The sequence below is a fragment of the Macrosteles quadrilineatus genome, unplaced genomic scaffold (genome assembly GCF_028750875.1).
Source record: "Macrosteles quadrilineatus isolate MER2022 unplaced genomic scaffold, UCM_ALF_1.0 Scaffold_2__2_contigs__length_208266976, whole genome shotgun sequence".
Classification (NCBI taxonomy): Eukaryota; Metazoa; Arthropoda; class Insecta; order Hemiptera; family Cicadellidae; genus Macrosteles; species Macrosteles quadrilineatus.
Window position 1 is genome coordinate 6,548,648 of NW_026542595.1, and position 144,179 is coordinate 6,692,826.

The window sequence follows — 144,179 nt, forward strand, 5'->3', positions numbered from 1 at the left end:
TAAATGTGAAGTGTCTTCTTTGTTGTGAAGGGCTTCAAGTTGCTGAGATTCCCTGTCATATTTTCTGTGAGCGGGGTTAGTTGTCTCTATAACAATAGTTGCAGTGTTGTAGCATTACATGTCATTCATTCACCATTAATATTAATTTCTTATAATTTAGTATGTTTTCTCCTATAATGTTTGTTTTCCATCCCATAATAATATTTGTATAAAAACAATTTGCTTTTGAAATGTTCAATTGAATTTGAATATCATCAATGTTTGCTTGCTTCATTTTGAGTCCCTGCCCGGGAGATAGCCAGGTTTATAGTGAACGTAAAAGTGACATGAAAGATTTACGACCCAAGTGATTGGCTGGTCTCACCCTCAAACTGAGAAATATGTCTGCGCCTACACCTGGGACTCGCTCATCATTATAATAACAATAAATCTTAATATTGTTCACAGCATGACACGAATCTCTGCCAAATTACGGACTAAAATATTAAACTTTGAAAAACTGTTAAAAGGGTAATAAATTATTGTTTACATAGTGTAACAATGTTCATCCTACTCGATTTAAAACTGTAACACTGTACAACATTGCATTTTATAATATAAGCAATGAACAGTCTATCTAATTTTATGAGAAATAATTAAATAATTACAATAATTTAATAATAAAAATATAGTTATCCTTTTAGCGAATTTCCCTATGGGGAAGTAAGCTATTACCGTAGGTGGCATGGTAAGACCTAGACCCGGGACCGATTTACTTTTTTGTTTTGATGTCCCCAGAGGCCAAAAACACCTTTCGTTAAAATTTTTATATATAGATTTATATATATATATATATGTGTCCGTGAACGCGATAACTTGAGTAATTTTTGTCTGATTTTGATAAAATTTTGTTTAAAGGTGCAAAGCAAGATAAACTTGAATGAGTTCGCGAACCAGCATGATCGGACTATGTGAACGGGGGTTTATGGGGTTTTTTATGGGGTAAAAATAGGGTTTTCCCATTTTTGACTCTAAAAACACAAAATTTCTCAATTACTTTCCAAACCATTATGTAGAGCTTACAGAAACAAATAATTTAGTATATTGAAGCGTTATTATGCGCTTAAGGGTTACGGAGAAAATTCAAAAAAATTGTAATTTTAAAATTTGCATGTTATTCTTATGGAGAATAAGTCAACTGTTGTAGTTCGCTTATTTATGAACATATTTTGATCAAATTTGGAAAATTCATTAATTTCTTACTAAACTACAGTACCTATTAACATTTTACATTAAAAACACTTTTTTACCCTCCCTGTTGCAGCAAACCTAAGTGTGTGAACTTTACTTCTTTCTATGTTAGATCTTTGGATGTAGTTCAAATTGCTTCTACTCAAAGCTCTGGCCCGAGTAGGGGACACAATCTAAAAATATATATAATTTGTACTGTACACTGTCTTTATCCACATTTCTTAGACTAACAAGGTACCTGTTGCCTTCCATTGTGTAATATAAAATATGAAAACACTTAAAACGGGAAAATATCATCAAAAGTAACATTAGAACACCCAAAGCCTGCATCTCCATTGGAAAAAGCTTCTAAATACTGTACTTTGATGCCGCAAGGATTGTTATAAAGAATAATGTCAGTGTAAATCCTAACCAACGATGTTTTCAAAGAGAAGCCGTAAGCAGTGTACTTAAGTTTATATATATTATAATCGTTACCTTATTTTAATTAATCTACTTTATTAACTGAACAAATTTGTATTCATACAATAAGATAGTCCAATCTTATTCCTTGCTAAAACGCATCATCGCACAGGTCCCTTTAGTAGTACCATCGCACAGGTATGGAAGGTATGGGGGTTTAGTGAGTGGGAGAAAATTTCGCGCCGTTCCGGCCAAACCTCGCATGCGGGGTTGGTTCGGCAGATTGGCCACAACCTAAACCCCAACTCTCACTTGTTAGCTGCGGAGAGCTACCTTCTGCCACTGGGTGTTGGTCCACCTACAGAACCAAGTGAGGGGGGCCCTAGACTAAGGTGTAATGCGATCCGTGCCAAGAGTCTTGTGGCACTGGGGGCCTAATATTCAGTGTCTTAACGGAGCCTTCTGGGAACCAGGGGTAACCCAGTCGTACGCACCCCTTACCTCTCTAATCGGGTCACTGGGGAGGTGGACTTAAATACCCGGTATTCGTGAGAACAATGTAGACAGTCTGACCCAAATGGAGGAGGAAGGTCTACTGAAATCTGACGATGACGACAAGCTCGCAGAAACCGGAAAGGAACGATAAACGACTTTCCAGGGGCGAGTTGCAAAGATGGAGGATAGCGGATGCTTAAGCCAAAGGCGAAAAGGTGCTATCTAGAAGTGAGAGGAGGCTGGTGTGGGCTGCCAAGCACCCTAACTCTGCTGCCTGCAAAGCCAGTTCCTCCGGGAACTAGGATGCTGGGAAAAAGCAGAGCAAGGGTGGTACCCCCAAAGCTGACTCTAATGAAGCCTCCCGGAAGAAAGGTGGAGGCTGTGCTGACGCAGCCACAAAGGATTGGCTGGTCAAGCAAGTTCAGGAGCTGAGTCCTTTCAGGAAAATCTCGCTTCGGCTTGCCCCAGCCAGAGACCTTGTGAAAGCTGTGAAGGTATATTTATGTGCCCAGCCCTACAAGGTCTGCGTATGAGATCCCTCGTACGAAAAACGACTTTCCAGGGGTGAGTTGCAAAGATGGAGGATAGCGGATGCTTTAGCCAAAGGCGAAAAGGTGCTATCCAGAAGTGAGAGGAGGCTGGTGTGGGCTGCCAAGCACCCTAACTCTGCTGCCTGCAAAGCCAGTTCCTCCGGGAACTAGGATGCTGGGAAAAAGCAGGGCAAGGGTGGTACCCCCAAAGCTGACTCTACTGAAGCCTCCAGGAAGAAAGGTGGAGGTTGTGCTGACGCAGCCACAAAGGATTGGCTGGTCAAGCAAGTTCAGGAGCTGAGTCCTTTCGGGGAAATCTCGCTACGGCTTGCCCCAGCCAGAGACCTTGTGAAAGCTGTGAAGGTATATTTATGTGCCCAGCCCTACAAGGTCTGCGTATGAGATCCCTTGCCTTGGCCTATTGATGGGAGATCAAAGGGAAAAACAGGTCACCATAGTCAAAAGGCTCTCACGGTTCACCAAAGACCTGGGATTTGACGGAGAATGAGGATCTGTGAACGAGGGTGCACAACAAGCTGTTCTAGCTGCGATGCAATCCCATGGTAACTTGTAAGCCTGGCCCTCTATAAAAAAAAAAAAAAAAACCATCGCACAGGTCTCCCTAGTAGCATAATCGCACAGGTCCCTTTAGTAGTACCATCGCACAGATCTCCCTAGTAGCATAATCGCACAGGTCCCCCTAGTAGTACCATCGCACAGGTCTCCCTAGTAGCATCATCGCACAGGTCTCCCTAGTAGGATAATCGCACAGGTCCCCCTAGTAGTACCATCGCACAGGTCTCCCTAGTAGCATAATCGCACAGGTCCCCCTAGTTGCATCATCACAAAGGCCCCCCTAGTATTATCATCACACAGGTCCCCCTAGTAGCATCATCGCAAATGTCCCTTTAGTAGTACCATCGCACAGGTCTCCCTAGTAGCATCATCGCACAGGTCCCTTTAGTAGTACCATCGCACAGGTCTCCCTAGTAGCATAATCGCACAGGTCCCCCTAGTTGCATCATCACAAAGGCCCCCCTAGTATTATCATCACACAGGTCCCCCTAGTAGCATCATCGCAAATGTCCCTTTAGTAGTACCATCGCACAGGTCTCCCTAGTAGCATAATCGCACAGGTCCCCCTAGTAGCAGCATCACACAGGCCCCCCTAGTATTATCATCACACAGGTCCCCCTAGTAGCATCATCGCAAATGTCCCTTTAGTAGTACCATCGCACAGTTCCTCCTAATAGTATCATGGCACTGGTCCCCCTAGTAGCATCATCGTACATGCCCCCTTAGTAGTATCATCGCACAGGTCCCTCTAGTATCATATTTCACTACTTTACTCAGTTCACAAAATTTAGGTGGTTTAAGGGGAACTAGTGTACATGTTGCTCGAAATCGAGCAATTGCAAAGAAGTACGGGAGTTATTTATAAACAAATAACTTGTTTAAAAACTGACAACAGTCATAATTTCCGATGATTTTAAAAGAGTCGGCTAAAAGATTAATAACTAATGGAAATACTCGCAATTTACATAACAGTCCTATTCCAGTTTAAAGGGATAATTTTTAACTATCAAACTGCCCATGGACGGGAAAAGGTAAGCTTACAATTTAAGTTAACGTAAAAAGGCTCTCAGCTTTTACAATGTACCGTACCTAAGTTATTTAGCCATTTGTAGACAATAAGGTGTAGGCTACTTTAAACTGTACAGAACAGAGTTAAGCAAAAACTGACAGAACTCTGAAATGGTGTTATTTATCATAGGCATATTCATATGCCAAATTCTTAAAATAAAAATTCAATAACCAATAACATAGGCTATCATTAAACACAAATCAACATCCAAAACTATACACAATTTTAATACAACATAGATTATTTACACATTGTATGTTTGCAATTAACATATGTTCTTCTTCTCACTTTTAATTTTTGCTTCACAACGGGAAAAATCTGTTTCATAATCATTGAAATAGATTTATAATAAATAATCCATCAAAAAGTTTAAGATTAAATAAACCTTACCACATAGTTGTTTTATTTTTTTGGATAAGCTGTCTGAAATCGTGAAATAGGCATTTGACAGTTCTGGTTGTTTACATTTAAATGTCAAAGGTAATGTAAACATTGTGAGTTTTCTCATGCTTCTATGGAGACCAATTATCAATATTTAATTTCTGACAACAGCTGGAGTTTCAAAACAATGTTTGTTTCCCATGTTATTCTTATGGAGAAATATGAAACTTTAAAGGGCCCCAGTGCCTCACTCTCTAATTATTTACCTAAAAAGAAAGTTTCCTGCACAACTTCACGTTACGCTCTTTCCAACGACACCAAAAACATGTCAATCGGTTCAGTAGTTTTGGAGGAGTAATTGTCACAAAAATCCTGCTTGCGTATTAAATAAGTACTAGTGTACATATTGCTCGAAATCGAGCAATTTCAAATAAGTACAGGAGTTGAGGAGTTACAAATAAACAAATGATTTGTTTAAAAACTAATAACAGTCATAATTTCCGATGATTTTAAAAGAGTCAACTAAAAGATTATTAACTGATAAAAATACTCACAATTTACATAACAGTCCTATTCCAGTTTAAAGGGTTAATGTTTAACTATCAAACTGTCCATGGACGGGAAAAGGTAAGCTTACAATTTAAGTCAAAGTAAAAAGGCTGTCGGCTTTTATAATGTACCGTAGGCCTACCTAAGTTATTTAGCCAATTTGTAGGTGAGGGTGTAGGCTACTTTAAACTCTACAGAACAGAGTTAGGCAAAAACTGGCAGAACTCTGAAATGAAGTTATTTATCATAGCCATACTCATATGCCATACTCATTATCCTTAAAATAAAAATTCAATAATTAATAACTTATATCATTAAACACAAACCAACATCCAAAACTATACACATTTTTAATACAACATAGATAATTTACACATTGACTGTTTACAATTAACAACATTGTTCTTCTTCAGGAATTTGACAGTTCTGGTTGTTCACATTTAAATGTAACGAGAGGTCGTCCAGTGGTCGAAACTCGACCAAAAATATGTAATGTACTCACTTCTCTATTTTCACCCCACACTGTAAATAAAACATGTGATTGGAGTTTCTTCCATTTTGTTTTGATTTTCTGTTTATATTTCGTTGTTATTTCGTCACCAGCATGGCAACGCATAAGATCCATGTTAATTTTTTCAAATTTGTAAACTCATTTTTTGTGCTTATCTTTGAGCCTATTTAAATTTATAAAGGGATTCTGCACACCTACAGGAAAATAGCTTTCTAACGGTATGCGTAGATTTACCCCACGATGCACACAAGCTGAGAAAAAAGGTTTTAAAGAAACATGCTTGCCTATTAATATATAGATAGATATTTAATTTCTGACAACAGCTGGAGTTTCAAAACAATGTTTGTTTCCCATGTTAATCTTATGGAGAAATACAAAACTTTAAAAGGGCCCCAGGGACTCACTCTCTGATTATTTACCTAAAAAGAAAGTTTCCTGCACAACTTCACGTTACGCTCTTTCCAATGACACCAAAAACATGTCAATCGGTTCAGTAGTTTCGGAGGAGTAATTGTCACAAAAATCCTGCTTGCGTATTAAATAAGTAATAGATATAGATGTTTCCTAGTTCCCCCCACCACTCTTTTTAGCCGAATGTATATATCAGCTGATTAGCTATCGGCTGTTGTTTCAAATTAGGGTGAAGGGGATGGGATCTCTTTCCCTCAAAACTGTCGACATTTTGCGAAGGGAGTATTTTAGTCCCGAAGGTGACCCATTGAGTGGCAAGTTAGTGGTCATAGTAATCGTGGTCTAATATCGAAACGAATGTAGAGCCCCGGAATGGATTTTTCGTGATGTTTATTAAAAGATACTTCTCATTACGATGCAACATATCACACAGAGCTACTACTAGGTGTCAAACAATTAAATCATATTAGTATAGTCATTCTGCCATAGGTTTGCAATTTATCTATAAGTCACCTGAAAAATAGTTCTCGTAATAAAAAAAGAAACATCGTTTGTTTAGAATAGTAAGGTTTGGGATTGGAAACATATTTTTCTTTTAGATTTTTGTATAACTTAGCTGTGCAGAAATTAACTATTCGTATACAGAGTTTATGCCAATTTAAAAACACTAGTAGGATATTTGTATTTAATAACAACTAGTTTACTGCATTTTATGTGCTTTATTTTTGTAAGGGGAATACACTTTTTATTGTCAAATTTTTAATAACACCTACCTGAACCTGATGAAAACATCAATAGAATATTTGTGTCTAAGATGACATGGAGAAGGATATACGAAGATGGATGGTCTAATATGATGATGAAGGTTGGTACAACTGTTTGCACAGGAGCTCGACAGGAGTGCCAACTTGAGATAGGAGACTTGTGACGGCAACAACGAATATCATGGACATTGCTTCTTCATTTTTATCCTCTTCCTCATATGTATATCGAAAGATTGGCGGGCTTTTTGACCTTTCATTTAAACAAGTTTTATATTTGGCATGTGTAAATAGAAACGAGTTTATTACTTGATCAACTGGTATAGATTTTGATGTTTGAAATCTATGCTCTTGATAGAACTCATTACGCTATTAAAGTAGTGTGCTGACAATGTAGTACTATATTTAGAGGTTTGATTAAACACGTATAGGAAGTTAAGGATATTATAACAAAGTAAGACAAATCGAATTCCAACCAGCAAGATGTAGCAATTGATTTATATTCTATTCACGTTTATATAAAATATAGCTATATGAAAAAAAAATACCTTACTTCCACATAAATTATGAAGAATTTTTTACATAAATTACGTTTGTCTACGCAGTTTTATACTGAATTTTTTTACAAAGGAATGGTCCAAACCCTGGTCAGATGTTACCATCGAATGTAGACCTATTGTTCGATAGCATCATTGATGGTTCGGAATCAATCACAATTAAAATTGAGCCAGTGACCTTCCAATGTCAAGGCGAGCCCTAAATCCTCGGATACCTAGACAACTAACTGAGTGTCCGTATGTTTCCAGGGGATATCAAGTACCATGGAACAGCATTTAATAAAAATAATGATAATATACAGTGTAAAGCTTTATCGAATATTACTTGACGCAATATTCCAAAATGACGACAAACAGCCATCACAGGCTAATCATACTTCATCATTAGCGTAACCAAGACGACCATAAAGCGTTGGGGGGGGGGGGGGGAGAAGCGTAGCTTATTGGAAATTTGCTCTGGTAAATATACGAAATTACACTTTTTAGTCATATTTCAAAGGTTTCAAATAACACAAATGCTTTAAGCAAAAAAAGTATATTTCAAATAGGTAGTGACAAAATATTGATTTATTGTTATATACCATATTACACTTATTTAAACATGAACGAGATCTAAAAACTCCCTGAATACACTGCCCTCAAGTAGAACGCACTACACTCACTACAAAATACTACAGAAACCCTACTTTATAATTTGGAGATAGGTTTGGTTTCTAATTAGACAGACTATTGGTAATTGGAAGACTGTTGGTAAAAGCATTTAGTTCTTGTTAATAAACGTAAAACAATTCTAAACCAATAAACTGTTTTAAATTGTAAATTGAAGTGCAACATGACATGACTTCTATTTAGTCACCATAAACAATGTATTCACTGTTGGTTTTACGCCAAGCCGTTTGTTATATCACAATTCAAAAACTTTGTCCATTTAAAGCACCTGAATAGTATTTAAAATTTGGGAAGTATTGCCTTACTAATGTCATGAACCTTTTCAACTTTTGAATATCGTCGCTCAAATACAGTATATAGTTGAAGGAATAAAGTAAGTAGACATTCCATCCCCATCCCATGTTAATGGTCGCCAGTTTAAAAAAATCTAAATTAATTGTCGTAGTTGATGTAAGCCACTAACAGATTGTACTGATGTAAATTACTAATTTATGTCGAATACATGGACTTTTTTACCAAGTTTAGCTTGTAGAACGACTTATTGTGAGGTATAGTAACTGTTATTACCCATCAGCAACAACAAAATTTAAAACTATAATTTAGACACTGTAATGACTCAAAATTCAATGTTTATAAATATATTCCTTATTTAAATTCCAAACTCAATCTTGTTATATTTTCAATATTTATTCATGTTCATTGTTAATAAAACCATATTGTCTCAACATATATATAATTGATCATCAAAATTTATTCATTGGCTTATCCAAAATTATTATTCAAAACAATTCCTCCATTTAAAATACAGTGCATCTGGAGTCAAGATTACAAGTAAATTTCAACCATGTTCTTATTTATGTGAACCCCATAACTGGAAATGATGTACAACAATGAGACTGACAGTGCAGTTAAAGTATCCAAGAAGAACACACAGAATCTAATAACTTAATTGTGAAAATAATTCTGAAATTATAAAAGAAAGTATTGTCAAAATTTCCAAATTTAACTGAAGAAAGAAGAATTTAGGCCTACATTACTAAGAAGAAAATTATTATTATAGAAAATTGGTGAGAACATTCCATTTTATTAACTCAGACTAAGACTCCTCAAGCATCCATTTGGACCCAACTTACCTCCATTCATCAAAATCAAAATCCTTCCCATTTATTGTTTTTAAAAGATTATTAAATTTATAACTTACCGTACTTATTGAAAATTTAAATTAGGCATCAATGAAATCTTTTGATTCAGCCAGCACGAATCCCCACCCCTGAACAACTTTTGTAACCTTATTTTAACCATTTATGTACCATTAAACCTTGTACTTTAAAACCTCTGTCCTCGTAAATATTATTGTTTAAACTAAGATAAGATTAGAATACAAACCATATTTAAGGGTTTATTTCAACACTATGGTATTCTGTGACTGGTTCAATCAACTATGTTATCTTTTAAATAAAAGATTGGCGACAGCTGGTCCATAAAGATGGGATGTCTGATCAAAATAGATACAGAGTCAATACTCAGTAGTATTAGTACAGAGTCAATAGTATTTGGGAAGCGTGTTCCCATGGACAGAGGTGGAGGGGCGGTCAACAGCAAGGCTCCACTATAAAATCTTTTCTAGTTTTTCTAACTATATAACCTAACCTAACCTAACCAAACATCTATATGTGGATTAGGGCCAGAGGTGGCCGGTTCTCGAAAGGTTCAAGAACAACGCAACGTGTGAGTGGAACCGCCTTAACCAATTTATTTACACGTATTACGTGCATAATAAAAGCACACTGTTTTGTGTTCTTTGGTTAAAATACTAGTGTGCGAAAAAAAACCACAGGGGCCTTCCTTGCACTGATTATAGCACAGAAAGTTGCTAATTGCTGCATCTACTTTTGCCATACACTTTTTACTTTTACCCCATAGTTTTTTGCCGCAGACCAGAATTACAACCAAACAACACATAACAGCGTGCTTTAATTAGGTACGCAATACGTGTACGCTTGAAAATAAGTTGGCAACCCTTAAAGGTATTACGATTACAATCAGCTGGTGCAGAGTTTCCAATTTCGTTCGATGTATGGATTTAACCTAACCTAAAAAGTGTTGTACAGTGTTTGAAAGACTAATTATTTACATGTAACTGTAATAGTAACTGTAGGTTATAATATAATGTGTAACGCAGGTGCAAACTGCCTTTGCTGCACTCAAGAAACTTTCCACACTCGCCCACGGCTCGTGCGTAAACATTTCTCTCGTGTGCAGCAAAGTGCCACGTCACCCACTAGTTACACAAATTAGTTATCACGACTGTTCTGCCAGCTCACAGCAATTTCTCATTTCCAAAATTTACCAAATCATAATATTTTCCAAGTTTGCAGGCTACTTCTTCTTCTAAAGAGTTTTTGAATTCCCTTTTTAAATCATTTTTAACCTTGTAAATATAAATCTTTTAAAATGAATAAATAATAATTGATAAATAATGTGCAAAGAATTTAAAACTAGATAACATTTCATTCCATTGCGGCAACAATTAACAAAAGAATAAATATGTAAAAAATTTAACTAATGGCACAAAGGTGGCGGGTCAGGCGCAGGACACCAGAGGGATGATTGAGCTGGCTGGAGAGGAGGCCAGAGTCCAAAGGGAAGCCAGGATGGAAAATTGTATCTCTGCAGACGCTGCAGGGAGGTCAGGTGGCTCTCCTCCGGGACCCCATCAGGCTGTGTCGGCGTAAATTACTCGCATATGGTAAACAAATTAAGGCACTGGATGAACATAACCAGGGTAAAAAAAAACATGACAACTTGAAACAAATAATTTATAAATAAAAATACTTTTTAAAAATGCCACGTTTTTAAACGCACTAAAAAGTATGAAATAATTTATAAAATTTTGAGAGAATAAATACTTGTTGGATTTAAAACGAAAAACGAGGGGCGCATGCTGATTTACAATTAACTTCACCTATTGAACTATTATGATCTATTGCATGCGCCCCACGTTTTTCGTTTTAAATCTTACAAGTATTTATTCTCTCAAAATTGAATAAATTATTTCATACTTTTTAGTACGTTTAAAAAAGTGCATTTTTAAAAAATATTTTTATTTATAAATTATTATCTAGTTTTTAATCTTTAATGTGTAAATATGTTAAATCTATTTTATATAGCCTAACTAAAACTCAAAACCTTATTATCTGTAATAAGATGTTTTATCTTTACTTTGAAATGATTGTTTTATATTTTTAGAATATCTCGGGAGCAGAACCTGTACCTCTTAACCTCTGCTCTTCTAACTGTCAAATTTAAGTATTTACCTAACCCGCCATGTTAAACTTCTCTATCCCAAGCGTGATGTATATAACTACGTTACTTCTCGAGTGATGTAAAGTTGAAAAAAAAACTGACTCGGTGATGTAATGAAACCCATTTAAATAACATTGAGTGCTCAACTTAAAAAATATACCTCTACGCAGCCAACGACGTTCAACGCTAGAAATCAGCTGTGCGCTTGAATTTTATTGTTATGTTTTGAAGTATTTTCCTAACCTTGCTTTTGTTTGTAAAAGAACGTTACTGTTAGAAGATGAGTGAAATGGATAATGAAAAATATTGTTCGTAACCTCCTGTATATTGTCGGGTCAGGTAAAATCTTGTACGTTTCACGTTACGCAAGAGCGTGTTTACATCACTTCGGTAAATTATGCAACTCGCTTCCGCTCGTTGCACAACATTCACCTGCGTGATGTAAAATAGCTATTTACATTACAAGTGTAGTAAGAGCGTTTTTACATCACGCAGGTGAAAGTTGTGCAACGAGCAAAGCGAGTTGCATAATTTACCTAAGTGATGTAAACACGCTCTTGCGTAACGTGTAACGTACAAGATTTTACCTGACCCTACAATATACAGGAGGTTACGAACAATATTTTTCATTACCCATTTCACTCATCTTATAACAGTAAGGTTCATTTACAAACAAAAGCTAGGTTAGGAAAATTCTTCAAAACATAACAATAAAATTCAAGCACACAGCTGATTTCTAGCGTTAAACGTCGTTGGCTCCATAGAGTTATATTTTTTAAGTTATCCACTCAATGTTATTTAAATGGGTTTCATTACATCACCGAGTGAGTTTTTTGATACTTTACATCACTCGAGAAGTAAGGAAGTTGTATACATCACGCTTTGGATAGGGAAGTTTAACATGGCGGGTTAGGTAAACGCTCTTACTACACTTGTAAGGTAAATAGCTATTACAGCTGACTTAAATTAATTTATATGTTTACATTCTTTTAAAATGTAAACATGGAAAATTTGGTAGCCAAAGGGGCGTAGCCCAAGGAAAATATGAAAATTAAATGATATAATATTGCATTGTCATCCATTTGTGAGCTATGTTTCAAGTTTCAAGTCTCTAGCTCATCTGGAACTTCGTTTAAAATTGATATCAAAATTTGTAGGAAAGCGAGCTAATAAAAACAAGCCCATGGGACGTAGACCAAAGGAAATATGAAAATTAAATGATATAATATTGCATTGTCTTCAATTTGTGAGCTATGTTTCAAGTTTCAAGTATCTAGCTCGTCGGGAAGTTAGTATAAAATTGATTTCAAAATTTGTACCGGACAAAAAAGCGAGCTAATAAAAACGTTTTAATAAAATGAGACGTGACATTTGCCGGTGGTCCCTACGTAGTCACGACTCACTTCGTGGTGGAAAGTAAAGTTATTAGTTTCCTGGAAGATACTGCCAAGTTACTTTATCATTCAGAAATTATGTTTGCCCAAACAATCCAATATGAATTCTCTCTTTAATATTTCACGTTTATGTATATATATATATTTTTATAAACAAGAATCTTAAGAATTCAGTGTAACTAATTTTATATAAAACGATAAAATAAAATAACTACTGTATTTTTACTTGTTGATCATCAAATCATATTCCGAGCGCTAACAGGGAAGGAAAACGTCACTCCTCCACAAGTCCCAACTACATAATTGGCACTTTACCCATTCTGGCCCAGTAACCATGTAATTTTGAATCCGAGAAAAAAATTGTAACCAATTTCCATATTCCAACAGTTACTTGTGTAACTAGGGGGCGAAGTGGCACATTGCTGCACACAGTTGTTATTTATCTAAAAAATGTTGACGATTAATAGATTTTCTGAATTAACAATATGCAAATTAAACAAGCTGCGAAGAAATAAAGAAATTCGCATTTTATTTTTATAGACTACTAGCAGAGTACCGTCCTTCGTACGGGGCTGGCATATAAGTATAAAATGCTTATTGCAGTTATACTCAACTCAAGCTTTGCATTTACAATGGTGGAGGACACATTTTGATAAAATTTGCTTGTTTAAATTTACAGTATACTGTGGTATGACTGTACACATCTACCATAGCCATAATATTCCAGAACTTCACCTAAACAATAAAGCAAAGTAAATTGTTAAAAGTTCACAAAATATCAAAAACTATTCATGAAATTAAAAACATAAACAATAGTAACCAATCCTAATTTGACAGTTATCATTGCATGTCACAGTATTTTGTTGCTGCTTAGTTAAAATTAGCTGTTTTCATAAATGCAAAAAGGATTATAGTGCTGCACCCTGTTGGTAAATCTTATAACTTTTAATGCTTTTGCGTATCATAGAACCAACTTTTTTAGTTGAAACAGCTGACTAAATTCCTTAATTCCCTTTAAATATGAATACTCATAAGGTTAACATGGGAAACTACAGAGCCACTGGGGCGGAGCCCGAAAGGACTTTTGAAATAAGAATATGCCTATATGTTAATCGGGAATGTGAGCTACCATCATGCCAAATTTCAGCCCAATCCGTCCAGTAGTTTATGCGTGATTGAACTTCAAACAAACATACAAACAAAAAAACAAACAATCAGACAATCAAACACACAAATATTCACATTTATAATATTAGTAAGATAGTAAGATCATAATACAACGGCCCGATAAATCAAAATAGAGTAATAGTAAAACTTTAAAAGAGAATAAGACTCTCTTGTCAACTATTGTGTTCTGTTAAGACGTAGTTGGTATAGTGATTTAAACTATACAGTATAACTAAAACTAAACTGCATGAAAATGTATAAAACTAAATATTAATGAAACTTGAACTAAAATATAATGTTAATATTTATCGAAAAGATAAATATATAGATGCAGTACATTTTGATTACCGTAATAGACAGTGTGGGTAGGCTACAGTGTGGGATATGCCTACAGTTCAGCTTACCAATTGACTACCAAGCAAATATTGTCCTACGGTGCCAATACCGCAACTGACGAGGTGACGTTGTACCTAGGATTGGTTTACACTAAACACCCACACACACGCACATGCACGTTGAGTCAACTAGTTTCACAGCTGTTATCCTGAATCATATCACACAAACAACCGGCATTTTCGTTATATACGTTTTTGGTGAATAATTGGTGAATTCTTAGAATTGAGTTGCAGTACATTTGATTGCTCTGAGAATACTGTATACTTTGGACTGAGATTTTTCACTCACAGTGATAATCGTGAAATAATAGATGGGGCAAAAAAACACATCATAGTGTTTCATAGAATCTCATTTTTCCAACATTATTTTACTGTAATTGGTAAAATCTTATATAACGGATAATAGTACCTGTGTCACATGTATTAACTCATCATTAGGCTACACATTTGTGCAGTTGTCACCTGTTCAACATTGATTACATATAGTCAATGTGTGTAGTTATCAACTTGTACGATTCATTAACTTGTACAAAGTTCATTAAAATTATACGGAGAGGTTATGAAATTTGATCCCTAAAAGCGTTTGCATAATAAGGAGTTCGTGATTTAATATGCAAGACAGTATAAGGGTTTTCGTTAATCTTGAAAGTATAGTTTTGAATCAAGTTTTTTTACTTTCCATTAAAATAGTTGCGAGTGATGTCAGAAATCTGATATTGACACGAATAGGCTATTCAACTATCCATCAGCTAATCCTTGTTCAATTCTTGTTAACCAACTTATAAAATATTTTTATTAATTCAGTCTTTTAACAACTAACTTAATTTAAACTCAGAATTCTTCCTGCAAAGTTATTCCATCGTTCCATACTAAAATTTATTTTGATGCCAATCAATACACTACAAATTTACAAGATTACATTTATACATATAACTAATTACACTTCTCCTACGTATTTTTCAAGTATACGCCTATTATATGCGTATGAAACACTCTAGTCATCAGCAACCAGCAACAAGCTATATCAGCTACCAGCAACAAGCTATATCAGCTACTAGCTCAATGCTAGTATAGTAAATTTATTTACTATACTAGTTTTTAATTTTTGACTAAAATGCCTGTAACTAGATCTTCAGAACTTCTGGATATTATTGACGGTCTTTTTTATATTGAAGATGATGTAATTGAACTTGTATCTAAGTTTTACAGTGAGTTACGTTGCACCTCGGCCACATTTGGTGTGGATTCGATTGAAAAACTTGTCCCGCATGTGTCCAAACTTTTATCAAAACTTAATGACATTAGTAAGGAAAACAAAGAACTTGTCCAAGACCTAAATATTCTTCGTGAAGAAGTGTCTACTATCGAAAATAAGTTTTCTGGACTAAATAATAGTATCAAAGAAAAAGCACAAGAGTACAATGAGCTTGAAGATGACTGTAGCGAGAAAATTTCACGTTTGACAGAACAGTTAAAGAAAGTAAAGGAGGAAAACCGACAAATCAAGGCGAGTCGCAACCAATTAGAAGAGATTGATGTCGAGAGGCTTAAACTAGAGCACGAGGAGAAGGTGGAAGCGCTGTATGCTGAGCGTAGATGTCTGCTGACGACCATCGAGGTGCTGGAGGCTGACTTGCAGGCTCTGCGGTCTGAGGTGAGGACGATGTCGGCGCGAGAGAAGGAGAGCCAAGCTGCCGCCGATCTCTATACCGAACTGTCCCTAGCTGCCATAGACACTGTCGAGTCACATCCAACAACTACCTCTACTATTGACCCTCCAACAGTAATACCTTCATCCACCCCCACGAGGCCTCAGTGTTCGAATGACAGTAACAAGAAGCTCAAGAGGGTACTGCTTATAGGCGACTCACATCTTCGTCATGCCAGTAAGAAATGTGTTGACCGAGGTGCAATCTTAGAGTGTTGGCCTGGTGCAAAAATTGGACACATCAAGGAAAAATTGTTGACCTTTGTAAACTTAGACTTAAGCGTAGTTTATATTCATGTAGGATGTAACAACCTTAGGAGAGGCTACAGGGGAGGTCCAGGGTACAATGGAGGGCACGGAAAGCGAGAAGTCCTTCACAGCATGGCGGATCTGTTGTATACTGCCAAGACAAATTTTCAAAATTCTAAAATTGTTTTGAACAGCGTCCTAATTAGGCAAGACATTGGCTATAGAGCTCTCCACGACTTCAACTATCAGTTGGAGCTAATGTGCAATAACTTTGACGTTGAATTCGTGGAAGTTAATACTTGTGTTGGCAGGAGAGACCTCGCCCGAGACGGTACTCATTTGAACCGTAGAGGCACCTCACGACTCGGATCACTGATTTTAGAAGTGGCTTCGCGGTATCTGGATCAGCCAGCTCCGCAGTCTCTCTCGCATGACCATGGTAGAGTCGCGTCTGTTGCTCCTGCTCCTGCTCCTGGTGAGGTGACTGGGGTCGAGGCTGTTGGCGGTCATCATGGTGGTTCCAGCCAACATGGAGACCCGCCCTCGCCGAGGCTTTCGGGAAACTTGCTAGGAGGGGGGGCACCAGAGAACTCAAAGTCGCTCATTTAAACATGCGCTCTCTGAATACGGGGTTTTCAGAGATGTGCTCACTGGTGCGTGACTTTGACTTCGATGTTTTTGGAGTGTCAGAGACGTGGCTGTGCCCTGGAACACCATCAGAAGACTTCTCTATGCCTGGGTATCAGTTGTTGCGAGCTGATCGTAACACAAATGTAGAATGTGAAGAAGATCAAGGAGGTGGGGGTGTTGCCATCTATATCAAAGATGGTATACACTTTGAAAGTCACAGCTTTGAAGATAGTTTGAGTCCTGGCATAGAGGCACTTTGTATCATTTTGAAAATGAGTGGTGAGAGACTCGGGCTATGTGTGGCCTATCGACCGCCCAATGTGAGGCAGTCTTGCCTTGCTTCCTTGTTTCACTCTTTGTTTGTGGATCTTGCAGTCGAAGTGAACAATGTCATTTGTTTAGGGGACTTGAACGTTGATCTCATGTCGAAAAATAGTAACGAATATCAATATTACAGCCGACTCTTGAAAGAAGCATGTGCTGTACAACTAATTAATGAGCCAACGAGAGTAACAGCAACTTCAGCCACCTTGTTAGACCATATCATTGTGGACAGGTTGACTGAAGTCAAGAGGACCGGCATAGTGGATGCTTCGAGTATAACAGATCACAGAGGCATTAAGATAACAGATCATAAGTTAATTTATTGCATACTATGTACAAGTAGGAACAAACCTGAAGCCAAGTTAATAAAATATAGAGATTATAGAAATTTCGACATTAATCAAGTTGTAACTGAGATTGCCGCAATGGACTGGAACAGTATTAGGAACGAACAGGAAATAGATATTGTGGAAACATTGATTACGTCTAATATTAGAAAGATATTTGATGACAATGCACCAATAGTGTGCAAAAAAATTACAAAGAGGAAGGCTCCTTGGCGTAATGAAAATATTAAACGGTTGACAAAAGAGAAAAATAGACTGCGAAATCGTTATTGGAAAGATAGATGTGATGAGAATTGGGAAAGGTATAAGGGCGTTAGAAATAGGTTAAATAATATGATCTGGAGTGCGAAAAAGACATATTTTTCTGATAAACTATCGTCCTCAAAAGACCCAAAAGAATTTTGGACGTGCCTCAAAAGGAATGATATAATTGGCTCTAAGAGTAACTCAAGCATTCCACATGATCTGCAAGCTAATGAGATTAACGAATATTTTGTAAACATGGGAGCTGAGACCGATATTGATAAACAGCTTTGGGAATATTTTATGGATAATAAACGAGATGGCATTATAAATACCTTCAATTTTCAATATGTCAGTGAAAAAGAGGTTATGGATGTAATGAATGAGATCAAATCTAAAGCAGTGGGTAGCGATGAAATTTCAATTGAAATGATTAAAACTGTCAGTCCGTATGCGATAAAATCAATTACCCATCTGATAAATCTATCACTAGACAAGGGACAATTTCCTAAGTCCTGGAAAATTAGTATTATCCGACCATTACCCAAACTTACAGCCCCAAGAAAAGTCGAAGACCTAAGGCCAATCTCAATATTACCAGCTATGTCAAAGATATTAGAGAAGATAGCTATTCGCCAAATAGTCAGCTACATAAACACACAAAATATATTACCCAAACTTCAGTCTGGATTTAGACCTAACCATAGCACGTGTACAGCCCTGACGAACTTATTTAGTGATATGATTGACGCCAAAGACAAGGGTAAATATAGTTCTCTAGTTATGCTGGACTATTCAAAGGCATTTGATTCAATGAACCATGAGATGCTATTGGCCAAAATGAAATATTATGGCTTTGACGAAAATATTTTGAAATGGATAAGGTCATACTTAGACTCCAGGCTGCAAGTGACGCAGTTAGAGAGTGAAACATCAACCCCGCTTGTCAAAACCCAAGGAATTCCCCAAGGCAGCTGTCTTGGGCCTGTTCTGTTCAATTTGTACACGGCAGACCTTCCTAGCTGTGTGCAACATTGTACAGTTCATTTGTATGCCGATGACTCACAGCTGCACTTGTCTTATGAGCCATCCCAGATTAGAGCTTCACTCGATCTCATTAACTCTGATCTGAGAAAAATCCTTTTGTGGTCAGAAGCAAATGGGTTGAAACTCAATACTGGCAAGTGTACTGTGATGCATACGGCGCCACAAGACTTGGTGCAGTCCCTCAGCGAGAGAGGAGTGAGTGTTGTGCTCAACGGGGAATCTTTGACTTTGTGTGACAAGTCAAAGACTCTTGGCGTTGTGCTTGATAGCAGCCTCACCTTCTCTGACCATGTCACACATGCTTCGCAGCGCGCGTTAGGAAGGCTGAGAGGGCTGTACAGGTTTAGAAGTCTGCTGCCAGAATCTGCGAAGCTGCGCCTCATGCAGTCACTAGTCCTGTCGGTGTTTACATATTGTCTCCCTGCTTATGGAAACAGCATCTCTGGAGTAGACATGACCCGAATGCAGAAACTGCAAAATTCAGCTATTCGCTTCATTTTTTGCCTCAAAAAATTTGAACATGTCTCTCCCTATAGAGCTGTAGCGGGGATGACAACAGTAGACACTGTTTGCAGGATCATGACGTGCTGCATGGTGCACAAGGCTCTTGTCTTACAGGAGCCACAGTACCTTCTTGAGAGGCTCTCTTTCCGGGAGGAGGTCTCTCAGCGCAGTACCCGCCATGGTGGTCTCCAGCTTCACTTTCCAAGAGTGAGGCTTGAGTTTGGGAGACGAAGCTTCTCGTACTTCGGTCCAAAACTGTACAACGACCTCCCCTCTGGCCTCAAAAAGTATTCTTTATCATCATTTAGAGTTAAGATCAAAGAATTGTGCACTGATGGTTAATTATTGTTACTCATATTGTCTTGTTTCTGTTTTGTTATTGCTCTATTTATTTGTTGTTAGTTTTATATTGTTTTTGACGAAAGTTGTTCTGAGAAGCAGTATTTGTACTGAGAAACGCTTAATAAATAAAGGCATTTTTATTTATTTTATTTATTTAATGCACGTAGCGTGTTTAGTAAAGCAAAGTTTACGGCGCATTTGGTATTCCTCAGCAAGCTACGGTTTTCAAACAATACCATCACACTGACCAAGCGAACACCTTAGGATTTCCTCAGCACGGCGAAACTTAAGCTTTTCTCAGCATGATACTTCAAAGATTAAAATATGGTGGAAGTGAGGAGAGTAGAGTTAGAAGTAAACAGAGTAAACTAATGTATGCAGGAGAGAAGTGCGGTACACACCGGTGTCAAGAGTTTACTGTCGTCGAGAGAAAAGTGTTTATGTGGCAAGACTCACAAGGAACCTGGAAACATCGTTACTACAGAAAGAAAACACCAAGCCAAACAAATATGATAATCGTAAATTATGTATTACCTGTTTACATAATCATTTGTTGGGATGTAGTTATTGAGATTTACGTAGAATGCGTGCAATAATACTTTCAATTCGCTGTTCAGCCTTAAAGAATAATATCTGTCAGTCCCTGTTGCCAGTGAACTAATAACATGACAGTCTAAATTATTTGTTTGGTATCCGCCAATCAATGGGCTCAAAATAACAGCAGTTCAATTAATAAGTAGAATGAGTAATTATCTTTAGCACTAGCTAATTGTTTGGTCATTATCATCTAACAATTATTAGATAATACTTATAGTTCTTTCTTAAGAAGATAGGAAAGAAGTATAGACCAACATTTCGCTCTATTCTACTGTCATCCCCTACTCGAAATTAGTTGATAATGCTTACTCATGGTTTTTTTCGACTGTCCATTCGGTGTATAGTCAATGCCATTAGTAAAATGAAAGAAAATAACCTACTTTTGTATTTTATTTCTACTTTTGTAAATAAGGTTAAAATTCCAAATCACGTTGAAGTTTTTAAAAATTAATTCCACAACAGAGTGTTCGTCTTTTTTCACCATATATACAATTCAGCTTGATTAAAAACTGTAACACATGTTAAAACACAGATTATAAATAGATTTATTTGTATTATTTTATGAGCTAGACAAATACTTGGCTTAAAATACCTACTTTGTATGTTCGCCATTTCATTGAAAAGTATTAAAATATTACGTATAAAGTAAATATATAAAATTAAAATGTTGTTGAATAAAATACTAGCTAATTATACTAGTTTGACTTTTACAGTTTTGTTGTTTCAACTCGTTCAAATAAAACTGGCCCGGGTTTGGCTACACAACAAAAGGAAATGCTCCTGGCCGCGAATGATTAGAAGATCAGCAATGTTTTCAGATAATCCTCGCAATCCTGAAACTCTTTGCTTACCTTTGTCAAATATATTTTTACATAAGATCTTTAATTCTACAATAATGTATACTAGTGAACCTGTGCGGCTCAATGCCCCGCAAAATAACATATGAATTTAGAAAACAAATTCATCGTACTCGACGTCGAAAATTAAATACGGTAATAATAACGCCTTAAAAGGGAAGCAGTCCAGTCATTTTCTAGCTGTGTGTGTATTATATTTAGTAAATTAATAAGTGTTCAAGTTCAAGTATGTTATAGAAAGCGAGCAAGGTTGTAAGGCAGTTATTTTTTAAAGATTTTTAAAACAAATTTAACAAAACATTTTATCATATCAAACCAATAGGCCTATGTAGCATATTTTGAGGGTCATAAAAATGCTGCTTGAAGAAAATACACTTTTAATAATAAACACTAAAAAAACAATATTTTTATCACAAAATCACTTCCATGAATACTACGATTTTAGCCTTAAAGTTACCTTCAGGAAGATTACCCTGGTCAGAGTTTTCCGTAACGAATATGCGTATCCTATTAAAAGATGTAGCCTTACTTAATACAACGTATAATATAGTTGCTCTAGACTGAAATTGGTCCGGGTAAGAACAGCGCTGCAAATGCCAAAGGTAACAGAAATTAGCATCTTTCCATTTTAAAAGGTAAGTTTGTTTCAGACGGTTAATTTTTATCCTCGAAATCAAAATATGTCCCCACTCACTTGTTCCAGTTAAGACTTTACATTCTATTAAGTTGTTAACCATTCTGATCACATGAAGCCTTGTGTCATTAATGAGGCCCTTTTTTATGTATCAATATTCCTCATCAATAACCACCACTGCCCCCTTTTATTAGTCTAATCTGTGTCTTGGCAATCCACTGACCTCTATATTTAAACACTCAGTTGGATTTTCTAGATGGGTGTCTCCGCCTTCGTCTGTTTTCAAGGACCCACTCTTCTTGGTATACTGACAATTAATTACCTGACTTGTCAAGTTCATGTAGTAATTCATTATACTGTTAGTCTATAAAGAAAATTAGATAAAAGTTACTTGGCTTGGTGCTTTCATAACTGCAAACTCAAAATACACCCACAAGTAAAAAAGAATCAATATATCGGTTAAAAAAATATGTTTGTGTAATAACATTATTCACATGAAGTAGATGATTTGTTTGATTTGTTGATCAGCTGTTTAGTTTCAAATGAATTAATAATGTCAAAGATTTGTGATTTGAATACATAAATTATTATAGTAAAGTTTTCTAAATCATGGTAACTTATTCTCCACTAAATTTTACTATTCCCAGCATTAAAATAAAGTAGTAAGATCCATTATGGGTAAACTTTAAGGTACACAATCCTTGATTGAAATGTAGTAGGTATACATTAAGAGTCATAATACCTAGAAATTATTATGTAGTAGACTTTGACTATTTTTAAGTAACAAACATATGTTTCTGTAAATAAAAATTATCTCCCATGTTATCCTTAAGGATAAATACGAAACTTTAAAGGGCTCCAGGGCCTCAATCTCTCATTATTTCCCTAAAATGAAAGTTTCCTGCACAACTTCACGTTACCCTCTTTCCAATGACACCAAAAACATGTCAATCGGTTCAGTAGTTTCGGAGGAGTAATTGTCACAAAAAACCTGCTTGCGTATTAAATAAGTATAGATGTAATATTGGTACTGTAATATACAGTGGTTTTTGTTCAGCAACAAAAAACAAGTAGGCCTACTGTGAGGCACTGTATGACGATGAAACAAGCTTACAAGGTTTGTTTATCCAGTTTAATTTTCTTCATTGCCGATCAGCTGATATGCATTGTTGCATAAATATCCATGAGGCTTATTGTTGTTGGGAGGGGAATTTATTTTAAAGACGGTTCAACATGGCATTTTTTAGGCCTATGTGCTGAAATCACACCTGGAAACTTAAGATCAAACCTTTTTTGGTTAAAAATAATAATAATACAAAAATAGAGTATTTTAATTTAACATTAAGTTTTTAAATAAAGGGACCAACGGTAATAGATAATTCGTCGTCGTCGTCGTCAGATCTTCATAATTTAGAGTTTATATTATTTATTATAAATTATAGTCATTTAGACTTTAAGCATTGCTTGGAAAAAATAAGTATTAACTGCTCACTACGCTAACTCGGTGTCTGTAATATAGTTAAAGCAAACAGGGAAAGTTCATTTTGTAGGGCTGCAGATAAGGATTTATTTAGTAGGCACCTTGTTTTGTCCAGCCTTGTTTTGGAAACCTGTTATTAGTTTTAGTGACGTCAATAGTTAGTTGCTTAGATACATTTGATAAAATACACCATGCATGTTATGATAGCTCTTGCTATTAAATAATACACCAGTAAGGATAGCAAAAAAGCAAATAGATAAGAATTAAATGGTTTGCAAATAGTTTGTTTGATTAACCGTAAAGATAGTCTGCATTAACAATACTCAAAATTAAAGCACTGGTCAGTTAAAGTTAAAATATAACGCTATATAATGCTAACGAAATATGTATACGAATGAAATATGAATATGTAACAAAATGTATCAAACAAGCTAATTGAATTACTATTCAAATCTTACTCAGAGTCACATCACTCTTGAGTCCCATCAGAGATCTTATGGTGACTCAAGAGAGTATTGAGGGGAAAAGTATCTAAAAAAGCAAAAGGTCTTTTAACAACATAAACGTATACAAGGTGCTGTCCCAGCGTAAAAGAAATTAGGTTGATATTGCAAAAGCGTTTACCAAATATTTTTGTAAATTTGTCCCTCAGTTAAAGCAATACTTTGTGGATGATATTTTTATGGAAGATGTAAGTGAGAATAAGTGAGGTGTAGTTTGTTTTACTTTTAGATATGAGGAGGCGGTTGTTACTATTAAAATACCTACTTTGTATGGTCGCCATTTAATTGAACGGTGTTAAAAAAATATTTACAGTATTAAACGTATGAAAAAAAGTTTAGTGTAGGTATTGATGGAATAAGTATTTTTGTAACTAAGGAAAACTTGGATTTGCCACTCTCCTGTTTCATTTACACATGGTTTTTTCCTGATAGGCTTAAAGTAGCCACTGTTGTCCCCATTTACAGGTCAGGTGATCCCTCTGAAGTCGTTTTATACTGTTCAATCACAGAAAATAGAATAAACCTTTGAATCCCTCATTAAATAAAAAATATTTGAATATTTGATTAATAGGGGTAGAAAAACAAAAATGTGTGGTTAAATTTTAAATCACCAAACGTCAGCCGTGTTATTATTGACAGGACCTTGTCTCTGTGACAGTATTTGAATTTGTTGTAAGGTAATGGCGTATTTCCTCCCCAGTAAAAACGGTAACATTTGCAATTATTGGAGGAAATTGAATTAAAATAGTGATTGCAAAATTTACTGTTAACAGTAATGTATTTAACGATATTCAACACATTTAGCAATAGTATTAAAATGGGCTATTACTGCACAACGAATATTAACAGTTCCACGACAAAATACAGAACTCGTGAAACAATTATTACATTTTGAGTCTTTCTCAGAATAGTAGTAAAACAACTTTAACCTCTTTCTAGAGAATTTCTGCTGAGCCTCAAAATGTAAAGATGAATTTAATAAAAGTACATTTTTTATCTAACTTTAGCGAATTTCCCATATAGGGAATAAGCTATTACCGTAGTACTCATGGTAAGACCTGGACCCGGGACCGATTTACTTTTTCGTTTTGAGGTTCCTAGAGACCAAAAACACCATCCGTTTAAATTCATATATATATATATATTTATATATATATATATATTTATATATACATATATATATATTTATATATGTGTCCGTTAGCGCGATAACTCGAACAAAAATGATCCGATTTTGATGAAATTTGGTACAAACGTGTAATCCTACGTTTATTCGAACGAGTTCGCGATCCAGCATAATCGGACCATGGGAACGGGGGTTTATGGGGGGTTTTATGGGGTAAAAATGGGTTTTTCCCATTTTTGACCCTAAAAACAAAACATTTTACAATTTCTTCCTAAACCGTTTTGTAGAGCTTAAAAAAGAAATAATTTAGTATATTGAAGCGCTGTTGTACGCCTAATGGTCACGGAGAAAATTCAAAAATAGTGTAATTTAAAATTCCCATGTCATTCTTATGGAGAAAATGAAAATCGTTGTAGTTTACTTGTTTATGGATATATATTGATAAAATTTGGCAAATTTATTTATTTCATCCTATACTATTGACGTATAGTCAAACAACACTTTTTACCTTCCCCGTAGCAGCAAACCTAAGCACTCGTTAAATATAATGTTATTTAAATAGGGAATAAATATGTCTTATTTATGGAAATATTTTAGTAAAAATGTAATCAGACAAGTTGAAATTCGCTTAGTCTGCAGGTTTGCTGCGGCGGGGGTATTATACTCTTGTGATCGGTTGACACAAGTTTCATATTCTTTTGGTCGATTTAAAGATTTAAAATATAAATACATCAAATGTATTGCATATTAAACCGCTCATTTTTACATGACTGACATTTATTATACTTATTATAAGTTAATAATAATGTAGCCTATAATAAATCAAATCACACAAAAATATTTTTTATTAATGTATACTATAATAACAATAAAATATTTTCATTTTTCGATTAAATATATTTTAAAACCATGTATATACTGTTTTATAGAATATAATAAGCTGTTAGGCCTAGTTTTATATTAGATAACATTTAAATTTTGAATATATACGCCAACTAAAAAGCTGTACAAAAACTAAAAATTGTAAAAATCCAAGTTGAACTGGCGTAACCCTTTAGTAAATACAGAAGTATTTTTTTTTAAATTATTAAATTATAATAAGTAAAATAAAGAAGCATCTATTAGACAGTACAGATCTAAGAATAAATATAGTGGTAAAAGCAGTTATTCTATAAAGATAAATGATTCAAAATCCCTAAATTTTTACATTTGTTTATAAATAACCAACTACACTGGTGAATTGGGCTGTAACATAGGCTATGTATCTCAACCAGGGCTGGTTTCAAACGTTAATTAAATCCATCGCTTTTCCTGTGTCGAAGTAGCAATGCTTTTCTGTTTTTTAAATGTCAGTCATATAAACTCCATTCGTAAAAATACATGAGCCATTTTATTTAAGTTTTAAATTCACAGCTGTAGAAAAAATATAATTTATTTGTACTTCTAATATGCACTTTACACAAGAAAAATGTTTGTTTACATCATGTAATTTTTTAATGTTTATCGTACAGTTAAATTTTATCGTAAAATTTAAATGTAATTGTATAAGAAACCTTTGTCGCTTGGGAAAGGGCAATTCCTAAATGACTCATAATCTTTCCTCAGTATGCATTTGAAGTTGCTGAGGTAATAAGTTTCTATCAAATCCACTTGTTCACAATGTACTCAGATAAACATAAAATATTAGAGAATTTCCCTAAGTGAAATAGGCTATTTATTTTTGTACTGAGAATGAAGTTCTTTTAATTAAAAAATATGTTAGGTATACTAGGGCATAATCGCCTATTTTGTCCTACTCCAAGCATTGCAGTTGAGTATGACATATTTTAATGCTAAAATACAGATGCAGTATTTAGCGACTCCACGCTCACAGATCAGTTTATCAATTTCCTACCACTGATAACCAAGTTAAAATACCACAATAAACACTTACACGAGTAGATAATCATAACTACTATTGATTCAAACCGCATCGTTTTGTACAGAACGAATGTGTGAAGTTTTATTTCACCCACTGTTCAAAAGAGTTGTCTTAATTTCCCAGTTTTGAATGTATCAGCTTTATAATATTAGGTATGATAAAATATTCCATACATACTCCCATAACAACGGTCATATAAAGGTGAACGTTTATAAGTAAATATGTATATAATCATTTAAATAATACGCTACAGTATTACTATACATGAACGGTTGCATTTTCATAGTTTTACTTTTAAAATATAAAACAATTAATTACAACTTGCATATTTTCCTGTTACCATCTGGTAAAAATATATCTGTGGCAGGAAAGCTGTTGCCAAGTGACGGCAGAGTACATATTTTTAGCACCAGGTTATCGGGTTAGGCCCGGTCTGGCGTTGGTTGCTAAGCGACAATACCACAAACCATTCTCCCCCTACCTACCAACCAACCCTCCCCCACCCACCTGTTGATATCATCACTATCAGTCCAGAACAGTCGTGCCCGCGACACTGTCCGACACGGTTCTCCGTCATTGGTAAGTATACAACTTCCAAAACAAAATAACTGAATTGAAATATGTTAAAAGAAAACAAATGCCCTAATCTTCATGAAAAAAAACTTAAAGAAAATATAATGGTCTTAAAAACAGAGTATTCAAAAGGTTTAAAGACCTGTTTGGATTTAAAAGTATATATATATATTTTATATTAATGATTTTACACTAAGTAAAATATGGAAAGCTCAATAAATTGCCTCTAGTATCCTATAAGTGTACTTACAAATCTTTCACAAAATAACAGTATAAATCCTATACTTGCGATATAGACATCTAATCACCGCTTCACTTTGAAGACAAACTTGTTTGGACGACCCTTATAGAATATTTAGTAGAAGAGAAATATTTTAAGAGGAGGTATTTTAATATGATCAACCCTGTTTCAATTGTACGCATAGTAAAGATAGATGTTACATCCACCACACTATTAGGAACAACCGTGACAAGGGACAAGGTTCCTATATGTACCTAATAAGAATGAGCATCAAGACCTTATGGACACACCGTTTGAAAGTGTATTTGCTTTGCAAAAAATATTTGATTGTATACAGTACTCTGTATTTGAGCATCTTACATTTTAATGTTAAGTGTTATATTATTGATTTTAGATTCACGTTCATATGATAAGATGGATTAAATAACTGAACGAGTTTTAGTTGCATTTTCCACTTGTCAAATGAAAACAATTGAAATATTTTATATGACATGAACAAGCAACAAAATAATTTAAATAAATATGAAATTTAATTATGTACACTCATCTAACACAACTTATAACTAAAATTGCAAACGTGTTCTCAAATTAGTTTTGGAATAAATATTTTAAATTTAGACTATAGTTAGTTATCATATTTTCTGGCCTTAAACCTAGATAAAACAAATGACAAATACTGTACTTGGTAAAATGAAATGGTTAAAAATCAATATAAACAAATCTTTTAGAAAAACGTTCCACATTAATGGTGGATTTTGTATGTTTAGTTCTTTGTCCATTCTACAATTAATTTACAAAGCAATATTGTAAAAGCGACGCAGCAGTTGATTACCAGCAATGGCGAACAGCGTTGCGCCAGAAGCTATTATTATTACTGTAGTCCAACGAGTAACTGGAAAAATGATTGTTGCCAATTATGCATGTGTAGTAGAATATTTAAATTACAAAGAAAAATTCAAAACAAATTAGTGTTATCATGGATGCCGTGGTCGTCGCTAAACGTTAAATTATAAAGAAGCGTCCAATGTTCATTAACAGTGTTGACAAAACCAACTGAAGTTGTGATTCGAATCACTAATTAGAGAAATAAACTAGTAATGAGCCATTTATGTTAATTAAAGTTAAATGTATTATTCATATCAACCAATTAAAACAAGACACATTGAGTGAGCGGAATTTTAAGCAATAGGCCTAACGTAATGGTAAAGTAATTCTTAAATGAGATTTTAATAAGAAATTACATATGGTTAGTACAGTTACCATGGAAACGATTATTCGAGAGATATTACGGTATGTAAATGGGAGTGTCTTCAGAAATTATTTTGTAGTACATGAGTCATCGTTTTATATTTAACCTAAGGTTGTTATTGTTAGCCTTAAGTGCTCTAAAACTGTTATGGAGTCATAAGCATGAAATCTGATGTTACAAGCTAAATTCATAACCACCAATATCTCGATTTATGATTATAGTGCCCATAAATAAGCTTTTAATGAAGCACGGTCTATATGGTTAAATATGTTCAATATTTATGTTTGGTGTGGACTGGTAATCAGATGCGTTTATCTGATTTAAAAAAAATTGCAATAGGAAGGGTTAACGAAACCTTGTGGACTGTTTACCATTAGTATCAAATGGATTATTAAATTACTTACGTACTAGCTTATAGTTAAGTATGAATTGATGAATAGCTAAATTAATCAATGGTATACTTACATGATTAGTTTATTATGCTGTGACTTGTAACAGAAAAATTAATAGTAAAAGACATCCTATTATGTTCAAAAACATTATTGATACTTGAAACATTTAGTAATCGTTTCAAAGCTGGAAATGAAGCATAAAAGACGTGATCAAAGTTATTTTAAATTGAGGCTGTGCACTCACATTGACAAAGTGCTTGGTAGGTTAACATAAAAGTTACTTTAAAAAATCACTAAGAAATTTTATTAACATTTTTTTACGGAAAAATCATTATAGATAGAACATAGAAAATCAGAACATACTACGTTTAAATGTGAAGTAAGATCATAAAGGCTCTCGACGAAACGAATCCCCACCTGGGTGGATAAACTAACACTTGTTACAAACGTCAACTCATTTTCAAGGTTTTCTATTGGAGCACCCAATGTATTAGCAAATTCCTAGATACTTTAAAGAGCACTTGTCTGAAAATCGAAGAGTATTAAGAGTCTCATTATTTGGGTTTGTGAATAGATAAAGTTAATTATTATAATTATATTTAATTAATTTAAAAGTACACACTGTGTATTAAAAAAAACTGACAGAAATATTTATGTACGTGTTTACAAACTTTGCTGGTTAAAGAGTTTTAATTTGAGGAAATACATTTGCTTAAGAGCTAAGTTACATGATCATTCGGTCCTCTCTGAAAAATATTTCCTCTATCCTAGGATCAGGTGTGGATGTATTCCATTGATAACATATATACTTTATAACAATATTACATGATATAGGCAATTTACTGATTTACAACATAAAGTACGAAGGAAATTGTTTTGATGGGGAGTCAAAGTCGAAATTTTTTAATTTTTTTCAATTTTTACTCTTTATGTTCTTTTTATAGCACAGAATTTCTTATTAAAATTGGTATACTTACATTTTTGATTACTAACCTAGAAATGTATAAACAAATTTATTTTCCATAACATTGCAGTGACGTTTTAAAGGTAAAATTAGTAGACCCTTGGTTGACCCTTGGAGGCTTTTCTTGCCGATTTCAGCAACTTAACTTTTTTAAACTTAAATGTCATTTTTTCAGGACTGGTAATACATACAGCTGTGAAATTTTTACAATGTAGTCTTAGTGACTTAATCTAAACACAGACATAAGGAATTCATCATATCTTTAGTAGAAGCATGTAAAAAAATGATAAATTTTATTTTTGAAACACATTTTTTTTAAATGTATAAAAACCCATCATATAGTTATTTTAAATTTTAAATGAAAAATCTTGTGTCTGTCACTAGTTAATTAGTTCATAAAAAGTATACCCAGTTTCACTATCCTACCTGTTCTAACTCCTGAGAAAAGTGACATTTAGTTAACATTACTAAAGATAGGACCTCGGACTCCCCTTATTTCCATGTATCTTTGCTTGTACTCTAGGTTTAGTTTTGTGCTTTATTCCTAAACGAACACAAAAATTAGAATTGGAGAAAACACACGAATTGGAGAACATTTATAAAGGGGGACATTCCTTTATTTTTTGTGGCAGTTAATTTTAATTGCTATTTATTCGTCTAAATTGTACTAAACACATTTAAGCTTTCCGGTATTTTCTTAACATTATTAACAAGCCTAATAACACACCTCGTATTAGAGCAGAGGAATACATCTCCTTAAGTGAAGACGCTTGTATTATAAACAATAGACACACCAGAAAATTCTAGAAAACAATTACAATCCGCAATAATAAAACTCTAAAACGATTTGGAATTGACTGTACAGAATTTCTTTTTCAAATGTTCAAATGTTTTTAATTAGGTTTTAATTTTTTGTCTCCGTTTCGCAGAGATTAGGGAGGAACATAAAGGAAATAAGATAAATATCTCTTTGCTCTTTTATAAATGAGTGTATTTGATAAATAATTCTACCTAGACAAATAGCCACTGTTTAAACCTTAAGAGAACTGGAGCATTGTACTATGGCCTGTCGAGGAACTAAACACTGTAGTTATAGCTAAGAATATCATTGCATTATACTATATAAATTGAGTGATTACAATGACCTGAGCTAATGCTGACATTATCTAGAAACCTGAGTTTTAATTAATGCCACTCCTTGGAGTATGGCGTAAACTGACTACGTAATCCAGCCTCAGCCTGTCACGGCGAACCGACGTTTAAACCTCGCGTGGAATTTATCTGACACCCATTTTTCGAGTTAAAAGAGATTTATCTTTTTCACCTGGAATAACATTATTCCTAAATATTTTCTGTCGTAAATAGCATCTGCAACATAGAGGTAAGATTTATTGAGTAATGGAAAGCATTTACATTTCAAACAGTTGGTGAAGAAGGACGAATATGTTAGTCTTTATATCAATTCGTAGAATGCAAGTCCATTTGCTTAGACACTTCTACGTATGTAAAACCAGCCTTGGGATACGTCATAAGAAAGAAACTATGCGTCCCACAGAAACCTTTGAGCTATGAATAAAGATTGATTTAATTTCTATATGCCACAAAATTAAAGGAATCTCTCCCATTTAAAGTTTTCTCTGATTCTTACCGTTTCCGAAATTCCAATGGTGGCCTTCTTGAGTCTATCACCTTGTATAACTAGAAGACGAATTATTGTTTATGGTTAGAATGATTATATAGTTTTATATGTTTAAACTGTATTTTAAATTACTGAAATAACCAGAAACAAATTGTACACAATAGGCTACAACGGTTACATAAGAATGAGAAATCTACTAAGGGAGTATGTTCTATTTATGCTTTTACCATGCAGTTGCATAACTTTACAAATTCAACCCTAAATGAAATTGCCTCACTAACAAATCAAAACCTAAATAAAATTGTTTCAAAAATTACCAAACGATATCTGAATGGAATTTTGCAAGCATAATGAATCAAAACCTGAACATAATACTGTCGGTTTCAGGTTAAGTTAATCTATTGTAGCAATGGTTCAATGGGATGACAAATAAACACTGCACCAGCTGATCATTTTGCAGTGTTGCCAACTCGTTTTCAATCATACCAGTATTACGTGCCTAATTCGAGCTCACTATTTTGTGTTGTTTGGTTGAAATACTGGGGAGCGGGGAAGAAAAATGAATGCGAAAATGTGAGTCCGGGAAAATAAGTAAATGCAGTAATTAGCTACTTTGCGTGCTATAATTAACTAGTGCTAGAAAGCCCACTTTGTCAGGTGAGTGTAGGAAAATATTTTTCCATCTATATTGCCTAGCTAATCTCCTCGCTTTACATTGTTAACAAGCATTACTGGGTAGATATAATCACATTTAATAGTAAAATAAAACAAATAAAAACTTGTATCCTTTGGTATAATGTTATGAACTCATAAATATTAGCTCATTTTGATTTGTTTTTATGTTGGATACACATTTTTGTAATTTAGCAGCTAGAGAATGGTAAAAAATAATATCATTAACCATTCATATTATCACAATTTTTCGTAATGTAGGCAAATTTTCCATTCTTAACGCAGGTATAGCCAACAAAACAACATGGTACAACTACATGGTATAACCTCCATGGCTGATACAGTAGTTCCAAAACAGTTATGGATTATTATTAAAGGACATTTTTTATATTACCATCATTTACGAAGCCAACACACGGAGGTATACTGTTTCAGAAAACTATGACTGAATGTTAATTTTTTAGCATGAATGATGTCATTGCTTTTAACGAATAAAATAAGATATTTCTTAACAAGGCTGTTTATAGAAAGAACGTTGATCAATTTATTGAAAGCCCAGTGATCAAGAAGGGCGAAGATCGGTTTGGAATATTAAAAAAGAACTCCAGACTTTTATCAGGATCAAACCGGTGACCTTTGAGTTTGACGGAAACTTACTTCCACTTCCACTTGAACTTCCATAGCTTAATTTCTAAATGATAAGCTTCCTGCTTTGAACGTTTGTTTTTTTTTCTTAGAAAACAAATCTGTTGAAAAATACATAGGCTAGTAAGGTATATAATGTGTTTGATATGATATCAGTGAACTATCTATTTCCCTTTTTTATAAATTATTGACGGGAATGTGAGCGAGGCAATCTAACATCTACATGATCTAAAATAGATATTTCTAAAAAAAATAGCTTTATTCTTATTTACGTACGGATTAAAGTGTTGATACACCCTAGTAATAGTGCAAAAGTTTGGAAAATACCTCCAATTACAACAAAATGTAAGAGATTTGCAAAATATTGACACTGTTTCTAATCATGTTCTATAATAAATTACCCGAATATTGTACAGTGTTGGATCTTCCAGATATATGTTTCATAAATCTACACACCAGCGACAAAAAACTATAGTAAGGGATTGAAAACCTTACGCCAATTCTCTTCTCTTTACACATTTATTGATTACTATAGCAACCTATCTCTAAAAGGATTTCGGACTTAATAATAATATAATAGAATTATATGGTAATAATATATAATAATAATATAATAGATAATAATAGATAATTAACAAAAAGTTACAAATAAAGAGAGTTTTTCAAATGAATTCCTACCATATTATTCATTATAATTTCGTTCCATTGTAAAAAAAGCTATTCCGATAGAAGATGTACCTTAGTATGCAAATTTTATTTTTTATTGTTAAGATATTTAAAGTATAAAACACATTTAGTTGCACAATTACAGTAATTTATTAAACCATTTGTTATTATGACACGTAATATAACTAAATTAAGGTCAAATTAAGGTTGGACCTCTTTGGGATATCTGTAATTTTACTTATATTAGCGCCACAACTCATTATGATACAGGTAAAACTATAACAGTATTTAAAATTAGAAAATAAAGGTTTTCCTACAGTTACCTAACAATGTTCATGTTCTCTCACTGATTTGAGAAAGCTAAGTGGCCAATTCGCTCATCAGTGAGACAATGTTAACATTGTCTCACTCTAATTACTTTATCTCACTCCAGATTTGCAACGTGAAGGCACGAAATAGTGAGCCCGTAACATGCAGGCAACGTAGTATGCGCGTGAAATACGTTGGCAGCACTGGCTGTAAATCAGCTGGTCAGCTATTGTACTGTTGTATTTGTCAGTGCAAATTAAATGTTATATTAAAAGTTCACTTCTGTGTAAAAATAGGTTATGTTTCTTCACCAATTTATTTGTTTTATGGTAACTGTAGGAAAAGTATAATGTGCTACTCGAGTTCAAAGTACAATTGCCTCACTCGAGAAACCATTCCTCACTCGCCTACGGCTCGTGAGTAAGGATTTCTCTCGAGTGAGTCAATTGCTCACTTTTCTCACTAGTTGCACAAATAACTATTCTTGCACAATGGAAATGTCGATAAAAACTGTTATAAATCTTTTCCTTAATTTAGATAAAATAAATTATTTTTATGCATGATCTCAAGTTTAAAACTAAACCATCCCGTTACAACCATGTACTATTTGAATTCTAAAATGTTAACTCAATATCTCTAAAAATAAGAATTTATTTTTGCAGTAGAGCATTGTCTACTTAATAATATAGCTATAATTTAAGAGAAATTGAGAAAAAAATAAGTGATGTGTGTGTGCCCTCAACGTGATAGCTCGAGTAATTTAGGTTCAGTTTTGATGAAATTTGGCAGGGCTGTATAAACTTGGATGAGTTCTCGAACCAGCATGATTTGATTATGGGAACGTAGTGTAAAGGGGCTTTGAACTAGAGTAAATGAGATTTTCAAATTCTTCTTAAAAACATAAAATTACAAATTTTTATCGCAATCATTGTGTCGAGCTTAAAAAAGAGAGTTTGCACTCTAAAGCGTTGCTGAAGAATTATTAAAGGCCACGGAGAAATAACAAAAATGTCTTTATAGTAAAATTCCCAAAGTTTTTCTTACGGAGAAAAAGTAAACTATTGCAGTTTGCTTGTTTGTGCATATATTTTGAATAAAAATTTGATCAAAATTAGATCAATGATTTTGATTTTATTTAGCCCATTGATTGATTTAACTGATTAATTGATTAGAGCAAGGATGGCTCGGTATTTAAATTTTCTAATATTGTCCACTTGCAATGTCGGCGCATGATGGTTATTCAATAATATCTCTTATCCACCGACATGGTAACTTTATTGGTTTGAGAAATTTCAGACTTCAGTTTACTGACGTTCTTAAAAATGATCAGCCTGATGTTCATCATATTGCTCGACTATAAGATCTGAAATTTATTTCACTACTTTCATTCTTCGATGCGTGACATGGCCGAGGTTCTGAGACATTTGATGTATGAGTTGGTTGGATCTGGCTCGGTTGTAGACGAAGAGGTAAACTTTGTTTGTCGTAGTCGTTAGGGGCATCTCTCCCTTGCAGATTCTGTACATATTTTTGCTTCGGAAGTCTTCCACATTTCATTGTTAATCTTGAAAATTAACCTTGAAATCATTTAACACTGATACATACCCAATCAACTAAACTAAATACAACTATTATTTAAAATGTTTAGTCCAAACCGACCAATGGAGTTATTTTTGTTTACACGTAAAATCAAATGATGACAATAAACATAACCCTAAAATAACAGCTGTTTTTATTAACTGCCGCTACGAAAAGGGGTTGCCGATAGCATGAGCACTTTCAAGGGCTGTAGGACAGAAACTGGATATTTCCCAACATTGTGACCAACTCTAATAGATTTCGCGTGGCCAAAAAACCATATTCAATGCACGCGCTTGTTGTTGTATAGGATTTATAAGAAATAATATCCAGACTAATATTTAAAATAACTATGTAATGGCTTAGTGAGGAACGACTACTACAATACAGATCTGTTATTCGACTTCATATTTAAAATAGGTACCATAAGGTAGCACAATAAACTGGATCTGACTTTCATTTAATGAATTGATGATGATGAATTGAATTGATTGACATGATTTAATGATGAAGAACATTCATTACGAAACACATTTAATCCGGTTACATTTTTCAGAAAACTGGTTCTTTGTCTAATTAGGACACAGTTTATTATTGTTTGCTTGAAATACTGGAGTGGGGAAAAAGTAAGTAAATGCACCAATTAGTTACTTGGCGTGCTATAATCAGTGCAAGGAAGCCAACTGTGTCAGGTAACTGTAGGGAAAAAATATACAGTGTGATTGAAAAGTCCCGAAAAATATGTTTTTACTAAAATATGAATAGCTTGGTATTCTTTTTTTACGATTTCATATAGAATTCTACCGAACACAAACATACACTCACACACCTATACTGTATATAAATATACGTTCTGAGATCCGAACAAAAAAAGTAAATCGATCCTGAGTCTTTACATGAGACCTATGGTAATAGGTTATTCCTCATATGGGAAATTCACTGTAATGTCAGACACCAGTGACACCATTGATAAGGAGACTACTCGATAAAACGAATAGGTTATAGTCAAATTTACACATAAACTAACTTTACTAGTTCGTAGTTTATGTTTCAGGGCCACTCAAGGATCATTATGACGAATGGCTGTTTTTGAATGAGTCCCACACGCAAGGATTGAACAAAAAACTTAAGGGTTTGTGAAACAATATTTATTTTAAATATAACGAGTCCAATTAATCTTACACCACTTTAAATGAGTGTGAAAATATAGTATACAAAATCACTAATCTAAAAGGTGGACTTGATTATCTTATAAATCAAAGTACTTTTTCACACAAATTCGTTTGAGGTAAAACAATAATATAATCAGTGCAATTTTAAATTTTTGAACCCGAAATGAATTTTTATATAAATGTTTATTGATATACAAAAATGACAATAAGTGAATTTGACCAATAACAATTTACAAATACTTAGTAATAAATAAATAAATAGCACAAGTTAGCTAGTGTTTTTTTTACTACTTGCTTTAGGTTGTATATGTAAAATATATTTTAGCATACGAAAATTAATATAATAAATGTTAGTAATCCATAAATAAAACAGTAAATTGAATGGAATAAAAATAACTTCTATACCATATACAATTATTTTAAAGCCAATATGAATTCGTTTGTGGTGAATGTAATTCGTGGCGGATGATCACCACGTTGCCCAAAGGTGGCTATTGCTTACAAATAACGACTCGACCGCTTAATGCCCTGTGAAATAACCTCGTCTTGGGCAAATGCCTTGGTCAATGGTATTTTTTACCCAACGCTAAGTTTTCTATCATAGGATGCTTGTATACAGATCAAAACTATTGAGTACCTATTCCTCTAAATAAAAATAAAAACAACTACTAATTTGAGAAATTGTATTATTTTAAAGGATTAATTTTAAACAACCTTAGAGTAAACGTTTTTTTAGCCATTTTATTTTTGTCGTGCTTTTATCTTTTTTAGTGAATAATATTAAAATCAAGATGGCCATATCTGTATAACAAATGCGATTAAAAAAATATTCATTGGTGCTAAGGGCATGGTTAACTACTTTAAATTATATGTTATAGTCTCTATTTATAACACTTCAGAATTATCTTGTGTAATAGAAAACTTCCAAAATCAACATTGATTGAATTTTCAAATATACGGCCATGGAGAGTAGTTAAAATGGTCTTTTAGAATGGAAACATGGCCATGTTGAACCAACATGCTTGATTACAAATATTTTGTTCCACAGAGAATTTAGTGAAACCCATTCAAGATGCATTAAATAGTATTTAAAAAGGGGAGATTTTAAGCATACTGTCCATGTTGACGGACTTAAATGTTTTAACCAAGAGAAAAGTGTTGATGGTAAAAGTAATGCAAAAATAAATATTAAATCCAATTTTTATCCATTTCCTACAGTTAATCAGTTGATTTACAGTTAATGGATCACTAATAAAAAAATGCATAAATAAACGGATAAAAGAGTAGGAAAGTGAGTAGAACAGAACATTCTGAATGATGGAAATTTGACATGTTTAACGATGGGACAAAATCAGCAAATCGTATTTTCTTGGGCTTGTCGTATTGCGTTTCTGTTTGTTTATTTACCTTCCAGCTTGTTTCCCAAATTGCCTCCCGCTCAAAGTACTGCGTCAGATCCACTCAATTGGTTGGTTTTTGAGTAAATATTCTGCTTTGACGCACATAGAAACCTTGAAAAATCTATATAAAGGGCACTTTATTTAAGTCAAGGTATTGTAATAGCTTTAACCGTGCATTATACATTGTTGTATTATAATGCCTATAATTATTATTCTAGCTATATTTATTTCTTTTGCGTACCTAAAGTTCTTAATTTTAGCGTGGTGTAGCTTCTGAGTCACTATGATACGGCACAACATGTTAACTTGAGTATTTCTAAGTTTATTCAAATTTCCAGTTCAACTACCATGGTTTCGGAGCTCAGGATGTCCTTATTCAAGTCCACGAAAACATTAAGCACATTTAATCCCCTTAAGGTACTATCTTTGACTGTACTATTACGTAGTTCATAATCTACTCTATTGACTACTAATTGTTTTTTTTTTTAATTTTAAATATAAACAATAGCATTGGCGATCAATAGGTACATTTGTTATTTCATGGTTTGAAAAATCCTTATTTTATCAGCCCTAAGAGCAATTGAAATATTCCCTATATTGATGATAATGCAAACCGCACTTATAATCCGATCACTCGTACCACAATCCGCTGTTGGTGATTGCAATGCTATTAGAAGCACTTTTCTCACTACTGATTCTAATTTGCAATTCATAATAAAGTGTCGTATTTAACTGACTAGACTTTAAGCAAATCCATGATTAATTCAATCGTATAGCAATAAAGCTTTTAAATTTGTGCTCTATCATGTTTGTCTTTGCTGCCCTTGTCTGATGATAGATATATTATAATTGACAATTGTCTAAATCATTTAAAGCAAATGTAGTATCCATTATCCATTATCGATTGACTGTCATTTTAACTGCTAAGTTAAAACTTTTTGGTAACTTTTCATACAATACAAATTAATAAGAAAAAGATTGTGGGTTCAATAACACCTACTACAAACTACACAGAAACACATTACAGGATATGGTTATTTCATCCGGCCACAAGTCTTACACAATGTGATGTTATCTACGTTTTACAGCAGCCTTACTTTTCGAGCTTTTGGAGAAAAGTTGTGCTTACAAGCCTGTTACCATGGCATATCCCTAACAACGTTCTGTGTATAAAATTCCAATTTCAATAATTACTTACATCACTTCTGGGTTTTCTTATTGAGACAAGATTCAACCTGGTTTCTGTTGGTAAACAGTATCTTTGAATAGTGTTCATGCAGTTTATTGAAACTGAAATGAACTAAAATTTTATGTTAAAATTGCATTGATTTTGTATTTAAATTCATATTCAGAAGTTTAAAATAAGACCAAATTAAATCGGGTTATTGGATGTTTAGTTATTTTATTTATTGCAATTACTCTTAGACACCCATATATGAATTTCAACCGAATCAACGACGAATGATACATTTCCAATCATTTAATTTTACTACTCAAGTATTCAATTGTCCTAAAGTAAATGAGCTGAAAGGCATATTGCCCAAAATAAACACAACTTCTTGAACACTTGAAAAAATAACTTAAAATAGATACCTTTAAAAGTAGGTGCCATAAGATAAGAAAACATTTCACATCTTAATAATAAAAATAGTGTCGTATTCGCTCCATATTCCCGTTTATTAAACGAGCACACAACTGGAAGGCAGCCAGATCCATTCATAGTCAAAAGCCTGGAGTCAGGTACATGGCCACAACGCCTTTCAGCCATATCTCATATATTTCGTGTTGAGTATGAATATATGTTATTAATATACGCTTCATACTAAAAAATACCACCATCATTTTGTCAAAAGATGAAAAAACAGTTTTTGTAGTAAATTCTGTTTATTTCGCTAGAGTCATAATAATGCAATTCATATTACGTTTGACTTCATTTGGTTTGAGTTTAAATTGTTATAGGTTAGCTACTTCCTACCCTCAGGGGAATATCCAACATGGAGCCACAAACAATGCAAACTATTGCATGGCCGGGGGAAACTGACAAATAAATACACTCTTTCGTTTAATAATTTAATACCTTTTCATTGAAATGGCAACCATACAAAGTAGGCATTTTAAAGCCAAGTATGAAAGGAGATGAGTGTAGGATGAGTGGCGTGATCTTGTGGTTTTGTAATTGACTAAGGCCGACATATTCCTTAGACACAGCTGTTAATTAATAGCCCATACAGCTAAGGGCAACTAAGAGACCTACAGTTTATAGTAAAATCCGAACCACATTTTTGCCTTGGTATTAACTAATTGATATAATTATCAGGATAGTACAGTGGATAGTAGTAGTACTCACTAGAGTGGAGGTTAATCCACACCAGGGAGTATCGCATCCACAGTGCATGCCTATAAATATCCACAATTCGTGACCTCCTAGTAGCTGGATTACAGGACAACACCACCGTCCAAGTGTTATTAATTTAGTTTAAGAAAGCATTATTGTACAGTAGACTAAAATACATTGAATACGTGGGCTTGGTTAAACACAAAGCATTAGATAATTTGAAGGTTGACATACTTTTTATAAATATAAAGGATACAACTCTTTATTTTGGATAGTATTTCCCTTTACTAAATCCGAGCTGAGTTTTAACAAGGCCCCACTAGAAAATCAGGCCATACTGCAGGATCCATCACGTCACACTAGTGGATAGATTCATCGATAAATTCATTGCTATATCCCATATGTTTTAGGTAAATGAGCTGGCTGTTTGTCAGATTTTAATGGTAAAATTTTAGTACAAAGGGTATTAAATTCATGTATTAAATGTGACGCTCTTCATATGAAAGGAAGTCCTCGTACCTCCTGATTATGGATCAATAATGATCCGAAACTAGTTGAGACTGTAATAGAATGGATTGCCTTATAGCAGGTATTTAAACCTTATTATTATTATTTGGCAATCCAGAGCCTAACATCGCGATGAAGTTATTTACAGATTGATTTAATCTATTGTAGCTTATTTTTGCATTTTTTTTTAATAGTTTGGAATATCGATATTATGATAGTATATAGTCCCACTAATATGAGTACTAATAGTAAGTATTATAACTAATATTATAATATTAAAAGTTTGAATGTATGGATGGATGGATGTTTCAGACAAGTAAACGCAAAACATACTAAACCGAACGGGTTGAAATCTGGTATGATGATAGTTCACATTCCCAATTAACATATAGACATATTCTTATCTCAAAAATCCTTTCGGGCTCCGCCCCAGTAGCTCTGGAGTGTCCCATCTTAACCTTATGAGTATTCATGTTTAAAAGAAATTAAAGAATTTTGTCAGTTGTTTCAACTGAACAATTTGGCTCTATGATATTAAATGCCATTAAAAAGCTATAAGGTTTACCAACAGTGTGCAACACTATTATTTTTTCCATTTATGACAACAGCTAATTTGAACCAACTAGCAACAAAAAGCTGTGGTACACAATGAGAACTTTACTTTTTTCTATGGTTTAGGTGCAGTGGTAGAAGATTATGGCTATAGTAGGTATGCTATACTATAGCATATCGTATAAATTAAAAGAACCAAATGATCTTAAACCGTGTACTCTACCATAACTGCAACAAGCATTCTTTACTTATATTCCAACCCCGTACGAAGGACGGGTACTCTGCTAGTAATCTATATATGGTAACACTATCGTAATAAACAAATGACCGAATCACTTACTAAATAACTGATCATTTGCATTAGCAAATTTAAAATCAAGTTGGAAGTCGTTTTAAAAGGTCGTATTTACATGAAAAGTAGTCATGTTTTTTGGCTTAGTTTGGTAATTAATGTTGCATTATGACGAAAAGTATAGTTCATCTCACGGGCAAAAAGTGTATTTTTAACATTAGTTTTTTTCAAAAAGAGCCACTTTACTCCATAGTGATGAAATATACTATAGTAAATCATTTGTTTGACCATACAATTTTTTATCTCTTTATCTAGAAGATATTCTACAAATATTTGATTTATGACAATCTATGAGAAACAGTACACAGCGTTTTTCTTTCTTATTGAAATAATACAGATAGGGTATGCTGTTAAAATTTGTATATGTTACCATTGATTGACCATGCAAGATATTAAGATTAGAACGTTGATAAGGAACGCTCAGAAATCCGTAAAATAAGCCTGACTCCTATCAAACCCATTCTTGAATGCTAGGTCTAGGAAGTTCCTTGGTAAAATGTTAAGGTCCATTTCCTATCCTGCGACTGTTACGACTCTAGCCGCGCGTCTAGAGCCGTACGGCTGGAGACGCTTGTCTTATTTCCTATGCCGCGACTCCTGCGACTCCCACGTCTAGTGTGACTAGTGCAGTTGCACTTTGACCGTCATGGAAGAAGCTTTGGCAGCATACATTTTAATGGAAGAAGAGGAAGAAGAAGAACTATTAACGTGCCTTGTTAAAAACAGTGAGCAACAGCAAACTAACCCATTGTTCGTTGCACGACAAAATGAGGGATTCCAAAGAATTCTTATTCAGAGACATCTTCTTCAAGATGAAAGTATGTTTAGGAAGTTTTTTCGTGTCAATATATGTCAGTTTAATTACATTTTATCGTTAATCGGAAGTAATTTAGAAGGTACATATACTTAATAAACTTACTTGGTACATCAGTTTCTTTAGAAATCTGTCTCCAGACGTTTTCTCGCACATATGCATCCTTGTATTGGGAGTGTTTGGGGTTAAAAACAGATGGGTGTTGACCAACAAGTTCAATTAACCTTGAATCATCCATGATTTTGAAGGCACACACTTGAAACTCAGTATTTAACCATCAAAAACCACACAATCAAACAACTCAGTATACTATCAATTCGCACCTCAACTCCGTATGTATGAACTATTTCGTTACAGCCGCGCGACTGAGCGACTGAACTGCTCACGGAGCAGTCCAGTCGCGACGGCTCGAGCCGCGCGGCTCAAGTCACTTCAGTCGCGCGGCTGTAGACGCTCGATAGGTTGCATTTACTTTGCATTAAAGCAGTCAATTTCTTCAGCCGCGCGGCTCATCGTAACAGTCGCAGGATAGGAAATGGACCTTTAGTGTGTCGGTAAATCCAATCTTCAGGGCATAGCGTGTTATTAATACAGTAGGTTGTATTAATAAACATATTAAATATTGACAGAGTTTAAATTTCGATTTTTATCATCGTGTTTTATATTTACATTTCGATGGATAAATAATTTTTATTTTGACACACAATTGTTTGACAATAAATGGACCGAAGAGATATTCATCATAACAAGTGGTACAATTGAGTCTTGCCTTTACAGTCAATGGGGGCTACAAATATTTTTTTCCTGCATCCTTACCCTACGGGAAAAACAACTAGCAAAGGTAGAAGTATGTAAGCTTGAGGCTTAACCTATGACATTTGATTATAAACTTTTTACTGACAGCACTACACTAAATAGGAATGCTTGGAAAAACTTTAAATTATTAATATTCCATTGGGCGGATTTAAGTATTTTATGTTTGATCTTAGTTTATCGAAGAGTTTAATTTGTATAAATTAAGATAAAAACAAGTTTCTCAGTGATGTCTCATTAAACCCTAAACTCCATTAACCTTTATCCGCCAGACAGCGTGATACCGCAGTTACCGAGCTGTGTGATTGGATCATCTGGTGATTAAAGAATTAAGTTAAACGGACATTATAATTACGTATTTTGAGTTTTAATTACCTAAGCCTTGATCGGAAAAAGTAAAAAAATAATATAATATTTACTTAATTTCCTTTAATTCTAGTAACCATACTAGAATCTCTGGGGCGTTCTGATGATATTTAATACTTCTGACGCATCATCATACAATTATTTTGACTCTTTTGGCTATTTGACTCTTTAGTGTTGGCTATTATCACTGTAAAATACCGTACTCCTACACCGATGTCACAAAACACCAGATACAACTGAAAGGACCCACTCTATTTAATCCAATGGTATTTATATATTTGTTAAAAGTGTGGCATAAACAATTTAAATCCTATTAAATCCTATACTCTAAAACAAGCTCGTGTACGAACAAACTTTTATTTTCGTCCGAGGATTTTAAATTTTTTGTTCATCATGGGGTAGGCCTATTTGGCCACGAGCAATCGACTGGATATGGTCACAATGCTGGGAAAAATCCACTTTTCGCCCTACATCCCTTTAAAGTGTCCATGTTATCGTCAATACGTTTTGTAGCTGTAGTTAATAAAAACAGCTAATACAGTTTATTTTTATTGCAATCTATATATTTATAAAGGTGTATTTTGTATAATCTAAAATGTACTCATATTGATGATTACCGTAAATAAGAATATCTTTTAACTTATATATTTAATGTTTAATTCAATCCGAGCAAAGCATGGCCTCCTGGTACTAGTTGATTATTTGTCAATGCAAAACGGTTAACCTAATATTTCATCCCTGCAGAAGTAAGTTTTCAGATTGTTTGAAACATCAGTCAATGTAAGACCACATGTAAAGTTTTTCTCGTCACAGCTGAAATATGCTAATTTTGGCCCTAGAGACAAAAATAGGCTACAAATTAAGTTTACCTAAAAGATTGCACATAGCATTAAATACAAATAAATATAACCTACCCAATCACAACCAATATATAAATTATGCATTATTATTATTATTTTTTTTTTTCATCTAATACATAATTTTCAATTACAGCTATGTTCATTGTTATATATTTTATGTTAATGGCTGCTGTAAAATACAAGGAATCATTAAAACAAAAAATGTATATTATTTGTAAAAGACCGTGATCCAGAGCTAAACACAATTAAAACAATTTATGAATCTCCATATAATACTTGTGACCTTGATCTTTTAATAATACTGCAAGACATAAAATTAAATAAAACATTATAACCATCCAATAAATTCAAATATGACCTATTGTATAAAACAGGGGACGAGATCTTCAATAACATTCCATGATATTATTAAACTCTCTCACCTCCTGGGAAATCTAAACCCTGTCTTGTGGTGCCAACTTCGCCTGGCCACACTTAAGATACAGCCCAAATTACCTAACTTACTGTATAACACAATTCATCTTCATATCTTATGAAAGTCATATCATAGTAATTATTTATTTAATTTTCAACGTTGTTCTTATATTCTAGGTGATGTTATATACTCAGTAAAGACAGATTTAATTTGTTCGATCTTATTTATCAGTATTTCTTATAAAATTATAATTACACTAGTTATTATTTTAGTAACTATTTAAAACATAACTAATTTTCACACTTGTATATATCTTCATCGTGCACTATCACAAATATTATCCAGCTTACTTGCAAATTTAGAATGTATTTGATTTATTAACTAATATGGTATGTCTTGATTACTAATTTCTGTAATTGCTTTGTGGTCAGAAATAAAATCCATGTACTTAATAGCCTACTTAGTATCTTGATTGTGTAAAAGAAACCTGCTTCAAACACTTGAACCGCTCCTAAAGCAACATCACGTAAGTTGTGTAACATATCGTATTATGAGTTTTATGTTTACGATGCCCACACACTTGGCACATATCCTGTACATCTTATAGTGGGCTCCATATAATGCGTTCCTACTAGGCTATCAATACACACAATGATAAATAGAAGAATAACAAAAGCGTTCCCTAGAATGTATATTTATAACATGCCTGCACAGAATTGCTCTATTAAACATTAGGCGATAAAAAACATGAATAAGAAATTATAATACAGTGGAACCTCGATAACCTGACCCTCGGTAATAAGTCACCCCTGATAACAAGTGTCATTTTTAAATCCCCTAGAATTTATTTTACCCCTAATCACATGTTATTGCAAACCTCGATAAGAAGACAACCTTGATAACAAGTCTTATTTTATAATCCCCATTAGAGTCTTGTTATCAAGGTTCTACTGTAATCCAAACGAGGTGTTAGCCCGTCCTACGTACGGGAGTAGTCAGTTAAAACTGTGTAGGCCTATAATTAAGAACAGCTAGTTTAAACGTATAAAGACAAATTTTATTGCAGCCTACAGTAGAAAGAGTAATTATCAATTGAGAAGTGTATAGGCCTAGTCAATGATATCACCTTCCATCGCATACCTGCCTCTTCCATAATCAATATCACCACAATACAATTACTCATACTATACCAAATTACTTAGATTACTCTTGGATCCACAATCAACCTACTACAGTATTCGTAAGTTCTTAAAACCTAACAACCATTACACTTTCCTATAATATGTTCTAGCAACTTTTCCATGCAATAAAAAATGGACAAGTATGAAGATAATTTGAACAAACCTTATAAGGAACATTGTTTGAATAAACCAGCTGCACCTGCCTATGTGGAGCAGGGGTATTTTCTATGAGTTTTATTTTGGTACTTGTAAAATTTAAATGGTTAACAATAATATGCTATATTTCATAGCAAGAGTATAAAGAAAGCTATTACAAGTTGGGACCATATGTATAAAGTGTGAGATTTATCGATTAGGCCTACATTAAATATGTTCCAGATAAGCCTATATAATCTACCACACTTTCACTCGTCCAAAAAAATAGTAAACATTACTATTTACAACAATGCAATGGTTAACTTTTGCAGGCCATAAAAGTACGAAGGGAACGGGTGATTTCACATTAGTGTAGCGCAAAAATTAACACATTGCCCTAATTCCCAAACCTTTTAAAAAATCACAGAATTTCAATGTAATTTTTATCTCTTTAAAGAGGACAAGGAAAATACTGCAAAGGTATTGTTTTTTATTGAACCCTTCGGTGATTGTTTGCCTTTTTTTCTTTTAAATCATCCCAACGTGGGCTTAAAAAAAAAAAAAAACACAGGTCAGTCAAGAAGGAGAACTTAGAACTAACGAACCTAATGTATTCCATGGACAGTGTATTATTTTTATAAAGGACATGGATCTAAGTCTTTTAAATATTCCTGTTAAAAAATACTTAATCTGCAGGTTTGCTGTTACCATGGATTGTTTAATCATAATTCGTGTAGGCTTAAGGAATGCGAAACAAAGAGGTTTCAAAATATATTTCAATATATAAGTCAATCAATGATTTGAAGTTATTTCTAGACAATCTAAATAATAAAATCTACTAGAAATCTATAAATATTGAAACCCATATTATTTAACATTTGAAAAATGTTCTCATATTGAAATTTATTTACTTGTAAGACATAAAACTTATTTTAATAGGGCAAATCCAAGTAACTACGATGTTGAAGATTTCGAACCACATGAAATAACAGATTCAAAAAGCGCTCAAACATCTCAAAGTGATATGTAAAAAAGAATTAACTAATTCCTTAAAAAATGAAATGAAATTTTAAAGTTTACAGCTATTTTATAACGTTTTCATTAGTACAAATATGTACAAAAGTATCATAAACAAATACAAATTTATAAGATTCTTTCCAGTTTAATTCAAACAAACTTATAGCAAAAGAAATGAAATCACTACAGTATAAAAATACATTCCACCTTGAAAGTTCGTTATATATTGCAAAAAAGTAAAACGCTACGACCGGAAGAAATAACCGTTTCCTGGCAAGGCACTTTACAGTCGAAGCGTAATTAATCTTACATGTTATTTGAGCTGTTATTGTTAAATTACATATTAACATAATACGAGCGAAATTTTACATGGATTTTAAATATGGAAACATTTTTGTTAATTTAGATGTAATATCGAAATAACGAATAAAAGTTAAAAAAAACTACCTACTACAAAATACATATTTTTAACTGCCACACCTTTGGCAATTGATATGACAAATTATTTTATATTTCCAATTATTTCTGTACTTTTGGGACAGTATGTAATTAAAATAAACAAATTGTAAAGATAGTAGAAGCTAGTAGTTTCATACCATACAAAAAAGAAATAAGCCCATTTACTATCTATTACTATTTCCAATCAAGCAAAAATGTTTTTTTTCTACAAGATGTTAGACCCACAATGATAGACCTCCAGATCTTAGTCGCGGCATTAGACCGGAGAAAATTACTATAACTAATTCGAGGGATTCTAACCAGGACTTCCAGGCCAAAGGTCTACCCACTAGTTAGCCTAGTCTAATCCTAGTTTAATTAAACAAAAATCTTAGAAGTTTAAGAGCATCATTTATAATATCTAAATAATTATTGTCTTTTGCATAACAATAAGATTAAGTTATAAATTTCATTGCTACTTATACACATAATTGGGAGGGACTAGTATAAGGGTAGAGAGGTCAGTATCGGGCTCAAATACAGCCAATCGGCAATGGACTTTGTCCATGTAATAAAGCTGCAACCCTCTAGGACTAGCCTGAACTAATGTGTAAAACAGTTTCGGGCTAGGACCTAACTTCTTAAAATGTGAAGACGGCACATAAAAAACTACTACGAATCATGACTGCTACTAAAAAAACTTGTCACATAAACATTTTAGGCAAAGATATTTTATTAATCTTCATCTAAGAAAAATGTATGTCACAAGGTATTTAGTTATATTTTAGTTATAATCAGGCTAAAGTGGTATTTAATTTGCGTGCAAAACTTCCCAAAAATAAATTACTTTTAGAACTATCTAATAGATTTTGCGTTTTCTTTCCTTTGAGATCATATCTGTACTCGAGTTAATAGTACATATCTGTACAGGTTTAATAGTACATAAATTGAAAACTACTTACACAAGAAAATGACAATTTTATTCTCGAAAAGTATACTTTATGACTACGATTTACGAAGCTAAGACTCTTCTATTTGAGGAGTCAGCGTTAGAATATGTTTTCCCTGAGGTTTAAATGTCCAATAACCGAGACAGGCTGGGGCACAGAGTCAGTTTACATCATAACCCGCGGGGTGACATAAACTCCAGTTTTTCAGTAGCATTATTCAACTTAGGGAGATGTTTTGATATACTATTTAAAACGTTTACTTAGAGTAGTCTATATTTTTATATTATATAGCACGAGGTGTTAGCCCGTCCTACGTACGGGAATTCAGTAGTCAATTAAAACCGTGTACAATTCAGATCAGCTAGTTTACACATAAAGACAAAGTTTTAATGTGAAAAATCATCTTGTAAACAAATGCTGTGTGACCAAATATGTTATTATTCTATCATAGGCCTATACGATATGCATTTTAGATCCGATAATTTTACAATAAAACAGCAATTCTGCAATTTTTGCGTTGTGAAAAGCGTTGAAGTGAGATTTGCACCCGATTCTCACAGACGCACACTGACTATAAGTAGCCCACAGTAGAGAGAGTAATAGTCAATTGAGAAGTGTATAGACTTAGTCAACGATACCACCTTCCATAGCATACCTGCCTCTTCCATAATTATTATCACCACAATACAACTACTATACACAATTCCCAGTAGGTCTGAATAGAAACGACCTAAAATAAAACGATAATATCCAATAAAATTCACAGTACACATAAATCGTCACACCTATCCTTTATATCAATTTCACTCCATAAATTGCTAAATAAATAAGTGTAAACAAAGAAAAGTAAAAACAACAACAGTTTGTTTTGAAACAGCTGTTTGGTTCAAATAACATTCATTTGAAAAAAAGAACCCACGATTACTAAAAGAACTGGTCACATGTAGCAGGAATAAATGACGTAATTGTCAATGTTTATTATCCATACGGTTATCAGTTCTATCCTTAATAATTACCCACCCTCATTGAATAAGTGTACATCGTAATTTCCCATATTAGTTAATTTAAACTACAATATATTCATAGTTGAAATAAAAGTGATATTTTCACGTTTGGGGGCGCTGATAGGCACCCCCAAAAGTAACCACACTGAACACGATTTCATAAAAGGATGGTTTGTCTAATTGCAGTATCCTAGGTCAATGTTGACGTTGTGTTCAATCTTTGTATAAAACTCGGCTGAGGTTGTGGTGGTAATTTAAAATCGTGATTCCTGATTATTCTTGATCTTCTTTTTATGACATCAATATTTCCGGGCCAAATCCAAACAAAGTTAAAGCAGACAAACATCAATTGTAAACAAAAAGCGACCATGAAGAATTAAAACATGTAAACATTGTTATTTTTCTATTCTTTCCTCGAAAAGTGGAATAGTAAAATAATTTGCATTTATCCTTTTTTATTAAGACTCGTGTACAGAGCCTCGATTTGTACTGTGGTTTAATTAATTTTGGTCTAAACTATTTTAAACTGTGGTCTAATTATCTCGGTACTTACGTATTATACGGAGGCCACATATTTTTCAGCGCGCTGCAGCGGTTATGTTAGGTTGGGTTATCATAAATATATGTTTTTTTTTTATCAAATTAAACTATCTTAACCTAACCTAACCAACCAAACTTGCTGATGGTGAAGGTTTACTAATCGAATCGAATCTGTAGGTTAGGTGGCCTCCGTTTAATACGTAAGTACCATTATCTCTACTAATCTTACTTATTTCCTATAATCAATGACAAAATAAGTAGTAAATAAAAAAGAGAGTAAAATAAAATAAAATAAGTAGTAAAATAGAATAAGAGTAAATAAAATAACCTCATAGTTTCATAGATTATATTTAACCAGCTGTTAGTTAAAACAAATTATATTGCTCTAAAACAAATCGAAGATTACAAAGATTGCTTTAAAAAAATAATTTGAACATCCTAGTATTTTACTATATATATTTAATTACTCTGTCATCCTCTTACAGAAGAATTGAACGTATCAATGATTTGCATTACACATAGTATAAATAAGTCAACCCTAACATTTGTATCCAAATGCTGAATTTGTGACACAAAAGCCTAATGTTTACAGCTGTTATGTTAAGCAAATTAAAAAGCTAGTTTAGAATCTTAGCGTCGGCTGCTAGACTTTTTAAAAATTAAAACTTAATTTCTAAAAATCTGGGACCATAAACTAAATTTATGGCTTCGACATTCCCTACTTCTCAAAATTATCTTTCTTTCAACACAAAAATCATGAAAATCCGTCGAGTGGTTGATTCAGAATCGTGAAATAAAAAAACACTGTTTCGTTTTAATATTATAGATAGATGATGATACAGATGTACTTTTCACCAAAAATATCCTATTGGGGTATATTTCAAGTTACACATTATTCTCATATTTTCGTTCAAAGTATTTTTAATTACTGAATAATATTGCAATGGAATTGGCAACTGTTTTTACAAATAAGATAATAATACCTATAAAACTACGGAAAGTACAAGTATAAGTAGCGCCTCTCGTTTCCAAAAATCTGCAGCTTGATAGTGGCCAAGTGGCCAGCCTAGTATACAGAATAAGCGCATACAAGTACAGTACTCTTAAATATACTTTATGATCTTATAAACACAAATAGTAGTTGTTATACACAAATTTGTTAGAACCGAGAGAAAGATCAAAACCATTGAAATTTTAAAGATTCAACCAGAAATCAATTGTTATAATGTATTAATTAAAATGTTTATTGGTACACAAAAGTAACCAAGAGTATGATAACTTGACTAGTACAATTAATTTTTTTTGTTTTGTTGGGGAAATTTGTTCCAGCATACGAATTCAAAAGATTGACTCTCCTAATTACCGATAGCAATTCATAAATAACACAAAAAATGTACAAGGATATTTTGAAAAAATTGCAAAGAAGAAAAACTATAAGAGTCTGGGTAGAGTCAATATGAATTCCTTTGAAGTAAATGTAATTCACGGGGGATGCTGACCACACTGCCCAAAGGTGGCGATTGCTTACAAATAACGACTCGACCGCGTCTTGGGCGAATGTCTTGGTCATTTTCGTTAAATGTTTTTCCCATTAAAAACAACAACAGTACAAAATTAAATCTATTAAGTACCTATTCCTTAGGATACAAAAAAACTTCTTATTTTAGAAAGGGTTTCTATATTGATGAAAAAATCAAACAACTTGACAGAAAGATTTGCATTTCACCATAATTATTCATGTTGTGCTTAATACATAAAAGAATAACATCTTATAATTGAGCTGACATCAAACTTAATCCAATCTCTAACCAAGTTTGTTAAAACTGTTAAAACTGAATTTTCGATACTAAGAACCGACATGGTTTGTTAGATAAATGTTGTTTAACCGAGAATTTACGTGAAACATACTCAAGAAAAGGTTGATTTCAAACTAACTTTGTCCAATGTCAGACTAAAAATGTAAGCCAGGAGAATAAATTGATACATTGATAATAGTAAAATTCATATAAATCATATTTAGGTACTACAATTGAGCAATACTTAGTTTTGTAATCGTTAGATTGATTTAATATTGAATATATTTGAATCAAACAACGTTGTTGCTACGAGCCTTTAAGAATATTATGTTAATCATACAAAAATAATCCTACAGTATCATTTAGTTTATAGAGTCGATTTATCGCTAAATAACCCAATACAATACCACATACATAAGTGGCCTAACAAGGATAACGGCATTGACCAAAATAAGTAGAACAGAACATTCCTACTGATGCAAATGTGACACGTTCAACGATGGGACAAAATCAGCAAATCGTATTTTCTTGGGCTTGTCGCATTGCGTTTCTGTTTGTTTATTTACCTTCCAGCTTGTTTCCCAAATTGCCTCCCGCTCAAAGTACTATAACAGTTCAACGGGCATTGGTTGGTTTTTGAGTAAATATTCTACTTTGACAAGCAAATAAATTGTTTATTGCAAATCTTATATGTACATTAATAAATGAAAATGCAATAACAGTTATAGTATATTTCATAACAAGAATAGAACGTAAGTAGTTGCACATTGGAGCCCATGATTGGAGCACGAGATTTATCGAGCTCTCCCGTGTTTTGAACGCTACCGTAGTTTTCGCTACACTACAAAGACGAATTACTTTATTAACTAAACAGACATTGGAGTTATTAAGAACATTACAAAACTCATAGAATTTTTTAGCTTATAACTTCAATTTAAAGATAATAGTTTTGGTAGTTAAAAATTTAAATAGTGGACAAATCTTTGTTTGTTCACGTCAGCACATTGTTTACTACGGAAAAGGAATGTTTACTATGCGAAAGTAAAATTTAATATCTTATTTGGATTTTCCGTAGTAAACAAACAAAGATTTGTTGTTGTTTGTCAACTGTTTCAATTTTCAACAACCGGAACTGTACAACCAAAGTGAATATTAACTTTAAATCGAAGGCATAACATTTAAGAAATGCTATGAGTTTTGTGATGTTTCCAACTGTAATAAAGCAATATCAAATGGCTGTTTTAATTACTAAAATAATTAGTGTTGCGAAAAGTGACATTGAAAACAAGAGTGAAAGTGAGTCTACAAATTCTCGACCATTTTAAGTGCATGAAAAATCTCGCACTTCAAACATAGTCTCCAATATGGTAATGACTCACTTTCTACAATTGTTATGAAATATACTATTTCCCATTTAAACAAATTTGGTAATTTAAGACAATGCACGGTGATAATCTTACTAATATTATTAATGTGAAAGTTTGTTTGTTTGTTTATTTGTTTGTTTGAAGTTCAATCACGCGTTAACTACTGGACGGATTAAGCTGAAATTTGGCACGATGATAGTTCCCATTCCCGATTAACATATAGGCCTATTTTTTATCTCAAAACTCCTTTCGGGCTCCGCCGCAGTGGCTCTGTAGTTCCTCATGTTAACCTTATGAGTATTCATATTTAAAAGGAATTAAATCATTTTGTCAGCTGTTTCAACTAAACAATCTATTTCTATGATATGCAATATCATTAACAAGCTTTACTAACAAGGTGGAGCACTGTTATTTTTTGCATTTATGACAACAGCTTTAGTAACAAAAATCTGTCAAAGTAGGATTGTTTACAGTTTTTTATGTTTTTAATTTAATGAATCATTTGTGACATTGTGCGTATGTTTGATAGTTTATGTTTTGCTATTATTTACATGCAGTGTTAAAACATTACGGCTACGGTAGATGTGTACTATAGCATACCATTAATTTTTAAGCACCGAATTTTATCAAACTGTGTCCTCCCACATTGCAAACGGAAAGCTTGAGTATAACAACTGCAACAAGCATTTTACACTTATATGCCAACCCCGTACGAAGGACGGGTACTCTGCTAGTTATAACCATATTTTCTAAATTGTTGTAATATAACGCGTGTCACTATATATTTTTTTCTTTTACTTACCTAGATTGTTAGTTTTGATTGTCCCCTGACCCTCTAAATCACAATAGTGCGACCCAAAGGATATTTTACCTTGAGTGATTCAAATTTAGAATCCTTTCACAGTGGTTGCGAAACTCGGGTGTCCACGAAGACGTTTAAACATGTAATCCTCTTTTAAAGGTTATATGTTAATACTATAGGTTGATTCTGAAAGTGCGATCACCAGAATGTATTAGGATGGAGGTGAGTGTAGGATGAGTGGCGCGATCTTGTCTTGTTGTGTTGTTAGTCTTGTTAGTAGTTAAGGCCGAACCTTTTACTAAGTTCGTAATCCACTGCAATGGAGAGAGGACCCAGTAATCAATAGGTACATTTGTATTTCCATGGATTGAATACTTAACATAATTATATTATATTATACTTATTTAATCTGCCTCAAGAGTAATTGAAATATCTATATCGATATGGTAAAATCCATAAACAAATACTTAAAATCCGATGACTTGTACCACAAACCGTGACCGCAATGCTATTTTAAAAGTATTTTTCCCACAGTCACCCGACAAAGTTGGCTTCCTTGTACTGTTTATAGTACAGAAAGCGGCTAATTGCTGCATATTTATACTTTGCCGTACGGTTTATACTTTGTCGTACGGTTTATACTTTGCCGCACATCAGGATTCCAACGAAACAACACAAAACAGCGTGGTTCTATAATACACGTAATCCGTGTACGCTTGGAAATAGGTTGGCAACACTTAAAGATAATAGTACTATGAGCAGCTGATTGACTATTATAACTACGATTTAACCTGTCATTTCGGGTTTATAGTTTCGGTATTTCTGAACTTTCTGGACTTTTCTTTTAAACGTTTTTAAAACATTCCTACGATCATAATAAACAAGAAAATACCTTTAAAGCATTTTTTTAAAGGCGGGAAATCACTTCAAATTACAAAAACATACGGAACTATATTCTCAAAACGTACGCACATTTCTTGCCGAGGAAAAATAGCGGAGTGATACGGACCGCGGGTACTACTTTCTCTAGGACACCATTTGTGTTGCCAGCTGAACCTAAAAACGTGTTGTATAGTGTTTGAAAGACTAATTATTTATATGCTTTATAGTGACTGTAGGAAAAATATAATGTGTAACACGAGTGAAAAAGGCCTTTGCTGCACTCGAGATCATTCCGCACTCGCTTGCGGCTCGTGCGTAAACATTGCTCTCGTGTGCGGCAAAGTGCCACTTTCACCACTAGTTACACAAATAACTATACCACTTATTGCAATTTACAAAAATCGCAAAAAGTACTGTATTTAATCAACTTAGGTACATCCATTACTAACTAAATCGTATGACAAAAAAGTCTTAAATGTGCGCTCTATTATTTATTTATTTTATCTTTATTAACCTTGTCTGAGGATAGAGACATAAGTTATTGATTATTTATTATTTAAAACCACTTTATGCAAATGCCGTATCCATTACTTATATTATACCGATTAGCAATGATTAAACTTGAAAGGTTTTACCATTTTTTTACTGTTACTGCTACCCCAATGGATTCCATAACAAAATGAGTACGATAAAGATTGTGGATTCAATAAGATCTATCACAACTACACAGAAACACATTACAGGATAGTGGTTATTACATCCGGCCACAAATCTTGCACTTTTTCCAGCAGTCTTATATTTCAAGCTTTTGGGGAAAAGTTGTCCTTAAAACAGATTTACTATAGCATAGCCTTACAATGAATTTGATTATACAATTTCCATTTCTTACGCAAAATTTGACCTACCACCACTTCAATGGTTTACGAGCTATGATTTAACGCTTGTTTTAAGCGGTGTACGTTATATGCACAGTGTGTTTATGATGATTATTACACTTGAAATTAACCTGAATTGTAATTTAAAATTACTCTGCTTTTGTTTTTATTGATTTATACTCAGCAGGTTTAAATAAATCAATTTATTGAATGTCATTTTTTTGAACCGTTCACTTCCAAAAGTAAAAAAAAAAAATGCAATTGACATGAATAACACACAAAATGAGCAGTTCTCATTTTTGACACATATTTTTATATACTACGTATATGAAAAATCATAATATCTCCTATAGTAATTGCGACTTAATTACAGGTAATGTGCTGAAAGGCAGATCATAGAAACTTATCACAAACTCTTGAAAACTTTTACAAAAGTAACAGAAAATAGATTTTCTGTTTAAAATAGATTAAACTTTTAAACGCAGATTCATAATACAACATTTTACATCCTAATAATACAAATATAATTCTAGTCACATTCGCTCCATTTTTCCGTTCAAACAAGCACACTACTGGAAGGCAGCCAGATCCATTCCGAGAGCCTGGAGTCAGGTACATGGCCGCAACGTCTTTCATATGTCTCAATTATATAGTGTTTTAATATGCGAAGTGTTCCCACAAAATGAAACGTTAGAGTACTTTGATAGTAAATTGATTTCGGCTAAGTTGCCAGAGTACAATGTAATTTGTATGTTTGATTTGGTTTAGCATTAGTGTAAACCTGTATTGGTTTCATATTGTGTATAGTTCCGACTATGTTTATGAACATTAAAGCTGGGGTCCTCTTATTGCCCAAGTGCTCGCTCAACTACTTCCCGCCCCAGGGAAATATCTGGCCTTAAAGCATTGTACCCGAATGCTTTACAATGGGATAATGTATCGGAAAACTGACAAATACTCTCTATCTATCTCTCATATTAGTTCTATTAACCATAACTGTTAAAAAGTTATTTATTGGAAGTCGTGTTGTGCAATAGACTAAAACATACGGACTCACGTAGGCTTGGTCAAACACACCGCATAATGTATTTATTTGAAGGCAACATGCTTTTGATGAACGAAAAAAATAGCCTAATATATTTACAGATCTAAATTGATCAGATAAGGGAGAGATACATTTTGGACCACATAAAAAACATTAATAAATACGCGAAAAGATATAAAACGCATACAAAAGAGTATTCGGATTTTTTTATAGGATAAAAAGTCCTCATTGTATCCAAAATTCAAGCATATAAACATGATACATATGTATTGCCAACTGTGCGTTATGAAAGGTGAAATTTACGTTTATGGTCTGAATACAATAACCATTTCTGAAAATGAATTCTCGCGAAGGCACGCGTTAACGTGTTTTCTAAAAGGGTAATTGATGATATAGCCAAACGTCAAATATCACTAGCAATAATAACTACCTATGCTGAATAAATATCATTTGTCTGTAATATTGTTTAATGTCTATATAATTAATATACGTTTGCTACTCTGACATTGGTATTTTGAAACATAATTAGTTTATTCATGAAATTATTCATGACTAAACAACAGTTGATGAATAACTATTTATCGCAAAGGACAGTAGGGAATTGTTTAGTTAATATAATTGTAATAACCAACCTGAAATTCATCACTGGCCAAACGTCCACTTTCGAATATTGAAACATCTTAATTAATCTTAAATTCAATTATTAATGCGGAAAACTGCACATTGTTTATAAATCTTTATGGATTCTTTCTAAATCGAGATTACACACAAAGGTAACTTTGTAAACGTGATATTTAGACAGAGTGTCCTTCGAAGAGGTTTAGACGTTTGATTTTAAATCACTTGCCTATTTATGGCCTGAAACTAATAAAACTTAATACAATTTATAAGATAAGTGTTGAAAACAGTCTGTAAAAAATTGAGCTTTATATTTTCTGTAAAAGACTTTAGCAATTTGCTAATTATAAAATGATTCTCTTGAGTCATACCTTATTTTTTTTACTACTTTGAAGTTTTGACACTTATTGTTGAATAGCTGTTTGATTAAAACTTATTGGTTGAGCCATCAAAACATAACCTATTATTTTATGTGATGTTTACAGAATCTGTTTCGCAGACTAGTTGCAGAAATAACTATTTCGTAATACTGCTGCAAAAAAGATGTATTTAAGACATACGTTGTGGGTTTAAGCCAGTTTTTTAGGGAGTAAAAGCATTGACTATTATCTCAATTTGAAACTTAGTTTGCTAATAACCGTTTGACATGGTTCGGGCACGAACCGTAGTTAAAGAGTTGTACTGTATTTAACCCCATTCGAAATATTGACTGAGCTTTGGATTGTTATGATGTATTTTATATGTTAAAAGTTTGATAAGGAAATCAGTTCCGATTTAGCCACAAGACCATTTTTAATTACAGAAACCAAATATATATTTAAATAAAAAAGTCTTACGATAAGTGGTTTCCTCTATAATCAACGGTGGTGTGTAACTGTTACAACAGATTTAAAAACCACATTTTTCTCTTCTGTATCTTCACCCCGATGCGAAGCACGGGCAAACCAACTAGTTAAAATTAATATTAGTATGGAAGCATACTTTTTACACGGTAAAAATATATGCAGCGTATGATAATGAATTGTATCACTTTTACTAGTACTGTATTACATCGAGTAATTATACTGGGCAATAATGAGTTAACATTTATTTCCCATTAGATTGAATGAACCATATTTCTATATTTTTAATTGAAGAGTTTTACATTTATACAGAGAGAGAGTACAAATTGAAACATAATTCTCAGTGGGGACTTATTAAACACTAAAAATCTATTAACCTTTATCCGCTAGACAGCGTGATACCGCAGCTACTGAGAGATTGGATCTTTGGGTGATTAAAGAAGGAAATTAAACGGAAATTATGATGATTTTTTTATACTTAAAGCTTTGGACGAACTAAGATGAATATCATGTTTCTTTAGCATTCCTGTGTCTTGACATTAAGATATTTCTTCTAATTAAGTAACCTTTAATTGTTTTTGGCTAATATATTTCCTTCTGTAAATAGCAAGCAAACTTAAATATTTTTGCTTCAGTATGAGATGAGTGCATAATGTTTGAGAACCTAGTATCAGTAATGTACAAAGGCCTTGGTCAGCGGGGACCAGTAACCTTATCAGCACCTCTGGGGCGTTCTGGTGATATTTACTAACTCTGACGTGTCATCATACAGTTCGTTTTAGTCCAATGGCTTAGGCACTATCTAAGTTTTCTTAACTTATGTATCTATTAGCTGAAGCTGCAATGGGTTAAATACATCTACCTTTTCATTAAAAGTGTACGTTATTTTTGCTATAAAATCCGTTACTCGAATACCGATGTTAAATAACCTCAAATAAAAATAAATGGACCCTCCCTATTTTATTGAATGATTATAATAATCTTATAATAAATTTACACATATTTATTTGTTGTTTTTTTCTTGCCAAGCAGTTAACTACGGTAAAACGTATTAAGGGTTTTGGATCGTTTTGCTCGTCACATGAGGAAACCTCTAAAATCGGCCATAATTTGCCTTTATCTAAGAGATTGCTAATAAGAACCCAATAAGTTATAACCAATTTACATAGAGCAGACAAATTTGAATCCCTCACTAAATTTCGTATGTGAAAAAAACCCTTTGTAAAAAAATATATCTACAAGAAGGGGGTGCAAATGTTACATTGTCTTATTCGTAACCTAAATATAACCTTACGTAAACGTAAATTGTGTAAATCGTTGTCAGTATTGTTGTAATACTTCTTCCAAAACACGTTTGAAATTCAACGTTATGTTTATTTTGTCTTTGAATATATGATGTGAACAACACATAATATATTGAGCGTTGTTTAAAACACAAATATTTACCTAAATACAAAATGGATACGTCTAAAATCGTAAAATAATTCATCTGATTTCACTATCTGACCATTTTTTAAATCTTTTTGATACAATATCAACACATAGCAACATATTATATAGTCAATGTAATTGAGTACTTGAAAAAGACACACTGCCATCATGATTAAGTTGCTATCCTGGGAATTAACGAAGTTTCCTGGGTAATAAATATTTAGGACAGTCATAAGCTGTTAACATTCGAACCTTCAGGATCTAAGATTAAAAGAGGATAAAAACTAGAGATATCTGTTAGCAGTCATTGTCCCTATGTATTTGTAGAACAACTAATTTTACTTTGATAATGATAAAAACAAAGCTCAAACAAATTTGGTTTTATGATTAAATCAACTGTTCATTTTGGAGTATTTTATCAACAGTCAGCAGAACCTTTTTTTCAAAATTTATACTTGCTTATTATAGACAAAAGTTATTAATTATATTTGGGCTAGGCACCATTATTTCTACCTGGACTTTTTACCAAGCTTAACTAACTACTACGTACTGCGTACTACAGTTTCGATGGGCTTCGTCGACCTACAATAATTGTCAACTGGTCTTGATAGATCCACGCTACAATACTTATAAATACCGGCAAATACAAAGCGCTACACATTTACCTCTTTGTGTTTGTAAATATCCGACAAGCACGCTCGATGCGGGTTGTGTTATGCGTTTTGTTCATATGGCAACTACATCAGTAGGTCTTCATCTAATTCAACCCCCAAGGGAAAAGGCTGTTAAATTTAAAACTTATTTAACATAGGCTACATATAGAATGTATTTGAAACTATTAGAAACACTTATAAAGTACATAATAACCCTTACCTTAAAAATAAACATGATGCAAATACAGTCGAGCGTCTGGGGTAGGTCTAGTGAAATTCATCTTTAAGATTCGATAAATGAACTCGGTTTCTTCTTAATCTTTCCCCATTTTTCGTTTCCACTATGTAGGACCTGGGCTGTTCGTGCTTTCGTATGATTCTTCCTTTTACTTGCTTGTCCCTGACATAAACCATTTGTCCATCTCTTTCCCTCGTTGCATGCCTCTTATCGAACCGGATTTTCCTTTTACTTTATTTATGGAACAATTTATATGCTTGTAAACGATAAAAAACCTTAGTTTAATTCGAAACCAAATACAAATAGAACACGCTAATCTCTATTACAGTAGCAATATTGCAGTAGTGAGGTACAGAAAGGCAAAGTTCTAAATCAAAGTTTAATTACAATGGTAGAGAGCGGGTTTGGGTCGAGCCTTGATTCAACTTCCGTTTGCAAAGTAACTGTTTTGGCCACGCAAGCAAACTGTTAACGTAGGCAAAGTATTACAGTGAGGATATTGCAAAACTAACTTAATTGTGCTGTGTGTTTTCAGTTTATTGAAATAACTTATAAACCTGAGATAAAACGGTTAATTGAATTATCTAATTTTTATCATCAAAATGTTTTAAGTTTAGGTTTTCAAAGGAGTTTTCAAAATATATAAAATAGGGCTAAAATCAATAATTACCTATATTTAAAAAAATTCACTCTACTTGAAAGGATCTTCATACGAGGAAAGGATATCTATAACCACGGTATAGTCATTATAATTTGAGTGTCTTCTTTTAAACTTAACGAAAAAGAAAAATTGTGCTAACACCGTGATGTTTTGTATCCCAGAAGGGATACTGAAACTACATAACTTACTATTGAACAAAAAATTCATAAAAATAGCCTATCTGTTTTACGAGAAATAGTACTTTTTATGTTAGAACATAAAAAACTAGTTTTATTTGCGAGCACATTGGTAATTATAGCAAATATATTTAAAACCAGTTTGTAGTGCCCACTTAAAAAGCTGTATTACACACATCGGAAAATGTATGCTGCTTTGTATTGATTAATTTATATCATTTTGCTTTGAAATGTTAATTTTAGAATTATAGAGATATATAGTTTTACTATTATGTGCAGAGCATGATGATAAATTACAGTCAATTCTACTACGTAAATCATTTATTTACTCTGCCCTAATACTTCTTTGTTAGTAGGTACTTAACTTATCGTGTATACTTCGTACGCTAGAGTATGGCAGATGAAACCTGGGCACGCTTTAATTGAAACTCCTTGTAAACATCACAACCAATCTAAATATCTTTTATATTTTTTGGGTAATAACTTTAAAAATGAAAGTACACAGTAGGCTTGTTTAGAGAAGAGCTGATGTTTTTAAAAGGGGTGATATCCTAAAGTTTTAATTTAAATTCATAGTTGATTATAGTAACAATGTAATAAATTACAAGTGGGTTGTAGGGACATAAGTTTCCTAAAGAGCACAACTGTAAAACAAATTAGTGTAATATTTAAATAAATTAAGAATCAAATTATTCATGTGTCAGGATGGATATCACAGTACAACATATTATCTTTTGTGTGGAAAACAGTTTGTTGTTTTTCTTTGTTTGCTTTTGTTGATGTAGTTTCCACTTTGCTAAGGGAACGAGACTTAAACACGAATAGAAATACAGGACTAATGCGGTTGAGAGTATCATGGCGTCTAGAGTTGTAAAGTATTTCTTAAGCTGCAACATCATACGGTTTGACAGTAAAGCGCATTTGTGAATGTCAGGCTTAACGTTCACAAGTAAGGTGACAATCTGCTAGAAGTCTATCAAACAGAGATATCAGCTGTAATAGAATACATAGACTTGTATACATATTTGATGCAAAAATTTAACAATGATGTGAGTCACATAGTATAGGCTTCTTTGATTTTATCATTTTAATACGTGGTTTACCATAAAACTCGAGAAACATGTTTTAAAACAACGCTGTCTTAAACTGTATCTACAGCAAGAACACTCACCGTACATCTGATGTTTCTATTTTTTTATTTCATTAATTGTATTTAAAAAGTAAAAAATATTCTTTAAAATTTAAATATTTAATTATTGGCTACAACATATTGCATTTTATATTGATACGATGGAGAGTGTCTAAAAATGAAGTGGTTCAACAGATTATTACTCAAAACCTACATATTGATCTATTATATGTTATAGGACATTGGATAGAGCAATAAATTAAGTTCCGGCAAAACAAAAGCCATAAAAAGTTTACAGAAACTAGCTGGTTGTTCAAAATGTCATCGGGCGACCTCAGCTAAAGAAATCGTGTGAAAATGCTGTGATGAATTTAGAAAAAAAGTGTGGAAAAATGAATGTGCAATAAACTGATTGGACAGTGACACTTCATTTTTCCTCTAATCTATACTGCATTATGTGTAGGCTACCTGGTTGATAAAAAGGTTTTAGCAATAGTGAATTTGTATTTTGAAACGCCTCGTATTACGTCGATAATAAACAGTGTATTAAATGTTTTGCTGCAAAATGAAAAAGTTTCATTTCATTAGCTAAGAGGTTAGCGTAAATAATTCCATTACTTTAGAAATGTTTAAAACAACCTGACAAACGTCTTTAACAATACGTCAAATTACATTGTTTCAGTAAAAGATTCTGACGTACAGTTCAAATTGACAAGTTTGTCAGAAGCTTAACTTTGCAATTCTCGTAGACGAGCAACTGTTTAGTTGGTTAACCTAGAGTGACCTAAGGTATTACCTAATATTGGAGTATCATTATTTTACTTTAAAATTTGACCTCTTAAATTCACAAGTAACGATAACCTTGCGCCTTGCGCCTGTTGGGTGTGATGGTGATTGGAGTGTCCAATAAAAATCGATCACCACTTACCACCTTTTAATGTATTTACAGTCTTGTGAGTTAACAGTATACGTGTAAATATATTATTACAAGCGTTATTAGACGTATATATTTTTTTCAGATAATAAAAAAAAATTAAAATGATACAATGATACAATGTAAAATAGCTAAGCAACTTTAACTACACTGATGCCTCTCTGATAATAATGTTTGTGTCTGGTATTTATACTTTTAATAACTGAATACGATCATAAGACATAAAATCAAATCAAACATTACACGTATCCAATGAATTCAATTACAACCTATTTTATATAACAGGGTTTGAGATATTCAATAACATTCCATGATATTATTAAACTCTCTCACCTCCTGGGAAATCTTAGCCCTGTCTTGTGGTGCCATCCTCGCCTGGCCACACTTCAGATACAAATATATCTATCTAACTTACTGTACAATATTCATCTTCATATCTTATGAAAGTATATATTCAATGTTTATTTCTTCTCAACGTTTTCTTATATTCTATGTACCGTTTCATACTCAGACAACGCAGATATAATTTGTTATTTGTGCCCATCAGCAATTAATTCTTAATAAATTAAAATTACTTAGATTAGGAGGCTACGATGTTCGAAAACGAAACTTGTGTTCAACATTTACTCTGAGTTCAACATACACTAGCATAACATGAGGACAGTAAAACACTATGCAGCTTACTTGACAATTAAGGATACGGATGTTATTACATTAACTAAATATTTACTGTCTTTTTACAAATACCTCTAATCACGTATATCAATAGACTTAGGACTTTTTTTATTTAAAAAATGTGACGAAAATCAACAGGAAATTTCAGATTCAACATTGAAACTTTATTCCTTTCTCTATTCAATGCCATATGAAGTGTAATCCTGAATTAGTTCGCAAGATTTACTAACACAATATACATTTACATAAAAACTTACACATTTGTATGAAGGGACAAAGATAAGTGATAATAAAATAAGACATCGATATATGAGTGTATAAAAGTGATAAATATAGCATGGGGTGAGACCATACATTTTTCGTCTGGTATTTGAATTTGGAATATCAGGAATTATACATTTGAACTGGCGTAACAATGCGTAATTGCTTACAATATCTTTGCAAAAAAGTCACTAAACAGTTTTTATTATTTTGACCTCGTAACTCTTGGTTTTACCCATATAATATAATTATCAACTCATATTAGTAATATGATATTTATGTATCGAAATTGATAAAGGATTAACAATTAATTATTTAAAGTATAATGCACCAGTATAAGGGGTAAGAATATTACTGCTCGTTAGGGAATTTCAGTTAAAAACAACCAAACTTTGTTGAATATGCCTAGGAAGTCTTTGTAAGGTAATGTTGAGTATACACACAGAGGTTGTGTTTCTCCTCTTTTGTACTAATTTTCATCCAGCCAAGGGAGGCTCTAATAAAACTAACCCCTGCCACGACACACCCCGGCCGGCAAACAACTTTATGAGCTCTCTGTCCTTAGATAAATCACCTTCTTCCATACACGTTGTCAGTGATATTTTACAATGTTAACCTACATTTGAAGCCTGTATAAAATAATATTAGTGAATTTCCAACAGTTCTCCTTATAAATTTCAACCTACGCCTATCGATTACTAATTAATTTTTTTCGATATTACGCAATTGGAAATTAAGTCAAATAACTCAAAATCTCATTTACTTACTTTGCATTGTATCAAAACCCTTAAAATAATTTAAATGATATTTTAAAACCTTAAAAATATTATTAGATATGGCTGTCTTATGCTGCTGTTATAATTGGTGATTTTTACAAACCCATAAAAATAGCATTTAGTATAAGAAGTGTCCTTTTAGGTTTTGACCATTACATATTGCGTGTTAACAATTAACCATAAAAATTAACTAAAAGAAAACATTATTACTGCTTATCTAAGACAATAAATATAATGAATTCCATATATAAACTCAGACATGCCTAAGCAAGATTAAATAAATCGCTATTGATTTGTTTTATTAAGCGTTAATTATTTACTTGGTGTGTTTTATGAAGTTGGTTTTCCATCGGCGAAATTGTACAACATGCAATTAACCAGCTCGTGGTACAACAGGGTATTAAAATGAAACACAACATCTTTTGGACGATGTTGATCTATTTTATTTACACCTGTTGTATTAAATTGTTCAACATCGTGTTGAACAATTTAATACAACAGGTCCTTTATCATCATAAAGGTTATCATAAACCTTTATCATAAAGGTTACATCGAAAAGTGATTGCTAGAAGTAAGTAACAGTACTTGTAATCCAACCATCGATTTAATATTTCTTATCAAAATTCATATCATATACGGATTTAAAAATGTATACCAGCTTTTCTTCATGCTACTCAGTGTGTTTAACTTCATTACAAAAAACGATACGAGTTTTATTTCATAAAATTACTGATTGAACAATTTAAAAATTAAAAGCTACTAGTGTAACCGTTGCTCGAATTCGAGCAATTGCGAAGCATTACAGGCGGCTCAAAGATTATGGAAATACTCACGATCTACACAACAGTTAGATATAATCAAAATCTTTTGTAAATATCTTATCTTTTTTTCAAAAAGTTGATCTTGTTTTTTTAGTGTAAAAAAAACATTATTTCTATTTCTTTTACTTGGTTGTGTTCTATGACTTTTTCTATGTTTCCATTGTTTGCAAATCGGTTATTTAAATGATTGCTCAAGAAATGTAGCACAGTGTTAATTCAGTTTTATTTGTAGCCTATATCAAATTGTCCAAGATTTCTCGCTCTTTTCCATTGTAATAATTACACCAACCCAAGTTTCGTCTACAGATGCAATATGCCAAAGAATATCACCTACGTACAATCCCCAAGAAGTGGTAAAAAAGGCAGAAACCAAGTAAAAGTGGAAAATCCTAATATCACAGTAACTTTTAAAATTATTTCTAATGGAGTTAACTTATATCTATTGTATGGGTATACAATAGATATAAGTTAACTCCATTAGAAATAATTTTAAAAGTTACTGTGATATTAGGATTTTCCACTGATTTGGTTATAGAACATTATATTGCAAAACATGACACGATGCAGGAGAAAATCAATTTTAAAATCAGAAAATTCCATTGCAAATACTGTACTTCATTTTGACAAATTCAATAAATCACAATTTAAATATTAACAGCTGTTGCATTAAAAAGTCTGAAAAATCTGAAGAGGCAACTTTAAAAGCTTCTAGGGCAGAGCCCCAAGGGAATTCACCTCTTTCCTCTTTTGATGGCTCATCTACAGACCAAGACCTTTCTTTAGAGACCCCTACCAAGTTTCTACGCCCAGCCGTTCTCTCAAATTAGCTGTGACAAAAACCCCGTTTTCCTCCATAAGAATAACATGGGATGGGAATTTAAAGGCCACGGGGGCAGAGCCCCAAGGGAATTCACCATGTTTCTCTTTTGATGGCTCATCTACAGACCAAGACCTTTCTTTAGACACCTCTACCGAGTTTCTACGCCCAGCCGTTCTTTCAAAATAGCTGTGACAAAGAAAAACAGTTTCAAATTAATATATAGATTTTAGTGAATAATATATCAGATATATTTTGAGATTTAGTTTTATATTTAAAGCTTATATATGAAGCATGCAGTCATTATTATCCTGGAATTAGCATGACAATCAAATATGCTCGATAACATAGTTGCCTGAATACCAATAAGGACTCTGTAATGAAACATAAAACTGTCTTTGTAAATAATTAACGAAGAAAATTTCTTCAACAAATATACGATACCGTCTTACACCATCGTACGTATCTAAGAGATTTCCTGGTTTCACATTTATAGAAATTAAACATGTCAATCACACCAGTAAACTTCATATTTTGAGTTGTTTTGTCTCTGGATCACAGAACAAACTATAAAAGGTATAAAATTACCTGAGTACTGCCAGAGTGATCCTGTTTGTTCCTTACAGATAACGCGTTTCACGCTGAGATGAAACGCGTTATCTGTAAGGAACAAACAGGATCACTCTGGCAGTACTCAGGTAATTTTATACCAGTAAAGTAGAAACACATTCCCTCGCCTACGAAACATTACAGTTCTGTCCTGACGAGGCCATGTGTAAAGGCCAGAGGTAATCTTCATAAACCTCGGTCCTTCTCACCTTAGAGAACTGTGGATACTTGTGAACTATATCTGGAGTTGACAAGACTAACGTGTAAAAAAAATGAATATGTCATATATAGACGATTTGGTTCTCTTCTTTTAAAAGGTTTTATGTTATGTTCTACAACATGTTATGTTACAATATGTTATGTTTCTACATGGTCTTCAAAAGAGCAAACTAAAATAGCCAAATATGATTCAATGATGCTTTGTAACCCCCAACAATTAATTGTAGGGAAAATATATGAAAACAAGAAAATTAGAAATGAGATTTGTTACGTGAATACTTAAGTTAAAATATTTGACGTACTCATATATAATTTTAATAACAACATTCGGGCTATATGAGACCATTTCTTTCTAACGTAGGGTCTTAAATTGGACCTTAGAATTGAATATATTATCGTTTCATTGGGCTTACGTTGAAGTCAAAATTTTGTCTTTAGCTTGGTCTTACGATTGGTGCGATATTTTGAACTATTATTTTTTTACACTAACCAAAAGAGTACCGGAAGATGGTAAAAATTATATTGCGAAAATAATCCATCAGTGCTTAGTAACTAATATACGGATTAAGAGACATAACTTCCGTATTATTTAATAAGAAATTAAAAATATAGTTTACAGATTACAGGTGTTTGAACTTATGGATGCTCTGCTACTTGGTTAAATATAAGTGTTTATAGGTAAATTCACACTAAAGAAAGAATTTGCTAGATCTTGTTTAGATGCTAATGAAGTTGGCGGATCTTCATTCACTTTTAATGAGGTACTTGCCAGCTTATAGGGAAGATTAGAGGATAGGGCTCCAAATTTACACGTCCGTCTTAATTGAAGCTACTTTGTTATTGTACTTTGAAATTAAGTTTCTCTGTGAAAATCATACATTTAGGCTATTTTATAAAAGATTTAAAATTGTGCAGAAATTGTATATTTGTTTGAGTTGTTCGAGGTTTTATTTAGTAAGTCGTACCTCTAAACTGTAAGTAAAATAGTGCTAAAACACCGTTTGAAAACTATTTTTTTTGTTTAACTTTTACTTTAACTTTTGTTGAAATAATCTGGGATAAGTTTTAGTAATTTTCATTAAAATTATATAAGAATAAATTATATTCCTTCCTGTTAAGAATTACTAATACAATAAATATTTGAGAAAATATTAATTAAATTTAATAAATACCATCATGAACACGACCCATGTTGTCTATATTTATAATATATAAATACATAAACTATTATACTATTATATATTATACTACTATATTATAATATTTTTACATCCAGGATGTATACTGTATGTTTTATATCGTGGCGTCAGATGGGCGATGGATGCGAGATCTGATTTAGAAACTGTTATGGATATAAGTAGGTCAACAATAGTGACTATGAAGCACTTAATCTTAATCTCGCTTAGTAGGTTGATAAAAGGTACTTAAAGTTTAATAAATTACCAATATACCACGTTGTGGTTTATACCTATATTATCCGATCGATATACAACCGTTTTTGGGGTTAACCTTTTTTTCTTCATCAAAACTTGAATGAATGAAAAAGGTATTGGTGCAGTATTGAACACGTAGCCCTCCCAAGTAAACTTAGTTATCAAATTTCTGAATTTATTTAAGGTTATTTATCATATTTAAAAGTTAAAGAAATAATGCAGAGTCGAAACGCAACTAAATGAATAGAGGAATTTAAAGTTTCAACTTGGTAAAATTACAAAATATCTTATACATATTCTTTTCGTCAATGATATTTTATACATGTTTTTACATTTGTTCTAAAAATACAATTGACAGAGGCGAAGTTTATCTAATGTTAAACATTTAATACTGAAAGGAAGCCTAATAGTATCCTCTATCATCAGTAACCTGGTACATTTTGTATACACGGGATATTTATTATTTGGTTACCGATTAGGATATACATGTATAGCGTTTCTACCATCAATGGTCAATAAACAACTTCGTTTAATTAAAATGTTCTTTCAGTATGCCAATCATTCATTCAGATAGTTCTTCCTTAATAATGTTGGTATAATAAAACGAAAGGGAATAATTAAAAATTGCAATAACAGATATAATGACATGAAATCATTCTTTTGATCTTTTGAATTTGTTACAAACTAATATCGACACTTTACTTTATTGTACATCATAAATTATTAGAGTTATTATTATAAACTGTGTATTTCATAGTTATTATCTAATTCCTAGTCCTTATTTCTGCCGATATCTTACTAATATTATAAATCTGAAAGTTTGTGAGTTTGTGTGTGTGTTTGTGTGTGTGTTGCTCAATCACGCATAAACTACTGGACGGATTGGGCTGAAATTTGGCATCATGATAGCTCACATTCCCGATTAACATTAAGGCATATTTTTATCTCAAAAATACTTTTGGGCTCCGCCCCAGTGGCTATGTAGTTCCCCATGTTAACCTTATGAGTATTCATATTTAAAGGGAATTAAAGAATTTAGTCAGCTGTTTCAACTTTACAAGTTGGTTCTATAATATGCAATAGTATTAAAAAGTTATAAGGTTTCCCAACAGGGTGCAACGCTATTATTATTTTGTTTTTGCATATATGACAACAGCTAATTTGAACTAAGCAGCAACAAAAAGCTGTGATACACAATGAGAACTGTCAAAGTAAGATTGTTTACAGTTAGGTTTGAGTTTTTAATTTAACGAATATTTTGTGATATTGTGCGAATGTTTGAAATTTTTTTTATTGTTTAGGTGCAGTGGTAGAACATTATGGCAATGGTAGATGTGTTATACTATATCAAACCGTATATTTATGAACCAAATTTTATCAAACCGTGTCCTCCCCCCATTGCAAACGCAAAGCTTGAGTATAACTGCAATAAGCATTTTATACTTATATACCAACCCCGTACGAAGGACGGGGGCTCTGCTAGTAGAATATACATTGAGATTCAGAAAAGTAAGGCTTTCTATTATTTAACTATTTTCAACAGCTACGGAAAAAATGTTTTTGCCTTTAAAAGGCAAAAAATTCCACAAAAAGATATTAGCAAAGTAATTTGCTGGATCTTGTCTAAATGTTAATGAGGATGCTGATCTCTTTCCCAAATGGGAGACTTTGTAAGCTGGAATAACTTAATGCAAGTTTACCCTGATGCCGGGTAATACTTGGGTATCGTCGTTTAAACCCTACAAAAATGTATCAACGAGGGTTATTGGCAGAATTCTAGTAGTTTTATAGTTTAGCAGCTATATATTGTTTAAGCCTACCACACTATCTTTAAAGCATGCTGAACTTAAAATACTAACGAATGATTTGTGTTTATCATTTAAATATACAAATCAGATAATAATGACGATTGTTTGAAACTGTACCATGGTACAAATGTTTCTATCTTTGTTTTCTGCATTGATAATCACTCCTTACCCATTTACGTCACTTTAGAGTCTAAGATATCTTATTTTTACGGTTTCGCCTACAATATACTAACAATGTGTTATTCGCTAATTTGACAGAAGTCGTTTTAGAATCTTTAAACTTTCTTACTTTGCAGTCGATAAAAAGTTATGAAATAATAAACACTATTATTCACAAATTCATGCAATTCACCAAAATAAAAGGTATAGCCATAATTAATTAATATAAAAATGTATTTATGTTTCGAAATGAATATACATAAGGTATATATATAACAAATAATATATATATATAACAAATAATATATATATATATATATATATATATATATATACAACTATTTAATTCATTTTCATATATATATGTAAAGGACTATGTATACACTTCACCAATATTTCTTATGCACATAATTGGAAATTCTACTAAAACTATATACGTTTTTAAATAATTGCATGTCTCGTTTACTGATGTTTTTAAGATTTCATTAACTAAAAAATGAATAATAACTATGACATTTGAAATAGTATAGGCCAAAATTTTTCTTTAGTAAAACAAAAAAAAAACTTCAAATATTTAAAATATCAAGTTTACTACAATTGTTAATGGTTTTAGCATTCAAAGCTATCTTCAAGCATAGAACATCTAAAAGATAACTTTAAAAAATACGGTATATACTCTTTGCATGTTTTGTCACATTTGAGCTGTTTTATAGTTTGCTAAGAAAAATTACTTTTTAAATATTACTACTGTTATTTCCTTACGTCAACATCCAGCAAACATATAACGTAATCAAATAACTAAAAAGAGCTTCGCAAAAATATTATAACAGTTATAAGCACCCACACAAACTTTTAAAAAACGTATATACAGTCCTTGAACCAGATTAATTGGCTGTCAAATATCTCAATTCCGAGCTATGATATCTGCCTGATTCTGACAACTACCCAATCATCTAGTAAATTGAAAAGAAGCCAAGCAAACTTTGAATAGTATGTTTTGACAAATTTTAACGAAGGTAATGAGGTATAAAATCATTACGTTGTAGTTCACCTTATTGTCACTTCACAGCTTATTTTTTATTTACAGCTTATTTTGTTGCTTCCGAATACTTTTGACGCATGATCACGTTCTTAACATTATTAAAATTAATCTCAGTGGAAATTTAACTTGGTGATTATACGTTGACGTTTTAATTTCAGAATCCAGGAAGCTAAATTCTCAATGTACGTTGGGAAGCTAAATTCTCAATGTACGTTGGGAAGCTAAATGCTCAATGTACGTTGGGAAGCTAAATGCTCAATGTACGTTAAGAAGCTAAATGCTCAACGTACATTGGGAAGCTAAATGCTCAATGTACGTTGGGAAGCTAAATGCTCAATGTTCGTTAGAAGCTAAATGCTCAACGTACATTGGGAAGCTAAATGCTCAACGTACATTGGGAAGCTAAATGCTCAATGTACGTTGGGAAGCTAAATGCTCAATGTTCGTTAGAAGCTAAATGCTCAATGTTCGTTAGAAGCTAAATGCTCAACGTACATTGGGAAGCTAAATGCTCAATGTACGTTGGGAAGCTAAATGCTCAATGTACGTTAAGAAGCTAAATGCTAAATCTACCTTGCACGTCGCAAGCTGGCATGTGTCATGTTTTTGGCATAAATAATGCATTTCTTTGTGGGAATAGTTCTCAAATTTCAATATATTCATGCATTCATTATACAAGGTTTTCATAAAATAATAGTGGGGTTTGGTTATGAAATATATAGACAACGAGAAAAGATTTAAAAAAACTATTTATTTTGTTAAATTCCTGACATCAAAAAGATGTTATACATAGCTTAAACATAACAACAATTTCTTGCTCTATAGACGTCAAGACAATGATCTATTTCAGGCCACAGGTGCAGCATTTCTCTTGTTACAGTGGAGACTGCATCTCTGGTCCTTTCTAGTAGATGGGCTAAATTTCGATTCACCTAATTTTTAATAAACTATGTTTGCTACACCATAAATGGCCATTATACTAGAGTCACTGACTTTATTTCACTTAATTACACACTTAGCATTTTCTTGACAGAAATAAAAAAGCAATGGACGTGTTTATAAGAAAATACAACTTGAAGTGTATTTAAAACAATAAGTTGATTGTCGATTAGCACAACAATCAACACAGGTGTTTCAATTAATGTAAACAAAACTTTTTGAGCTACCGAATGCAGCTCAAAAATGAATGCATATAAAATACATAATTTATCTAATAATAGGTTTACAGACGGTTTAAACCCTACAATTTTTTTTTATGGAAACCTTGTACAGATTTAAATTCTATTTCCAGGGGAATGTAGTTAAAATGTTGAACTTATAAGATAAGCCATGAAATCGGGATTAATGGGAGTAATAGAACATTAACATGTTAGACCAGTCATGAACTTTTATATTTTACAATATCATATAAGAAAAAGAAAATGATATGGTAGGTCTACTAGTTTTAAAGCGCGCTTTCGGAAAGCATTTTGATGGTAAATCATATCAACGTTGTAGAAAGACTTGGTTCAACTACTCCAAAAAGTAAGATATGTTAACTAATTATGTCTGAAATATTAGGCACACAGAAAGTGTTTACACCGGGATACTTTTTAAGAATAACCAATGCATTAACATATGTATATAACAAATAAAAAAAATTAAAATTGATGATATCTACTAAAAAAGACAATATCGATATCATAATTTAATGTCTATGTTATTGTGAATTTTAATCGATTCGATATTAATTGTTCGAGGGTTTAAAAAGGAATTGAATTGACCTTGCTTATGTTTTTGTAACATTATTTTTAGGACTATAAAAACAATGTTTGCAGTTTCACAATATTTTTTTTATTTCAATAAAATTTCTCGCTCAGAAAAGTCGACACGAAACGGAAGAAAGTAAAGCTCCAATATGTTTAGGGGATTAAAGCTGTTAGCAAACCCTGGCGTTTTTTGCGAAACTTTAAAATCCATTTATTCCGGCTCCGTGGCTGTTTTTACGGTTTCCCGGGTTGAAAAGGCATAAAGGTCAAAATGTGGGATACTTCCAATAATTGCTATTTGATATTATAATAACAGTTCGTGGAACCTTGGACTTTCAGAGATTGTTTGTTTGAGCCTTTTATAATGTTGTCAATAAATCGTCAGTTTAATAAAAGCTTCAAATTGTAGTGTGAGTGTTTATGTAAGATAGATTCCTGTAAAGGTAAACTATGTTTCAAAAGGTTTAATTTTCAGATATTGTTTTATTAAGTATTTACTCTCAGGATATCTAATCATATTATGTTATTACTTCGTTATAAAATTTAGAAATATAAAAAAAAAAACACGCAATTACAAAGTTATTAAAACGATCAATGCATGAAGGGTTTTGCAAACCTATAAAGGTACAAGCAATTATTTTTCATAGTGCATTCAATCAAAACAATAAACACAAAGAAACTTGTTTGAGGTATAACAAACTCTATCACATGTATAAATAAATATGTTCGTTTAACAAATGGCTCCAAGAACTAATGCTAAAATGCATAATCAATTAAATCTCATTGTTTTTTTACCTGTATATATGTAAAGTAAAAATAATGACAACTTTCTTGAAACTAGTTTATGGAGGCACAATTGATCATTGTAACAGAAATTTTCTTTTAAGTATACATTAACTTTTATATCCATATCAATCATTGACCATGTCTCTTATAGAATCTATCTGATTGAAAATTTGTCACAAGCTTTTATTGGACTATCGTATTCAAACTTCTACAAACTTTTGCGAGGTTTGAAAGTTTTATGGCCTTTCCACTTCAGAGAGCAATAGTAAATAGAAGTTCTCAAAACCTCCATTTTACGCTTTGCTGTTTAGAGGTTTAACCCAATTTACTTAGCTTCCTCCTACACTAAGTTACTACATAGTGTGGTGAAGAATACAGTGTACAGTATTAACAATTTCTTTATATTTCAATTTCTTTATCAGTATTTCTTTTTCAGTATTTTTCAATTTCTTTTCCACAGAGTAGTAGAAAAGAAATTGTAAAAATGTTGTGCTGGCTACGTTGTTTAGGGCTTATTATATCGAAAGAATTATAACCTAGAATACAAATAAAATAATTGTTACATTTTGTCCGATATCCTGCTGTATTTATGAATAATTATAGCAGTATTAAGATCAATAAATGTTCACTGACATGTTTGCATATTATTATCAGTGAATGTCAGATTTGTGTTATGTTCAAAATACAGTTTGGAATACTTCTTCTTCAGTAAGTGTTTAGAGAGGTTTATGTGCGGTATTAATTTGTTTTTACATAGTAATAATAAGTAATATATGTACTGTAGTGTTATGGGAAAAGAAATATTGAGGCCATGGGAAAACTAAAATTAAGAAACAAATAATCTAACATAATTTTTAATTTCTTTTAGTTTGGATAATGAAAATATAGCAGGAGAAGGGCCCAACCCTGTAAGTAGTTTTAAGAAGTATTCAGTAAAGGTTTATATTTGCTTGGCTTTTAGAGGTGAATTAATTTATATATATTTTTAAATAATACCTCAATAAAAAAAATATTTGCAACTTTACAAAAGCAGTAATTTTGTGAAACGCTACGGTGGAGCTGTGTTCTTACAAGAGGCGTTTTATGTTCACAGTATAATTTTCCAGTATTGTTACGCTGTTATATTTTACTACGAAGAGCTTATCTTCATTCAGGCTAATTTCAAAGGAGACTTTTTGTTGGGGTTAGAACTATTTTATGGAAACTTTTTGTTGAGTTGAAAATTACTTAATGGACACTTTTTGTGGAGGTTAAAATAGATTTTTCTTTAACCCCAGAACCCAAAATGTTTAATTCCTAAAAATAGCCTAAGATTAAATCGCCTTCTTTTCCAAAACATGAATTTCAGGTACACTTATGGTGTTATGATCTCCATAGATGGGTAAAGCATAATCAGATTACTTGAATTTATAGTTCACATTGTTGTCAACAGGCTGAGAGAATTTATCTATTTTATATTTTCCCTTCTTTGCCTAAATTTGAGAGAGTGATATTTACATAAATCAAGAACTCAAATTCACTAGAGACACGCAGTTATATGATGAGGGCCTTGGAACGCACACCATGTAAGTTGTGTAGCGTATCATATTATAAGTTTTATGTTTACGAGGTTAACCAACTTGGCACATATCTTGCACGACTTGTAGAGCTTTCTATAGACCCTGTCACACATGGCGAATTATGATATGTGTTCCTAATTTTAATGTATACAGGTTACTAAGAAGTATAACTAACACATTCCTAATATATCAATTTATAAAGGGCCTGCGGATAACAGTCCTATTACACGCTGAGTGGTTTTACAAGCGTGTTGTATAAACAAATGTAAAACAATTCTTATTTATTTTCTCCAAATATGTTTAGTGACTATTAGTAGTATAGTATAAATAAACCCCCCGTGCGGTACCGGGTTAGAATAGTACCGCAGCCTTCTCGGGCTTGTCGTTAGAGGCGACTAAAAGGGTGACCGACGAACTCACTGGGAGTCCCTGGGAGTGCCCCTGTTGTGTTGCAGGGGTTGATGTGTGCTCTGCACTGCCGATGGGTATTCTCAGTGGGTCGTGAGAAACCAGCCACTTCGGTCCTTGGTCAGGGAGTGCGGCATGGATGCAGAGGTCGGGCTCTGCATTGCGACGGGCGACCCCCGGCACGTCAGGTATCCGGTGCTGGGCAAACGGAGGTCGGGCCCCGGGGAACCGGGGTAGGGGTTTTTGTCCCCGAGGGTATACCCGTTCCTGACTGATTCCGGGCCGCTCCTTGCCGCACGATGCGCTGGAGAAAACACGATGAGTTTTGATAAAAATACCCCAAACACATCATTGAAGAGGAGCTCAAATGAGCAAGTAAATTCGTTTGAAGTGGAGCAGAGCCCTTTTGTCCGAAGCTCCAAACTTAAGAGGTCGCCACCACCGAAAAACGTGAGGACATCTCCGCCACCTGCACCTTTCAAGTGCTCTACGATTCCCCCGTTAGGATCTCCTTCGGGAAGTGGAGCTGGGAACGGTGCAGAAAATGTTGGCGATGTAGATGCTGTAGGGATGCCGAAGGAAACCCTCACAGCGACGTCGCGGTCGGAAAGCTCTGAGATTGTGCTTCTGCGTCAGGAATATCTTGACGCAGATAGTAACATTGAAACCCGGCTCCGTGACATGGAAAAGACCATTAAGGCTATGCTGGACACCTTCCGGACCCAGAGAGCCGTAAATCAAGTGGTCAAAAATGGAATGGCCAAACTAGAGGATGACCTTGGCTTTGTCTTTGCCTGCCGTCTGGTAAGCAAGGCGACCATGGAAAAGATTGCCGAAAAGGTGGTGTCCCTGCCCGATGAAAGAGCGCTGCCCTCTAAGAAACGTCGGAGGCCTTCCACATCGGAGAGTCCTCCAAAAAGAGAAGAAGGCGTCCAGACCAAAAAGACCACGGTTAAGGCCAAGGCGACTCAGACGGACCTCTCGTCTGCTGTGTCCAGATCCTTTTCGGACGTAGCTGCAGCTCCAGCGAGGCGCCGACAGGCACAGCAACCCACGACCCCCCTTCAGGGAAGTTCCCGAAAGGGGTCAGTGGTGGAGACACCTGAGGCTGTGTGGGAAAAACGCCTTTCCAAAAAGGAGAAGAGGCAATTGAGGCGGGCGGAGGTCGCCTCCATGAAGAATGAGGCAGTGAAGGCACAGCCAACCGGCGTGGCCCAAACTGGGCCCGGCTCGGTCCCTGCTCCGAAAAGGTCGCGGCCCAAAAAGCCCAGGACGGAGGCAATCCTTGTCAAACCCTCAGGGGGGAGATCTTTTGCCGAGGTCTTGGGCGTAATAAAGGCCAAAGCTAAACCGGAGCAGACCGATACGGTTGTACGGTCGATTAGACAAACCCGGGAAGGGGACGTTCTCCTTGAACTGGGTAAGTCGAAAGACAATGCTGCTTTTACTGCCGAACTGAAGGCAGCTGTTGAAGGCCAGGGCACCGTCCGTGCTCTTGAGCCCAAGACATCAATTGAGGTTCGAGACATTGATTGTGTGTCGACGGAGAGTGACGTTGTTGAGGCCCTGAAGAAAGCTGTACCCGAGCTTGCCGGGCAAACGGCCATCCTAAGGGTTTGGCTCACAAAACCCAATAGGAGTCAGCAGCGGATGGCAATCGCCGAAATGGCAGACGCGCTTGCCACTAGGGTGCTGGCACTCCAGCATCTGAGAGTCGGCTGGGTCAACTGCAGGCTCAGACGGAGAGTGGAAGTGAAGAGGTGTTTTAAATGCCTCTGTTTCGGCCATTCCTCCCGAAACTGCAAGGGACCCGACCGAAGCAAGAACTGCCTTCGGCGCGGGGAGGTTGGTCACATCTGTAAGGACTGCAAAGACGAGTCCTGTTTCCTTTGCAAAGAAAATGGGCTCGCTGACAAACACGTAAAGCATATAGCTGGGTCTGGGCAGTGTAGTGTATTTAAAACTGCTCTACAGCAAGCGAAATCTCTCCCACCTTCGTGGGAGCCTTATCTTCATATCTTCTTATCTTCATAAGAATCCTTCAGTGCAATCTGGAGCGATCCAGGACGGCTGACGCACTTCTTTGTCAGTTTGCCCTCGAACACGATGTCGACGCTCTCTTAATCAGCGAACAGTACCAGTATCGAGATAGGGACCCATCTTTATGGTTCCCTGATAGTCTTGGTACTGCTGCATTCTGGGCTCGTAATGCAGCTAAAGTACAAGTGCGGGGTCACGCGAATGGCCGAGGTTTCGTTTGGGTTCGGTGCAGGGATGTCACTTACTTCAGTGTCTACCTTACTCCCAACGAGGCCATCCGTGACTTTCGTGAGAAGATAGACCGCCTAGAAGAGAGCGTGCGCGATACCACCGGACACGTCGTCGTGGGTGGGGATTTTAATGCTAGGGCTGTCGAGTGGGGAATGACCCTCACCAACTCCCGGGGCAAGTATATTCTGGACTTTGCTGCCAGAGCCGGACTCGTTGTACTGAATGAGGGCAACACGCAAACTTTCCGCCGCCCTGGGATGCGGGGGACGATCCCAGACATTACCCTTGCATCTGAGTCCCTTTTGCCAAGGATCTGATCCTGGAGAGTCCTGGAGGATTACACGGGCAGTGACCACCAGTACATAATTTTTGACGTCCTGGATGGTCATCAGAGACAAGTGGCAGCGTTTCGTCAAGTGCCCGTTCGATGGAACATTAAAAAACTGGACGTGGCAAAATTCAATGGAGCCATCCTACGAAGAACGCCGGATATTCATCCCGCAACTGGCGTGCCTCACGCAGAGGCGTTAGTTGCTTCCACGATGGAACTGATTGTCTCGGCCTGCGATGAATCTATGCCTCGCAGGAGATACCGGTGCAATAAGCGTCCTGTGTACTGGTGGACTGCTGAGATTGCGGAATCGTGACGAGCAGCATTGAGAGCCAGAAGACTTGCTACCAGGGCTAGAGAACCCCTAGACAGACGGCGTAAGTCGGATGCTTATAGGGCGGCTAGGAGGTAGCTTCGTCGAGCCATCAATCGGAGTAAACGCAGTTGCTGGGATAAATTAAGGGACGATGTTGATTCCAACCCGTGGGGCCTGGGTTACAAACTTGTAACCAAGAAACTTGGAACCCGCTCTCCACCTTCCGTTATGGACAGGGTCACTATGGAGAGGATAGTCGCGTCCCTTTTCCCGGCTCACGCGTTGCGACCACTGCGGGATTTCGGAAGGGTGGACGACGTCCCACTTTTCAGCCCTGAAGAGCTGGAGGCGGCCGTCATATCCCTGAAGAACAACAAGGCTCCTGGTCCTGATGGGGTACCCGGTGAAGTCCTCCGGTAACATGTACAACGCCTGCCTGGTCGAAGGGGTTTTCCCCTTGTGCTGGAAGACAGCTAGGCTTGTGCTTGTTGGGAAGGGCAAGGGAGACCCAGATCTGCCATCCTCTTACAGACCTCTGTGTATGTTGGATACGGCTGGCAAAGTCCTCGAGAAATTGATCCGTTCCCGGCTGAATTCAGCCGTTGTCGCTGCGGGGGACCTCTCCCCTCGTCAGTATGGATTCAGGACGGGGTGATCAACGATTGATGCGATTGAGGAGGTGAAGCAAGCAGTGATGAGAGCTGAGGATTTTAACCACTACTCTCGCAGGGTTGTGCTGCTCGTAACGCTCGATGTGCGAAATGCATTTAATTCGGCGAGGTGGTGCGATATGCTGGACGCTCTGGAGAACACCTTCCACGTGCCGGCATACCTCATGCGCATCATAGAGGATTATCTCCAGTTTCGCCTCCTAACGTATGACACTGCGGAGGGCCCGCGGACGATGAGTGTCACTTCTGGTGCTGCCCAAGGTTCCATACTCGGCCCAGACCTCTAGAACGTCGCTTATGACAGCCTTCTGAGGTCTGAAATGCCTGAGGAAACGGTCTTGGTTGGGTACGCAGACGACGTTGCAGCTTTGATAGCTGCACGTAGCGTTGATCTGGCTCAGCTAAAGCTAAACCGAGTTATGCGTACCATAAACGCATGGATGGCAGACCACGGTCTCTCACTTGCTCTGAGCAAAACCGAGATCGTGATTTTGACAAAAAAACGGATTGACACCATCGTGCCGTTGAGGGTGGGAGCCGTCGAGGTTCAAACTGTTCGTTCTGCCAAGTATCTTGGGGTCATGGTAGACAGCAAGCTTAGCTGGCGGGATCAGATCTTCCGAACAGCGGACAAGGCCGCTAGGGTGGTTTCTTCTCTTAGCCGGTTGATGGCCAATGTCGGAGGGCCTCGGTCCAGTCGTAGAAGGCTGTTAATGTCTTCGGTCCAGTCCGTACTCTTGTACGGTGCGGAGGTGTGGGCAGACGCACTAAATAAGGAGGCATACAGGATGCGGCTCGCCCGAGTGCAGCGTCAGGCAGCACTGAGGGTAGCATCTGCCTACCCAACAGTGTCCGAGCCCGCCGTCCTGGTGATTGCTGGAGTCATCCCCGTCAAACTTTTGGCGGCGGAGAGAAAGGCAATTTACCGGCGCCGCGGGGAGGACGAGGCACGAACAGAGGAACGCACCCGCACCTACCAGCTGTGGCAGGAGGGCTGGGAACAGGAGACACGGGGACTCTGGACCAGGCGACTGATACAGCAAGTCCAACCTTGGGTTGATCGGCGGTACGGAGAGGTGGACTTTTACCTCACCCAATTTCTGACGGGACACGGCTTTTTCCGGTCGTACCTGTTCAGGATGGGCAAAGCCGTGTCTCCCGACTGCATATACTGCCCAGGCATTCTCGATGACGTGGAACATACATTTTTCCACTGCCAGCGCTGGGAAAGGCCCCGCCTGGAGGCTCAACAGTTAATAGGACTGCTGTCGGTGGACACGGTCATACCGATTATGACGGAGGGTGAGGACAATTGGACCTGTGTGTCACATTATATCCAGGGTATCCTCCGCGCCAAGAAGATCGACCTTGACCGGGATGCGGTGTAGGTCATAAAGAATCAAAATGCCAGAAACGGTGCGAGCCCTGAGGGCTTAGGTCACATGTTGGCCTGACTTGAAGTAATGTGACAAACAATTCCAGGTCTGTGTCCAACAGAGTAGAGGGGGTTTTTTAGTGAGTAGTCTGATAATTTCAGGAGTCTCACACTACAGGCTGGCTACCTGTGTGCGTAAAAGCATTTTCCCTCCTCTCCCTAAAAAAAAAAAAAAAAAAAAAAAAAAAAAAAAAAAAAAAAATAGTATAAATAAACACCGTATATGTATTACTTGTGACAAGTTTGTTAAAACTTGTTGTTTGGCATTTAATGAAAACGTCTTGGGTATAGCCTACAATAATACAGTATGTAAAGTATTACCAACGTAAGATTTATTACAACAGAGGTGAGAGCTAGCTTCGTGAAAATTGGCTGAGATAGAACATTTTACTTTTACCTCACTTATTGTAAATAAAGTTCATTGTTATTTTGATATACAAGTTATTATTATTATCATAATTTCGATTTTCATGATAATCTAGGGGTGTGTATACAATATAACACAAAACTCTCTGGTTTGATTCATTATTTTATGCATTGGTCTAATAATCTAAAAAGTAATCGTAAAGAGGTCTATTTGCAGCAAATACCTTGTATGGGTACAATAGGAGCACTCTAGAGCGGATCGAACACACCAACAGAACCAGCCTATTGACCAATGGTAAACCCAGATTTGAAAAGGAGGCTAATATGGTCGTTTGTAACACTGCATGTATTATTTTTTTGTCCAGATTCTATTGTCGTGTATAGCTTCCATATTATTATATAATAAAAAAGTAGGGACTTTATGCCATTTAAAATACAAAACGTATTTAAATTAAGGTTAAAAATAATGGATAACTTGAGGGAATAGCGTAGTGCAATGACTGATTACACACTGATGCCACTTCATCAATCATGAAGTGACAAGTGATCGTAGTCATGTCGTGGTTTGATGTCTCTTCGATTGTTATCGATTGTGCTATTGGCATAGATCTTGGATGGACATCGAGTTGACCTTAGCTTGCACAAACGTTTTAATGTTTAATGCCGTATATGACGTTTCTGGAATTTTAGAGGAATAACTTGAGTTAATGAAACACTGAAGCTATCCAAATTCCTTCAGTTCATCTTCTGGTTATACAGATCAGTTTAACGCAATCCAAATTACATGCAATCCCTACAACTTAAGCATATTTTGTCATTAAAATGAGTCTCACAGCTCTTGTTACCTGTGTAACGTAAAAAAAATCATCCCTACATTGTAGGCGGAAAAATGTTATAGTTATTACTCATTTCACTACAACGCATTAGTTTTTATCCGGCCAAACAATGTCACAGGCTTCACTGGAATTAAAATCGGGATGAAACTGAAAAGTATTTAACATGACTACGAATAAAATAAATGTGTGTGGGAAGAGAGAAATGTATTTAATACGGACTATTTATTAAGCCAGAAAAATTGTTTATCTATTTGATACCTTCTTTTTTCAATAGTTAGCTAGCCAACAATGCAACAAATTGACCCGGAAGAATCTAAACAAATATTATATCATGGTAAATAAAATTGTTACTTGTTGAGTATATTCAGAATGTAACTATAATGAGCCACTAGATGCATTATATTGAGCAAGTGTGAAAGTTACAATGCTATTTCAAATTATTGTAGACCCTACCTTTAGGCCGATATTAAATAGGTTTTTGACAGTATAATAAAATGTAACCAAATCCTTCGACCAACTTGTATAAACAATGTTAATAATAGAATTGATAAATAATGTATTGGCTTAGTAAATATTTTGCTTTGGATGTGTAAACATATATAAATTGCAGTATTGCTGACCAGACATATAAAAACATAAATTGTTATCTTAAAAAATGCAGATTGACCTAAAAAATCTCATCTTCATTAATATTACATTTTTAGCTATTTATTTGTTTAATAAATTTTATTGACATGTATTATTTAGAATTGACGTATTTAACTACGACTTATTCTTTAAAATAATATTTGACATAGTGATGAAATTTTATGACAGCTGAGCATGATAATTCAAAAATATTTATGTTGTTTTGTATGCCTAATTATTGTGATGTCTGATTGTCTGATTCGATTATTGCTTTCAAACTGTCGGTAATGCTACCGTTGGTACTTAACTCCAGGAAGGCATATTACGAACGTTGTCATTGATGAGAACTTTCAGAAAAGGTATAATTAAATTCCACCAATCACCAATGGATTTTATGTATGTGGTAATGCCGCAACCCTTGTAATGTGTAAAGCCTGAAGTAATGTGTAAAATAGTTCCTGACTAGAATATAGCCTCCTAGGATATGAAGGTGGGACGTTAAAAGAATGTAAAAGCAAAATTTAAACACCGGTTTATGAGAACCTATTAGCACAGTAAACAGTCTCTATATAAATAATATAATAACATAAGTAGCCTACTTATTATTTATTGCAAAGATGAAGACAGGGAAATGCAGATCTGAATAGCCTTACAGTATAGATAGTTAGATCGAATCTCATACAGCGTTAGGTACATTGGAATGACATTGCAGCGAGTTGATTCATGAAATTGAATAGCCACTGTGAGCAAAAACCCCCTTATCTTTGCAGGACTCAATCGAAATGTGTAACTTTTAGTTAAAGAGATTAAATAATCGTTGAATTTGGAAATACCACGGAATATATACCAATTAATTGTTGTAAAAAAGTAGTAGGTATATGGGAACAATTTAATTTGCATACACGTTTATCTCAATAAATCAAAATTCAAAGTTAAAATAGATTCATTGTATATTTTTCATCTGTGATGTGACAATAAAAAAATGCTTAACTCAAATTAGATTTTCCATTTTGTCATGGCAATCGCTGGGTTATAATTTAGGAATTTTAATCATTCATTGCAAGATATTAGTTTTATAAAAGGCAATTAAGTAAATTTTCAGTTATTCTGGTAAAAGTAAAAAAAAATCAAACCGTACATTTCATTGAATTTAAGCCAATTTATTTAAAATGCAACCAAATATTTAAGAAAATGAAAGTTTTTAAGGCTGCTTTGACTGTGGTATACTATGAATGATGCTTAGCATGTATTTAAATTCAAGACCTATGCAATGGATTGGGTGCACGCGGGCGTAGAATGATCATTGATCAATGCACAACTAAACGCATTTCTGCTTTGCCTTTTGAGCCAATTTGAAAGCAATACCTATATATATACAGGGTGTCCCGGAACTCTCTACCAATATTTTAGGGCATTGCTCCTGGGTAAGAAACATAACTAAATATCATATATAAACTGTCCGGAAGTCCTTAGTTACTCACACAGCCGCCATTTTGTTTTTTTCAGTTATTAATTTTTTTATAAAGAATGGTTGAACATACGAAATGGAAACTTTGCACAAACATTTATGACAACTAGACAAAGCTACCAAAAAATTATCACGATTATTCAAGTTCATAAAACAAAATGGCGGCCATTTAAAATTTTTGTAAAATCAATGGTTTTTGAGTTATTTAAGAAAGAAAATTTTAAATGGCCGCTATTTTGTTTTATGAATTTGAAAAATCGTCATAATTGTTTTGTAGCTTTGTCTAGTTCTCATAAATGTTTGTGCAAAGTTTCAATTTCGTCCATAATTAACCATTCTTTAGAAAAAAAATAATAACTGAAAAAAACAAAATGGCGGCTGTGTGAGTAACTAAGGATTTCCGGACAATTTAAATATGATATTTAGGTACGTTTCTTACCCAGGATCAATGCCCAAAAATATTGGTAGAGAGTTCCGGGACACCCTGTATATATTATGTTATAGTTTCAGTATGATGTTGGTGTGTATTAAAACAGTTATAACTAAAACAAAATTATATTAGACAGGCCAGTATGGTAAAATGATAGAGTACAAAGAATCTGTGCTTTAATATAGAATATGATATTATAATATATGATAAAATAAGGGGTAAGAAGTGAATGTAACGAAGACGAAATAAAAATTGAATTGCTTACAAATTGGCCCAAAAGGCCAATAAAATTGCAGAATTGCATGAAATGGTATTTTGATCATCCAACGTTCGCGTGCACTCAATCTATTGTATCAGTCTTGAATTAAAATATACCTATGCCTCGAATCATATTAAATCACCATCAATATTGTTAGATGAAATCAGCATCAGCTATACTATTATCATGATTTATTAGGTGGAGATCCAGTACTGTATCTAAAATATAAAAATAAGATGCATATACTACATGCATCCATAAATAATAATTTATTTGTCATTGGTATTGAATGTTGTGACGTAAAGAGTTCGGCAGAGATTATTATTGCTTCCCTGTAATGATACAACAAATAGAACATATAACAAATTATTGTTAAACTTTAACATTACAGGGTGAGGCAGGAAACGTTCGTGTAATGCTTATTGACTCATACCGATTAATGAAGAAATTCATCTCAACCATTGGAATTGCCATTTAAAAATAAAACTGGCCATTTATAAACAATTTCAGGACTGCCTCCTGCAAGTACGTCTGCCACACCCTGTATTTCTTATGTTGCCATCTGCACCAGAATTTCGAAAACTGTTTAATTTGCTCAAGCAATTACTCATACGAATTTATTGGTTACTGCTATAATTAATATAGACACTCTGGCCTATTCCTTCGACTAATAAACTACTCGGTTTGGATACTACAATAAACTAGTCACATAGCGGCATGTTTCTCCTGCTATAATAAATCAGGACAATTGTGATAATGGCATGGGCGATATTGATTCTTCAATTTATGGACGTTTACTTTGGAAGTCATGTTGCACTGACCGGCTGCGAGCCCTATCACTGTAACGATGTCCAATACAGTAACTGATAGAGGGTGGTCATCATTTACTTACTCTGCAAATACGGGTATTTCTTTTTACGAAAACTGACTGATATTTTTTACACTTTCTTGGTTCAAATATACTTATTTATGATAATACAACAAGTTGGCCCCGCCAAAATTACAGAACTTGTCGGTGATGTCCTATTGATACACAAAAAATAACAAACACAATTAATTTACAATTTAGATTTTTTTTTTTCAAAAAATTTTCTACCACTACTAATTCCACTGCGGTTTTTGGCAGGCACCTGTCTATACATAATAATTGGCAGTAGAAATACAAACTTATAAATGTAGTTTGAAAGATTTCTGTATCATCTATCTGACTTATAATCTATGAATGATATTCCATTGTCTTTATTTTCCTGGTTTATAGACCAGGAGTTTCTAATTATTGAAGAGGCAGTGTCCAAATAGGGAAAAAAGTAGAATCGTTTGTTTGTTTCCTGTTTCCTGCTCGTTTTTTGAATTGAAACATAACCTCTCACTAGGAAAAGTTATGCTCATGCACGCATTTACAAAAAAACAGAGAAAATAAAAACCAAAATGCTTGAGAAGCTTTCCTGATCTTTTCTTCCCTAAAATATGTATTTTGTACTGTGTTATTGTTAGTAATTTTCATTTTTTATTTTGGACGGAGCGTTAAAGTTGTATTTGATAAATAGTTGAAATAAGCTTGTGAAAATAACCATAATGACTTGGCACAGTTAACAATACAAATAACAAATAACAATGCAATGATTAAAATCTATTTATGTGCCAACACAAGATTAATTAAGACATGATACTAATAAATAGTATACCTGCGTCATTTTGAATAGGGCTATAAAATCAATAAAAACCAATATAGTTTGTTAACAAAATATTTTTTTCTGAGATATGTCCTACCTGACTTGAGCTGTACAGTCCAGACAGATGTCTAGGGAAAGCTATTAAAGATCAGGCCCTGCAAAGATTGAGACTACACTTTACACCTATCAGACGGATCATATGCCTTTCCTATTTCGAACATACAATAACCATACTCGCCCACGTTTGTGTGGATTCGGCTTCCTAAACTAATTTGTCGGAAGTGAATATGGGAGGCTAATGGAGTGGCATGGGATGGTAGGCTGAAACGAATGAACCAAATTGAATTGCCGCTGCATGTTCAGACTTGTGAAAGGAGGGATCGAACAACATTACTACAGCGGAATCAGAAATATCTTGTTACTTACGCTTCTCACTAGGTAAATTCTTTTGAGATTGATAGAAGTAACTTAGTAAATGTCTTTCGTTCATGCTCCAAGTAATTACGTGCCCTAACTGATAAAAGATTTCTGACAGAAGAATGTTAATCTATTTCAATTGTAATCAAATATTTACAGCTTATTTTGAGATCCAAACCGTAAAACGTAGTGTATATTTTACTCTAAATAATAATCATAAAATATGTAATTGATTATCCTTGTGAGTTTTCCCATTTTTAAGCGAAGCTTTATCAGTTTTCAGCAAACATATGACCAACCTCATAATGTGTGTAAAAACGTTGAAGTAGTTCATCAAATGTTTTTAAAAAACGGCAAAGTGTATCCAAAGTTTTAGTTGCCTTACCCTCCTGTAACATTTATTTCAAACTACATGATAGGCATATGCAGAAACAACTTTGTTGCCTATGCTGCAAGGAATACGTTCAAGCTATTGGATATTAAAATATAATAAAATTGGCAGTAATCTTTAAAAATATAAGTAAAATAATAAAATATTTAATAGTTGTGTGTTTTATTTTTGATTTCTCAAACAAATTGATGTGCTTTTTTACATTGATCACAACAAATCAGCCCAAACTATTAAAATACAACTAGATAAATAAATCTATACCGTAGTTGAAATAACGTAGAATAACACATTGAAATCATGATGATAACTAAATTATTTTGCTATATTGTGTAATGATAAATCACAATTCTAGTGTCCCAGAACTTTACACAGGATACGAACATTTGTGCGAATCAATGTATTTTATGTTTAACAGCGGTTTCCAATGCATTAACCAATAATGTATACACCTATTGTTCATTTAAATATAATGCACTTGACGATATACAGTATATTATGGTGTTTTTTAGTTGATTTCACGAGGATACTTAATCCATCGATTAACCGTTAATTTGCAAATATGAATACTTACAATTGTCATTGGTTAACTTTGCATCAAACATTAAATATCCAAGTATGATTCTTGGCGCTGGACGTTTATTCTGAACTACGATCCATCACATGGAGGGTAACCGAGGGACGATGGTTGGTCTACATTCATCATCTGCCTTTGTCTTGCAGCGATGGATGGAGGCAATACGAGTTTGGACCTTGGTAAATGATGCATCTATCTTACAGCTGAGGCAAACTCTATTAATAAATAGATCCCTTACATAATTCAATTCACAATTTACTTAAAAAAAGGTTGGGTTAATTAATGGTGAAATAGTTATTTGTGCAACTAGTGAGCAAATGGAGCAATTGACTCACTCGAGAGAAATACTTATGGTTCCTCGAGTGAGGCAATTGCATTTTGCACTCGAGTTACACATTATATTTTTCGTACGGTTACCATAAAACAAATAAATTGGTAAAGAAACGTGACATATTTTTACACAGAAGTGAACTTTTAATATTACAGCCAGTGCTGCCAACGTATTTCGCGCGCATACGACCTTGTCTGCATGTTACGCGCTCACTATTTCGTGCCTTCACGTTGCAAATCTGGAGTGAGTGAGACAAAGTAATTAGAGCGAGACAATGTTAACATTGTCTCACTGATGAGCGAATTGGCCACTTTGCCAAATCAAATCAGTGAGAGAACATGTGCATTGTTAGGTGTAGGAAAAGTAAATATTTTAAAAAATTTTTGCCATGAAAACAATAAATCGTTTGTAAATTTACGAGCATGTGTGGAATTGATATTAAAAAGACATCTTTGAAAATTTAGTTTTATTTGAAACATAATCACTACAGTAATTAAGTTTTTAATTTTGAAATGATAAGATGTAATACCTAACTAATGGACTTTATCTACTACATCCACTCTAAGTTTAAGCAGGTTGAAACAGCTCGATTTTCCGCTTAGGCCTAAGTCGCTGTTCGCGTGGGTTTGATCTCTGGACATCAAGGACCGATCCCCTGCTCTCTACCACTAGATCAGCCTACTCCGGGGGTAGAACCGACCTAAGTTAATAGCTTCCACAAAAACTCTTGAAATTGTTTAAGTTAATGTTTTTTTTTTTTATTTGAATTTCCAAAGAATCTAAATTTCTTGGAATTGCTTTTGGAATCATACACGGATTTAAATAAATTCGACTAGGGCTTAGTGATGTGTTATATGTCCAATGATTGAAACATTTATTTATTATTTATATTTTGTTATGTTGTATTTCACACGGAAATGCTGTACACATGCTCCTTATTATAACCAATCCAAATAATTCTTGCGTTGACAAAATGAATACAAACAATAACAAAGAGTAAAGAGTTTGTCCAGAAATATCCTATCCCAACGTATGGTAAAGTGATGCATGGGCGGGACAGGTCAAACTGTAAAAAGTAGAACAAACTAAACAACTAACTAGTTACAACTACAGGAAAATTAGGTTAATTAAAAGCCGTACCTCCTCAATGAAGTTTAAAATCAAGTTAAAGTAAGGAAATGTGTATCAAACTTCAAGCCTTCAAGCTCTTAAATTGGGTTAAGTTTTCGTCAAACTTAGACTACTCAAGGTTAATGAAAAGCATTTTTATATGGATCAGTGGTAGAAGCTTTAAAGTGTTAAACTTTTATTTATAAACTTTATTTAAATGTTTTTTGTTTCGTACAGCTCCATGGAATAACTCCTTTAAATTAAATAATGTGTTAACAACAATTAATAATGGAAGGAATATAACTGTAGAAACACTATATTACTTGTGTTGTAATAATTTTAGCAACAACATATTTTAAAGCCAATCTCTATTACCATGGATAAAATGTCAACGGCAACGACACGTGGATTTCCACATTATTGAGTAGGTGAATTATTTAGGAGGTTTAGGTTGGGATTGATACTTTTCACATTCGTTTGACGGTTTTAATATGTAAATATGTTTGAATTAAACTATGTTTTACATTGATAGAATTAATAAAATGTTCGTGGCTTCGTGTGATATTGACATAGAGTTAATAGTCAACAAGGGATTGTCGATGTCAAAGCATCCAGTATAGATTCGGTGTTTTGTTACAGAAAATATTAGAAAGCAGATTTTCCCAAATATTTAAATCGGAGAAAAGCTTAAACTTATTACCATTATTAGTAGGGGAAGTAGCGGATAATAAAGTTATTTAACCTGTTCAATATATCAAGCTTATTATTTATGCTTTTAAGTTAGTGTAAACTGGTCCGGCCTACTGTCAAATTGTGATAAATGTTTACAGCAGACCTATCTTATATCTGCAATCGAATCTTAAACCACTGTTCTTCAGATAAGAAAACTGACCCTGAAACCCAATTCTGATTTTTTTAGCTAAATAAGTTTCAGATTGTTATATTTATATTAGTTAAATCATTATCCTTTGTGCTTTAGGTATAATTAATGTCTTAAGACTTTCGAACACATATAAAATATACTAGATCATTAAACCTAAATTAAACAAATTTGTCTCAAGGTAGAATCTAAATATAGTGCTTATAGACAAATTATTTTTAACTGGAAGCGCTGATTACCAGATATGACAGACATTACAATAACTATTTTACTGCAATGATAAAACCTGACAAAAGAGAGACGTACTTAAATAAAACATCGCTGCTTTCGGAAATCGTGAAATGTTCAGCCTCCAACAAAACCACTTCAATACATAATCTTGTTTGTAGTTTAAAAAGCTTTTTTTAATATGTTTTACCTTCGTCAATACAGATCACAATTTATAACTGTAGTCCTATGTTATAACGGTCGTATTGACATTATAATGCCATCATCTGACACATGAATATTTAGTCTAAAGCTAATTCGTTGAAGTCAAAACACATAACACGTAAGAAAATGTACAAAATCAAACAGGTTTGTCGCACACACTGTACATTCACACCGGTAGACATTGCCGCAAATTGAGTTTTGAGAAAGGCATTCCAATTATTTCGTTGTACCAGTATTATATACAGCTCAGAAGATAAAACGTGGATTTTAATTTAATAAATCGATTTAAACTTAAAACAACCGTAATTGACATTTTTCAATTCTTCGACATGATTTGAAATTGTCTTTAAATATATAATGGAAAATTACCATTTAGCGACAAAACGCTTCGATATTAAAAAGAAATGTTCATGCAATTTCACGAATATTATAAGAGACTTGGGTGTAATAATATTAGGTTAGGTAAAAGCTTAGATAATGTAAGAAAGCACACAACCCACCTGCTCTTATATGAAACCTTACGAGATTTTGTTGCAAGGAATATCATATTAAGGAACAGTATATTATATTACAAAGGCAAACCAAATTATTTCATAGCCATGAACATTTTTTAAATAGTTAGAAAATGAATTGTAATCGATTACCTGCCAAACATATTTTTAATTTCCAGCAAAAATTCAATATCACATTTACATTAATTTAGAATAATAAACAGATTATAAAAATTAATTGGATTTACATCAAAACTAAATATACTAGGTACAGTACCACAATTTGATCAACCATGTGAAATGAATTATTAATATTGTTATCTTGAACTTGGCCTGGCAATTATTTGAATTTTAAAAAGGAAGTAGTCGTGTCATCTGCTTCAGTTAAACTGTACCGGAATATGTCGTACAAATGTGTAAATGTTAGGTACTGCTTACAAGATATAATTCCTTAATTTTAATTTTTGGTATTTAATTATTTAAAACTAAAATTGTCAATTCTGTAAACTCTAAGCCAAATCAAATGCACTAGCCTATAGTAGTATCTATATAATTAATACGCTACATGAAACTTTGTCGGTTGAACTCCTCCGCCATTTCTTAACCGATTTTATCCATTGACGTCTCATTGGAAAGAGCGTGTCGCTTAGATTTGCAAACTGGCCTTACATTTTTGAAAACACCCCTTGGGCTCTGCCCCAGTGGCTTTGAAAGTTCCCGTGTTATCCTTATGGAGAACATAATTGTTTACATTTTGATCAGCTGTATAATTTAATTGCTGTTATTTATTTTGCAATTCAATGAAACGCATTGAGTACATTTATTTACTATTTGAGTTTGTGTAAACATAACCCCAAGACGGATCGTGTTAGTATGGTTGTATCTTAAATTTGTGCGTTTATCGTTGTTTTGTGTAGCTATAATTTGTTTATTTGTTGTTTTTCTTTTAAATGCCCCCGACGCGACGACAACGAAACATAGACAGGAGGCGTAACCGTGATAACGACCGCAGCTACAGAACAGTGGCGCGTAATAGGCTTAACTCATCACAGTCAGCACCTGACCCTGGACAATCTCAACTATTAAGTTACAAATGCGCCCTAACACAACCCCAAAATGACTTTTCGTTCTCAATTGGCCCTCACTGACCTGTGTTGCCTGTACAGCGAGGCATTTTGAGAAGGAGAAAACCGGCTGGAATGCTTTAGGTTTATGAATAACGAAGATAAACATGGTCTGAGTTACACTCCGGTAATCTTTGAGTCGACTCTTTTAAACTCATTGTAAATATGACTGTTGTTCGTTTTGAAATAACTCCTGTAATACTTTCCAATTGCTCGAATTCGAGCAACATGTACACTAGTATGGATAATAAGTTGCAAGTTGCGATGACGGCTTGATCCCCCAAGAGTCTTCGTTGAACTTAATAGTAGTATAGCTTAAAGTGGGCTCCAAACCCAACATATTATACCATGGCAATATCACTTAATTTTACGTTATAAGTGATGGTTGGTATTGAGACCGGACGAGGCCTGTAGGACAGACGTTCCACGGTACAACCACCGCCATTGTCGCTATAAATTATGGTACCATAGATAATTATGGTATTAATAAATTTGCGAGTTTCATTAGTGAGTAAGGAATCATAAAGTAAGTGGGATAACATTTTTGGGACTAGATTTTATTTTATCTGTGTTCTGAAATAAACATTGTTAACAGTACAGTAAACATTGTAGGAAACATTGTATACAGTAACATACAAAATAGTGTTTAGAGACAAACATAATAGACTAAGCTCAATATCAATTGAACATGGAGTTCGTGGAACTATGTACTGTATCGGTAGTTGAAGGTTCAAATGTGGTATGACCATAAGCTACATAAATACTACTACTTTTCTATTCCACAACAACGTGATAAATGAAAATACTAAAGGAATATAGAAAATATGATAAGCAAACCAATTCAAGTAAACACCGCAAAAGGTTCATGCACAAAACATACCTATTCACATTTATAAACATATTTTGAAATTTATTTTAATTTAGGATTTATTAACGCAATTAATAAATGTGAATTTCATTTTTAACTTAGATTATAAATACAGTCATTACTATGATAGCTTGTTATATAATGTGGTATTCTCTAATATTCATACAACTATTACACTGCAACTCTAAATCGGTAATTTTTACATGACAGTAAAATAAAATTTCTGCTTACTGATAAAACTGTAGACGATTTCACTGTATTGTAGATTTTTATTTTATTGAATGGAAAGAAATTCAAACTTCATTGAATTGCTGAGTGCATTCAAAGTATTCAACACAGCAAGTGGACTTAATTTTCCCTGGAATAAGTTAACTTTGATTCGTATTGTATTGTTTAGATTTGATTCATTGGTGGTTAAATAATATATATATATATATATATATATATAGTTTTCATTTAGGTATTCTTTTTGATTCGTGTGAGGATTGGGTAATTAATGGTAAATGGAAATATTTTGGCCCAATGTTAAAGTATTAAATGGAATTGCTAATATAAAGGCTGATATAAAAATATAAGGGTAGTTCATATTTATTTATACCTAAAATGGCGTAAAATGTGACGTTACCCAACCGATAGCTGTATAATATTGTATAACTTTAGTTATATAAATACCACAATGGCTTATTCTAATCACATTTACTTTTTGTTGCAGATGGCGAAAGCAATCAGATAAAACTTCAATAGCCATGGTAGGTAAATACTTGGATTTACAGAAACAGATTAACCTTTGACAAGCAAGCGCGAAAGAAATGTGTTTTCTGCTAAGAGTTGGAAAATTTAATTTAAAAGGACTTAACTGTGTTCAAAATAAATTGTAGTTATTTTCTTGGATGGGTACTATAAAATATGAAACTTTAAATAATCTAAGTAAGGTCAGTTCAATAAAAGAAAAAAAGAAAATATTTTGATTATTTAATTACAATTTCACTGAATCAAGGCAAAGTCTATTTCAGAAATCTTTTTAGCGTTTTATTACAATTTACAATGTTAAAAGAACATCATGTTCAAAGTGACACGCCTTTCACATGAAAATCCTGCTTAGTTGAAGTTAGGACCTCATGGCTCATTCTTACATGGCCTCTAAAGAATTCCTGATCTACATTTGTCTAATCACTATAGTACAATAGTAAGAGGTTCATGGATGATGAATTTAGTAGTTGGTATTGTTTGTTAAATCAGCAAACAAATATTTTTTGCAAGGAATTCATACATTGTTTTAACAACAAATGATAATTTTTAAAGCGCATAACTGCTCAACATGGAGAATAATAAATAATAAAATAAAAAATAATGGAATAATAAAAGGTACACAGTGTAAGATGAAAATGGACAGAATTCCTAGTATTTGTCAAGGCTAACCAGACAAAAACAAGGTAATACATTTTCGTCACTGACGCAAGAAAATCCTCGCATTTCACATACCAGAAACGGGTTTTGCTAAAACATCTTAGTGAAATATTTTATTTTATTAAATACGATGTATAAAATTCATTTTTAAATCTAAAAATTTTATATAATAACCAAGCCAACGATAGGCCTATAGAAAGTTAATGTGGTAATTTTTACGCATAAAATATAGACCTTTATTTCTCAGAATTTCTAAATATTTTAAACGCTAATAATTATTTAAATGATATACATAAATTAACTAGAACATGATCACTGCTTATTATTAAGATGATGAATTATAACCACACCTTTTTAAGGTTGATTACTAGTTAAACTACAGTGAACTGTAATAAATCCCTAAATTTATATCCAAATATATAAATTGTGTATTTCTGAAGGGTATTTGAGAAAGAAACATCTTACATATCTAAAAGCAAACAAATGCCAACGGTTAAGTAAATATAATCTTAGTACAAATATTCAAATGTTCCTCAGCAAGATACTTAAACCTGGTCTTTCGGTGTTCCTACAACTAAGCTCTTTTTCATACACATGCAATAAGCTTTTCCTCTTACTATACAAATTTACAACACTAGCATTTAAATACACTATGGCAGTGTTATACTCTTATATAAGCATCTAGTATTCAGCTCACAGTTATCTGTATTGCAATGAAATGTTAAACATGCGTAAAATGATTATTTTTTAAATCCCCGAATAAAAAGTAGGCTACTAACATATTGCATGTATAAAAATGTACTCTTCATTTAGTATGTTACATACCATTATTGCCATGAATTGTCTCTGGGAAGACAAGTCTGTTTATATTCCAGGAGCCAGGATACCCCGATGGCAGCGAGCAGGATGTCTACGTACAGCAAAGGAAACAGGATTGTCTCCTGCGAATACACAACTCTACTGGCTCTGGTGGGTTGTGTATATTTTAAACTGATAAGGCATTCCTTTAATTTTAAGTAATACAAATAATATCCAAAGATAAAACTAACAATACTTATTTCCTAATAAATAAATAAGCGTTTGCTCAAAAGTAAAATGTTGGTTTTGGTTTGGTTTGTGTAAATATGTAGGGTATTTCATGTGTAAATAGGGAGATTACAAATTTAATTGTAGTTTTTGGAAAGTTTAAGGGCTACTGTAAAACTATTAAATCACTGGATAATAAGAAGTCTAACAAGCAACAATACTCGGTAAAATCGAGTAGTTTATACTTATATTGTTATAGTTTACAAAACTATTATAAAGGGTGTATATTACCTCTCTACCGACATTTAAGGAATCATTCTTGAACCACACACAAACTTAAATATTACATTAACTATTTAAACAAATTAAAAGTATCAGTAGAGGCGCCTTTTTGTTTATAAATAAAATTTTTAATTGATAATGACATTTTGTAATGAATTTATTTTTTTATGTAGATAAATAACACAGAGGCAGATTTTTTTGGAATTTTAAGACAGTATTCGGATTAAAAATGGCAGCCATTCAAAATATTCAAGCTTTAATACTACACAAATTACATAGGCAAAAGAACTACCGTATGAATGTTTTATTTAGACAATTGTTTTGGAGATTTTTTAGTGCAGACCAAACTTTGGAATATCTGTTCATTGATAAGGGAGAAAACTCATTATAAGACATTTGGTATCAAACCCAATATCTTGACAGCTTTCCCGAAAATCATCGTTTAACTCGAATTCCTCCTACTTTAAAAATGCATCAGGCGTAGCTAGTATGAAAAAATATTAAAAAAAAAACATAAATGAAATAGTTGACATTATTCACCGATTTTGACCAGTTATTACTTAGTGGTGACTGTCACTAAAAATCATTTAGGTACTGAAGAATAATTTTTTTTATTATTAGTTTCTGCATTATTATTATTTAAAAATAAAGACTGGATTGGTTTATTAATACTTTGTTCATATCCTTAACACTAACTATTCAATGTTTTTTTTATATTTTTGTATGATAAAGTTTCTTTTAATACGCTTCCAACTTGTTACCAATTACCAACATACAAACTTTTTGATTTGTTAGAAGTTACAAAAATAATAAAAAAATTGTCTCTGCATATAAGAATGGTTCGAGGAAAATGAACATCTTGAGTAACGTTGGAAGACATATTTCATTTTATCAGTTTGTGTCACCGAAATATACTGTATTTTGAGAATGAATTTATTAAATTACAAAAACAAAAACACCGTAATAGTTAGTTCTAGGTAGTTAGTGGCAAGTAAATATGTTTTCTGTGTCAGTAAGTTTGAATATTAAATATTGTTTCTTTAATGATTGGTTTATTATTTCTAGTATTATACTGAATTTTGAAACATATTTAGCGTTTTTTCACAGCAAGTTGAATGCTTATAAAAAATGAGTTTAAGTCTCAAGCCTCAATCTCAAATCTCAAGTTCAGTGAGCTCTCGATTAGTATTAGTTCTATTGTAAGTCTTGACCTAAACACAATATTGCACCTGCAAAACATGTTCCATAACGTACGCTTGGTATGTAAGGGAGTAAACTGTATTCTATTCTACAGCTGAACACTGTCCCCGGGTGTGGGACGGGATGTTGTGTTGGCCCCCAGCTAGACCTGGGACTGTCATTACCCTCCCATGTCCATCGTACATCGTCGGCTTCAACCCCCAGGTAACTAATAATATTCACATATACAATGAGCAAACCATAGCTGAAAGTTCGATTATGCTACACATATGTGATTGTAAAAAATACTTTTAAAAAACAGGGTTCAATATTTGCACGAACAATTACTAATATAGCTTATAATTGCTTTGGATTAGACATTTTACTAATGGTGAATAAGGTAATATTTAAGTCCGAACTCATCTACGTAACTTCCTCATGACCATGAAAAAGACCTGCACCTTCCTAAAACCAGAACTTGACTCAAACCTATCGTTCGTTGTACCCTGAGTTTCAAGACCCAAGAAACGAGCTAGCTACCTCGATCTAGTAAGTGTCTCTGTGCCTTCAACAAACGTCATCTTTGTTCCACCTCAACCCTTGAGAGACTATATTCCCCCCTCTGCACCTCTTCAATCGTCCTGACCTTACTTACCCATCCACCCTTACTGACACCCCATACCATAACATCTAAAGCTAATAAGCAGCCGCAAGGTGAGCATTACAACTAGCATACCACCTGCTCTCTGGAACAGGAACATAGATGCCTACGTCACCAACTCCATACCACTCTGCGTCTACGTCTGACGGAATACTGCTCTGTTGTCTGGTCTCCTTATCAGTCTTTGCACATCGATATACTAGATAAGATACAAAGAAGATTTATTAGACTGATTGGTCTTAGACTGGGGTACCACTTTCAGGATGTTCCTATTATCACCCTGGAGAAATACTATGATCTGCAACCACTCAGTCTGAGAAGGAAATGTTACGACCTGCAGTTTCTCTTCAAACTCGTGAATGGTATCATCGACTGCACATCTTTTCTGAATAATATAGAATTCTCTGCCCCTAAAGGAACCAGATCCAAAACGTTATTTGCCAGAGGATTCCAAGCAAGGAATTACTCCTACCATCATGGGTTGTCAAGGTTGCTGAGGATGGGTGGAGAGGCTTCGACTCACATTGACTTCTTCGGGATTTCTTCTTCCTCATTCAAGACAGACGCCTCAAGATATTTACAAGGGAGAACATCTTAGAAGCATTTTCCTGCCCTCCTGTGGGAACAAGTGATGTGTAGTTCTTGTTTAGGTGGTGCCTTTAAAGGGCCACACCTTAGTTCTGTTTTGAGGCTGGTGTTACCTCAGCAAGGTGCAGTGCAATATAGGTGGTGCCTTTAAAGGGCCACAAATGAAAGTTGGTGCTTTTTAGCATGGTGTTTGGTGTTTGACACAGTGTTCTTCCCATGTCATGCATGCACACACACACACATACTCCCACAAATTATACTTTTGTTATTACTTTTGTAATATTTTACTGTCTTTTGTTATTATTTTCACAGTTTATAATTTGTTATCTTTGTTGCCATAGTCTATTTTGTTGGTCTTATTTAATCGTTGTTGTTATTGCCTGTTGTAAAGTTACCGTCATTACTGCTTGTTACTTGTTACCATTATTACTAGGCATAGTCTTCTTGTTGTTATTTATTGTAGTTTTCAGGTCCCACTCATGTATTTATTGCCAGCTTCCTTATTTATTATTATTGCACGATTTTTGCACATACACACACACTCCCACAAATTATACTTTTTTAGTACTTCTGTAATATTTTGCTGTCTTTTGTTATTATTTTCACAGTTTATAATTTGTTATCTTTGTTGCCATAGTCTATTTTGTTGGTCTTATTTAATCGTTGGTTGTTATTGCCTGCTGTAAAGTTACCGTCATTACTGCTTGTTACTTGTTACCATTATTACTAGGCATAGTCTTCTTGTTGTTATTTATTGTAGTTTTTAGGTCTCACTCATGTATTTATTGCCAGCTTCCTTATTTATTATTATTGCACGATTTTTGAAACCACTATTATTAACTTATTATTTGCTACTTATGTATAGTTCATAGTTTGACAAAATTGTATTAATGGAGAAACCGTTGGAATAAATAAATAAATAAATAAATAAACCACATCTCACATACTTCTTTAACCTTCTCAACGTGAAGTATCTCGACCGTGCCCTCATCTATAAGATGCTTAAACTGTTTTCCAACCTTGTTTCACCGATTGCTCAGGTTTCACAATCACACAAGTTACCAATCTATCAAATCTAGAAGTATTTATACCTATTGCTAGCCTTGTGGCACCTTGTTAGCACCCTAGACTTATGTATGGGAGGAACGGGTTGGATTTCCGGCACATCCACAACCCGTAGGTTTGGACCGCGTTATTTGAATACTCTGTATAACTCTCCTATTAACTCTCCTGTAAAAATTCCACTGGCGTAGACATCAAGAAGCAATATAACAAACCACAACAGCAAAAACCAAACACTACACCATTCGCCATAACCTTTTGCTGATGCGCTCTCAAAAATCTGTATCCAAATTATCCAACCGTTGTTCTAATATACTGTAACAACTCAATATTTTCACTAATATTTTTTTTTAATAGAATAATTTAATTTCCACCATATGTTTTTCATTTTATCTAAATGTCAATCCCTTTTAAAACCATATATAGTAATTAATTGTCCATGCAGACCAATAGGTAATCAATTTAATACAATACGATATAGAAATTTTCAAATAACATAATTTCATGTAAATATATAATAGCCTATAACTTTTGTAACAAAATTGCTTCAAATTCTATATAATTTTATTTAAATAACTTTTCAAAATTATAATTTAGCTCTCTAGCAAATGAAATTTGTTATAATATATGTGTGAACAGTGACCTTTAATTTTATATTATTAAGTCAGCATTGACATATGTGAGTGCAACAATACATCAGACCATCATCACTTCCAATAGAACCAAGATAGTATGCAGATGTAAACTGAATACTCCATATTTAATATCAAAATTTTATAAAAAAAGTACATTATTCGGACAAAATTAGTGGAATTTGTTGAAAGAAGACCCATCCTTGTTACGAACATTCATCATTTATAACATCAAGAACTTTACATCAAAGAAGACATCAATTTTGGTGAGATTACTCCAATAGACATTTTCCCCTTTGGAAGCCATTAACACTTTTTTTTTAGGCCTAACCTTTGGACATTTATACTTAAATTTAAAGTCAAGAACTAATAGAAGCTTAACTTATTCAGAACTATTATTAATTCAACCAATCTATAATTCGAACATATTTTATATTTTAAAACAAAATTTAATTAGGCTTATATCACAAGATTAAATTCAAATGCCGCTCGATCACCCCACCTGAGATAAAGATCCTTGCAGTAAATTATAACATTGAACCTAAATAATTAAAACCATTGTAATAGGCCTAGCCTAAAATTTTTCAAGTAAATTCATCTCCCACTGTTTGTACAATTTATTGTGAACCCCCTTTCTTTTCTTTACTATCAGTTTTGTATTATAATTAATAAATTTAAGTTTCGAAATTGTACATGGAGTTTCCATTGTAGATTAAGTTGAAGGTTGATTACAATACAATACAGTACTCATCATTCGTAACACACAGTGCCTATCAAAGTTGCTAACCTATGCAATACTGAAGTGTACAAAGTCCTTGAAATTTATGGTAAAAAGATTCATTCCATTGGACATTTAGAAATCCCTTTTCTATTTGTTGCAGAAGTAAGTTCTCTCCATTTAAGTTTGTAATCACACTTACTCATTACTTTCAAACCGTGCTTTTATGCAAACTGGATTCATGTTAAAACACACAAAAATAAATTTTCTTTATTAAGCTTGATAAGGTGCTACTCTTTTCTACATCCATAAGAATTTGATAAGAAAAACATAATTATACACAATGGTAAAATAAACGTCGTCGTAATTAGGTTTTAGCTTTGAAATGCCAAACTTGAAGAGCTAAAGAAATTATACTATTAAAAATGAAATCACTATTCAAGAACTTTACCCTTTCATCAATTGTTTATTTTGCTTACAATATAAACCAGTGCCTTGTATATCGACGACGAATATTAATAACTATACACAATACATCACTTTGAATTTTGATCCAAGATGATAATATAAAAACAGAAAACTGATCCAATCCCAAAATCTCTTTCTTTCCCATATGAATGGTCAATAATTTATCTGTGTTGAATGCATTGTATGATTTTAGACAACACTTTGAAACTATATTATAGGTAACTCTTTTCTATTTGATGTGTTTCAGTACCACTCATAGATTCTGGTTAGCAAGATTATTCAGAAGCTAAGTTGACCAAACGTGTTTTCAAAATGCAACACAAAATACTGTAGCGGTAGAAAATGAAAAAAAGTATAATGAGATTTTACTCGCTGCACCGACAGATTTTCACATGCCACGAAAAAGGACAATTACTCAGATTGTATCAAAGCCTTTGAACAGACTAGTGCGCAAAGGTTTTAGTGTTGAGTGGCTTCCTTTCATGTTTCTAGTAACATATTTAACCAGCTTCAATAAGAACGATGGAATTCAAGCAATATGTTTGCTGGATTCCCATATGAATCGCAAAAATGTCAAGTATTTTATCGAATACGATGACAATAACGTCAATAAAATGAGATAGTTGTTGTCTTAAATTGAGAGAAGGTCCACTGGAAACATTTTTATAAATATAATTGTAATGCTAATCGTTAAGGTGAACATCTTCAATAATATACTTTGTTGTAACACCTAGATCATAAAACACTATAAAACTAATAAAAACTGTCTGGAATAGAAAATTCATATAATATTATTGGATTAGTATTTCATTTGTTATCTGAAAAAAGTACTAAAACATAACGATGTAGTAAGTCGACAATCTACAGAACGTAAACCTTTAATTACAATATAGAGGAAATTTAAATGATAAAATATTGTCTTGGTAGCCCAAGAAATGAGGATGTACATCTACAAAAGCATTTTGCCCGTTAGTTATTGTGTTTACATTTTATGCAACTGAACTAGCTATATAGTATTTAACTTACAGCCCTGGGAAAATTATGATTTCGTTTTCATATAATAACTAATATGAAAATAGTATTTTAATACTTAAATAATTTTCATTGAAATTGCGACCATAGAAAGTGGGTATTTTAAGCCAAGTATGAGTGGAGATGAGTGTAGGACGAGTGGCGCGATCCTGGTGTGTCCAAAACATATTATGTTTAAGAATACTGAAACGGTAAACAACAGCGCTCTTCAGAATTAATTCATCCACAATGCTCAACAATCTGTAATACTTTAATCTAGTTGTTTACTTCATGTCCGTAAAGGATAACCTACCTAGCTCAGAAGGTCTCGAAATTATGGTAGAAACATACAGGTTTTAAAAAACATTCTTTATTTTCATTTGTTCTTCTTAATTCCTCAGTTACTTTTTGTCTGCATACATTACCAGAAATACAGACTGCATACTGTCTTACACTACCACAAAATCATACTTAGTTGATGGTTCGTCTTACTCTGTGCTATTCTCTGTTACTCTATGTCACAGAGAGTCGCCACCAAGGTTTGCACGGAGGCGGGAGATTGGTTCTTCAACAGTGGTACCAACGCTACATGGACCAACTATACACAGTGTTACACCAGTCGTATGACCAAAGTAGTCACAATCCTATAGTTACACTGTGTTATTCTCTATTACTCTATGTCACAGAGAGTCGCCACCAAGGTTTGCACGGAGGCGGGAGATTGGTTCTTCAACAGTGGTACCAACGCTACATGGACCAACTATACACAGTGTTACACCAGTCGTATGACCAAAGTAGTCACAATCCTATAGTTACACTGTGTTATTCTCTATTACTCTATGTCACAGAGAGTCACCACCAAGGTTTGCACGGAGGCGGGAGATTGGTTCTTCAACAGTGGTACCAACGCTACATGGACCAACTATACACAGTGTTACACCAGTCGTATGACCAAAGTAGTCACAATCCTATAGTTACACTGTGTTATTCTCTATTACTCTATGTCACAGAGAGTCACCACCAAGGTTTGCACGGAGGCGGGAGATTGGTTCTTCAACAGTGGTTCCAACGCTACATGGACCAACTACACACAGTATTACACCAGTCGTTTGACCAAAGTAGTCACAATCCTATAGTTACACTGTGTTATTCTCTATTACTCTATGTCACAGAGAGTCGCCACCAAGGTTTGCACGGAGGCGGGAGATTGGTTCTTCAACAGTGGTTCCAACGCTACATGGACCAACTATACACAGTGTTACACCAGTCGTATGACCAAAGTAGTCACAATCCTATAGTTACACTGTGTTATTCTCTATTACTCTATGTCACAGAGAGTCGCCACCAAGGTTTGCACGGAGGCGGGAGATTGGTTCTTCAACAGTGGTACCAACGCTACATGGACCAACTATACACAGTGTTACACCAGTCGTATGACCAAAGTAGTCACAATCCTATAGTTACACTGTGTTATTCTCTATTACTCTATGTCACAGAGAGTCGCCACCAAGGTTTGCACGGAGGCGGGAGATTGGTTCTTCAACAGTGGTACCAACGCTACATGGACCAACTATACACAGTGTTACACCAGTCGTATGACCAAAGTAGTCACAATCCTATAGTTACACTGTGTTATTCTCTATTACTCTATGTCACAGAGAGTCACCACCAAGGTTTGCACGGAGGCGGGAGATTGGTTCTTCAACAGTGGTACCAACGCTACATGGACCAACTATACACAGTGTTACACCAGTCGTATGACCAAAGTAGTCACAATCCTATAGTTACACTGTGTTATTCTCTATTACTCTATGTCACAGAGAGTCACCACCAAGGTTTGCACGGAGGCGGGAGATTGGTTCTTCAACAGTGGTTCCAACGCTACATGGACCAACTACACACAGTATTACACCAGTCGTTTGACCAAAGTAGTCACAATCCTATAGTTACACTGTGTTATTCTCTATTACTCTATGTCACAGAGAGTCGCCACCAAGGTTTGCACGGAGGCGGGAGATTGGTTCTTCAACAGTGGTTCCAACGCTACATGGACCAACTATACACAGTGTTACACCAGTCGTATGACCAAAGTAGTCACAATCCTATAGTTACACTGTGTTATTCTCTATTACTCTATGTCACAGAGAGTCGCCACCAAGGTTTGCACGGAGGCGGGAGATTGGTTCTTCAACAGTGGTTCCAACGCTACATGGACCAACTACACACAGTATTACACCAGTCGTATGACCAAAGTAGTCACAATCCTATAGTTACACTGTGTTATTCTCTATTACTCTATGTCACAGAGAGTCACCACCAAGGTTTGCACGGAGGCGGGAGATTGGTTCTTCAACAGTGGTTCCAACGCTACATGGACCAACTACACACAGTATTACACCAGTCGTTTGACCAAAGTAGTCACAATCCTATAGTTACACTGTGTTATTCTCTATTACTCTATGTCACAGAGAGTCGCCACCAAGGTTTGCACGGAGGCGGGAGATTGGTTCTTCAACAGTGGTTCCAACGCTACATGGACCAACTACACACAGTATTACACCAGTCGTATGACCAAAGTAGTCACAATCCTATAGTTACACTGTGTTATTCTCTATTACTCTATGTCACAGAGAGTCACCACCAAGGTTTGCACGGAGGCGGGAGATTGGTTCTTCAACAGTGGTTCCAACGCTACATGGACCAACTACACACAGTATTACACCAGTCGTTTGACCAAAGTAGTCACAATCCTATAGTTACACTGTGTTATTCTCTATTACTCTATGTCACAGAGGGTCGCCACCAAGGTTTGCACGGAGGCAGGAGATTGGTTCTTCAACAGTGGTACCAACGCTACATGGACCAACTACACACAGTGTTACACCAGTCGTATGACCAAAGTAGTTATACGTTTCCCGGAGCTCAGAAACTCTTCCTTAATTGCTGTAAGTCCCTTACGAAATGAATGTCATGGGTTTACCGCTATAATAATTGTTTAACTAATAAATTAATTATAAAGTACAGTAATATGATGAATACAGTAATGATAATACAATATTGATATATAGATAGAAACAATCTATGTTTTGTGACCATACTAATAAAATTTTGAAAGCAAATTAAAAACCCCCAGCAATACAGTACAAGAATGTATACAGGGTTAGTAAAAAGTGTGGAGACTCCCTGTTATTTTTTTAACGGCCCATACTAGAAAAACTAATCTCGGCACACCTTTATGACATGTTATGAAGTACTTTTTGGGCATAACCGTCACTTGGTGTACATCCCCAAAATGGGGGATTTTGGGGGAAACTCAAAAACTGCAAATACAAAGACCCATCGAGTGACCCCTCATTTTGAAGGTCCTCGTAAAAGAAAACCAACAAAGCAAACTAGAGGTATCTATCTCATTTCAGTAAAAAATGGCAGCCAATTGAAATTCTCAGAAGTTCAATTTAACTTACAGCTTTCCAAATCTGGAGACCCACTGTAAATTTTGTAGCGGCTCACACTAGGAAAACTAAACTCTACACACCTTTTTGGCATGTTATGAAGTACTTTTTAAGCCTAATAGCCACTTGCTTACCAAACCCAAAATGGGGGATTTTGGGGGAAACTCAAAATTTTTAAATGATAAGCTTCATCGAGTGACCCTTCATTTTGAAGGTCCTGGTAAACGAAAACTAACAACGCAAACTAGAGGCTTCTATCTCAATCCAGTAAAAAATTGAATCTGATTGAAATCTTTGTAAATCAGTAATAACTAGCAATTTTATATTCAATTAGCTGCCATATTTTACTGTGTTAAGAGAGACCTATAGTTTGCGTTGTTACTTTTCTTTTATTATGACCTTCTAAATGAGGGGTCACTCGATGGGGCTTATCATTAAAAATTTTTGAGTTTCCCCCAAAATTCCCCATTTTGGGTTTGGGAACTTATGAGAATTTCAAATGGCTGCCATTTTTTACTGAAATGAGATAGATACCTCTAGTTTGCGTTGTTGGTTTTCTTTTACCAGGACCTACAAAATGAGGGATCACTCGATGGGTCTTTGTATTTGAAATTTTTGAGTTTCCCCCAAAATCCCCCATTTTGGGGGTGAACGCCAAGTGTTGGTTATGCCCAAAAAGTACTTCATAACATGCCATAATGGTGTGCCGAGTTTAGTTTTTCTAGTATGGACCGTTGAAAAAATAACAGGGGGTCTCCACACTTTTTACTAACCCTGTATAACCGAAAGCAAATATAGAGTTCAATCTGATTGTTGAACATCAGTGTTTGCAAATGTGGCTTTATAATTTATCAATTTATTTGCTGTACGTTATTTCATATCTAACACCATTACACGAACTGCTCAGAGTGATCCATTTTTATTACCAGCTAATATGTTATTTTCAAACAAATCAATACCTCTATTGGCCACAATTTGCTATGGCACCTGAGAAGGTCAGGCTGTAAGTATTGAAGTTATATACATTGCACACATGTTTTATGATAATTCAAATACAAACCAATGCTTCTTATCCGTTAATCCAGAAACCATATTTTGTTGAAGCCAATCAATCTACTTAAAACACTCAAAACATAAAAAACTCAAACAACGATATTTTAAATGATTATTTTCACTGAAATTCAAACAAGAGTTTAGGTCATCTCATATACAGGCTGGGCAGGGAAGAATCGGGAAGAATTCCTACTTTTGAAGGTAAATTAAAAGACAACCAAAAATCTTAGAACTAAACATTATATTGGGATTAATTGGCCACATCTGGAAATTAATTTAATATAAGTTTTATATGTATGTAAAATATTTTTTTTAATTCATGTGGTAGGCTTTATTATGATTTTAGCTTATTATGACGGTAAAGATATGAAAAAGAAAAACACAGCAGGGACACTTTCAAAGCGCGTGGAGCATGCCCTAGCTTAATCCTCAAATACCTTTGTACGATCTATAAGGAAACTGAGTTAAAATTCCTTTGAAATTCATCCTATCATTTCTAAAGGGTTGTGGTTATGAAAATACGCTCACGCTCTTGACACATACTATGTATTTATATGTCGTATTACTTCTTTATAAATGGCGTAATAGTTGTAAACAGGTAATAAAACAGTTCATTTTGTATGACTAGAGATGGTCAGAACGTTGATATTCCAAATATTTGTATACAACTCTGACTATTTTACTTATTACTTAATGCTTTAGTTCTTACACTATGACGAGACTGATTATTATAGATCTTATCTTCTGTCTACACGGATTTGAATTCATAGAATTAACCAAAAATATAACTTACTCTTTCACCAGCCTTAATCATCGCTATTTTAAGTATAATTTGTAAAAAACAATGCTTATTTTACATTTAGCAGCGTAAAATGCTGAACAAACAGGCATCTTGAACACAATATTCTCTAGCGTTGTCAGTTTAAATGAGAGAAGTAGGACAATCTAGCTCAACCTGTAAAGTTTGACATTTTTTAAAGTATTTTGGAATGTGATACATGATTGACAGAAATGCTTTAACATAAATGAAGCTTAATATTACAACCTCTCTTACACTTTGTATACTATTGTTCCAGCAATATGTTCCTTTGGTCAAGACTGTATCCAGGGTCGGCTATGGTGTCTCTCTACTGACCCTTATCGTCGCTTTCTGTATATTTGCTACTTTTAAGTAAGTAAATATAGTATTCAACTATAATGACATCGTCCTCATATACATTTATTATTGTCTGTCATTAATGTTTATTGTATCTACTGTATTCATTTAAAACCTAGAGCCAAATGTCAAAAATAATGTTCATAGTGGATGGGAGGTCGTATATAACCTCGCTTGTCATACATTTTTTTATATTTCATGTATACTTATAACAAATATATATTTCATACTCTTTATATTTATTAAAACCTTTTTACTATGTCACAGCTTTGATTCTTGCTACAGTACATCTTTAATGAATAAATCTTTTATTTGATAAAAATTATATTCCATTTAGATCAAATCTGTAAATATTGGTTGTAAGTAAATAGTGAATAAGTTAAACACGGATCATTCGAAAAATGTTCTAAATACGAACAGAAAAGTTGTACAAATTGGCTAGTAGCCTAAATCCTTTGTAACAAACATATCTCCTGATGAAGTGAGCTTTCAATAGCATCTAGTGTAGGAAATAACAGATTGCTATTCTGATCGGAGGAACTGGTGTCCCAGACTCGTTACAAGTACGTCAATGTCTCTATCTGGACTTCTAACTACTAACATGGATGATAAAAACGTAAAAGGACGTTTGAGAAATGTATTATTTTATTGTGAAGAAAAGCTAAGTATAATCCGCATGTATAATCAAAGATACTTAAACATTCTAAATTATTGCAGCTTCTTTGTTGTGTATCTATGGGTCTGCTTTGTATACGGATGGTAGTTGGTTTAAAATACAGTTCTAATTAGGGTCAGTACTATCTGGTTTTTATACTTGACTTTGAAACGTCAAGTCAGGCACGAAAAAGCAAGCACATTTTTAATCTATACATATTCAATTTATCGCGAGGCCTTGACTCTATACTTGGTAAATCGTGACTCAAAATAATTTCAAAACAATCTTTGTTTGAATAAAGGATTTTACTCGTTCAAGTTAAATCAAGAAAATATAAGGTGTCACACTTTACTCCTACAACACAATCCAAAGTTTTATTTCTCTTAGTTAATTTCATTACTCCGCTCTTCAATTATTCGTATGATGATATTTTTTTTTAATTCCGTAAATGTTCTAATGTATTATTTTTTTAAATGAAACTATATTGATAGTCATCAAGGGTCTAACATGTTTTTCCTAGGACGCTAATCACGAGCGTCCTATGATGTTTTTCACATTACTTCAGGCTAGACCTAGGGGTTGCGGCATTATCACTTAGATAAAATCCATTGAAGATTTGGCGGGATTTGAACCCGGGACCTCAGGAACCGAAGTCCCGAACTCTAACCACTAGACCAGCTTGCTCCCCCAAGGGTCTACAGTACAGCATTTGTTATAACTTACCTCAATATTGTCTAATTCTAAACAATATTACATTATTACAATTGTTACCATCCCATGTGTGACGTCTTCCTCGGTTGTCAGGAAACTCCGCTGTCCCCGCAACAAGCTGCACATGCATCTGTTCGTGTCGTTCATGATGCGCGCCTTCACCACTCTGCTGAAGGACGCGTTGTTTGTACGAGGAGTCGGCCTGCCTTCGGACCTCGCCTTCTGGGAGGGAGAAGCTTACTTCTTGCATGAGAATGAGGTACATGCTGCATACAGGAAATCCATAGTGAGATCTTGCTAAACAGATATGGAAAATCCTTTTGTTTGTTATAGGTAATAAACAGAATATTAACAAAATCAGCCTAACTTCAATTAAAACAATATGGTATTTTATCTTCTAGCCGTATTGCATCCTTTATTAAAATCACCCTACGCAGCATTTATAATTTGTCCTACGTAAATTAATGTTACTGTTGTGTCTAGCAAAACTGGCAATGCAAGTTGATCATGAGTCTCTGGCAATACTTCATCATGGTCAACTACTCGTGGATTCTGATGGAAGGCATTTACCTTCACAACCTCATATTCCTAGCGGTATTCTCCGATACATCCGCCATCACTGTATACGTTGTCCTAGGGTGGGGTAGGTATTGCATTGTTAATACATAGTTGTATAATATTAAAGCTTTTGACAAACGTTTACAATTATAGAAAGTAATAGATTATAATGATTTACACGTTGTAAATAGATATAAATTAGTTCTAAATAAATTCAACCACAATACGAAATATTACTTATTAGACTGTTGTAAGTGATTTAGCAAATCTAAACTATTAATGAGTAGGTAAGATGACAAAGTTATGACCCTTAGACTCTACGTTGCAGGTCTGCCTCTATTGTTCGTCATGCCCTGGGTGATTGTTCGAATGTTGTGGGAGAACACCCTGTGCTGGACAACCAACAACAACCCTAACTATTTCTTGCTCATCAAGGTCCCCACTACCGTCTCTATCCTGGTAATTAGATACATGATACTTTGTATCTTGCTATTTGTATTGAAGGGCTATTTGATCACCTAATTCATTTGTTGTAATTATACAGTGTGTAAATTAAGTATTGAAACAAATCTGTATTTTTACACCGAAATAGAGATAAATATTCTGTCTGTGGCATTGATTTAACAAAGGATCCGTAATCTTTTACATACAAAATATGTGCTAATCCCTCTAACAGGGTAGGGGGTAGGGGTGACTTATTTTTTTCAAATAGCAACCTCTATTTACTCACCCCTCATTTCGAAGGGATTGTCAAAATAAATACAATGACGCAAACCCGAAGTGGATATCTCACCCCTAGACAAAAGGTCAGGTATTCCAAAATGTTATAATTGTGAAAAGCAACAATTTCAAAATTATGGAAATAAATCTGTATTTTTTTTACCAAAATAGGTAGAAATATTCTGTTTGTGGCATTTATTTTTAACAAAGGATCTGCAATTTTTTACATTAAAAATATGTTTTAACCTCCCTGACAGGGTAGGGGGTAGGGGTGACTTTTTTTTCAAATAGCTACCCCTATTGAGTTACCCATAATTTTGAAGGGGTTATCAAAAGAATCACGACGTCGCAAACCCGAAGTGGATATCTCAGCCCTAGTCAAAATGGCAGGTATCCCAAAGTTTTATTAATGTGAAATAGCACAAATTTCACATCTATGGAACAAATCTGCATTTTTTAACAGAAATAGATAGAAATATTCTGTTTGTGGCATTTATTTTTAACAAACGATCCGCAATTGTTTACATCACAAATATATTTTAACCCCCTTAACCGTGTAGCTGGTGGGGTGACTTATTAAAAAAAAAAATTAAACATCCTATTGAGTGACCCCTTATTTTGAAGGGTTTGTCAAGACATAAGCAATGGTGCAAACCCGAAGTCTATATGTCACCCCTAGCCAAAATGGTAGGTATATAAAAATTTGATTGGGCGAAAAAGCACCCATTTCAGCAATTCAAATTTTTAAATACCTTGTTTCAGGGCTTATTGAATAATGAAATGCCTTTAAACACTCAAGAAAACATCTCGATATGAAAATAAAAATAACGCGAATGTTTTTAGACAATTATTATAAGAATAAATCTACTAATTTACAGTATCTGAATCACGTCGTTTTTAGATACTGTATAGGTTATTAAGAGTGATTTGCCATTTCAATCAGAAAAATATAAATAAAGTACCGAAGCCAATTTGAATTTAATTTTCATAACATTTTACCTATTTGAAATTGACTGTCGTTAAAAAAATTTATTGGAGTTATGAATGTAATCAGCTTGTAAATTACTAATTTACATTTTATACTGGTATAAGCTGCTTTAGCATTAGCTAAACCTTTTAAACCACCCTCTAGAAACAAATTAAAGGCTTTGTGTTTAATTTTTTTCTTCTAGGAAATAAGTAAATCGTTATAATTGGTTTAGTAGGACAGGTGGTAAAGGATTTTACAGAGAACCCCAATAAGAGGTTTATTGTATGTATGTTGATATGTTAGTGAGCAATCAAAAATAATACCGTTTTATTTAGATTTGTCATATGAATTACTGTAAATATTCGTTTCATGTCAAAGCAAACTTTTTTGTTCCAATAGTACTGTTAAATACTACAGACTTTTTGTCTGGTATCATACAGTAAATGTATAGTATAACCGTTATCATTTTATGATCTGCAAGATATTTAACAAAATTACTGATATTCCTAGTGCACCAAATACCTTGTGTTGAAACTGTAAGCATCAAAAGGGCTGCGTACAGCGGGAATTCCGATATCATAAACCTTTCATCAACAATTGGAATTGAGAACAACATGGCTTGCAAACTACAGTGGGGTGAAGCTGGGGCGCTTCATCATAGCAAAATCCTGGAGTGTTATATTGGACCGAGCCCAAACGTTTATCCACTTTTAAAACTTAGGTTATTGGAAAGTAGTGGCAGGAAAACAAACTTAGTAAACTTTTGGCTCACACTTTACTCTGATACTATTAAGGTATTTGGAGGAAGTTTGCGTTTACAATAACAGAGGTCTCTGCCTACTTGTCTCCGTTCTGATATTATTCTTTGGTTATAGTAATATTGCGAATGCTATGAGGGTGATTCAGAATATTAATAAACTGAAAAAATAGAAAGCTCTAAACATTTGCGTGGTTACTTGTGAACAAATGTATACATATTTTATTAAGTAGTGCCATAATAAATTTAATAATTTAAGAACTTTCCATTACTCTCAGACCTTTTATGATAATAAAATCTAAATTATCCCGGTTAAAATGTTAGTATTTGTTTTAAAACTGACTTGGTTTAAAAACTTTCTATCGGTCTTACCTAAACTAAAGCCGTAAGGAAAGTTTAAAAATGGTATAACGTGTTAGCATTTTACATTTCTACATGCAATGCTGATCTATCCTACAATGTTGTTAATGCTCATTAATACAGATCATAACTAGTTAATATTTTATACGTCAAAGTATACATTATTTGCCACATTTGTTCTTTGACAGTTTTAAAAACTCTGTAACAATAGCGTCCAAATAATATATTTCGTAACAGTATATTTCGTAGAAGGAATATAATACTCATCCAGATAATCAAAATGTCTAGTTACGGCAGACATTAAGTCTTGAAATAATTACAATAATAAATGGTTAAGCTTACTAATATACACATACACACATGGTGTCCTTATTGTGAGTGACTCATTTGAAAATCACATTCACTCCTACTAATGTTTAGTACAATCACTTACATGTATTATATTCCAGGTAAACTTCGTCCTATTTATAAATATCGTGAGGCTTCTGTTGTCAAAACTGATGGCTGCAATATCAGAGGAATCACGCAGGTTTAGGTACAGGTAATAAGCATGATACTTTCTTTGAAATGTTATAAAACAACCTACTTATACAGAAAACACATGGCAACACCAATTTATCAGAACATACATTGCGTTTAATTTGTTTTAATAACAAAACTATTGTTATGAAAATCAATTGGGACCAAATAAAAAATTTCTTAATTAACAAATGTCAAGTATGAAATATAAACTTGAACAACGTGGAATAAAAATTTACTGTCCGTAAGAAAGGCTGTAAAGCTGGGTCATGGTTCACTCTAAATGGGAAATAATTTTGATTTTATTACTAATTAATTCTCTAAAAATATGCTTTTTTAACAGAACAAATTTTCTATCATCTGCTATTTTAACTCGTTTGGATTAGTTTCTGTTTGTATTTACTTACAACTATACCATGTGTAGCTTGTATGGCTTTACTACTATCGTATACAACATTTCCTTGTTTGTTTTAGTGTCTGTGTGTATCTCTTAAAACTACTCCATGTGTTGCTTGTATGGCTTTTCTACTATCTTATACAACATTTCCTTGTTTGTTTTAGTGTCTGTGTGTATCTCTTAAAACTACACCATGTGTTGCATGTATGGCTTTACTACTACCGTGTACAACATTTCCTTGTTTGTTTTAGTGTCTATTTGTACCACTTACAACTACACCTTGTGTTGTTTGTATGGCTTTACTACTATCTAGTACAACATTTCCTTGTTTGTTTTAGTGTCTGTGTGTATCACTTACAACTACACCTTGTGTTGCTTGTATGGCTTTACTACTATCGTATACAACATTTCCTTGTTTGTTTTAGTGTCTGTTTGTATCACTTACAACTACACCGTGTGTTGCTTGTATGGCTTTACTACTACCGTGTACAACATTTCCTTGTTTGTTTTAGTGTCTGTGTGTATCACTTACAACTACACCTTGTGTTGTTTGTATGGATTTACTACTTTAATATGCAACATTTCCTTGTTTATTTTAGTGTCTGTTTGTATCACTTACAACTACACCGTGTGTTGCTTGTATGGCTTTACTACTACCGTGTACAACATTTCCTTGTTTGTTTTAGTGTCTGTTTGTATCACTTACAACTACACCATGTGTTGCTTGTATGGCTTTACTACTACCGTGTACAACATTTCCTTGTTTGTTTTAGTGTCTGTGTGTATCTCTTAAAACTACACCATGTGTTGCTTGTATGGCTTTACTACTACCGTGTACAACATTTCCTTGTTTGTTTTAGTGTCTATTTGTACCACTTACAACTACACCTTGTGTTGTTTGTATGGCTTTACTACTATCGTGTACAACATTTCCTTGTTTGTTTTAGTGTCTGTGTGTATCACTTACAACTACACCTTGTGTTGCTTGTATGGCTTTACTACTATCGTATACAACAATTCCTTGTTTGTTTTAGTGTCCGTGTGTATCACTTACAACTACACCGTGTGTTGCTTGTATAGCTTTACTACTCTCGTGTACAATATTTCCTTGTTTGCTTTAGTGTCTGATTGTATCACTTACAACTACACCGTGTGTTGCTTGTATGGCTTTACTACTCTCGTGTACAATATTTCCTTGTTTGCTTTAGTGTCTATTTGTATCACTTACAACTACACCGTTTGTTGCTTGTATGGCTTTACTACTATCGTGTACAACATTTCCTTGTTTGTTTTAGTGTCCGTTTGTACCACTTACAACTACACCTTGTGTTGTTTGTATGGCTTTACTACTATCGTGTACAACATTTCCTTGTTTGTTTTAGTGTCTATTTGTATCACTTACAACTACACCATGTGTTGCTTGTATGGCTTTACTACTACCGTGTACAACATTTCCTTGTTTGTTTTAGTGTCCGTTTGTACCACTTTCAACTACACCTTGTGTTGTTTGTATGGCTTTACTAATATCGTGTACAACATTTCCTTGTTTGTTTTAGTGTCTGTGTGTATCACTTACAACTACACCTTGTGTTGTTTGTATGGATTTACTACTTTAATATGCAACATTTCCTTGTTTATTTTAGTGTCCGTTTTTATCACTTACAACTACACAATGTGTTGCTTGTATGGCTTTACAACACAATTGTGTACAACATTTCCTTGTTTGTTTTAGTCTTTGTTTGTACCAATAACTACTACACAGGCCCTCTGTGTTCTGCTTGTAAGGCCCTCATCTACACTGTGTAGTGTGTACTTGTTTGTTTTATTTAGAATGTGTTTTTTGTTGTTGCAAAAAACCTACGACGTGTTATGTTTGTGAATCTTTTTCGTGCCACAGAGAAGTGAGGTATGCGAGTACAATGTGTAATATGTGTGTCTTGTTTACACTATATGCTGCATTGGGAGACTCTATATGTGTAATATGAAGTTTTGGCCTTGGTATAGAATTTAGTGTGTGTGCTAGTTGCTATATTTTTTACCTGAGTTTGCCAGACTGTATCACTCAAGGTTTCGATTGATTTTGTCAACTTGTGTTTGGTATTACGGCGTAAATGTGTGTATTTCATTATTTTTGTTTGAAATCACTCTTACGTCCAATGTTGCTTTTGAGGCACGTACTACTTGTTACAGTAGTAGTGTGTCAGTTGTGACACTAACGAGTACGACGTGTGTTTGCCAGTGTGTTCCGTGTGTACAGGAGATGGGCAAAGTCCACGCTGGTGTTGGTTCCGCTGTTCGGGGTCCACTACATCGTGTTCCTCATTATGTCCTACATCGGAGTGGAAGAGAACGTTGAGATCGTCTGGCTCTTTATTGACCAACTATTTACGTCGTTTCAGGTATGTGGATTAAAATATTCATCAACTGTAAAGTATTTACAACCCACCCCCTTCAACTAATCGGTTCGTGTTTAGTTAATCAACAAATTAAAACAATTTTTCTAATCATGAAACTTAATAGTGAACGATATATTTAATTAAATCCAGTATGAAAGCATCAACTGAGGCGTTTAACAATTTCATAACAATAACTTTGAACACATTTTAGTGGTTTAAGCAAAAGTTATTTACGATAAAAGATAAAACTATTACTATACACTTAGGTAAGACACTTGATAAGAAATACGATATTACAGATTTTAACCAGTTGGTATAAATCAAACCAGAAAGGGCTTAGGCGGAAACAGATGACTTCGTGAGCTGACTGCTTACTGTGTTGCAATAACCATTCGACAATGATCGAGGGCGAGATATTTGTGGCAGAAGGTAAAAGTAATGGCAGCGATGGGTAGGGAGAATACAAACAAGGCTCAATAATTCTTTGGTTAAAAAACCCCTAACGATAATCTGTTCTTTTAAGTTGATGTTTGTTTTCCCCAGTCTAACTAAATTAATTATTTAAATTTATTGTTACGATTGATTGAAACAAAGCTTATCATTACAGGGGTTCCTTGTTGCGATCCTGTACTGTATTCTGAATGGTGAAGTGAGGTCTGAGATCGGAAAGCAGTGGAGAGGGTTGCCACTGTGGAGGGCCCGTGCTGCTTCCCTCCCTCTCAACATGTTCCCCCACCATCGCCACTCCCACCCCTCCCAGGGCTCTGGGTCCTACCTGGCGAGGATGTTTGGCCGCCGCCACTCTGGCAGACGCTACGGCAACGGCTGCAATCGAGAAAGTATGTATGTAGTAGTACTGAGCGGCTGTAGTTAAGTCAACAGTATATGGGTCTTATAGGATGTTAACGAAATCTAGATTCCTAAGTGGTACGTTATGGCAAGTTTAATGCGTAACTATGGTTCATGGCAGCTCTTACTCCCACAGTAATATTATGCAGTAAAGCTTCAGTTGGACATTTGGGGGCCAATTAATTCTCTCTGTAATGCAGACAATAATGCGTTAGTGGTTAAAGTAAACTTGCATACATTTGAACTGGGCTAATTCCACTGCCACGATGCAAAAGTTAATGATTTTAGTCAGTGCCATGAATTTGGTGATTTTTACTTTCACTTACCAACAGAAGTTGTGATTCCAGAGGATGCATGTGCCACTACAATGATGTCTAGTGTCACCAACGACGCCAACGCAGGCTCTGTCTCCCTCCCGCACATATGACGGTCATCTGGTGAGCAATCATTTCTATATATTTTGTATTTTCATAATTCTATAACTTGTATTTAATTGCAATACGTTTGTGTGGGAATCTAGTAATGATTACAAGTAGCGTTGTTAAGGGTTTGTGTTCATCTGATTAAGTTTGTTTTATTTCAGGTCTATAATGTGGATCATTGGAAGATAGAGAATAGCACAAGATAAACTGTCCATTAACTCATATGATTTAGAATTTGTATCATGGTTTGTCTACAATAAAATTTTAAATTAATGGAAAAGCTAGGTTTATAGTGGACTATATTTTGTATTGGAAAACAACTTGTAATAACGATACCTTTTTTAAGATTTTGTAACATTAATAAGTTTTAATACGTTTGTTACAATGAAAATGTGACTATTTTTGTAATATATTCTTTACACATTTTACCTGATACAAAAGCATGAGTTTGGTACTATTCTGTAAATACTATAAATGGTAAATATATATGTATAAACTAAGGAATATATATATTTGTGTAAAAAATATGTATGATGACTGTATCCACGATCATTAACCGCATGAATCTAAGTAAAACTCTATTGTGTACATTATTTATATTTTGATGTTCTTCTCCTGTGAACAGTTTGTGATAGTCGCAAGTTTTATCAAAAAACATAAAATTTCACAAATCAATCAAATAACTGTCAAAATGTATTTTATATTAATGTATTGTATCTTAATTTTTTATTATAAAAATCAAATTTTAACTCGAATTATTTTGTTGATAGATGTCAATGTAATAAGCAAGAGCTAAGGGTAGTCATTAAAGAATATAACGATAAAGAGAAGATTTTGATTTCATATTATAAAAATATGACGCTAACTATTTAAAAGTCATAATTCGTATGGTTTAAAAATAAACAATCACTTTCTTTAATAAGATTCAAAATCAATCTTATGCTTATGTTAATTGGGATTACTGTTAATCTTAAGTTTATATATAGATGATATAAGACACAAACTATGCAATCAAAAATAATACTACATGGCAATAAAAACAAATTGTAATAAATATTTTGTTTATTAAAGGAGATTAATAATAATTTTAATGTAAAAAAAAACTAACGTAGTACAAAGAGCAATAAAATGAATTCTACAATATATTACATGTTCAAGGTTGTTGGCGCATAAACGAAACACATCATATTAATTGAAATAATACTCGTATTATAACAATATTCATGTTCTACGAACGATATGTACAGACAACAAGTTCCATTATTTTCTTGCGTGTACCACATTTCTAATTACTAATTGTTGCATAAAAGGACAAATCTTTTTTAAATGTCTAAATGTGTCAATATCAAAGCCAATGTAAAATTTGTATTTTTGTATTTATTTTGATAATAAGTTTTGGCCAAGACAATATAATGTCTTAATGTACTAAATTTGAACATGTTGTGTCAGAATTAAAAAACAGAATTTGCATGCAACCCGTAATATTTAACATTGTTAAACACTTCGACTCACCAACAGTGTTGTTATCAATGTGAAAAAGCGTTAATTATTTTTAGATTTTACATATGTTTTGTAAATAAAAATATAAGTGAATTTCAAAGCAAATATTTTATTTTCACCAACATTCACTGTAGGGATCTTTATCAATAAAACACCTTGTTACTTATTAATTATTAGTTAGTAGATCGGAAACGTTGTAGAATAAAATAGAATCTTGATAAGAATTTTCTTAGTAAATCGTTTCTTTAGATAAAGTTCGGTCAATGGAAAGTATATCGCTACTTCAAAGTTTTTCAAGCATCAAACAGGGAAAACTCAGCATTAGTGCAAAGTTTACGGAAAGAACTCTTATTTTGAAGTGATGCAGAGAAATCTGAACAGAACAAAGATAGTTTGATGTCTCATTTTCACAGAATTGCCAACAGAAAAAAGAACAACCTATCGAAACTGCACTAAACCAAGATTTGTTAAAGGCACAGAAAGTTGACCACCCACTTATCGTTCAAACAAAATGGACTAGATTTCCATTAAGTGTTCTTTCCCCCAATTCCAAATTCCAAAATACTACCAGTATTTTGCCTGGTAGCAATTAAAATATTAAACAAAACTAAGAAAAAATCACCGCCTTCTTTAGTTTTATTACAAATTGTCATGTGTAATCGTTGTGCAACTGTGATGCATATTTACTTGAAATATTTCGTTGAATGATTATTACGTGGAATTCTAAGCTGAAAAAAGTTAAGATTATTTAAGATGGTTCTATCTTTTGATAGATTAAACAGTGTGGTTAGGTGGCAGCAGCCTTACATTCAATCCATCAGGGCCCCACATCGAAGAATTACGCGTTGCCCTTCAGGGCATCTCGGGCTCTTGATCTATTATTATATATTTAGCACACCTCTTTTATTTTTTTAAACAGATTTGACTAACTACATACTGGTTGATTTACCCACGTGACAGGGCAATGATCACGTCATTATGTTATCACAACCTCTCCTGGTACTATACCATGAGATTTTACAAAGGACATCTTCAGAATAATACTATTAGTTTAATTATCGTTACTTTAAAAAAGGACATATTGGTTAATCATGACAAGTTATAAGACAATTCAAACAGAATATGGAAATCGTTATTATAAATTCATGACGTAGCTTTTTAGTTTTGTACGATCAAACAATTTTAAAAGCAAATTATTTAAAATATGTCAATAATAACCTTAGGATAATAATAGTATACAGTAATTAATCCAACCTTAGCAAAGAAATGTATTTGTAAAGTGTAATGTAACACAAAAAAGTAATTAACGACGACATTAAACCTTTAGTTTCGGAAATAGTTTCTATCAAAGTAACTGCAATATTTCCCAGAATTGGAATTCATTAGTAAATCTAAAAATAAACATGATTGCAGAAAGCTTTATTAAAACAAAATACCTATTTAAAATTTTTTAATATACTACTCTTGTCTTTACTTTACAATACCAGCAGAAAAAAATTTATTTATTAACACTTATTGTCTGGTAGATTGAAACATTTTTTTACTACCAAACAAAATATAACTATAGGACACTTGTGTTGCCTTCTCTTATAGTTAAATGTTGCCAATATACTTTATAAAGATTTAGTGCATAGTCAATGTTTTAAGCAATGCCTAAAAGCCGTAAATATTTGAAATATGTCATAACTAGGAATTTTGTACCTGAGCTGATGTCAAACGACTTTTCGTGGAATCATACAATGTCTTTGTGACTCTGCCAGGCAAAGTACTCATCCGTTCACATACCTCGCGGCAGAGTTCAAGTTACAAGGAAATAATAATAGGTTTTACACTGTAAACATTGTTCTTGTAACCAGAGAATGAGCTTTAGCACATCAAATCGAAGTTAATTACGGTACAATCCAATCACATATACGGTGTTCCAAGTACGTTTATAGCCAAACTCCGGAAAATGGTTCTATGGGTCAAAATAAAGAGAAAAATCAAGAATTACGTTTTCCCTAAATGCTTTGTTAACCATATATTCTCCATTTTTTTTACATGAACATTTTTGTCTTTGAATATTCCAACTGATCATAATGAAACTTGGTAAGTATTTTGAGGTAGGAGAAAACAATATTTGATATAAAATTGAGTTTGTCTACTTTAAACATTCAAAATGGTTATCATTTTAATTTTTGTAACTTGGTAATTACCAACTATATGAAAATGTGGTAGGAACACATATATTTAGCAGTAAAATTTTTCCTTTTAAAGAACATACAGTTCAAAACTATTGAATTATAAATAGTAGAAACAATTATAAAGATTTTTAGTGGAAAAATAGGGGAAATAAGACTAAGCTAGTCAGAGTGCGCCTCATTTTGCATTATTTTACGTTTAAAAACTATAGCCCAACAAAACAGTTGAGCTAGAAGCTAAAATTGACTAAGTTTCTGTAATGAATAATTCACATCATCTCTGTAAGAAATCAACCCCAACAATAATCTACAGGGACGATAAGGGGCTGATCGTGGGGGGGGGGGGGGAGTGGAGCCACCAATCCAGGCTGGGTAATGGAGCAGCGCCTTCCGCAGACGATTTCCTCTCGAGGTTAAAAGTTAAATAAATCTGCAACAGGGATGTTTTTGTCATAAATAGTTGTAAAATAGCTATAGCTAGTTTTTAAGATCAGAGAGATTTTTTTATTAATAGCTGCAAATTAATGCAAGATAAACCATTTAACAAATGATTTAATTCATCTACTGAAATTATTTAGTATTACAATTACGTTACTTTTACTATAAAGGTTATCAATGCTTGTACAAAATAGATGGATATGTTAATTATCTTGTATTGTATGACATTTTTCACTGTCATATAGTGACTGTTTTAAAAGAATCACTGCTAATGAAAAAGTATCTGGTGGAAGAAAAAATGATTGGGAAAATATCGAAAATCTGTTGTTTTAAGCTCAATATTTAGTTTAATAAAGTGTTAAAACTAATAAAGTGTAGAAGGAAATTTTTTGCGTTTATTTATTCATTTTTCAAATTAATATCTATGTTAATAGACGTCAAAGTTTTGACGAAATTTTTTTAATAATTATGCTCTTATAAATAGAACAAAGTTTTTTTTTTCAAGGGTATGGATAATGAATAAGTCTTATTGGCCTCGTTTTTCAAAATGGGCTATACAAATACATAATATTTAAAATACTCTCTTAGTTGTTTGTAGTTATTAGTAGTCATTTTGTCAATCAGTAAAATACTCTCTTAGTTGTTTGTCGTTCTTAGTAGTCAGTAGTCAATCAGTAATTTAAGTATTTTTAAACAAATACATTTATAGGTTTTTTTTTACGATACTACAAACAACCAATACTTTATAAAGCTTTAGTGTATAGTGACATTGCGAATATTGCGAATTGAAGTCACAATTGTAGTACCAGTCGTATTTGTCGTGTGTTTGAAAGCAAACTTCATATTCTATCTTTTGGCCGTAATTCGCCTCGACCCCAGGCGTGTTGTCAACGTTGCTAACAAAATGTTCAAGTAGCTTTGTCTTCCTGTAAAATGTTTTATATCATTTATGGTTTTTATGTTTTATATCACTAGTAAAACCGCATTTAAGAACAACATGTGTTCAGTAAGTTTACACGCTCCTCAATCTCAACATGCGTATACGTATAATTTCTTTGGATATTTTAGATAAATTCAACCTACAAATATCTAAACATTATTAGAATCTCAGTACAACAATATAAGAAATAAATGATTACTTGGATACGAACCACGATCTGGTCGTTTCGAAACTTCCGCTAGTTTTCGAGAAGTGGTCTGGAGTGGCACAAGGCCACTGGTGAAGGCTTTTAGTGATCCCTGTCAAATGTCTGCGTAATATCGTGTTTATTCTGTTAAGCCTCACTAAAACGGGCTTCGAAACCAAACTCTGTAGGATGATTTTACTGTAGCTTAACCCGTCCACAATTCAATAATCTCAATTGGCTTTACAGGGAATTCGTGGTATGAGTTTATTATAAACGTTATCTGTTTTAACCTTAAGCAAACCAATTTATATACAACTTGTTTAAAATAGAGTTTGAACACATCCTAATTCCAATAATTCTGTATTATATATTTTTTTACTTATTTTCGTAAACTTTTAGTGACTAAAATGCATCACTCAGAGTTAAATGTTTGCTATAATTAATGGTCTGAAAAGTATAAGCTAATGGAATATAACTTTTAACCCCCATTTTGTTTATTTTAAGCGTTCTGAAAACGTTGCAAGTTTATTCCTGCGTAGTGTTAATACATGCAAACTTCCTAAAGTCTAACTTGGTAGAACCGAATGGGTAGAAAGTTAGTCTTGGGTTAACACAATTATGTGCCTCCTCTCGATAACTTGCCGTATCCTAATCGTTAGTTATGGCTGTTGTATCTTCCGAGTAAAAGATCCACTTAATAGGCCCATCAACAGACTTTAAAACCTTAAACTAATTTTTTTGTAATTATATCCCTTTATTAAAAGGTATACTAAAGGTATACAACTTAATGTTTTTAATTACGCTCTTTCGATGTTTAGTGCTAGTATGTTATTTTAATAGGACTAGTTGGGATACAACAATATAGTATGTAAGCAATATAGTAGTATGGTAGTAGTACAGTATTATGTAATATACTGTATATCACAGAGCATAGAATAAATATGTATTCTATGCTCTGTGCTGTATACTCATTAATTTAACAAATTAAAACATCCTAACTATTTAATGTACAGCGAATACAATAAAATAAAAACAATTAATAATACAATTGTTTTCACCACACTAAGATGTTTTTAGCTGTTCTGCATACGTTAATTGGAAGCTGAAAGTTACGTTTTGCAGGTCATGCCAGTTGTCATCGTCATTTAGGGACCGAGCAGGTTTTTACATCCCTAGGGCCGCAAAATCAGAATCGGCAGTGGTTGAAGCATATTACAACATTGTTTATAAAGATAAAAGTTACAAAATATCTCATTGTAAAGCTATTGAAACCACGGATGTAATTTTCTATCTACTTTTTAATTTTAATTGTTATCATTTTGTCAAACTACATAAATATATTGACTTAAACTGTGAATTATTTCAACATCTAAAACAAAAGATTTTAAAATCCAAAAATCAAATCACATGGAATCACATAACATTTTCTGCTCAGTAATCAAGCTTACGGTGCATGATTAATATGATTCAACGTGAACACATGTTAGGACAACCACTGTTTAGCCTGGCATCTGACGGTCAACAACAATGCAAAATTATTGACTCCTGCCGACTTTTAATTTGATCTTATGATCGCAAAAGTATCGAGTGTTTTGTAGAGCCCTACAACAAATTTTTATTGTGTTATATTGCAAAATATTTAGCTAGCCTTAAGCACCCTTAAGCCAAGGATGGGTAATCGTAACTTTTTGACAGTATTTTACCTTTTTAAAATATCGACTGGTAAGCAATAACTATATTTCTGCATGAGAGCGTTATACATCGTATGATAAATATATTAAAATATCTTATTGTGGAATGGATTAACATGGCAAATATTAAATTCATGTTTGTTTATCATCTAGTCACGCCAAGAATATGATGCAAAAGTCTCAAGCAATAATAGTAGTAGGCCTTAGTAACACACATCTGAACTGCTTACTGTTGACAGAAAACTATTGAATATGGTGTGTTTGAAGGGATTGTCTCTAGCAACTGGAACCTTCAAGAATGAAATATTAACTATGCATTACTAAAACAGCAATAGGTAGCAGAAATTAATGGAATACTCATTGAAACATGTAATCTACTCATTTAGTTTCTAACATACCCATTTTACTACTAAGCAAATACATAGGGATAGAATCCATTAACATTGTGAGACCCACACATCTGGGCTAGCTAACTAAGTTAACTCTTGTAAAACGCATTCGTAAACGCATAACGTTTTTACATTGTGTAAAACACCACACATCATTTTCAGTAATAAATTTCTAACATACACCCAGAGGGTTGGGTTTATTTTTTCCGTTAAAGCTGTTGTTGAACAAGACACCTATTTATTAATTCAAAATTAAAAGGTTATTTAAAGATAAATTCACAATTTCATAGCAAGATTAATTAGTATAACACTACCTTGTCAGACTTGTTAGTAATACTCCAGTTAATTAACTATAATGATGAAGAGTTAGTTTTTAACCAATGATCCATATACTAACTTAAAATCAATATTATGAACTATAAAAAGCTTTGTAACGTAAAAGTTGTAAACTACTTAAAACTTTGCTTGAAAGGATGAAAGAGAGGTCGTCATAAATCCGAATTAGGAAAAGAATAACCAGCAGAGAGGGGTGAGATTTGTGTGTCACTTTAACTTTGTGAATGCGCCCAAGTGTCTCTTGACGTTCTTTGGCAAATTACTGTAACATGAAACTTTGAATCGTCCGTTGATATATCAAAGCCTCGCGCATTCCACCCCCCTGTTATTTGGGATCTACTTAGGGGAAAAAGTATGTAATGTACCAAAACAAGGTCATGACCTTGGTTAGCAGTACTGTAATCAAGTGGATGGATTCAAATTCTTACTACATTCCCGAACCTGCAAAATAAAAAGTAAAAGTAATATCCTTGGATAAGAAATATATCTTTTGTTTAGGTTTAACTATTTTTGTAGGTGATCGATAATACTTTTAAAACTTCAGTCACAGAAACGCATAGTCTTTGCCAATTTCAAACTTGTTTGCTTATTCTCGAAATGTTCATAATCCACGCTTACAGTTAAACTTAGCAAATACAAAAATGTTGGAATAGCGGTAATTGTACCTAACTCGTTTACGAAACATTGGCTTATTGAATCAACAAAATAAGACCTGTTCCAGGAAAAACACATTCCGTTATACATCGCAGTAAGCAGTTGGTTTCTGATCACTTTGTTGATAAGTAAACGGTTGTTAAGTGTAAAGTGCTCAGTAAAATCAGCTGGAGTCCGGCAAGATTACAAGTCACTTTTAAGAACACTTAAAAACCCCATATGAATTTTCCTACGAGTTACACAAGGTTCACATGGTTTTCACACATTGTACATTGTACATTCATCTTTTGCCCTCGAATAGCCAGCAGCGTCATTTTATTGAAAGCTAATGAAATAAGAAATACAAATAACATCAAAGTTTACTGCTTAAGTTCATAAATAATAAAAATATCGAATCCAAAAGCCTGTACCAGTCATCCTACAGTTACACAATAGATCCTGGTAAATGTAACCTCACATCACAGTTTCACGTGACAAAAACACGCGACAGTCGAGGTTATTTTACAGTGAAAATGGAGAGCTATAAACCCTACACATATTAAAGTTTAATATTCTGTGAATCGAGGTACTATCTCTCTTTAGTGCTGCAACCTACGGGAGAATTACTAAACAATGTGAGAGTTACTAAAAGTGTGTTGGATGGCCATGGTCACCTATACTGTCTAGACGAGCTGTCGGGGAAATAAGTAGAGGCCAACAGTGCTTGCCGTACGACCTGTGAGGCACTGCGCAGGGTAAACATGACAAGCTGATATATAGAACGTAGCCGTGGCCAGCAGGGCTGGCCATCGAGTATAGAGGAACTTTCCTAAAATGGCTATGAGACCGCAAAGGGTTCAAAAATAAATATTGGAAAGATTTAGAAACAACTAGCTGTTGTACCCGTGCTTTGCAACGGGAAGAGGAAACAAAATATAAACATTTTAATATTTACATCTGTAGCATATAATAGTTACACATCCGCCAACGCTTTTAGAAACAAAATTTAACTTTTATGGTCTTAATAAAAACGTTTAAGTTATAACTTTTAAATCTAGTAAGTAGTGGATACCACCATTTCATCTCCCTTAATTAAATATCTTTATATTATTTGATTATTGACATTTTAAATTTAAATTTTGAAGTTACTACTAATTATTACATTTAAATGAACATTCTTTTTTATTTCACTCTTCTTTATATTAAATCACAAATCCTTCCATCTTCAGTTTCTTCACTCACAATAAATCATTAGCAAAACTAAGTCAGCTGTTATAAACATTAGAAATATTGCTGTGCCTTATCAATACATTCTTTTGAAATATTAAAGAAACTATATATCTATAGGTACTATAAAAATTTTTTAACAAATAATTTAGCATCAAAGACAGCAGACAAAACTAATATGATTATCAAAACATCAAGGACTAAAAAATGTAACAGCAAATACAGTATACGTTTAATTGCATCTCTGATTGTACTCTACAAAAATATCAACAAACAACTTAATACAAACCAATTCTTTTAATCCAGTTCCATAGCCTTTACATTTTCACACTTACCATTAAGTAAACATAGGTACAGATATTTCGTTGATTTTAGAAACAAATGAACACTGTGTACTGGTTAGTTTTATGATATTTTCCTTGGTTTAATTTAATCAGTGGTGTGGTAAAACATAAATAATAAATTTATCAAATAAAGTAAATGTGAACTGAAAGCTTGTTAAGATAAAATAAGAGTATTTTGTATTACCATTTGATAATTAATTATGGCTACACATAAACAATAGATTTTAAAAAACAAAGATCAACGACGTACAATTTATTTATTGATGATATTCTGCAGTTTAATTTAAGATTAATTAATTATTTTTGCATCTAATTTTGCACCTATTAGTAACACACATACAGAAATACATCATTAGATTTGTATATAATAGTATAGATATAGATATCTTAAAATAACTTAAATATCTGTTAAATGTTATTGAGCATTGTTGTGATTGTATGTTATAAATTATGTTTTGCTTTGTTTATTTGTTGCTGGAGTGGGAAAAAAAGTATCATAGGTGAATCGCCCCGGGGAGGTGTTAAGTTTTTTTTTCATAACATACAATGAACATTGTCAATAACATGACAACTACAATGAATGAACCGTAAACGCCTTGACAACTTCCGAGCCTTGTGACGAAATATACTGTTTATATAAATTAAACATTAAGACTACAAGACTAGTGCCCAGTTAAGCTTATGTGGATGGTAAAAAATAATCACATATCTTTGAGCTGACGAATAAAATGCAAAGACACAGATTTCTGTCTGCAACCTTCTCCCCAAACTCTTTTCTTGAGACAACGCTTGTTAATGAAATAAATTAATTGCAACATTAATTAATTAATTAATGAAAATTAATTACAGTCGAGAAATTTCGAAAAATATGATTTATATTTATTTTAAACCTAATAAAGCAGTAAATAATTATTTGAACGGAGTCATTTCCCTTAACAATACAAGAACGGAAAGTTTCTCTCCTGCAATACGCAAGTTTTTAACCTGTAGGGACTTCTATTCGTTGGAATATGTAAAATTAAGATGGAAAAGATATTAAGCAAAACTTTTGTTGTTTTTGGGTATGATTAAGAAACTAATTAATAAAAAGTTAAATAGAAGTAAACTCAACTAAAGGGCTTAAGGTGTTAGACATTCGTACATGCTCATCTGTATTATGAAAATTATATCTAATAATAGAGAAAATAAATTATATTTACTACGTTTGTTTGGTTTTAATAAGAGAATATAGGAATTGCTAATTGATGTTCTTGTGCAAAATACCTGCTATATAGACTTTTAATAAAATATTTAAGATAACTTTTACCGTGTTGATAAAGTGTTTCTTAATTTTCTTTCTTCCATCTTATTTCATCTTATGAACTTATCATTACAAATTAATTAAAAAAATTAATGAAACACGTAGAAGAAACTAAACATAAATAAACGGTATCAGCATTCTGACACATACTTTCTCCCATAAGTTTGTCAACAACCTTTATCATGTGTAAGCGGTGAGAGTAAATATACGGAAATGGGATTTGTAAGATTTTCTTCAGAATTTAAAGGACTATAACATACTAAATTTTTATCAAAATCGTTCGAGCCAATATTGGGAAAATATGATTTTCCGTTATTTTATGGGGTTTTTATGGGGAAATAACATAATTTATAATAACTTTTGAACCGTAATTTTTACAGAGATGGGATTTGTACCATTTTGTTCAGAATATAAAGGACTATAACATACTAAATTTTTATCGAAATCGTTCAGGCCATTTTTGGGAAAATCATTTTTTTCCGTCATTTTATGGGGCTTTATGGGAAAATACCCATTAAAAATAAAAATTTCTAAGAAATGAGAAAAACTATCAAAATTGTAAGGATCATAACATACTATGTTAAATAAAAACGGTTTCTTTTGTCTAAAATCCTATTTTTCGTTATTTTATGGGATTTTTATGGGAAAATAACATAATTTACCATAACTTTTGAACCGTAATTTTTACAGAAATGGGATTTGTACCATTTTGTTCAGAATTTAAAGGGCTACAACATACTAAATTTTTATCAAAATCGTTCGGGCCATTTTTAAGAAAATTCGATTTTTCCGGTTTTTATGGGTTTTTATGGGAAAATCCCCATTAAAAATCAAAATTTCAAAAAAGTGAAAAAAACGCCTGGAGATACCATGGATTAGAACCTACATACCAAATTTCATTGAAATCGGACCACAGGTGTAGTCTCTAGCTCTGTACACATCCAGACACACAGACACACAGACACACAGACACACAGACACACACACACACACACACACACAGACATCACTTCGAAAACCACTTTTTTGGGTCCAGGGGGACCCAAAACGAATATATCCACTCAAAACTCAAACTCGAAAATTTTGACGAAAACAATACTTTCTCCATATACTATGGTATAGGGGGAGAAAGTAAAAACGTAATAATACGGTAAAAAACATAAAACAATTGGTTGCCTCAGTAAGATGTTGTTTTTTTTTAGTTGATCTTATTGGTGAATGTATAATTAATGAATAAGAAAAACAATAGAACCTCGATAACAAGACACTCATGGGGATTATTTAAAATACTTGTTATCAATGTCGACTTCTTATTAAGGTTTGCAATAACATGTGATTAGGTCTAAAATAAAATTCTATGGGATTAGAAAATGGCACTTTTTAAAAAGGGTGACTTGTTATCAAGGTTCTACTGCAAATGTTATTAAATACATTAGTTTTCTAAGGAAAAGATTATCTAAATCACGTGACCACGCAGTAAGTCGGCAACCTAAGCTAGGCGAATGTTTCGTAGAAACCATTTTGATCTCTCGGTAATGGTTGTTCCTCACAGTCCCTCGGATTAAGAGCAACGGATTACGTTTACGTCCTGATGAGATTAAAAGATATTATTGTTTCCAATGACACTTATTTGTATAACATTCTATTTTTTCTGCATTACGAACATTGTATACAAAAATGCAAAAGGATTTTTTTACCACCAAAGAAACATTTACAGATTTACTGGCGACAGATGTCTTCTAACTGATAATTACTGAACAAGGTTCAAAGACATTTTAAGCAGAATCATTACCATGTGATCTGTAGTATTGAAACTTTTAATTCGATAGGAATATGGTTATTTTATAGTAAGGGATAGCTTTATTTAGGTCATAAAATCAAAACAAACCATGTTTTTCTATACATTGAAATATGCCCAATTGTTAAAAACGAATATTGTATAAAACAAGATATAAAAGAATTCAATGTAATATAGCTCCCCATGGTGCTACGAGTGCGAGTAATTTACAGGCTAATAAGTGGTTTTACAGCCATCAATAACTTATTTTGACTTGTCATGACTGTATTAACCTCATGCTGGTTTTAATGCTAATTCAAAAAATTAAAATATACATATGAAAGGAGTAGAACTAAATGCATTTATGTGCATTGAAAAAATACATACTTCCTTGCTAGGTTTGTTAAAGTTAAGAAGTGCCAACACCGTGGTAATTCAAACAACCTCTTCATTTTATAAGGGGTTTTACATTTGTAAATGGTCTTTAAAACACCGTGTTAATTAGTGATGTAAATCCATGAATTGAGTAAACTAGTGTTGTAAAAATGTGTTAATATAATGAAGCTACTGGGTGAGTTAGTCTTAATGGCAACCCTTATGGAAGAAAGGCAACTAATTTAAGGAAATAGGGATTTGAATAGCATTATATTAGAATCAACGACATGACACTTTATAAGCATTAGTGTTTGGCCCAACTGTGATATATTTCACATTACAATAATATAAAATCTTATCGATAAATTCAAACACCTGATGACGTGGATTGCGTTATAAAATGACTCTAAACACTAAACAACATTATTTATAACATTGGTGTAATAGGGGTTTTAATTTATAATTTTAGGAAATGCATTTTCCGAATAAAATGATTGATCACAAAACGCAGAGAAAAATGTGTAGAAAAAAATCAACTAGAACGCACAATTATAATGAATACCCGTTTGGAAAACAAATAAAGAGGGTTTTTAAGATTTGCAGTATTATTCTTTTACGATTGCAATTTCATATTGAAATAATAAGAATAATAATGGTACTCGTAATCCCCAACCAAGCTTTACCTAATAAATTTACTATAATTAGCACACTGTAAAAAACTAACAAAGCCATCAATTATAAAAACTACATCTTTACAACACATTTATGTTATGAGACATTGAAAAGAATGGAATATTGATTTATATACTTACTCAACAAAACCTCCCACTATGGTCTGCAACAACTGGTTGCAAGGAGTTCCAGACGAAAAATGAGTAAATTGATTGTAATACCAACGAAGTAACAAATCGTCGTTTACGTCACGGCTAAGACAACTCACAGTCTGTTACTCTGCAGCAATTACATTCGTCAAGATAATGGACTGTTGTACGAGGTAACTTCTCACCACTTACCTTTGACAAATTGTTCCATCCATTGTCAGAAAGTTAAATGCACTGGACCTATGTCCGCTATGTTAGGCAGTCCAAGTTCCCACCTAGTTAGTAGCCTAGTTTATAATTATCAAAGCCAGTACAAAAAATACAACTGGATCCTATCAAAGGTAATCAACTAAAATTTACTAAAAGTAAAGTATCTAATAAGGTAATCTACGAAAATGGCTGAAATAACAAAGGTTTAATGCTCACACAGTTTTCAAAACTATTGAAATAAAACAAGAATAATCAAGAAAAAGTTGATTAAAATTAACGTTTTAAAAATTACACGTTAATTGAGGTACGATTTTGCAATAATGTTATGATTATTATTATGTTATATAAAACAGTAAATACATTTTCCTTTTGTATGCTCGTCCTAGTCTAGTTCCTTTAACGAATAGTTGACAACATGACAAAAATAATTGTTCTATGGATTACGAAACCATTTTTATCACTAAGGAGACTGTTCAATTTGGCTGTTACTATGATTATTTTCTTATACTTTTCAAGAATTTAATGTTACTGATACAATTGCCAATAACATATTAAAATACATATACAATTTTTTATTACAATGCAGGTTTTCTCGTACCAATTTTAAAAACTATTCCAACAAACATTTTAACCATGAAAATATATATAAAAGAGTACTATGAATAAATCGTCTTTAATTTGAGTTCATAATAAATGAAATGAAATGAAATATTACTTTATTATCACAAAACATTTCACAGATCCAGCGTTAGCTGGTGAAACAGGTGATATTGTCAGAGATCTTAAACACTAAGTTACATAACAAAACTAAAATCCACATAGCTTAAACTAAAATATATTTACTTATCATTTAAATAATCGGAAATATTATAATAATTTTTCTGTAAAAAGTATCGTTTGAAATCATTTTTAAATGTTGAAATACTGTTAATTTCTTTGAAATTAGTGGGTAGACTGTTGTAAAGCCTTAATCCCATATAATAAGGAGATCTTTCATATAAACAAAGGCGATGTCTTGGATATTGAAAATTTTTTGAGCGTGTAAGATATGGATGACTGATTTGTTTATCATTGTAGATTTTATAATTAATTTTAAAAAATAACATAAAGGACGTCTTGAGTTTTCGCAAATCGCATGCTTTGATGATTTAAAATCTAACATATTTATATACATAGCATATTAGCCTCATAGCAGCTGAATATAAATATGAAGAATTTATATTCATTGTTAGACGCCAGTTTATGGCTTTAATAAAAGGAAAAAACAACAACAAAGAAATGCTTAGTGCATGGTTTGAGTACTGCCGGTTTTGATACCCTTGATTTAGAAAACGTATGTAGTAATTTTAACTTTTAATTACTGACTCGGTTAATGAGTGAATTGATTTAATGGTTACAGTAACACTTGAACATGATATTTACATTAATCCAATAATAGATAAGGAACCAAACATAAAACGGTTTACCTAACACGTTAATTCGGGTTTGATCGCGGATACAAGTAAACTTAATATGTATTCTTTGTGTGAAGCTCATTTTATTTAGTTAAAACTCCTATTTAAGACATGATTGTAGACATTTTCCATCACAGTTCAAAAAAGGAAACGATCAGAAACCTAAATCAAAACTTACTGAAATTACTCAGTTATTCATCAAGTTTGTTGAAAAGCTTAATCCACCAACAAAATATATGATTTTATAATAGGATTAGTGGGACAATGTATCAATACGTGATACCTATTTATAGTTTAAACTATTTTGCAGTTTGGATAAAATCAAGTGTGTTGAAGAGCTTAATCTACTTGAAAAATATGATGTTATAATAGGATTAGTGGGACAGTAATCACTAATTTGTAGCTAGGATAAAATATTAGTCTATGTTTCAAACTGCAATTGTAAGTTAATTAAAACGTACAATTTCAACGTTAAAGCATATTTCTATGCACACTGCGTCATCGTGAGATTGAACTGTGGAGCTGTTGAGTGTGAGTGCAGCTGACACCACTTGGTTATTGAATCTCTCCATAATCTTCAATCAGGCTGGTAAAAAACCGTTTGATGAACCATAAACAGCTTTATGTGATACTGTAACTGAAAACACAGTTTTGTTGTTGTTGTTACTGTATTTACAAATAAATAAACAACGGCATGTAGACTCAAAATAATCGTCCCTAGCCACAATGTTTTCATTATTTCTCGCTCAGCAGACTCCTTTGTTGGGAGTTTGTAACCGATCGTAAACATGAAACACAAACATGATTGTTTCACCTAAAACTCACAACAATCCAACCTGTTTATGTTGAAACTACAACATGATTATTAGCCTCATTAAAATGTGTTTATATTGGTTTTAGAAGGATTGATAATTATTCCTGCAAATCATAAATAAATTAACTACAATACTGGTACTTTGAAAAACAATTTTGTGAGGCATCCATTTGTTTATTTTTCTTTCCTGTATTATTATGTTATTTTGGTTTAATTTATTTTATGTGTTTCATTATTTTGTGAATTAAATGTGTGTGAATATTAGTGTAAACTTATTACAATAAGTTTACACTAATATTTATAATAATATTTCATAAACTATTATACGAAAAATAGGCAAAAAGACGTAATTATTTATATAATTAATTAATAGTTTAACTATTACCCTTGTATTAACTAAATATTATTTTTAATTGACCTTACTTTACTTATATGTTAGGATCTTCAAGTAAAAACACCCTTCATTCACCAAAGGAAATTATGTTATTAATAAATATGTAAACTATAAACACAATTTCAACTTATTTTGTTCTAAACATAGGATATTGTGACATTTAAATGTAAAACAAAAATTAATATATAATGATACAGATATTTGTTTCTAACACTTTAATCTAGCAAAAAAAATCTAGTAATCAAATATATTCTGTTTCTTACAGCGAATACTACATATCACGATGTAAATGTATACAAAATATATAATATTTTCTTCATAGCCTGAAAAAATATAAGAAAACCTGTCACTTACAGGTTGTCTTAGATAGCACCTAAGCAGGCTTGACTATTGGACTAGTTTGTCTAGGCTAAACGTATACATGTGTTTTTATATTTAAAATAAACTTGTTAGTAGGTAAAAACTATACCTGTTTATATATTTTTACCTGAAAAATTGCTTTATGAAATCTACATCAGGATCAGTTAATGTGCTTGTGATATAAATTAGTTATCAGCTGTTTGATATTGTGGACATTTTTACTTGTTTATCTTTAGATGATTTTTATTGATTTTGGTTGTCATGGAGAAAAAATAATATTTACTAGTGAGTTTTATTGTTCTGATGTGTAGTCAATGTTAGTTTGTTAAAACATTAAATATCTTTAATCATTTGTCTTCAATTTGCATTTTGAATTAATTACAGTTAATTGTAACAAAATTCCTTTTGGTTAACACTTAACATAAACCAAATTGGTACTATCATGAGTTTTGCAGAAGTAATGTACTTTAATAATATATAAGTGCCTTATTTCCAAGCTTATGTTGGATACATGCGGCTGTATAAATATAAAAAAGTTTCCTGAATTCATTTTTTTAAATATTTAAAAAAGCATCTAATTGCTCGATTTAGTAGTAAAGGTGCAACCATACATGATGTAATATACTTGATAAACTATAAGAATATACAAAGAATGTGTCTACAACGTTATACTCAAGCCATAAACCATGTGGTTGTAAAACTATAGAACCTGCGGGCATCACAGCTACACTGGAATGTCTCTTCATAGAATATTTTTAAGATATTGAAATTTCAATACCTATACCTAGGTATAGGTATTTGAATACCTATATTCCAATACCTATTTTTATTCAATTGACGCTTGTAATCTTGAATAGTATCTTATATATGCATAACAGCAATGTTGGTTATCAGAACATGACAGTAGATTGATGTATAGCTCCATCAATGCCAGGTGTGAAAAGCCGTTGGAACTTAATACTCAGATGATGGAGCTCATAAAATGTTTGGAGGATAATGGAATACTTAGAAGGTTGGTTTCCTGATTTGTCTGTATATTTCATTAAGCTACTCGTACTTCAAAGCGGGACATATTTTTTTCAAATTCGATTCTAATTATAATACAAACTTGTCAAATAAATTGTAACTGAGGATAACAACTGGTGAATGCATGCATCGCAACATTGATATAGTCAACGTTTGATAGTACACCAATACACGTAATAACGAATACAACAATAAAGCCACAATGATCCCGTGTAAGCTTATCATGCTTTTAGTTAGTTTTCATGGCCGAAATATTATTATCAGAAGAGTAGGAAATATTGTTATGTAAGCATGTTTTTAACTTTAATATGATAAACAGTATAAAAGGCAATGAACTGATTACAGTCTAGATTCTTTAAAGAACATTTGAAAAATTAAATATCTTAAACTTTACTAACTTTAAGCTTTTGGGTAAAAAAACTAAAAACAACATTCAACAACAGTACAACTACAGAGTATTATTAAAAGTGATGTAGTAAGGTATAATTTTTAACACGTTCATGTCCGGCATTACGGTCGGGACGAATCAAAATTAAATTCATATTTTCAAATATCATTTTATGATATTTCTGATCATCAATGGATTTCGTGGCCCTACTTAGTTTTTTAATCAACATTGATATACTTTAATTTGGTCATTACTTACACTCCCACTCTAAATTCATTTTGAAATACTAAAGTAATTGTAGCTGAATTCATACAAAATAGACGAGTCGTCAACAGGAGGTTAGTATTTGATAAAGATATAACAAGGTTTTGGTAAAACAAATGTAAAAAAAAACTATTTACGCTCTATTCTTTTGAAGGGCTTTATTATTTTACCTTTGATAAACAGTTAAATATGTGTAAAATCGAATTTGTGTATGTAATGTCGATAACCAGCACATATCTGATTCATCACATTATTTATAATCTGTTATTTTGAGGATCTGATATGTTGTTTATTATTTACACATTTTATCATTTGAGTCAGAAAAGTTTATGCTTTTTGGGTAAATTTGTTTGTTTTATAAGTCAAATGTGTAAAATTTGTAGTAATTTTGTATCCAATTGCAATGTGTCCAATTGCCTTGGTTTGCTTCTGTCATTTTTTTTAATTTTACAAATTAAATCATTCAGAATTAAAAGAGAAAACCACTCTGAGAAATATGCTACAAAGCTACATCTAGTTATTTAATTTGATTATCTACTAGCTTTGTTGTCATATTCAAATGGAAATGGCAATAATAATGTATAATAAAAACAGTAAATTACAGGCAAAATCGTTAATTTAAAATAAGTAAATTAAGAATAAAAAAAGTAAAACACGATTAAATATTCGTTTGATATAGCACAAGGATCACGTAGTTCACAAATAACTTAAGTATTATTATTATCACTCAATTAAAACATAATGTATTGACGATTGAAAACAAAAGTTAGTCTTTGTTTCAAATATTATAAAATTTAAGGCGAAATAAATGGAAAGTACATAAGTTACGGTTAGTATAAAAACTGAAGAAGTCAAGTTGCTACGGCTATTTGAGGTAAAAATTGGATGCAGGCCAATCCTATATCTCAGTTTGGGTCATGCTATGTGAGTATGAGTTGTTATTTTTTTGTTGTGGTTGCTAAATTGAAAACCAGGGAAGTTTTTCATTTGTTATTATACAAGTAATATAATATAAGATGACCCATACTGCTCCGCAGCGTTGAAATAAATATCATATCAGAGAAATAGTGAAATTTATGATTTTTGTAAAATTAATAAATTGAGTAATAATAATAATTGTGTAATAATGTTGGAGTAATGAGCAACTTGAACTTTAACTGATCCAAACGATCAATAGCTCAAATTAAAGCATATAATTTACTAATTATTTTGAGTCTAAATAAAAAAAAAAAAAAAAAATTGGTTGTTCACCTTACATTTGCATGAAACTCGTTCTATTTGAATAACTGATAGCCTTAATGAAAGCCGGTATTTCACTGAAGGTTCTTATGGACCAAAATATATAGGATTATATAATTATAACTGGTGAAATAGATCTTAAATAATTGAAGTAAGAATTCAAAAATAAATCAAACTCATGTTTTTGGTAGAGTAGTACAGTAGATAAATATATGCCGATGCTTCATGTTAAATTTGTACGTGCATACCTTCAATTTGAGACCTCAATCATGAAAATCGGTCAGGTAGAAGAGCCAAACGAACTCGGAAAAGAAAAAACTATTTTTTTTTAATATATAAGATTGCACAAAAAACTCTATTCTCGTACTAAAAACTTAAAAATATTTACACAAAATGGAAATTCCCGGCCACAGCAAACTTGCAGCTAAAGCGAATTAACATTTACCTGGTTGAACACAAGGACTACGGTAATAGCTTATTTCCCATCAAGTAAATGCGTCTAAAGCTATATTTTATGGAAAATGTGTAGTCTTTATTAAGTAGACAATGCCATATAAAAATAGATAAATATTAATATGAGTGTTTGAGAAACCAAATGGGGGAAGTGATCAATCTATTTTTATTTTTGTAGATAGTCTTAAAGTCCTCTTTAAGCTTTATAAAATTAATTAGCTTAGGTGAACATGTTGTGAAAGGTTTCAACAAAGTAGGTGCTTCTACAACTCATACACAACACTTCGCCTGATATTAACATATCAAGAAGCAATATTCATCATCAATTACATCTATTCAAAAGTCTCTTACGCACTAATATAAGCTAGCCGTTGCATGTACTAGTCAATGTTGGTCTCTCTCTGTCCTGGGAATAATTTGTGTAACAATAAATCCTGCTGTACACGTTGTTAATGTCTTGCACGCCGTTTAGGCTTATCCACAGTTGTAACTGGTTCATGTACTGCTGAATAATTATGTAGTTATATCAAATTTACATTTTACGTGGTTTGAGTGAATAAATGCGAAAGTTGATAAATATATATATATATATATATAATAGTACAATGGCAACCTTTGCATTAAATCAAGATTTTATGACAAACACTTAGGTTTAATTTATTATCGATAGGTACATTATAGTTGTCAGGTACACGGTTTAAAATCGACATCCGGCAAGAATCTTTCAGGAATAAGATGTTGGGAGCAAATTTGAAATAGTAGTCCAAAAAAATTTGAGTTACAAACTAATGCTGAACACAGCTTAGGTTTAATACAATGACTACCGCTATATGAAGTAAAGATCTACACCCACTCCTTACGAGACATTGCGACATGTATCTTCGTTATGGACCTACAACTGTGTGCTGTACTTGTTGCTTTTGATGATGTTTCAATTTTAAAAACCGACTATTATAAGTCATTTATCTAACCAGATTCACATTAACGCATTTGTTCACAACATTCAATAAATATAACATTCCATAAAACTACTAAATAAAAGTAAAATTTTTGTGATAATATAAACAGATTATTATAAATAAGAATATACATGCGGAAACTGTTTTGTACATTATACTTAACATACAGGTATGTTATGGTTTTCCTCTTAACACCTCAGGCTGAATTTACTTGGTGTCATACTAACTATATCTTAGTATTTGAGGTGAAATAAGTTTCCCTGTCACGGGTCGCCGAGGTTCATTTTACAACTGGAGCATGACACCAAAACGATACAACGTCTTAAAAATCATATGAGTCTTTATTCAATCTAAATTAATGTTTTTATGACCATGCCTTTACTAATGCTTGATCAATACAATTTGTATATACTTGCATTATATTATATATACTTGTATATGCTGTAAAGCGTATCTAAAAAATCTTACTATTTCGCCACACTTAATATAATATAATAAATATATCTCTTTTTGCCCCACCCTTAAAACTTTAAACAAAACCATTCATTCCTAGTGAAAAAAACAAACTTAAAATGGTCAGGAGACTTAAGAATTAAATACCGATCAAATAGGAGTCGAGTATTAAGTTAGAAATTGAGATTGGATTTAGATCTGTGTCACAGCTTTGTGTTTTAGAACTCCCGATTGGAATTGTATTACAATGGGTGAAACGACGGCAATGTATCCTGTAATTTAACTTCAATATACCAGATTTAAAACAGAAAGTCTAGTATCAACTTTTCATAAATCATGGTCGACATTTAAAAAAGTTAGAGTTATAAAATTACTATTAATATGCAGAAGATTAAATTGCAATGATATGTCGCGGGTTTACAATACTTTCTTATTGTTATTGTTATTATTATCACCTTATAAAATTTAATATCTCCACCCGGCAATAAGGGCCAATACAAATTATCGTTATACAATACTGAACATGTTCAACTGGTATCTTAAAATAAGGGTGGTAGCATCTCACAATGCAGTTTTATAAGAATACTGTGCACTATTTGGTTTCAGGACATTTTTGTATACAGCCTCGAGGCATTCATGTAGCCCATAACAAATCGTTATATTCAATTGTTATCTCAAAAGCTCAAGTAGCCCTAAATAGCAAAATTTATTTGCACACCATTATTTTATTTTCCCCGACAACAAATCAACGTTTAAAACAAGTTATTTTTTAGGTTCTCCGAACTATCAAAGTCCTGAACAATTTGTATACAGTTACTTAAAATAACATCCACTGTTTGCTTAGTATTTATATGTATATTTAAACTACATATTTAATGTAATCCACCGAACTGTATTGACTACCTTTACAATTCCTCATAACCTCGTTCAATACCTGCAAATCGAAATAATGAACATTTTTGAAGTCCGTTTCAAAGAAAATCCAGATCTGGTGATTATTAGAATTTTTAACAATCTAAATTTCTTCTCGATAAAATATTAAGAATTGCCCTTAAATGGGGTTTACTGACCATTTATTCAAACTAAAGCGTTAGAACATAAATAAAACATATTGCAATACAAGTAAGTACTGTACAGCTATTGACAGCAGCTACAGGATTGGTCCCCAAGGTCAATATTGGTTTATTGGCCATAAACTTGCTCTGATCAATGTCCGACGTAGCTTCTCTGTTTGTGATCTCTCTTATATCTTACTATTTGTTTGGATACCGGCTTGATATTACAACGTGAACTTTTTCGAATTTCCTTAATCCTTTTAGAGACGTAACTATTACCGTAGGTGGCACAGGAAGACTGGGCCCTTGGCCGATTTACTTTTTCATTTTGGTGTCCCCAGAGGCTAAAAATGCTATCAGTTTAAATGTTTATTCCGTATTAGGAGGATTATTTAGAAATATTTTATTTTCGTATCATTGGAGAATGAATAAAATAGTTGTTGTTGCCACTAGTGAGCAAAATGAGCTTTTTAAAACGAATAGCTTGGTGTGTCAATATTATCAGGGATTAGTAGTGGATACATAGGGCTGCTGAGGAGTGACGTCACAAGAGCCATGTGGTGCTTAATTGACGGTTAAGCATCTGGTGGTAATGGTGCGTGACCTAGCACGTGGTGTGGTGGGTTACGGTATGGTGACGTCATGATGACGACATGCTGAGGTGTGAAAGTTAGGTGGATCGATATTTTCAAGGTTATTGTTGTGGTTTAAAAAAAACAGCATATCGGTAAAGGGATAAGTACCGATATGCTGATTTTTAAATTCTTTATTGAAAAATCAAAATTGACATACGAGGAATATAATTGTTTTCAAACTTAAACCTAATACAGATCTAAGCTAAACTAAACATTTGGATCATAGAGTTAGGTCTACTACAGTAACAACAGTTGTCAAATTGTCATCCACACATGTCGCAAGCGAAACAGTGTTTGCATTGGTAAGAAGAGTAAATTACGATTTTTTTGTCCATGCATATTATACACTCAAAGTTTGTTTCTTTTATTGGAAACATAGTAGGAATTTTGTTAAATTTGAGAAATTAGCTATATATACGACATAAAACTGTTGGAGATAACTATTTGTACATGTTACCTTTGCAATGTTTGCGATATAATTTGTTGTTAATGAGATGTTGTCTTTAGCTAGTTCCACTACAGACTAATGAGAGACCCATCATACACATTCTTTTATGCTGTTTATGATTGCTATCTGGTATACAGCAAACATTCGCAATTGAAATATTTCCACTTTTGTCTTTGCATTTTATAAGATCGTCAAGTGAAAAGTTTGTTATTATGTACATATTACGAAAAGTGTTTGGATTTTGGTTTGCAATGTTTCTGTGAGAAAACTTATTAAAAACCACTATTTTATTATGTCACCATTATAAACATAAATTCAGAACTAAACTAAAATATCACTTTAATCCTGCAAGGTGTATCAGCTATTTAACTGGTATGGAAAAGTAATGTACACAGTGTTTCTACTTCTTCGTGAACAGTTGGCGGTACATGCGGGCAGAGCATTGTTCCACTAATTACAACCATGTGCCACATTTGCAACATAGGGCTAGTACCTTATATTTCTAAGACTTGTTTATTCATTCAAATCGTTATGTTTTTGAATGATTTTTAAAATAACAAACATTTGGTATATTGTACATTGCTTAATGTTAGACGTACAAACGATCAAGCTATATAAAAACAAATTTCCCACTCTTTACCCTATAATTTACTATTTATTTAAAGCAAATGTTAACTCTCATTACTCTTGGTTGTATTGTAATCCAACGTATTTCTGTTTATCGTTTGTCCTTTTGTGAAACTGTTTAAATGTTTTTTTATTGCTATTTGTAGTACAGAAAACTATTCAATTTAACTAATTTCACTGTTAAATATGTTCAAATGTTAGGTAAGGCTTCTTTCACCGTCAACCAGTCTTTCTAATATATCCATCACTTCCTTGCTAAATATGGATCTTTTTACACTAGATGATATTATATTTATTTGTTCTGGAATGTCTTGATGTAATGCTCTATTGTAGCTCAGATAAGGAATATTATCTGTAGTGGATGAAATAGTGTTATCTTGTATGTTGTTATTATTTAACTTTGAATTGTTGGATTCCATTTGTCTGTCTCTAGTGAAACCACTTTATGCGAGTTTACCAATCAAACAATATAGATGTATTGTTACATGTATTGTATAAACAACCAAGGTGTACAAAATAAAATCCCTTCCTTCAATACTGTTATCTACAATTAATTTTAAAGCAAATTAGCGTTTTTTAGCAAACAATCTTTTACATTATATAAACTTACTGCGAGATATTTATATTAACACTATCACGTAAGCTACATCGTGTCATCAAGAGGTTGTGTACAATCCCTAACAAAATT

The 144,179-nt window shown here is 33.3% G+C and overlaps 2 protein-coding genes across 3 annotated transcripts; both read left to right on the forward strand.

The window, feature by feature from the left end:
- Window positions 1-16,971: 16,971 nt before the first annotated feature.
- Window positions 16,972-19,797, forward strand: LOC128987476 (uncharacterized). Its single transcript, XM_054408337.1, has 2 exons — window positions 16,972-17,587; window positions 18,623-19,797. The coding sequence occupies exons 1-2, from the start codon at window positions 16,972-16,974 to the stop codon at window positions 19,795-19,797; spliced, it is 1,791 nt and encodes a 596-aa protein (XP_054264312.1).
- A 7,661-nt stretch (window positions 19,798-27,458) lies between these two features.
- Window positions 27,459-119,040, forward strand: LOC128988087 (parathyroid hormone/parathyroid hormone-related peptide receptor-like). Of its 2 annotated transcripts, none has more exons than XM_054409288.1 (14): window positions 27,459-27,494; window positions 95,278-95,314; window positions 96,848-96,941; window positions 98,575-98,684; window positions 106,392-106,544; window positions 109,181-109,275; window positions 110,720-110,885; window positions 111,110-111,269; window positions 111,513-111,643; window positions 114,441-114,532; window positions 117,147-117,306; window positions 117,911-118,142; window positions 118,500-118,589; window positions 118,736-119,040. In XM_054409288.1, the coding sequence occupies exons 2-13, from the start codon at window positions 95,312-95,314 to the stop codon at window positions 118,577-118,579; spliced, it is 1,476 nt and encodes a 491-aa protein (XP_054265263.1). In that variant the 5' UTR covers window positions 27,459-27,494; window positions 95,278-95,311; the 3' UTR covers window positions 118,580-118,589; window positions 118,736-119,040. The 2 variants fall into 2 exon arrangements, with proteins under 2 accessions (XP_054265263.1, XP_054265264.1); XM_054409289.1 differs by having other exon boundaries at window positions 117,165-117,306.
- Window positions 119,041-144,179: the final 25,139 nt, after the last annotated feature.

What these genes read in the sequence shown, in the direction of transcription:
- LOC128987476 (XM_054408337.1), top strand. Translation starts at nt 16,972, where the DNA reads ATGCGCTCTCTGAATACGGGGTTTTCAGAGATGTGCTCACTGGTGCGT. An exon ending in CGGCATAGTGGATGCTTCGA is followed by an intron (nt 17,588 to 18,622) that starts GTATAACAGATC and finishes GCACGTGTACAG; the next exon opens with CCCTGACGAACTTATTTAGT.
- LOC128988087 (XM_054409288.1), top strand. An exon ending in TCGTCGGCTTCAACCCCCAG is followed by an intron (nt 98,685 to 106,391) that starts GTAACTAATAAT and finishes TCTATGTCACAG; the next exon opens with AGGGTCGCCACCAAGGTTTG. An exon ending in ATACGTTGTCCTAGGGTGGG is followed by an intron (nt 111,270 to 111,512) that starts GTAGGTATTGCA and finishes TCTACGTTGCAG; the next exon opens with GTCTGCCTCTATTGTTCGTC.